At 48.7% G+C, this 121,896-nt stretch overlaps 4 protein-coding genes and 2 pseudogenes across 8 annotated transcripts; 3 read left to right on the top strand and 3 right to left on the bottom strand.

Moving 5' to 3' along the window:
- Window positions 1-4,566: 4,566 nt before the first annotated feature.
- On the top strand, window positions 4,567-25,606 carry LOC121475515 (zinc finger protein OZF-like). 3 transcript variants are annotated; one of them, XM_041728834.1, is made up of 5 exons: window positions 4,567-4,910; window positions 12,463-12,526; window positions 21,457-21,583; window positions 22,180-22,275; window positions 23,976-25,606. In XM_041728834.1, exons 2-5 carry the CDS (start codon window positions 12,500-12,502, stop codon window positions 25,529-25,531), a joined length of 1,806 nt encoding a protein of 601 aa, XP_041584768.1. In that variant the 5' UTR covers window positions 4,567-4,910; window positions 12,463-12,499; the 3' UTR covers window positions 25,532-25,606. The 3 variants fall into 3 exon arrangements, with proteins under 3 accessions (XP_041584768.1, XP_041584769.1, XP_041584770.1); XM_041728835.1 differs by lacking the exon at window positions 4,567-4,910 and adding an exon at window positions 19,678-19,808 and having other exon boundaries at window positions 12,464-12,526; XM_041728836.1 differs by lacking the exons at window positions 4,567-4,910; window positions 12,463-12,526 and adding an exon at window positions 19,594-19,808.
- A 3,039-nt stretch (window positions 25,607-28,645) lies between these two features.
- LOC121475517 lies at window positions 28,646-32,103 on the bottom strand (annotated as a pseudogene).
- A 2,458-nt stretch (window positions 32,104-34,561) lies between these two features.
- ZNF74 (zinc finger protein 74) lies at window positions 34,562-49,882 on the top strand. 3 transcript variants are annotated; one of them, XM_041728833.1, is made up of 6 exons: window positions 34,562-35,088; window positions 35,434-35,519; window positions 46,093-46,219; window positions 46,594-46,692; window positions 47,823-47,917; window positions 48,119-49,882. In XM_041728833.1, exons 1-6 carry the CDS (start codon window positions 35,055-35,057, stop codon window positions 49,481-49,483), a joined length of 1,806 nt encoding a protein of 601 aa, XP_041584767.1. In that variant the 5' UTR covers window positions 34,562-35,054; the 3' UTR covers window positions 49,484-49,882. The 3 variants fall into 3 exon arrangements, with proteins under 3 accessions (XP_041584767.1, XP_041584765.1, XP_041584766.1); XM_041728831.1 differs by having other exon boundaries at window positions 34,562-35,519; XM_041728832.1 differs by having other exon boundaries at window positions 34,562-35,519; window positions 46,597-46,692.
- An 18,135-nt stretch (window positions 49,883-68,017) lies between these two features.
- On the bottom strand, window positions 68,018-79,736 carry SCARF2 (scavenger receptor class F member 2). Its single transcript, XM_041729420.1, has 11 exons — window positions 79,573-79,736; window positions 74,623-74,681; window positions 74,418-74,519; window positions 73,687-74,206; window positions 73,360-73,578; window positions 73,079-73,207; window positions 72,425-72,528; window positions 72,227-72,344; window positions 71,951-72,066; window positions 70,639-70,791; window positions 68,018-69,679 (listed from the first exon to the last, which is right to left on the bottom strand). The coding sequence occupies exons 1-11, from the start codon at window positions 79,734-79,736 to the stop codon at window positions 68,784-68,786; spliced, it is 2,580 nt and encodes an 859-aa protein (XP_041585354.1). The 3' UTR covers window positions 68,018-68,783.
- Window positions 79,737-83,708: 3,972 nt separating this feature from the next.
- Window positions 83,709-121,609, bottom strand: KLHL22 (kelch like family member 22). The gene is made up of 7 exons (XM_041729217.1): window positions 121,538-121,609; window positions 114,798-115,063; window positions 106,413-106,578; window positions 102,458-103,176; window positions 95,896-96,088; window positions 86,962-87,195; window positions 83,709-84,654 (listed from the first exon to the last, which is right to left on the bottom strand). Exons 2-7 carry the CDS (start codon window positions 115,022-115,024, stop codon window positions 84,289-84,291), a joined length of 1,905 nt encoding a protein of 634 aa, XP_041585151.1. The 5' UTR covers window positions 115,025-115,063; window positions 121,538-121,609; the 3' UTR covers window positions 83,709-84,288.
- Window positions 106,718-110,476, top strand: LOC121475712 (annotated as a pseudogene).
- Window positions 121,610-121,896: the final 287 nt, after the last annotated feature.

The raw sequence follows: 121,896 nt of genomic DNA on the forward strand, positions 1-121,896 counted from the left end.
GAAGTCACAAGTAGAGGCACACAGAGTCACCATGGCCCAGACCTGCAGATACGATGTCACTTGTACACAGATGCATGCTTACACAGCCACCACCACCCCCTAGAAAGACCAGACTATGAGATAGCAGCCAGCACACTGGCCCGCATTCTGTCCTATAAATAGGGACATATGTACAGCATCACATGGAAGCACATGCCCCCAGAGAGAGCACGGACGAGAACTGTGAGGCCAGAGTGTGCATACAGTCATTCCTGTAGACTTATAAGCGCCTCAGTCATACGCAAACTCACACAGAGCACAAATATATGAAGATATACAGACTAGACCCACCAACCAGCATCCACTGACACACAGCCACACATGCGCACACACACACAGGGGCACAGAAGGCATTCACTGGCATTAACTGGTACTCTCACCAATATGGAACTATAGATCAACAATTACACCAAAGGCACATACATTCATAGGTGCACACATATTGTCACACACAGAGCCACACTTCCATACTCTCTCTCTCACACACACACACACACACACACACACACACACACACACACACACTTGCCATCCAGGCAGTTGCTTCTGATTAACATTGGTCCTGCACCTGGCAAGATTATTAATCATCTATGGCTGTGTAAGAAATAACCCCAAACGTAGTGACTTAAAATAATAACAGGTGTTATCTCACAGTTTCTGTGAATCAGAAATTTGAGAGTAACTTTGGTGGGTGGTTCTAGCCTGGGGTCTCAGTCAAGATTTCAGCCATGGCTGCCCTCACCTGAAAGCCTGACTGGGGCTGGAGGACTCACTTCCAAGATGGTTCACTAATGGTTGGCAAGTGCATGCTGGCTGTTGGCAGGGAGCCTCAGTTCTTCACTGTGTGGACTTCTCAGTAGGGCTTCTTGAGGGTTTTCATGACACTGGCTTTCCTAGAGTGGGTAATATAAGAGAGCAATGCTGAGCTGTAATGCCTTTTATGACCTAGCTTTAAAATTAACATGTCATCTCTACTACATCCTGTTGGTTACACAAGTCAGCTCTGATCAGTGTGGGAGGGGGCTGTACAAGGGCATGAGCACCTGGAGGTAAGCATCATAGGGGGCTACCTTATAAGCCACCTCTAGTCTCTACTGATTCACACCCCTCCCACGTGCAAAATATACTCATGCTTTCCTGAGTGTGCAGAAGTGTCATGCAATTACAGCATCTGCTAAAACTCTATGATCTTGTCATCTACATCAGGTCCACGTGTACTTTCTCATGTTCAGCTCCTTGAAGGCTATTGTTCTTACTCCAAAGAACTGGGAACCCATAGCTGCCCCCTCCACTACTCACCAATATACATGGTGAGACAAGCATAAGATAACTGGACGCTCTTGTTCAAAAGGGGAGCAGATATAGGAGGTACACAGAAATCACTGGTCCATAGTAATTATGAAATCCAGAAATGCATAGGTTAGAAATTCTTTGACTAGGCCTCAAGGTCTAGGAATAACTCCTCATGCCATTTTGCTCAGCTCTTTGAGTTACTGTTCCTTTTCCATGAAAGGTTCTCGTGTTTATAACAGACTCTGTTTTCAGTCTGATTTTCATCTTATAGAAAAGTTTGATCATCACAAGGCCTGTTTTCCTTTTGTACTGACTCTATCCCTGTTAGTCCAAGCTGGTAGTGTTTTTGGCAATTTAATTCTCTTAAAAATAGTGCAGGTCTCTTGTGAATCTTACTGGAGTTTACTGTATTAGACAAAATCCACACCCCCAAATCTCTTTAAAATAACTCCTTTTTCACTGTGGACTCACACCAAATTATCCAAAGGACAACACATTAAGCTTCTAAGAAGCTCTTTGGTTTGAACAGCTTTCTGAGGCACCACACTTAGATTTTTCCGAGTTCTTAACAAATAATTTTATAATTTCATTTTTAGTTTGAAAGCTTTATTAAGATTTAACTCACATTCCATATAACTCACCCACTTAAAATGGACAATTTGATAGGTGTTAGTATATTCACAGAGTTGTGTAACCATCACCATAGTCATTTCTAATACTTTCATCACCTCTCAAACACCACCCCAAAATCATTAGTGGTCATTGTCTATTTTCCCCCAACTCCTAGCCCTAGGTAACCACTAATCTATTTTCTGTCTCTATAGACTTGCCTACCATGTACATTTTATATAAATGAAGCCATACAATGTGTGGCCTTTTATGACTGGCTTCTTTCATTTACCGTAATATTTGCAAAACCCATGCATATGTCTATATTTTATTTCTTATTAACAATGACTAATATTCCATCATAGGGGTATTTCTCATTTTATTTACCCATTCATCATTTGGTAGACGTTTGGGTTGTCACTTTTTGGCTACTATGAGTAGTATAGCTATGAGCATTCATCTACAAGTTTTTGTGTGGACGTAAGTCTTCATTTATCTTAGGTATATGCCTAAGAGTAGAATTGCTGAGTGAAATGGTAACTCTATTTTTAGCCTTTTGAAGTACTGCCAGACTGTTCTCCAAAGCATTTGTATCATTTTTACATTCCCAACAGCAATGTATGAGGGTACCAATTTCTCCACATCCTTGCCACTACCTGATACTACCTCTTTTTGATTATAGACGTTCTGGGGGGTGTAAAGTAGTATCTCATGGTAGTTTTGTGCATTTCCCTGATGGCTAATGATATGAGCATCTTCTCATACAATTTCATCTTCATACTATTTTTCCTGGGTGTGGCATAGATTTAATCTTTGCTTATAAACTATTTCCTGATTTCAGCATCATTTGCCATCTGGAGAGGCTGGGTATTTCCAGACCCAGCAATACTTAACTCATTTTTGCTTAATAGTGGGTTTCTCTCCTCTCCTATGTTCCTATGAGCAGCAAGAAGCCAGGAAGCACCTTCTACGGGTTTCCAGACACCTTCCACTCTATCTGGAAATCTCCTTAGCTAGATTACCCAGTTTATTAGGTACATTTTCTACTTTCCATGTTACTATAGGTGACATGTTGCTAAACTTTCTGCCACTATCCAGCAAGGATTCCTATCTCTCCAATTTCCAAAAACATTTTCCTTCATGTCCTTTAAGGTCTCATCCAAAATATCCTTTTTTAAAAAAACTGATTTATTTAAGTAATCTCTACCCCCAACATGGGGCTTGAACTCATGACCCCAAGATCAAGAGTTGCATGGTCTTCTGGTGGAGCCAGCCAGGTGTCCCAGAAACCTGAAGTATCCTTCAAGGCTTCTAGATCCTTCAAAGGCAATTATACTTTCATTACCACTCATCTCAAAGTCCTTTTAGCTTTTTCTCATTGCTATTTCAAAACTTCTCCCACTTTCCAGTTTTTGTTTCCACAGCATCCTATTTCTAAATACTGGATTTAGCTATCTGCATTAATTATATATACTACTTTTATCTGTACTTGTTATCTATTGCTGTATAACAAATTATCCCTTAGTAACATAAAACAAACTTAAATCATTTTACCTCATGTTGGCTATTCTTCTGTTGCTCTGGCTTGAGATCTCACATACGTTTGCAGTTAAAATTTGTCACTGAGGGCTGGGGGTTCCACAATCAAGATCAATCCTTTCGTGGCTGGCAAGTTGGTGCTCACTGTAGGCAGGTGGCCAAAGTTTCTTGCCACGTGATACTGTCCACAGATTATTCAGGTATACTTAAGATGTGGTGTTGGCTTCCCCCAGAGTAAGTGATCCAAGACAGCAAGGCTGAAGCTTAAGTCACTGTGTTTCATGAGTTAGCTTCAGAATTCATACACCAGTATATCCACAATATTATTTTTGTTACACAAATCAGCCCTACTCAATTTGGGAGTACTACACAAAGATGTGACTACCAGGAGACAAGACTTATATGGGCGATTCTGGAGGCCAGCAACCACAGCAGGGGAGGCCTGGGCACAGCTGTGATGTGCTGATGCTGGCTGGGTAGAGCTTGTGGCCAAAGCTGAACCTAGGATTCAAGCCAAGGAGAGTGAAATTGTTTGAGCACAGGGTCAAGGCTGGACCACCACGGAGACCTCCTTCCCCTGCTCATGAGGAGGGACCAGCATCAGGATCACCGGACATGAGAGCAGGGCTGAGGATTTCCCTACCCTTTCCCCTGATCCTCCCTGGAACCTCAGGTTAAGGGCAGGGCAGCAGTAGCCTGTAAAACCTATCACCACTAGTATCCTTAGGGTGAGGTGCATGAGCCTTTCCTGCAAAGATGGATATGGACCCGGACCCACCCGAATCCACTTGGAGATGTGGACGAGCTGACAGGATAATTCCACGTTCCTGCGCACCATCCTCTGGATGCTCCAGCAAGTAGATATACAACCTGCGGTCCAGCGTGACACCGGAACTACACTTCCCAGAAGGCTGTGCTACAAGCTCGTCTGGGTCGGGAGGTCAGAGCATCTCCAGGACGCCGATGCCTTCTGGAAAATAGAGTCGGCCGTCTTCGCAGCGCAAGGGCTCCCGGGAGTTGTAGTTCTTGCCCGGTCTGCGCAGGCGCACTTTCACACAGCGGTCTTCGGGCTGCTGTTTTGTAGGGTGGTTGGGCTTTTATGGGAGGACAGTCAGCCCCAGGATCTGTCTCCGAGGCCGCGCTCCGCGCCCGCGGGTTCCAGGCCGCTGAGCCCGACGCCAGCCTGAGTGTGTGGGGCGCACGTGATGGGGCGTGAGCTCAGCCCCCGACCTTGGTGGGGGCGCAAGGGGCTCCGCAGGCGTGACCGTGGCCGCGCAGCGGGGAGTGCGAGCGCCTCCCCCCGGGGCCCCTCTACAGGCTGCCCCTGAGCCCCAGCAGCAGGACCGCGCCCCTGGGCCTGGCCTGAGGCCCGGGAGGCTGCAGAGCCGCGCACGGCCGGGGGAACGCTGCCCCGAAGCCCTGGGAGACAGGTACAGCGTCATCTCTGTCTGTGGATGGGTATTGGAAGAGACGAAGGTGAATTTTCCTGCTGTGACATTCCATACGGAAAACCCAGAGATGAGAGCCGTATGAATGCTGATGAATCTCCCCTGCCCGAAGTTAAGCAAAGGAGTAACACAAAATGCTTACGTTTATACCAAGGTCAAACACTGGCAAAATGTGAACTATGGTTTAAGGGAGCGGAGGTGTGATAAAACTGTAAAGTTAAGCAAGGACAATATTACTGTAAAAGCTAGAAGCGCGTTTAGCTGGGGGTGGTGGTGGTGGTGTAGGGAGATGGAGAGAGAGATAAAAGAAATAGATAAGGGCAGGGGCTATTTCCCGCGACACCGTTAGTATTCACGTTGTGACCTGTGTCCAGAATTCTGTGGATGGTCTCTTAATACTGTCCGTTCCGGGTGAGGTTCCTGCACGCCCTGGATTTGTGTTTCACCATCAAACAATTTTATTTATTTTTATTTTTTTTTATTTTTACTTATTTATGATAGTCACATAGAGAGGAAGAGGCAGAGACATAGGCAGAGCGCGACGTGGGATTCGATCCCGGGTCTCCAGGATCGCGCCCTGGGCCAAAGGCAGGCGCCAAACCGCTGTCCCACCCAGGGATCCCCCATCAAACAATTTTAAAGATAATCACACACGCATTAGGACCGCTATTACCAAACAAACAAAAACAAAAAAACAAAACAAAACAAAACATAACGCGTTAGTGTGGATGTGGAGAAGTTGGAACCTTTGCCCTTGGTGAGAATGTAAAATGGTGCAGCCACTGTGGAGAGCAGTATGGAAATTCTTTAACTTTTACTTAAGAAATGAAAACTAGAACCACCATGTAATCTCTGGGTATATCCAAAGAATTGAAAGCAGGATCTGAAAAGAGATTATTTGCAGACCACGTAAGAAATGAAAACTAGAACCACCATGTAATCTCTGGGTATATCCAAAGAATTGAAAGCAGGATCTGAAAAGAGATTATTTGCAGACCACGTTTATAGCAGGAGCAGTCCCAATAGCCAGGAGGTGGAAGCAACCCAAGTATCTAACCACAAACGGATGGATAAACAAACTGGTCTATCCGTACAATGCAATATGGCATTAAGCCTTAAAAAAGTAAGTTTGGACACATGGTACAACATGGATGAAGCTCGAAGACATTATGCTAACTGAAATAAGCCCTGCCTCAAAATAAGAGACACTGTATGATTCCACTTCTATTAGGTCCCTAAAGTAGTCAAATTCATAGACAGTGGAATGGTGGTTGTCGGGGGCTTGGAGGAGGGGGTGTGGGAAACTGTTGTTTAAGGGATGCAGAGTTTCAATTTTGCAAGATGAGAAAGTTCAGAAGATGGGTTGCACAACAATGTGAATATACTTAACAGTACTGAACTGTATACTTAGCAATGGTTAAAATGGTGAATTTTTTTGGTTATGTGTATCTTTACCACAATTCTAAAAAAATTTAAAGAATTTTTTAGGGTGATCAATAGTTGATCAATAGTGTGATCAAAAGTTGAAAATACTCGGGGAGTCCACAGAACACTGAGTCACCTGGCCCTTTACATGCCCTGATGGGCCTCCTTTCTTGAGTTGGGGTTCTGATGGGCTCCCCTGGTGCAGGAAGATCATCTCTGAAAAGCTTGTTCCTAAAACCCCTGCCTTGGGGTTTCTCTTCCTTCTGCCCGGAGGCTTGAGTTAGGAGCTCAGGGTCAGAGTTCTTCCAGGTATTTGGAGCAATGGTCCCAAGCCTGGATGATAACAGGACACCACATATCCATCCATCCATTCCCTGAGCACTTGTATGGGGCACTGTGCTGGGGACCTGCCCTCAGGACTGTGGTCCTGAATGACCAATGGGAGGAGTGGCTGGCTCTGGGCGTGGCCGTAGGGGACCCACAGCAGAGGGAATAGCATGTGCATATCCAAAGACAGTGACAAAGTCTGGGTAACTACATAGGTCATGGGGAGGTGGTCTCATGAGTCATGCTGAGACTATCTCTGCTTTTTTGTAAAGAATTATCCAATACAAGCAATGTACAGGTGCAGGGGAAGTGTTGGGAAATCCAAACAAGCACAATATGCAGTAACCCGCCAAGTCCTAGAGAGAGCTCCTCTTAACTTTTTAGCAAACATTCTTGTGGGCTCTCCCAGTCATAGTATGCTAATTATCTCAATGATTATGTAATATAATACTTTCAAATTGGTAAGTCCCCTGGAATATTCACATAGGAACAATACCAAGCAAAGATCTAAAATGATCTCAGACGTCAGATTGATAGCTAACAATTTGGAAGTATTATTTCTCCCTATTAAGACCTTTTTTTAAATTTTTTTTTAATTTTTTTTTGGGGATCCCTGGGTGGCGCAGCGGTTTGGCGCCTGCCTTTGGCCCGGGGCGCGATCCTGGAGGCCGGGGATCGAATCCCACGTCGGGCTCCCGGTGCATGGAGCCTGCTTCTCCCTCTGCCTGTGTCTCTGCTTCTCTCTCTCTCACTGTGTGCCTATCATAAATAGATAAAAATTAAAAAAAAAAAAAACAGATACATAATTTTTTTTTTTTTTAATAAGACCTTCTTGTCCCACTTTCCAGCAACCATCCTATTCCTCTTTTTTGCCTTTGAACTCCTCGGAAAGGTTGTTTATGTCTGCTGTGCCTAACTTCTCTCCTCCGGGTCTATCCTGAAGCTGCTCCAAGCAGGCTTCTACAAGAGTGCCACAACTCTCCTTGTCAAATGCACCAGAGAATTCTATGTTGCTTGATCCGTCCATCAGCACTGTCTTGCCTTGGCTGTGGGACAGCGCCCCTCCTGGTTTTCCTCCCGCCTCTCCAGGAATGCCTTGGTCTCCACTGCTGGACCCTCATCTCCCCCTGAGATGAGAGACCTCTCTCCCCAAGACTGGAGGGCCTCAGGGCTGGATCATGAGAAGCCTCCCATCTTTTCTAACTACACTCACTTTGAAGAAACCTTATCGAGCCTTGTGGTTTTCACTGGCACCCATGTGCTGCTGATGCTCAAATTTATGTCTTCTGCTTAGATTCCTGCTTGCAGCTTCAGGCTCACTACCTGACTGCCCACTTGGCTTGTCCATTTGGATGTCTAATACCCCCTGGAACTTATCATGTCTAAAAGGACTGATTCCTGCTCTCTGCACAGACCTCCTCTTCCCCCTGCACTCTTTCCCATCTTAACACATGATCGTTTCCTACTTCCAGCCTGTCAGTCCAAAAACTTTTACTTCTTGACTCTGCCTTTTGTTGTTGTTGTTACATCCCACATTCGATTCATTCACAAACACTATCACAAACTCTTTCTTCACAACGTGTCCAGACTCTGCCCCTTCTCAGCTTCTCCCCTGGACACCTTCTCTCCCTGAATTGTTGGCGTAACCCCTCCCTGGTCTCCTTGCTTCTACTGGTTCTGCCCTTAGCAACCAGATGATCCTGTTCCAGAATGAGCCTTACCATGGCCTGGGAGGTCCTGTGCCTTCTGGTCTCCAGTTCTGAGTTCCAAGCTCATCTGTCACTCCCTCCCTCATTCTTTTCTGGCCACAGTGGCCTCTTTTCTGTATCTGGAACTCACTAGGCATGCTTTCACTTGATAGTCCCTCTGCCAGGAATGCTTTTCCTCCAGATACCCATGTACCTATGTGGTTTGTCTTGTCGCTTAAAAAAAAAGAGATTTATTTATTTTAGAAAGAAAGAGAAAGCATGAATGGGGGTAGGGGCAGAGGCAGAGGTCTGGGCCTGACATACAGTAGGCCCACAGGCAGAGGCAACAGCAATCTCAAGCAGACTCCACACTGAGTGCAGAGCTTGCCTCGATGCTTGAGCCCACGATCCTGAGATCATGACCTGAGCCAAAACCAAGAGTCAGATGCTTAACCCACTGAGCCACCCAGGCTCCCCATGGAGCTAGTTTCTTTTTAATCAACTTTTTGTCATATAACTTAGATACAATAAAATGGGGTGGCATGGAATGTGGTATATAAATCTCTTCATCTACCACCCAATTTAAGACAGGGAATATTTTTAACCTCCCAGGAAGTTCCTTTATGCCTCTCTCTATTCAATTCCTAGTGTTCCTCACCTCAAGCAACTACCGGGCTGATTTCTGTTGTCATAGAACTTGCTTTAGAACTTCATGGATTGTGTGTCAACTATTCTTCAATTAAAAAGAGAGAGAGAAAGGGGATCCCTGTGTGGCTCAGCGGTTAAGCGTCTGCCTTTGGCTCAAGGTGTGATTCCTGAGTCCCAGAATCGAGTCCCGCATCAGGCTCCCTGCTTCTCCCTCTGCCCGTGTCTCTGCTTCTCTGTGTGTGTCTCTCACGAATAAATAAATAAAATCTTTTAAAAAGAGAGAGAGAGGAAAGAAAGAAAAAAGAAAGCAAAGTTCATGAAATTCAGGCATATTATATGTACCATTTTTCATCTGGCTTTTAAATTTTTTTCATTGAACTAAATGTCTCTCAGATTCTTCCATAGTACATGTGTATTAGCTCATTCATTTTTATTTCTCTGTGTTACTCCTTGTATGAACATACCACAATTTATATATTTGTTCACTTGTCAGTGGGCATTTGAGTAGCTTCTAGTTTTTAGCTTCTATGAGTAAAGCTGCTGAGGTTATTTGCATACAAGCCTTTCTGTGGACATATATTTTATTTCTCTTGGGCAAACACCTAGAAAACTGGAATAGCTACTGGCTCATAGGATAGGCATATGTTTAACTTTGTAAAAAAAAAAAAAAACTCTGAAACTTCTAAAGTGTCCGATTCACTTTACATTCCTGCTAACAGTGTGCAGGAGTTATGTTTGCTCCAGGTCTTTGCCAACACTTAGTATTGTCAGTCTTTTTAATCTTAGCCCTTCTAATGGTATGGTGCTGACTCACGATGTCTGTCATCTGGATTTTCCTGATAGCTAATGATGGTGAGCATATTTTCATATGCTTATTATCATTTTTATATCTCATTTTATGAAGGCCTAAGTCCTTTGCCCATTTTTGGTTAGATTGGTTGATCTCTTGTTTTTGATCTATAAGAACTCAGTCTATATTCTAGATATAAGACCTTTATCATATATGTGTATATATGTGTATATGTATGTGTCATCATGTATATGTTATGTATGTGTTATATTTGTATTTATATATGTGTTATGTCTGCATTACCATATGTATAGTGAATATTTTCTTACCATCTGTGGCTCGCTGTCTCAAGGAACCCCAGGGCCACTCTCAGGCTTGATGTTTCACTAGAAGGGCTTTCGTAGGACTCAAAAGTCTCATGGTTAGTGTCTATCACACCAAAAGAATGCACAGTAAAATCAGCACAAGGAAAATGTGCATGGGGCAAAGTCTAGAAGAAACCATGCACAACCTTCCACATGTCCTCTCCCAGTGGAGTGGCAAGGGATGTATCTAATTTCCCCAGGAGTGAAGTGTGACATGTGCGAAGTATCACCAACCATGGAAACTTACCCAAGTTTGGGTATCCAGTGTTTATATTGGAGGTCAGCCATGTAGGCATATGGCGCTGCATGGCTGACCTCAGTTACTAAAGATCCAGACCCTTAGATGGGAAGTAGGTGTTCACTATGAATCACAGTGTTAGTGTAAGCTATCTGGACAATCTGGCACACGATGGCTCAAGGCCTTAGGCTTGCAAAAACCTCTTCTTATCCAACAGAACATTCTAGGAGCTCAGTGCCCAGGAGCTATCCAGGGGCCAGTTCTGAAAACATGCCTTTCTGAGGAATGTATAGGGCATGAGCAGACACATAGAGTTAACCCTTCCCTACATGCTTGCCTTTTTATTATCTTAATGATATCTTTTTTTTTCTTAATGATATATTTTTAAAAAAGATTTTATCCATTTATTCATGAGAGACACAGAGAGAGAGAGAGAGGCAGAGACACAGGCAGAGGGAGAAGCAGGCTCCGTGCAGGGAGCCCGATGCAGGTCTCGATCCTGGGACTCCAGGATCACACCCTGGGCCAAAGACAGGCGCTAAACCGCTGAGCCACCCAGGGAGCCCCAATGATGTCTTTTATAGAGCAGACATTTTTTTAATTTTGGCGAAGTCCAATTTGTCAACTTTAATAGTTAGTAATTTTTTTGTTCTAGTTAAGAATTCTTTGCCTACCATTAGGTAACAATGATTTCCTCCTATATTTTCTTCTGGAGACAATATAGTTTTAGCTTTTCTACAATATAATTCAAATTAATTTTTTGTATGTAGTGAAGTAGAGGTTAAGAGTAGTCTTTTCCCCTGACAGTCATATCAGTAAGTATCCAACCAGGAGATAGAAACTGCATAGTAATATGAACAGGAAAAGTGTAGTATAAAAAATTTTTACAAAAAAAATTTTTTTTACTATGGTCTGGGATTGGAGTATTAAGGTTAGTAAGAAATAGGAAGACTCTCACATGCTATGACCTTGCTTATTTATTCATTTTTAAAGTTGTATTGTGGATTTCTTAGGTTTTTCTATGGAGAAAATCATGCTGACTGCAAATACAGTTTTTCTTCTCTCTTACTATCTGTGGTTTTATTTCTTTTTTCATGTTTTATTTCACTGACTAGGATTTCAAGTACAATGTAAAATAAAAATGATGAGAACAGACATCCTTGCCTAGTTCCCAATATCAGGGTAAAAACATTGAATGTGTCATTATTTATTATGATGTGAATTGTAGGTACTATTTGTAGATGCCATTTATCTTTTTTTTTTTTTTTTTTTTTTTTTTTTTAGATGCCATTTATCAATGGAGTAAGTTCATTACTGGTTTGCTGAACATTTTAATCATGAACTAGTGTAGAATTTTATCTAATGAATTTTTGCATCTATTAAGATATTTTTATTTTTCCCTTCATTCTCTTAATATGATCTTAATGTGATTAATTACATAAAATTCCTAATGTTAAACCAACTATTTTTTTCCTAGGATAAACTGCTGGAAAATATACACACACATACACCCACACATGCACACTCATACATGCATATACTTTAAATTTGCTGATCTGTGGTAAGGATTTTTGTATCTGTCTTCCTGATATTGGTCTTTAATTGTCTTATAATTATTTGTCAAGTTTGGATAGCAAGATTGTGTTGGCCTCTAAAAGGAGTTAGGAAGCATTCCCTTTTTCTTTTTAAATTTTCTGAGAGTTTGTGTATTTTGCCTTTAAATGTTTGATATCAGTCATTCATCATTGAAAACCACTTGGGCTTGGAATTTTCTTTATGAGAGGAGCCAGTCCTGAGAGAGAAGTGTTCCATACTGTCAATGCCTCATAGAGGTCAGAAAAGGCAAGAAACACAAGGGAAAAACCACATTCTTTCTTCACAGTATAGAGCTATACCTATATAGGGTATGTACGGGTCGTGTCCCTTGTGCCCCTGTTGGGGGTTGGGGGAGAGGTAAGCAGTCCTCTCTAGACAGCTCTGAGCCCTACAGGAGGAGGCACTCATGCGTGTTCTCTCTCTCTTCTCTTCTCTGTCTCTCTCTCTCTCTCTCCAGCTCTTCCTAGAGAAGAGGACATGCCAAGACACAAGTAATGCTGAGGACTTTGCTTTCTTTGCAGGTAGGAGTTGGGGAGGGTGTGTTTATTCTTTCATGAATTGACTGCTCTGACTTTTGCATGTTTATTCATTGGGGTTGTAATGTTTATTTAAAACCCAGTTCTGTGAATTTTTTGAGTAATTAAATTTTTGGATAAGTAATATGTATAAATAATTGAGAATTCAAACATACCAAAGGGTGAACAGAGAAATGCAAGTCTCCTACTTTTGCCCCCAGCCCTTCAGTTTTCCTCTCTAGACAACCTCATTTGTATCCTTTTAGAGATAATTTATTTATACATACGCAGTCATTTGAATTTGTATCCTTAATCTATTTCCTTTTTATCCAAGTGGTAGATGCTATACACACAGGTTATCACTTTGCTTTTTTCTAGTGTGGTAAGATATATATAACATAAAATTTGCCATTTTAACCATTTTTTAGCATGCACTCCAATGTGAATTAATTATATTCACAGTATTGTACACTCATTGCCAATTATCACCACCAACCAGTTATCATCAAGCCAAACAGAACCTATATGAACTAAGAAATAGACGTGCCTGGATGGCTCAGTCTATTGAGCATCTGACTCTTGGTTTTGGCTCAGGTCATGTTCTCAGGGTCATGGGATCAAGCCCTGCGTTGGGCTCTGTGCTTAGTATGGAGTCGGATTGAGATTCTCTCTCCCTTTCCCCCACCCCTCACTCACTCTAAACAAACAAATAAATAAAATATTTATAAAAATGAATACACTAAGAAATATTTCCTCACTATTAACATATATGTTGTAGTTTATATCAGAATTTAACTCCTTTTAATGGTGGAATAATATTTCATTGTATGCATATACTCCATCTGTTTATCCAGTCATCTGTTAATGGACACTTGAACCGTTTCTACTTGTTAGCTATTGTGAATTATGGTGTTGTGAACATTGGTGTACAGATATCTGTCTGAATCCTTGTTTCCCATTCTTTGAGGCATATACCTAAGAGTAGAATTGCTGGAGCATATGGTAATTCTATGTTTAACCTTTTTAGAAAGCACCAAACTTCCACAGCAACTGTACCATTATACATTCTTACCAACTGTGTATAAAAATTTCGGTTTCTCCATGTGTCACCAACACTTGGTATTTTTTGTTGCTTTTATTATAACCATCCTGGCAGATGTGAAGTAAAATTTCATTGTGGTTTTGTTTTGTTTTTGTTTTTGTTTTTCATTGTGTTTTGTTTTTTTTTTTTATGATAGTCACAGAGAGAGAGAGAGGCAGAGACACAGGCAGAGGGAGAAGCAGGCTCCATGCACCGGGAGCCCAACGTGGGATTCGATCCCGGGTCTCCAGGATCGCGCCCTGGGCCAAAGGCAGGCGCTAAACCGCTGTGCCACCCAGGGATCCCTTCATTGTGGTTTTGATATGCATTTCCCTAACAACAAATGATGTTGAACATCTTTTTGTGTATTATTGGCCATATACATACTATACATACTATATACACATATATATATTCTTTGGAGAAATGTCTATTTAAGTTTTTTGTCCATTTTTATTTTTAAAGATTTTATTATTTGTTTTAGAGAGAGAATGTGTATGAGTGGAGGAGTGGCATAGGGAGAAGGAGAGATAGACTCCCAAGCAGACTCCACACTGAGGACCCTGAGATCATGACCTGAGCTGAAATCAAGAGTCAGATGCTTAACTGACTGAGCCACTCAGGGGCCCCTGTTGATTTTTAACGTGGGATTTTTTTGGTGGTTGTTGATTTGTACATGTTCTTTACATATTGTAGATATTAAGTACTTACTACATATAGGATTTGCAAATATTTTCTCCCATTCTGTGGATTGCCTTTTTGCTCTCCTGATAGTATCCTTTGATACACAGAACTTTCAAATTTTGGTGAAGTCCAGTTTATTTATTTTTTAATCTTATTGCCTGTGCTTCCAATATAATACTTAAGAAACCATTGCCAAATCCATAGTCATGAAGATTCGCCTTTATGTTTTCTTCTGAACTTTATCATTTTAGCTCTTAAATTTATGTCTTTCGTTCACTTTATGTTAATATTTATATAGCGTAAGGTAAGGGTCTGTCTTCATTCTTTTGCACATGGATATCCAGTTTTTCCTGCACTACCTGTTGAAAAGATTGGTCTTTTCCCATTGAACAGTACTGACACCTTTGTGAAAAATCAGTTGGCCATAAAGGTGAGAGTTTATTTCTGGGCCATCAGTGCCATTCCATTAGTTTAAATGTCTGTCCTTATACTAGTACCACACTGTTTTGATCTCTCCCGTTGTGTAATACTTTTCAAAATCAGGAAATGTGAGTCCTCCAACTTTTTCTTTTTTAAGAGATTTTATTTATTTATTCATGAGAGACACAGAGTGAGGCAGAGACATAGGGAGAGGGAGAGGCAGGCTCCCTGTGGGGGGAGCTTGATGTGGGACTCAATCCCAGAACTCTGGGATTACGACCTGACCTAAAGGCAGGTGCTCAACCACTGAGCCACCTGGGTGCTCTTGTTCTTTCTCAAGGTTGTTTTAGTTATTCTGGTCTTCTTGCGATTCTGTATGCATTTTAGGAGAGGTTTTTCCATTTTTTTCAAAAACATCATTGGGATTTTGAGAGGGATTGCATTGAATCTTATATTACTTTCGGTGATATACACATCTTAGTGATATTAAATCTTCCAATCCATGAGAACAAGATGTCTTTCAGTTTCTTTTGGTCTTCTTTAATTTCTTTCAGCAGTATTTTGCAGTTTTCAGTGTACAAGTCCTATACCCCTTTGGTTAAATTTATTCCTAAGTGATTCTTTGATGTTATTGTAAATGGAATGACTTTTCTTTTTTTATTTTCTTTTTTTTAAAGATTTTATTTATTTATTCATGAGAGACACAGAGAGAAGGCAGAGACATAGGCAGATGGAGAAGCAGGCTCCATGCAGGAAGCCCAATTTGGGACTCCATCCCAGAACTCCAGGATCATGTCCTGAGCCAAAGGCAAATGCTCAACTGCTGAGCCACCCAGGCATCCCTGGAATCATTTTTCTTAATTTCTTTTGCATATTTTTCATGGTGGTATGTTAAGATACAACTATTTTTTCTTTTTTAGAAAGTTAACTTATTTAAAAAAAAGGAAAGAAAGTTAATTTAGTTAGGGGCACTTGGGTGGCTCAATTGGCTAAGCGGCCAACTCTTGATTTTGGCTCAGGTCATGATCTCAGGGTCCTGGGATTGACCCGGCTCCAGGCTCAGTGGCGAGACTGCTTGAGATTCTCTTCCTCTCCCTCTGCCCCTACCCCCACCCACACTCATATGCACACACACATGCTCTCTCTCTCTCTCTCTCAAATAAAAAAAAATTTTTTTAAAAGAAAGTTAAACTAAAACCTAAAATGAACAGTTCATCCATTTCTCCCACCCCTCCCCACCCACCTCTGGCAACTGCTGACTTGTTCTTTGTATCTATAAGCTTGGTTTTTTTAAAATTTGTTTTCCACATATAAGACAGATAATTTGGTATTTGTTTCTTCCTAACTTATCTCGCCTACCGTAATTCCCTCCAGATCCGTCCATGCTGTCATGAATGGCATTGTGTGGATTTTTTTATGGCTGAGGAATATTCTGTTGAATATATGCACTACATCTTTATCCATTCATCTATTGGTGGACACTTAGATTGCTTATGTATATTGGCTGTTGTAGATAATGGTGCAGTGGACACAGGGGTATAAATACCTTTTTGAGCTAATGCTTTCGTTTTATTTGGATAACTACCCAGAAGTGGAATCACTGTATCCTATGGTAGTTCTACTTTTAACTTTTTGAGAAACCTCCATACTGTTTTCCACAATGGCTGCACCTATTTACATTCCCATTAACAGTGCACAAGGGTTCCCTTTTCTCCACATCCTCCACCCAAACTTGTTATTTCTAGTTTTTTTTTACAATAGCCATTCTAACATTTGTGAGGTGATAGATCCTTGTGGTCTTGATTTGCATTTTCCTGATGATTAGTTATATAGAGCATCTTTTCATGTATCTGTTGGCCATCTATATGGTTTTGGAAAAATGTCTACTCAGATTTTCTACCCATATTTTAATCTGATTATTTGTTTTTGTTTTTTTTTTTACTATTGAATTGAATGAGTTCTTTTTTTTTTGAATGAGTTCTTTACATATTTTGGATATTAGTCCCTTATCAAATATATATTTGCAAATATTTTCTCCCATTCTGTAGGTTGCATTTTCATTTTATTGATGCTTTCCTTTGCTATACAGAATTTCTTTACTTTGATGTAGCCCCACCTGTTTATTTTTGCTTTTGCAATTTTTGCTTTTGGTGTCAGATTCAAATGTTTTCTTCTAGGAGTATTAGGGTTTCAGGTGTTAATTCAAGTCCTTAATACATTTTTAGTTAACTTTTGTGTTATGAAGTAAGATGGTGGTTCAATTTCATTCTTTTGTGTGTGGCTATCCAGTTTTCTCAGCACCATTTATTACAGACTGTCCTTTCTCCCATTGTATTTTCTTGGTCCCTTTGTCATAAATTTATTGACCATATATGCATAGGTTTATTTCTGCTTATATTCTGTTCCACTGATCTATTTGTCTGTTTTTATGCCAATACCATACTGTTTTAATTACTGTAGCTTTTTTGTTTGTTTGTTTTGTTTTTGTAATATAGTTTGAAATCAAGGAGCACAGTGCCTCTAACCTATTCTTTCTCAACATTGCTTTGGCTATTTGGGGTATTTTATGGTGTCATAGAAATTTTAGGATTGTTCTATTTCTGTGAAAATAGAATTTTCACGTTGAAATTTTGATAGGAATTGCATGGAATCTGTATATTGCTTTGGGTAGTATGGCCATTTTAGCAATATTAAATTAAATTATATTCATACAGTCTATGAGCACAAAATATCTTTCCATTTATTTGTGTCTTCTTTAATTTCTTAATGTCTTATAGTTTTCAATACACACATCTTTCACCTCCTTGGTTAAATTTATTACTAGCTATTTTATTCTTTTTGATGTAATTGTACATGGGATTGTTATCTTAATTTCTCTTACTGATAGTTCATTATTATTTTATAAAAACACAAGAGAATTTTTTGTGTGCTGATCATGCTTCTTAACTGAATTTATTATTTCTAACAGTTTTTTGATGGCATCCTTAGGGTTTTCTATATATAATATCATGCATTTGCAAATAGTAACAGTTTTATTCCTTCCTTTCCAATTTGGATATGTTTTATTTCTTTTTCTTGCCCAGTTGTTCTGGCTAGGACTTCCAGTACTGTGTTGAATAAAGTGATAAGAATGGGCATCCTGGTCTTGTTCCAGATCTTAGAGGAAAGGCTCTTAGCTTTTCGACATTAAATATGATGTTCCCTCTATACCCACTTTGTTGAGTTTTTATGATAAACAGATGTTGAATTTTATCACATGTTTTTTTCTGCATATGAAATAGAACAAATTTTTCTGTGTTAATTTTATATCCTAAAACTATGGTGACTTTTTAAATGAAATTATTAGAGGTTTCTACATATCAGATCTCTACAAAGCTTTTAGTTCTTCCTTTCCAATTTGGATACATTTCTTTTTCTTGCCTAATTGCTTCCTCTAGAATGTGTAGATCCCTATAAGAACTTTTTACATAGTAATATCAATCCTTTGAAAATAATAGATACTGCAAATTCCTTTTCCCAATTGGGAAAATTCAACTTTTTTTAGGTTATATAGTTTTGTTTTCAAGTATGCCTCTGGTTTTAGAATGGATCCTGACCTTGGTGTCAACCTTCTCCAAGGTTACTCTTTTCAAAAGGCTGTAACTATTGTGACTATTATAGCTTTAAAAACTAATATATTGGGGGATCCCTGGGTGGCGCAGTGGTTTGGCGCCTGCCTTTGGCCCAGGGCGCGATCCGGGAGACCTGGGATCGAATCCCACGTCGGGCTCCTGGTGCATGGAGCCTGCTTCTCCCTCTGCCTGTGTCTCTGCCTCTCTCTCCCTCTCTCTCTGTGTGACTATCATAAATAAATAAAAATTTAAAAAAAACTAATATATTGGGATCCCTGGGTGGCTCAGCAGTTTAGTGCCTGCCTTTGGCCCAGGGCATGATCCTGGAATTCCAGGATCGAATCCCATATCGGATTCCTTGCATGGAGCCTGCTTCTCCCTCTGCTGCCTGTGTCTCTGCTTCTCTCCCTCTCTCTTTGCCCCTCATTAATAAATAAATAAAAACATTTAAAAAAACTAATATATTTTGGCCTTAAGAATGGCTTGAAGGGGTGCCTGGGTAGCTCAGTTAGTTAGGTATCCAACTCTTGATTTTAGCTTAGATCATGAACTCAGGGTTGTGAGATCAAGCCCCACGTCAGGCTCCATGCTCAGCTTAAGATTCTCTCTTTCCTTCTCCATCTCCCCCTCCCCCACCCCGGCTTGCACTCTCTCTCTCTCTCTCTCAAAAAAAAAAAAAGGGTATACAGTGAGTATCTTCTTTTTATTTTTTCCAGATGATTAGCCAGTTGTCAAGTACCATTTTTGAATGATCTGTTTTCCCTTGTTGCCTAAAACGGCCATGTATGCATCTAAATCAGCATCTATTTCCAGGCCATCTAGGCTTCCTGGTTTCATGAATATAATGGATTTTTTAACTCTCAAAGTCTGCTGCCCACATGGGTAGGGATTTTGTTTGAAGAACAGGTGGTTTTTTAAAAACAGTTATTTTGCATATTCATCCTTTCGTGACTCATTAATGAAAATCATTTAAAACTATTAATAGGCACTTTTAGCTTTTTACTTTTACATAATCAGGTTGTGAAATTTTATTACAAATTAAAAATATCTTTAAAAAATTCTCAAGTTGATTAGCTGCAAAAATTCAAAGCCTTCAGTATTTAGTTGAGTTCATTTCTCATTACCGTGATAGCATTGCAGCTTGTAATTGTTGGACAAATTAAACCAGACAAAGGAGAATATGGTGTTTACTTAGGGATTCTCTGACTAGCTTGGGGGGACATGCTCTCAGCTTGTGAACAGGGTGCTTTTGTCCCTTTGCCCCCTTGTGTTCTGGGATTGCATGGGTGTCTGCTTCAGTGACTGGAACTCTGAGGTAGCTGCTACCTTGGTCGGATCTCTCAGGCTTTGTCCTCTCACAGCTTTGGTGAGGATGCCCTGCGATAATGTGACTCAGCCCTCAAACCTGGTCTGGCCCCCTGGCCTCTGCTGCCCTGGCCCATGGGCGACATCAGTGGATCTTCTTTGGTGAGGAGGCTCCATTCATGGCAAGGTGGGCACCACCACTTGTAGAATCTCTGTCTCATGGAGAAGAGTCCCCACTGCCCATGGGGTCTCCAGCTGTGGTGATGAACCTACTCCTACCGGAGGAGTTCTGTCTGTGGGGTCTCCAACTCTATGGGGCGAGGGCATGTCCTCCAGTGATGGCCCAGCTTTGCCCTTGACTTCCTCTTTCCCTCTCACTCTGTCATGACAACTTGGGTATTCAGACCTGAAAAATCAACATTGGAAGTTGGAGGCAAAGAGTGGTCCTGAGATCCCAGGAGTGGATAAGCCTAAGGGGACCCCAAAGAGGGGAGGAGAGGGATCTGACGGGGTGTAGGATGGAGGGCTGTCGACCCCAGTCATTTAAGGAGGAGAAAGATGGGGAGGACACTAAACAGGAAGGGCCAGGACAGTGTGCTGCATGTGGGTGGAAGAATAAGAGTGAAGGGCAGCCCTGGTGGTGCAGCAGTTTAGCGCCACCTGCAGCCCGGGGTCTGATCCTGGAGACCTGGAATCGAGACCCGCGTCAGGCTCCCTATATGGAGTCTGCTTCTCCCTCTGCCTGTGTCTCTGACTCTCTCTCTGTGTCTCTATGAATAAATAAATAAAATATTTTAAAAAAAAGAATAAGAGTGAAGACATACACAGTGGAGACAGTGCCACAAACAAGCTGTCCTTCAGCATCATTCTGCACATCCCAGCACCTAGTTCCCCCTTGTTTGCTCTGCCCCAGCCAGCCTTCCTTCCGGTTACTCTTTTGTCCTATTCCAAGTAATTTAAGAGACATACTTCCTCTTTATCTATCTCTTCATCTTAAAAACAACACCCCTCTCCCCCTCCTTCAAATATCATCTCTACCCTGGAATCTGTAGGAATCTTCTTCTTGCTCTTTATGGTCTTACCACATATGTCCCTAAACACTAGACCATTCAAATGCACAATGTTTGAACTCTGTTAATCTGCCAGGGTGGCTATAACAAAACACCACCAGCCACATGGCTTAAACAACAGAAATTCATTCTCTCACAGTTCTGGAGGCTGAAGGTCCAAGATCAAGGTGCCATTAGGGTTTATGGTGAAAGCTTTCCTCCTGGCTTGTAGAGGGACACTTCTCTCTGTGTCCTCACATGGCTTTTCCTCTGTGTGCATGCACTTGTGTCTCCTCTTCTTACAAGGACCCATCAGATTAAGGCCTCACCCTTATGACCTCATTTAACCTGAACTGTCTCTTTAAAGGCCCTATCTATAAATACAGTCACATTGCGGATTGGAGGTTCAACAGATGGCTTGAGGGGAAGAGTATAATTTCAATCTCTAACCCTGAATAAATACATATTCCGTGGATTCAACTATAGCTTGCTTCTTTGCTCTTGACTTCACATTCCAGAGATTCGCTCAACTGTCTATAGCTATCATTACTCATCTGGAATTTCTTACTGCACAAACTAGAACTTCCAGGAGAATATTAGAGTAGCAGACTCAGTGTTGCTGTCCTGTTCCTGTTTGAACCAGATGTACTAATGTCTTGTGTTCAGCATGCTATAAGCCAATGATTTCTTTGTATATACCTTCCCCTGCCTGCTGGGATGCTGCACCCTGTGATGCACTGTGCATGGTATATCCACTGCCCAACACTGCCTCTTGTAACGTCTCAGGACCCAGTGACATTCCAGGATGTGGCTGTAGAATTCACTCAGGAAGAGTGGGAGCACCTGGGCACCACTCAGAGGGCACTGTATCGAGAAGTCATGCTGGAGAACTACAGGAGCCTGGCCTCCCTGGGTAAGAGTGGCCCTGGGCCCATCCTGAGCACTGGCCTGGGGAGGAACACGAGGCAGCACCCTGGGAGGGTTGGGGGACACAAGTGCCTTCTGCTCAGGTTGTCTGCTTAACTGTTGGGAAGAGGGGAGATGGTAAGTAATTGAACTTGGTAAGTGATAATTTTTTAATTAAATAAACACAGATAAAATAGATTATAATGAAAATATGTGAGATTTTAAAAGATGCAATAGAGACTGGAAAGGGGTTTTAGACTCTGAGAGGCACAGTCCACTAACAATGCTTGAAGGCCTGTGCACACCTACCCTGCCAATATGGGTTGGTGAATGAGGATTCTGCTCTCTTTTCTCTGTCCAAACCATGAGTTCCAAGGCCCTGAGGCCTCTGAGCCACAGGACCATACTTTGATATTCAGAGGACATAGGCTTGGGGTATTTCCACTGCTTGTTCTCTGTGGGCAGGGAGCAGGAAGCTGAGGCTGCCCCTACCCCCACTCTGGGGTCATCCATCATTCCCTGAAGACAGGGAAATAGCAGCAGGGTCCTGGGCACATGCTTGTCACTGGCTCAACACTTGCACCTCTTGTCTTCCCTGAGCAGGGTGCCAGGATTTCAAGCCTGATGTGATCTCCCAGCTGGAGCAAGGCAGATCACCATGGATGGTGTGGAGAGACATCCCTAGAGACCCTTCTCCAGGTGAAGAGATGGGAAGGGGGCCCAGGAGCTCATGCAGAAGGCTGTTCAGGAAGCCAGTAGTTTCTAGAAGTGCAGGAGAAATCCCAAGATAAATCAGGGCTGCCTGGAGAATAATCCCTGCACGGAAGCCACATCCTGCCTCTCCCATTCCTCTCCTGCACAAGTCCGGGCCCTGCAGGGGGTGTACTGCCTGCCTGGGCCCCTTCCCAGTGGCACTGGCTTCCTTCTTCCCTCCTCTCAGGTGTACCTCCTGCCTCATCCTGCCAGGGGTTCTGTCCTCTCTAGAGAAGCCCCTCAGTGGCCAGTGATGCCACTTTCACCTCCCTCCTCTTTCTTTCCATCTGTTTGATCACCATTCCTTTCCTCTTAATCTACCTTGAATATTAGGTAAATCTACTAGGAATGGCCTGGTAAACACATCCACCACCTGCTGGAATCCACACCGTGGTTTTCTGCTTCCTGCTGCATTCAGCCTCAGCAGGACTTCCCATGATCACTCTCCATGTCAGTCAACTCCTCTGTTTCTTGTCTTCTCACACCCCCTCACTGTGTTGGATTCCACCTGAGTCCTTTATCCCACTTGCTAACTCTGACCCCAACTCAATTCAATAGTGACCGTGGGTTGCCTCTGATAGTAGGAGAATGGGACCATCCTTATAGACCTGGTGATTTGGCATTGCTGAGAAGTTAACTGTGGCAGCTTACAAAAATGGGCAAGAATTGCTGGGAATTTACCCCAAAAAGAGAGATGCAATGAAATGCTGGGATACCTGCACCCCGATGTTTATAGCAGCAATGTTCACAATAGCCAAACTGTGGAAGGAGCCTCGGTGTCCATCGAAAGATGAATGGATAAAGAAGATGTGGTTTATGTATACAATGGAATGTTACTCAGCCATTAGAAACGACAAATACCCACCATTTGCTTCGACGAGGATGGAACTGGAGGGTATTATGCTGAGTGAAATAAGTCAGTTGGAGAAGGACAAACATTATATGGTCTCATTCATTTGGGGAATATAAAAAATAGTGAAAGGGAATAAAGGGGAAAGGAGAAAAAATGAGTGGGAAATAGAAAGGGAGACAGAACATGAGAGACTCCTAACTCTGGGAAACGAACTAGGGGTGGTGGAAAGGGAGGTGGGTGGGGGTGACTGGGTGATGGGCACTGAGGGGGGCACTTGATGGGATGAGCACTGGGTATTATTCTATATATTGGCAAATTGAACACCAATAAAAAATACATTTATTTTTAAAATGGGCAAGAGAAGAGGTTGGAGGCTGAGATATTAGTGGTGACATTTCATAGTGACCCAGGCACATAGTGGGTTATATTCTGATCTGTTTCTCTTCTGCTATCCTTATTCTAGTGATTCCCCTCATTACTGCCCTCTTGTCCATTCTTAGGTCCCTGTTTTCACCCTCGGTGATTCTAGAAAGGCAGTCCTCACTTGTAACTTACCTCAGGTGTCACTTACCATCACCCCTGTAACCACTTGCATGTTCCTGTTCACATCTTCCTTGCTCCCATGCACAGTGGCTCTTGGCTTATGTGACATTTGAAATCAGTCAAAGCACCATACCTCTGTTTGGGGAATCAAAGAATAAAAACAATAGTAACATATTATATGTAGCTTTGACTAGCTCACACTTTGTATTTCTCTAAAAGGTCAAATATCTTCCACTTTTATTTCTTTCAGACCAAGAGACCAGATCTAGAGCTGCAAAGTCAAATCTGAAGCAACTAATTTCTGAAGAATTTTCCCAGGGCATGGTAATCAACAAAGGTAAAAGGAATGGAATCTGTTACTCCACCAGAGAAGTCCTAGACTCTCTTAGCTGTTTAGAGAGCCATCCAGGGCAGATGGCATTTACCCGTAAGAAAATCCTGACTCAGGAGAACATTCTTGAAGATACTGGATTTGAGTATGGACAGCAGTCAGACTTTGTTACTCAAAGCACAATTCCTTCAGGGAAAACAAAGTATGACAGTTATGGCAGCAGCTTTTCACATAACCTAAATCTAAGTAATCATCAGAGAATCTACACATGTGAAAAGCTATACAAATGTGATCAATGTGGGAAAGACTTTAGCTGTGGTCTGGATCTCACTCAACACCAGAGTACACATACTGGAGTTAACTCATACCTTATTAGATACCAGAAATTTGGTGCTAGAGAAAAGCCCTTCAAATGCAGAAATTGTGGCAAATCTTTTAGCAGGGGGACACACCTTATACAACATGAAAGATGTCACACAGGAGAGCGACCATTTGAGTGTAATGTATGTGGGAAGTCCTTCAGCTGGGACTCGTCCCTTATTCTACATCAGAGAACTCATACTGGAGAAAAACGCTATGAGTGTAGTGAATGTGGGAAGGCCTTCAGCCAAAGTACATGTCTCACACAGCATCAGAGGATTCATACAGGAGAGAAACCTTATGAATGTAATCAGTGTGGGAAGGCCTTTAGCCAAAGTTCACATCTAACTCTGCATCAGAAAACTCATACTGGGGAGAAACCCTATGAATGCAATCAGTGTGGCAAAGCCTTTATTCAGAGCATTCAACTTACTCTGCATCTAAGAACTCATTCTGGAGAGAAACCTTATGAATGTACTGAATGTGGTAAGACCTATAGTCATAGCTCATCCCTAATGCAGCACAAGAGGATTCATACTGGAGAAAAACCCTTTGAATGTAAAGAATGTGGGAAAGCCTTTACCCAGAGCATTCAGCTTACTTTACATCTGAGAACACATACTGGAGAGAAACCCTATGAATGTACTGAATGTGGCAAAGCCTATAGTCATAGGTCATCCCTTATTCAACATAAGAGGATCCATACTGGAGAAAAACCCTTTGAATGTAATGAATGTGGGAAAGCTTTCCGATGGAACACACACCTTACTCAACACCAGAGAATTCATACTGGAGAGAAACCTTACAAGTGCAAAAAATGTGACAAATCTTTCAGCAGAAGTACACACCTTAATCAACATCAGAGAATTCATACTGAAGGGAAACCCTACAAGTGTAACGAGTGTGGGAAGACTTTTGGTCAGAGTGTGTATCTGACTCAACATCAGAGGATGCATACTGGAGAAAAACCCTATCAATGTGAGGAATGTGGAAAGGCCTTCACTGTAAATGCATACCTTGCTCAACATCAAAGGATTCATAAGAGAAATAAACCTTTATTATGTGCCAGTCACAAAGAAATTCTGACTGGAGAGAAATTAAACAAATGTATTTAATGTGGGAAAAATTTCAGCATGAGCATAGGCATTCCTCAACATGAATAAATTAATAAAAGAGAGAACTCCTATAAATATAACTGTGGAAAATATTTCACTTCTACCATGCCACAAATGCTAGAATACTAATATGTTCATCATAAAGAAAACTAAAAAAGTGGAAAATGTGTGAAATGTTTTAATGTAATATGACCTCTTACTATAAGTTTAAAAAAAGATTTTATTTATTTATTCATGAGAGACACAGAGAGAGAAGCAGAGACACAGGCAGAGGGACAAGCGGGCTCCTTGCAGGGAGCCCAACTGATCCTTGACCCCCAGGCCCAGGATCAGTACCCAAGCCGAAGGCAGATGCTCAACCACTGAGCCACCCAGGCATCCCATCTCTTACTATAAGTTAAAGGAAAAATACTGAGGAGAACCTTATAAATAACATCTTTAAAACCACAAAGTTTCACATGAAAGTTAAATCTTCTTATATATCATGCTAAATTTCTAGAAAAGTTGTAGGAATAATGTCTGTTGAATCTATAAATTATATTATATATAAGGAGGCCTCACTCTACATATACAGAGCTTTAAATACTGTAGATTGTGGGCCAAATCCAACCTGCACCTTTGTTATAAATAAAATTTTATTGGCACAGTCACATCTATGTGTTTATGTAAACAATAGAAATGTATTATCTCACAGTTTGGGAGGCTTATGTCCAAGATCAGGTGTTGGCATGTTTGTTTTCTTCTGAGTCTCCTCTCCTTGGCTTGGAGATGGCTGTCTTCTTGCTGTGTCCTTACGTGCCCTTTCTTCTGTGCACTTATCCCAGTCTCTTCCTCTTCTTCTAAGGACACCAGTCCTTTGGGATTAGGACCCCATATTTATGACCTCATTTGACTATACTCACCTCTTTAAAGGCCCTGTCTTTAAATAGTCACATTGAGGTTAAGGGATTTGTTTTAAGTTTTTCAGATTGCTGTAACAGATACAATGTATACTGGGTGGCTTATAAACAACAGAAATTTATTTCTAACAGTTCTGGAGGCTGAAAAGTTTAAGGTCAAAGTGTTGGAAGATTCAGTGTTTGGTGAGAGCTCACTTCCACGTTCATAGATGGCCATCTTTTTGTTGTGCCCTCATATGTTGAGAAAGGTGAGGAATCTTTCTGGGCTCTCTTTTATAAGGGTACTAACCCTATTCATGAGGGCTTTACCTTCATGACCTAATCACCTCCTAAAGCCCCCCACTTCCTAGAACCATTACTTTTGAGGTCAGGATTTCAACATGAATTTTTGTAGACAGTAGCAGGCTTCAACATATGTATTTGGAGGGAACACAACTCAGTCCATAACAAGCCTGTGAAACCTAAAATATTCTCTAGCCCTTTACAGAATAAATGTCCTGAACTTGATGGTAGATAATCAACTATAATATGTCAACATTCTGCATTGTATACAAATTTCTTTTTTAAAAAAAGGTAAATTAGGGCAACATAATAGTCATAAAATGTACCATAGAGAGAACCTACCTATTTTGTAATTGTTGAATTATTTTTACAAAAATTACCAAAAGGATCTTTTTCCTTGAAAATATAAGACAAAAGTGTTTCTCTGAAGTAAATTCTATGACTTCTCTAATTAATAACTTTTGTAGCAAATACTGTTCAGATCACCTCCTATTTATCCCATTGGTGAGGGTGGGATCCTCCACACTACATATATAAGACAGCTAAACACATGGCACCCGACACTGGTCTTGATGACTGGCCAGAAGTTTATTAGTCACATATCCCAATTCAGGGAAGGACACCACACACCACAGCACACAAACACCACACACGGGTTGCACTCAGGAGCAGAGCAAACCAGTAGGAGCAATGGGAGGCAGGCTTTGTAGCAGCAAGAGAGTGAGATATTCCTTGTTTTCACTGGAGAATGTGATTGGCTTCTGTGAATAATTCATGGGCTGGTAGGGTGAGGATGGGACGCTGGCCCAAGTGAGAGGGAAACTACCTGGATTAGAGCATTTCCTGTTGGGCGGTGGGCATATTGGCAAGAACAAGGGAATCCAGTTAGGTGTCTGCGGCCCTGTGACGCTCCAAGATGTCCAGGCAATGGTGAAATTCTAATTCTTACACACAGCATTAGAAATCAGGTTTGTCAGGGGAAGTTTTCAGTCTCTTACCACCAATCTAAGTTGCCTTACTAGTAGAAAACCCTCCTTTTTTTTTTTTTTTTTTTGTAAACCCTCCTTACACCAACTTTTTCACATGAGTTTTTTCAACTTTATATTTCTCCCAAATGATCCCAACTTTCCTAGTCCTTTGCTTCCTGTTAAAATTTTAGAGTGAGCTTGTCCATTTCTATCTATAAAAAGTGTATTATTTTTATTTAAATGCATTTTCTGCATCAGGCTGTTTTTTCTCCTTTACTGTGTTAATTAGGCTAATTACATTAATTGATTTTGAAATATTAAACCAACTTTTCATTCCTTGAATAAGCTCCACTTGGTCATGATATATTATCCTTTCTAAAGTATTGCTGGATTGGATTTGCTATTTTAATACTTTCATTTCTATGTTCTTGCAGCATTGTTCTGTAATTTTCTTTCCTTGTAATGTCCTTGTCAGTTTTGGGATTAGGATTATTTAAGACTCTGAAAATGACCTAGGAATTATTCCCTCCCATCTTATTTTATGAAATATTTTCTGAAAAACTGGTATATTTTTTCCTTAAATGTTTCAGACTCATGGAATTCACCACTTGAGTCTGAAATTTTATTTCTAAGAACGTTTTAAATTACACTGAAGCAGGTAAGAAGATCCAGCTGCCTTGTATTACATTAAAGAGATTTGGGGGGGGAAAAAGAATGTCAAATAATGTTCCTCTCCTCACTATTGTTTTGGAAAATACAGAATTTTTTTTTTAAATTTTTTTTAATTTTTATTTATTTATGATAGTCACACACACAGAGAGAGAGAGAGAGAGAGGCAGAGACACAGGCAGAGGGAGAAGCAGGCTCCATGCACCGGGAGCCCGACGTGGGATTCGATCCCGGGTCTCCAGGATCGCGCCCTGGGCCAAAGGCAGGCGCTAAACCGCTGCGCCACCCAGGGATCCCAGAATTTTTTTTTTACTGTATTTTTCACAATACGGTACTTCAGGACTTTTTATTGTAAATATTCTTGATTAACTAGTTTTCAAAATAATGATACAAACTTAGCATTCTTCTTGGAATGGAAAACTTGCTTGGAGGTTACTTCATTCTTTTTCTCTTTTTCAAAAGTGCATCTTGTAGTGCCAGCTGCTTTTCACGGAAGGAACGCTTGTTTTTTGACCAGATGTTATGGTTATATTGCATCATCATAAAGTTCTTCTGTTTTTTCTTCTCTTTATTTGTGGAACTGGAAAATGGGTTCATTTTGGTTTTCTTCCTCATGAATTATTTTCAGTCTGTCTTTCCAGCCACTGCTGTGGCTAGTCTTGTCTCCTTGTCAGATTTTGGCTTTTTATGAATGCGTTCAAGGTCCTGACGAGAAAGTAACTCACCCCTGGGCTCCTCATCACTATCTATTTCAATATATTTCCTCTTTTGGGCTTTCCCTGGGTTAGTGTTGAGTTTTTTCCTCATTTGGGCTATGCAGACTTTCTGGAAGTCTTCCTGAGTTAGTACTCAGCTTGTGCTAATGGCTGCAGCTTTGGCTTTCCGCTCCCCCATGGGCATCCTGTTGAGCTTCTTAAATATTTCTTGCTGCTCTTCATCAGAAGAGTGATGCACATCAACCCACTCACCATCAGCATCTGCCTCCTCACTGAGACTGGTGCTTTCCCACCCATATTCAACATTTTCAGAATTCTCTTCTTTTCCAACTTCTAGAACTTCTGCTCCTGGAATGTAATCTTTAGCATCTAATTCTCCATATTCTTGCACTCTTGCTTCTATGGAGGCCTCTGTAGGCTTACCCCAGAATTTCTTCTGCAACATCTTAGGATTCACTGTTTGGAAGAGCTGAATCAAAGTTCTAGCAGACATCATCACATTCTTATCTCTGTGTGTTTTATACTAAGCCAGGTCTTGGAGAAGTTCTTCAGTCATGGCTAGAGGACATCAAGCTGTTATCTCTTTTATAGCATTGATTCCTACTGTCATGACCTCCCCAGAGTTCTTGCCAGTGACAAAATTGTTGGCAACAGTCATGAGCACTGACTGAATGATCTCTGGGAGTACTAAGTGATGAGATGCTTGGGCAGCAAACAGAAGGATCTTCGTTACTTCTCTTTGGTGGGGCTGCAGAAACCTTTGCACAAAGGGATAGAAGTTGAAGAGAAAAAGCTCCTGAATTCCCACCAATCTGGAGATGAGGCTCATGAGCATCATTTTCACCTCAAACTTCTCTGTACAGCTCTCTAAGCTGTTTTCGAATTTTTCTGCAAAATCTTGGGGATCATGAATCAAATGAATAGCTGAAAAGTTAAACACCTCTGGTTTCTTTTTCTTTTTTTCTTTTATTTTTCCTGAGCACTTTCATAGCCTTTTCTAACTTTTTCTTGTGTTTGGAGCTTTTCTTCCCTGTGGCATTTGCACTAGCAGGTCTCTTGCTGTTGGTCCTTCATCCTCGGATTCTGAGTCACTGTCCTGTTTCTCCTCTTCATCTTTCCCAAGGAAAAATGTCAAAGCAGCAACTAATATCTTGGTGACCTTAGGGAAACATGCAGTTGTGATCCCAATGACAGTTTTGGCATCATTCCAGATGTTTCTTCTGTAGAGTTCAGTCATCACATCCAAAGATATCTTGGCTGCAGTTGCATTGCTCTCTTAACATGGTATACATGAAATTCTGCAACAAACATTCACTTTATTCTTCTGTTTTGCATTTATATTATTGATATCAGTGACAATATGTGTGTATAAAGTCTTTCACAGGGATCCCTGGGTGGCTCAGCGGTTTAGCGCCTGCCTTTGGCCCAGGGTGCGGTCCTGGAGTCCTGGGATCGAGTCCGGCATCGGGTTCCTGGCATGGAGCCTGATTCTCCCTCCTCCTGTGTCTCTGCCTCTCTCTGTCTCTCTCTATGTCTATCATAAATAAATAAATCTTAAAAAAAAAATAAAAAATAAAGTCTTTCACAGGAGCAGCCCTGGTGGCCCAGCGGTTTAGCACCACAGCGGTTTAGCACCACCTTCGGCCCGGGGTGTGATCCTGGAGACCCGAGATCGAGTCCCACATCAGGCTGCCTGCATGGAGCCTGCTTCTCCCTCTGCCTGTGTCTCTGCCTCTCTCTTTCTCTCTGTGTCTGTCATGAATAAATAAATAAAATCTTTTTAAAAAATAAAGTATTTCACAGATTATCATGGCAATGCAGAAGTTCAAAGAAGAGTTCTAGCAAACCTGACGGACTGACGAGATTCTTATTTCTCAGCAAGATCAAAGCTTTGCAAAATGTCATTCAAAGATCTGGATCCAAGACTGTGATTGATTGTAGGAAAGATCTTACAGCTTTTGGGGAAAGTTACTTAAGTGTTCTGGATAGCAGTGACCAATCTATGCCATAAACTTCACTAGCTCTGCCAATTCTTTGTTAGGTTTATTTGGTTGTAATTTGAAAATCTCCACATTGGATTTGGAGTGATTATACTGCTGTAGAAACTCCTCGATGTAGGCTGGCGAATCCTGCTTTGATCAGATTCTGTAACTGTGGCAGGTTTCTGGGTAGTTTGTTATTGTTTCTGTTAGACATGTTGGCTGCTGAGTGGCTCCTCAGAAGGCAGTCTTAAGAAGCATCACACCAAAAAAAAAAAAAAAAAAAAAAAAAGAAGCATCACACCACCAGCAACCACCAACAGCCAAAATACAGGACTTTTATTCCATTTTACAAATGGAATATGTTAAAATGTGTTATAGATTGTGTACACGCCCAAAATTCATATGTTGAGGTCCTAATGCCTGGTATGTGAGAATGTGACCTTACTCAGAGATAAAGTCTTTGCAGAGGCATTCGAATTAAAATGAGGCCTTTAGGGGCTCCTGGGTGGCTCAGTTGGTTAAGCATCCAACTCTTGGTTTTAGTTCAGTCATGATCTTAGGATCATAGGCTCAAGCCCCATGTTGGGCTTCTTGTTCAATGGGGAGACGGTGTAGATTCTCTTTCTCTCCCTCTCCCTCTCTCAAATACATAAATAAAAATAAATAAACAAATTAAAATATAATGAGGTCTTTAGAGTGGGCTCTAATCCAATATTACTAGCGTTTTTATAGGAAGGGGAAATTTGGAGACAGACACACACACACACAGGAAGAATGCCATGTGAAGATGAAGGCAGGAATTGGAGTGATGCTTCTATAAGCCAAGAAATAAGAAAGATTGAAGCAAACCACCAGAAGCTCCCCTATGATGGGAGAATCATAGAACAGATTCTTCCTCATTATTCTCAGAAGGACCAGCGCTGCTGACACCTGGATCTCAGATTTCTAGTCTCCAGAACAACAAGGCAATACATTTCTGTTGTTTAAACCACTTAGTTTGGGCAGCCCTGGTGGCTCAGTGGTTTAGTGCCGCCTTCAGCCCAGGGCATGATCCTGAAGATCCAAGATTGAGTCCCATGTTGGGCTTCCTGCATGGAGCCTGCTTCTCCCTCTGCCTGTGTCCGTGCCTCTCTCTCTCTGTGTCTCTCATGAATAAATAAATAAAATCTTTAAAAAAATTTTTTGGTATTTTGCAGCTCTGGGAAACTAATACAACATTTATTTGGCTTATTTTGTTGAATTAATAAATGTTTCTAAAATTCCTCAACTTTATTTTCAAATGCAGTAGAGATAGATATAATTCACATAAGCAAAAACCCTTTGGATTCCCAGTAATTTTAAGAGTGTAAAGGGCTCCTAAGACCAAAAAGTTGAAGAGGTATTGTGTTGGACCATGATCACATTGTCCCACAAATCTCAAATGATTTGTTCTGTGTTTTTTTTTTTTTTAATCCCCACTTCATTTTCGTACTGTATTTCAGTTAGGATAATTTCTACTGGCCCATTTTCATCAATGCATTTTTCAATTTGTTCTTTTTAAAGATCCATTCCTTGGATGAGCTTCCTCATCCACTTACTTGTTTGACCTATCTTTTCTTGTAAATTCTTTCACATAATTTTGATAGTTTTGTCAAACTCTTAGCTAATGCCTTCATATGAGTCTTCTGTGGGTTTCTTCACATAGACTTTTTTTTCTCAACTATGGGTCATTCTCTTCTGTTTTTTTGCATGTCTAGTAATATTTTAATTTATAGTTGCCATTGTGGATGATCCTGTGAAAGGATTCTGGATTCTATTATCTTCCTTTAAAGAGTGTTGAGTTTCATTCAGGCAGGCAGTTAAATTGTTCACAATGATCCTGTGAGATCTTGGTTTTAGGCTTTTTTTTTTTTTAAGGAAGGTCTATTTTAGTTTTTCCCTTAGTCCTAGAACATAGCCCTTAACATGGGCTATATCTTTACCACTAAGACCTGCACCTTCTGGGATTCCAATGCAAAGCTCCAGGTATTTAATAAATCCATTGGTGAGAGTTAAATACCAAACTGTTGAGATCTCCACTCAGCTTTTTAGCCTTCCAAATGATGCTTAGAGGAAAACATCCTTGAAGTCATATGCAGTGTAGTAGTCACTCAAGAATTTAAGGGGAATTTTAAAAATATTTTATTTATTTATTTATTTATTTATTTATTTATTTATTTATTTGAGACACACAGAGAGAGAAAGAGGCAGAGACACAGGCAGAGGGAAAAGCAGGCTCCATGCAGGGAGCCCGATGTGGAATTCGATCCAGGACCAGGACCACGCCCTGGGCCGAAGGCAGGTGCCCAACCACTGAGCCACCCAGGGATCCCAGAATTCAAGGGGAATTTTTATTCAGATTTTTAGGCTTACCCTTATTTGACTATCTCCAAGTTCCTGGATTTTTGCTCTCAATTTAGAATCTTTCCAGAAGTCCTCAAATTCTGGCCTCTGTATCATCAGCCCATTATCTGCTTGAGATCCATTCCTCTATGCAAGTTTATAACTATTCTTGGCAAGAAGACTAGTGGGATACAAGCTACCTGTACAGGTACTTGGAAAAGGAATTTAGGTTATAACACCAAACATTAATGTAATAAGACATTATTAATGTTTAATGTGTTTTGGTCTTTAAAATCTTCCTATTATTTTAAGTGCTTTTAATTTTTTATTGAGGTATAATTGATGTACATTATATTAGTTTCAGGCATATAACATAGTAAGTTGACATTTGTACACACTGTGGGCTTTTTACTTTTAAAATGGTATATGTACCCATATTTTGCTGGAACTTCATATGGCCCTGCTAATCAGCCCTCAGGATTTTACATGCATGACCCTAAGAAGTCAGAAAGTAACTTAGGACATCTCCTTAAATACGTGAGAATCTTACACTACCTATTGTCAATTAAATGCTTTTCACAGCTCAAGAATTATAAAGCCGTAACTGTACCCTCCCATCCACATCCTTATTTTAGTCTGGACACATCATTGTAGCTACTGTCTTGTTACTTTTCAGGACTGGTAGGTAGAGATATGAGTGGACAGAGTACTCAATATAGAATCTCTGGAATTGCACTGATTTACATACAGTCACACAACTAGAACTATGAGACCCACAGTGACATAAATATGTACACTGGGGCATAGATTCACAAAAATGCACACACTGATGAGCACTGTGGGTACACACAGACACACTGAGTGACACACTGAGGAACATATACAGCAAACGCTGACCCACATAAACACACACTCACCGAAATACAAGCGCCTTCTGCAGCAATAGGGGCGAGTGAGATTGGGGCGGGGCCAGAGTGTTTGGCCGCTGTGCCGGGAACTACATTTCCCAGAAGGCTGTGCCATAAGCTCGTTTGCTTGGCGCAAGGGCAGCTCTGGGACGGGACCCCAACGCCCTCTGGGAAATGGAGTCCGCGCCAGCGAGACGCAAAGGCTACCGGAAGTTGTAGTTCGCGTCCAATGCGCGCAGGCGCACTTTCCGGCGGCGGTCGCCGGGTTGCTCCTTTGTGGCAGTCGGTCGGCTTTTGTGGGAGGCCGGTCCGCTTGGTCGCGCATCTGTGTCACCGTCGGCCGGTCTGTCCGTCCACCGCGGATCCTGTCTGCCGGCCGCGCTCTGCGCCAGCTGGCTCCGGACGGCTGAGCCTGAGCCCGGCGGTGGTCCCGGCCCGCAGTGTCCCGGGAGGAGTGTGCCGGGCTGCGCGGGGCGCGGGTGATGGGGCGTGAGCGCAGCCTGGGGTGTGGGGCGCTTGCGGAGCCTGCCTGACCCCGACCTTGGGGGTGGGGAGCGGCGCAGGGGGCTCCGCGGGCGTGACCGTGACCGTGCAGCCGGGAGTGCGGGGGCCTCCCCCCGGGGCCTCCCTGCAGGCTGCCCCTGAGCCCCGGGAGCAGGACCCGCGCCCCTGGGCCTGGCCTGGGGCCCGGGAGGCTGCAGAGCCGCGCACGGCCGGGGGAACGCTGCCGAGGGCGCCATGGAGACCCCTGCCCCGAAGCCCCGGGCGACAGGTACAGTTGGCTCGTCTAGTCACTGGGTCTGTGGACCTGGCTCGAGGAGGCTGACACTCAGGTCAGGCTAGTGTCCCAGAAGCACTTGGCAAAGTCGGGCCTCCTGCCTCTCACCGTGCACACCCGTTCGTTTCCAGTTCTCAAGCACGCTGAAGAGGAAGACAAGGGCAGTGTTTTTCTTCCAGATTGTGCCGATATTGGGGCTCGCTCCCCACCCCACCCGCGGGGGCGGTTCCTGAGTCCTCTCTGAGCCTGCCCGGTGCTAGGGGTGGAGTGGGCTTCTGCTCACCCCTGCACCGGGGGCTATGGGCAGAGCAGCACCTTTGACTCATTTCTCCTCCCCAGCTCGGTCCTCTCAGGAGCCTGCTCTTACCCTCAAAAAGAATCCAGAGGATAAATTGGATCAGGGTCTCCTGGAAGCCAGGTCCGCGGTGAGTGGTTGTCTTTTCTTCCTTCTGAACATCTCGTTCTTAATGAAGAGGGTTCGCACTTTTCCCCTGCCCGGAATCTTCACCCAAGGGGTCCCCCCTCCCCCACTCCCAGTCTGGGGGGCCGTTCTCCCTTCCTGGGGATGCTCTGGGCAGGGGAACAGCTCCGGTTGGAGAGAATCCAGGCGTGTCCTTGAAGTGTCTCTTCTCCCCTGATTCAGCTCATTTGGTGAGTCATTTGCCCAGGACCTGTTTGCCCAGCACCATACCAGGAGCTCTGAGGACTGATTTTAGTGGATCCTGAGCAAGTAGATGACAGCTCATAAGAGATCACTTAAGTCACCTCCACATGCAGACTTGGTCCTCACCTGGGGGAGTTTACTGGGATGGAATCAGGCAGGGGAGTGCGAAACAGCTGAAAGAAGGCTGCATGGTAGCTCCAGGGTAAGAGTGTTGGGAGGGGGTTGCATCCCTGTGTGCCTTTTCCTCTGGGAGGGGCCCCTGGAATGAGGCCGTCAAGGAAAAACCTGGAGTTTTAGAGGATCTGGGAGCTCAGCAAGGAATTGGCATGGGGCCACTTGTGCAGCTAAAGTGGGCCCCAAATCCCCCCTTTCACAAACTTATTTCTTATCTTACTCAACCACCTAAACCACCCTCATCCCTCACAGTATTTGAAAGAGAGTACAGTAGTGAAAAAGTCTGGAGCGTTGAGAGTCCTTTGATTCTTTCAGGATTTTGTGATTGTGTTAGCCTCCCACTTGAAAGGAGTCTGATTACAGAAAAATAGAAATAACTCTAAAACACATCCTGAGATGTGGTGCCTAGCTAGCATTCTATGTGTTAGAATGCTCTGTCATTCTAGAACACGCTCAAGAAACTATTGATAATCAAATGTAGTACGTGATCTTTGACAGGTCATAGATCCAAAAAAATTGAAAAAACCCTCAATCAAAGGCAGTTTGGGCAATTGAGGAAATTTGAAAATGGATTTATCTTAGATCATATAGCATCAACATTACATTTCTTGGGTGTGATGATACCACTGTGATTGGGTAGGAGAATATACTTAGAACGTACAAGGTGAAGCCCATAGGGTGAGATGTCGTGATGTCTGCAACTTACCCACAGATGGTTCAGCAAGAAGTGCATGTGTGCGCTTGTGAGTGATTACCTCAGGGTAGTACCCTTCTTGTGCATAGGTGTTATTCCTAAAATATCAACTTCTTAGAGCCTTGAGTAACTGGTCCTGCTCTTCTCAGTACTCTTCTTGCCTGGCAGCCCCACTCAGACTCACAGTCAAGTGTTTTGCTCTCCTGAGACATCCTGCACGATCTCTTCTGACTTCCCCACTAGTTTCATTACCACACTTCGGCATTTGATTCCCTGGGGTTTGTTTCCTATCTTACAGAATGAAGATGCATGGGACATGGACTTCTCTCAGTGTAAATAGCCACCAGACAGCCTGTGCAAGGCTCAGGTCCTACCCTGCCCTTACCTGTTGACACCCCCACACAGAAGACATGTGGCCTCTGACAGCCCCCTTTCTCCAGCACCACATTCTGATGTCTCTGGAGCTTTGTTTCTGTCCATGTTTTTCATTTCCCCTGCTAATGCCATGACCATTATGTGTTATTCCTGCATACCTCAGCTATGGGCATGTTCTCAGCATGTGTCATCACCCCCACCTTCTTGTCTTCCTGAAATCCAGTGGCTTTTTTGGATCACATTTACTGAGGTATAATTTATATACAGTAAAGTTCTCCAATTTTAAATAGAGGATTTGATGAGTTTGTGTAACCAGTTGTGTAACCAGCACCACAATCATAACCTAAAATGTTTCCATCACCCAAAAAGTTCCCTTCATGCCCCTTTGCAGTCAGTCCTCTCCCCGCTCCCACCCCTTGGCAACCACAATTTTGCCTTCTTAAGAATTTCATATGGAAATATATAGTATATAGTCTTTAGTTTCTTTTTTTTTAAGATTTTATTTTTAAGTAATCTACACTTAATGCAGGGCTTAAACCTCACCTTGATTAAGAGTCGCTTGCTCTACTAACTGAACCAGCCATAGTCTTTGGTTTCTAATTTCAGTTAGCATAATGCTGAATCAGTAGTTTGTTCTTTTTTGTTGCTGAGTAATATACCATTTGTATTAGTTTACAAGGGCTGCCATAACAGTGCTATAGATGGCTTAAACAGCAAAAGTTTATTGTCTCAATTCAGGAAGTTCAAGATCAAGATGTCAGCAGAATTGGTTTCTTCTGAGGCCTCTCTTCTTGGGTTGTGAAGATACCTTTTCTGAGTGTCTTCACATGGTCTTTCTCTGTACGTATCTGATTCAAAGTTTTCTTTTTTTATAAGGACACCACTCCTGTTGGATGATGGCTCATCAAAATGATCTAATTTTTCCTTCATTATCTCTTTAAGGATCCTATCTCCAAGCATACTTTTCTGAGGTACTGGAGCAAAGGCTTCAACCTATGAATTTGGAGGGGTCACAACTCAGCCCCAAACACCATTATATGGGCATTTATAATTTGTTCATCCATCCATCAACTGAGAGATATTAGGTTGTTTCCAGGTTTGGGCTATTACAAGTAAACTTGCTCTAAATGTTTGAATACAAGTATAGACGTGTTTTATTTTATTTTTTATTTTTTATTTTTAAAGATTATTTATTTATGAGAGACACAGAGAGAGAGAGAGAGGGGCAGAGACACAGGCAGAGGAAGAAGCAGGCTCCATACAGGGAGCCCAATGTGGGATTTGATCCGGGACTCCAGGATCACGCCCTCAGCCGAAGGCAGGTGCTAAACTGCTGAGCCACTCAGGGATCCCCTAGACTTGTGTTTTAATTTCTCTTGAATATATATCTAAGTGGAATTGTTGAGTCAGATAGTAAATGTTTATTTATCGATCTTATTGATCATTTCTAAGAGCCATCTTTGGTATCATTGATTTTTCTCTATTGCTTTTCTGTCCTGTTCCATTTATTTAAGGTTCTTATTATTTCCTTCCTTTACTTATTTTGATTTCTTAAAGTTGAAACAGATATTGATTTGGCACCTTTCTTCTTTTCTCATATAGCATCCAATGCTATACATTTCCCTCTAAACACTGCCTTAGCTACATCCCCCAGATTTTATGTTGTATTTTCATTTTTTCAGTTCAAAATAGATCCAGTTTCTGTTGTGATTTCTTCTTCAACCATGTGTTATTTAGGAATGTTTTTAATTTCCAGATTTTTGGAGGATTTTTTTCAGATACCTTTCTACCTTTTTTCTTTTTTTAAAGATTTCTTTATTTATTCATGAGACTCAGAGAGACAGAGGCAGAGACATAAGCAGAGGGAGAAGCAGGCTCCTTACAGGGAGCCTAATACGAGACCAGATCCCAGATCCTGGGATCATGCTCTGAGCGAAGGCAGACGCTCAACCGCTGAGCCACCAACCCAGGTGTCCCTCCAGATATCTATTAGAGATTTCTAATTTAATTCTGTTGTAGTTGAAGAAGGAACTTTATATAATTTGAATTTTTTCAGATTTACTAAGATTTATTTTATTGCCCAGAATGTGCTTTATCTTGGTAAATGTTCTGTATGCACTTGAAAAGAATATGTCTTATGCTTTTGTCAACTAGAGTATTCTGTGAATGTCAATTAAGTCCAGTAAAATGATGTGTTAATCAATTGTTCTGTATCCTTACATATTTTCTGTTTTTGAGTTCTAGCAATTATTGAGAGAGATTACTGTTAAAATTACCAAGTATAATCGTGGATTTGTCTGTTTTTCTTTTCAGTCCTATCAAGTTTTTGCCTTATGTGTTTTGAAGCTCTATTAGTAGATACATTTATAGTTAAGATTGTTGTGAGTTCTTAATGAATTGCTGTTGTGATAATGACTGTTATGTAATCATGTAATGATGATTATATAATATCTCTCTTTGTCTCTGATGATCTCCTTTGCTCCAAAATCTTCTTTGTCTAATATTAATATAGCCACTGCAGCTTTCTTTTGATTAGTATTTGCAGAGTATATCTTTTCCCATCCTTCCACTTTTAGTTTACCTTTGTGTTTGTTTCTAAAATGGGTTTCTATAGCTAACATATGGTTGGGTCTTAATTTTTAAATTCAACTTGACAATCTCTTATTTTCAGTCGGAGTGTAAAGACCATTCACATTTGGGCAGCCCCAGTGGCACAGCGGTTTGGCGCCGCCTGCAGCCGGGGGTGTGATCCTGGAGACCTGGGATCGAGTCCCACGTTGGGTTCCCTGCATGGAGCCTGCTTCTCCCTCTGCCTGTGTCTCTGCCTTTCTCTTTCTGTGTCTATGAATAAATAAATAAAATCTTTAAAAAAAAAAAAATTCACATTTGAGATGCCTGGGTGGTTCAGCAGTTGAGCATCTGCCTTTGGCTCAGGGCATGATCCTGGTTTCCCGGGATGGAGTCCCACCTCGGGCTCCTTACATGGAGCCTGCTTCTCCTCCCTCTGCCTGTGTTTCTGCCTCTCTTTCTGTGTCTCTCATGAATAAATAAATAAAATATTTAAAGAAAAAAAGACCATTCACTTTTACTATAATTATTGATATGGCTGGGTTTACATCTGCCATTTTGCTATTTGTTTTCTATATGTCTTGTGTCTTTTTTGTTTCACCCTTAATGCATTCTTTTGAGGTAAACAAATACTGTTTTAGTATACTCTTAATTTCTCTGATTTTATTAACTTGATTTTTCTTTTAAGTACTTTATTAGATGCTGGAGTGAGTTTTAGTTTGAGTATTGATTTTTTTTTTTAATTCCTTAAATATTTCTTTTTTTTTTTAAGATTTTATTTATTTATTCATGAGAGACACACAGAGAACGGCAGAGACATAGAGAGAGAAGCAGGCTCCATGCAGGGAGCTCGCTGTGGGACTTGATCCCTAGACTCCTGGATCATGCCCTGAGCCTAAGGCAGATGCTCAGCCACTGTGCCACCCAGGCATCCCATCCTTAAATATTTCTAGAATTTGTTCTGGGATGCAGTGAAATTACTTAGTGTCAGTTGGATCCTTTCAAGGATTGTTCTTTAGGTTTTGTTCAGGTGAAGCCAGAGAAGCTTTAGTCTTGGGTTAATTTTGTCAGACCACTGAGGCTATCTCCTCCTGGGGACTTTATGTGGTGCCCATACAGCAAAAGGATGTTCCACTCTGGCTGGTCAGAACATAAACTACTCCCAGCCTCCTGTGAGTTTTAATGATTGTTCTTTCTACTTCTTCCTGGTGTTACTTTTCCTGGTTTGGGGTTGTTTCTTCCCAGGCACATGCCTGTTGGTCCTCAGTCAGTCTCAAGTGGATCCAGAGTTCTGGGTCTGTGAAACTCCTTCTGCTCTGGCATGTTGCCCCAGAAATTCTAATCTGAACTTGCTAAACTCTCAGTTTGGTGAGACCACAGGCTCTGTCTGGTTCCAGTTAGGAAACTGCATTGCAGTCTGGAAACTGTTTCCAGTAGGAAGATGGGGTGCTTGTAGGGATTATTTTGTTTCCTTTCTCTCAGTGGTCTGTGTTCTGAGCTGCAGCTTGTGGGTGTCTTGAAATCAATCATTGTTTCATACGTTTTGCCCAGTTTACTAGTTGTTTGAGGTAAGAGGGCAAATCTGGTCCTTTTTACTGTTTTGTGTCTGGAAGCAGAAGAGGAAACCCAGTTTTTACCAGGGTGCTTCTTCACTCCTCCAGCCCACACCCAGAACCTGTTGTCCCTCTCTCCTGCCTTCCCTCTGTCCATCCTGCTACAGAATACAAGCATCCTCACCTTGGAGTAAATGTCTTATTACTGTGTCCACAGCGGCACCTCCCACTGCTCCTCATCTGTTGCCAGAGCTCTGAGAGCATGAAGTCCCAGGACATGGCCCTGTGCCACCTCAGTTCACTGTACTGCCAAAGCCCAACTCACCCCATTTCTGTGCCCTCCCTGCTGTGGTCTGCCCCTCCTTGAATGCCTGAGAGAGTAGACACCCCTGTCACGGTTCTGGACACACACTGCTATTTGCTGTCTTCTCACAGGGCCTGGGGCAGGGTCTCCAGCCTCTTGGTGTGCTCAGCCAGTGGGGTAGGAGATGGCCAAGCGGGAACTGAGTACGCTGGGTCTTTTCCTTGATACCCACGACTGGCATACTTTTACTCCACTTCATTTTCTCCCGACCACAGGAGGCCCCACTGCTCCCAGTCCTTTCCCTAGCTGGAGAAAGTAAGGGTCAAAGAGACTGGATGGCTGACAAAATGGTACTCTGCTTTGATTTTCCTTATTCTTGTCTATGGCCATACCACCCTGAATGCGCCCGATCTCGTCTGATTTTCCTTCTTCTTTGAAAAGTTTTTTTTTTTTAACTTACAAAACCAGTATTTGCTGTGTAACAGTTCCACAGCACAGTCTGTTAATAATCTCCTCCTTTCCCTGCATCTACAGTCACATTTCCCTGAGGCAACCAGTCCTCTTGTTCACATACACAGACTCCAGCATACACAGACATGGCTTAAGCATGTTGTTTGATAAATGGGATCATACTGTACACATTCCAGTGCTTTCCTTTGTTTGAATTGACATATAATTCACATACTGTAAAATCCACCCTCTGCAAGTGCACAATTTGGTGGTTTTGAGGGCATTCACAAGGCAGTGCAACTATCCCCACAGTCAATTTTGGAACATTTCCTTAACCCCAAAAAGAAACTCTCTGCTCATCAGCAGTCATTCTAGCTCACAGCGACCACTAATTTGCTTTTTTGTCTCTCTGTTGTTTGCTTATTCTGGGTATTTCACATAAATGGGATCATACATTCTGTAGCCTCCTTCTGGCTTCCTTCACTTAGCATAATGTACAACGCATATCTTCGGCTGGCTGCATTATTTTCCATGGTCTGCCTGTATGCGTGTACTCTAATTTAGCCAGCCGTCCTAAGGCCTTGGTTGGGCGCTGCAATACCCACCTTTGCATTTGCTTCCTTCTGTGCAGGAACTTTTGTTTCTGCGGTATGAGTATACAGAAGGGTATAACAATTCCCACTTCTACCAAAAATGCTTCCTCATGGCCGGGATACCAGGTTTTAATTAATGCTACTCTGATCGGGAAAACATGTGACCTTATTTTTGTTTTGATTTACATTTTCCTGACAAATCATTCATCCTTTTATTGTCCACTGGAAATTTGCATTTTCTTCCTCCTTGAATGGCTTTTTCTTACTTTCAAATTTTAAAGCATTTAAACAGAATAATAAGAGCCTTCCATGTACCTACTTTGCAAGATTAATATCTAAATCTTGTCATATTTGTTACAAATTGTTTTTAAAAACAAACCGTGGGGCACCTGGGTAGCTTAGTGGGTTAAGCATCTGCCTTTGGTTCGGGTCCTTGAGATCAGGGTCTTGGGATCAAGCCCTGCATTGGGCTCCCTGCTCAGTGGGGAGCCTGCTTCTCCCTCTTCCTCTGCCCCTCCCCACCACTCACTCATGCTCTCTCACTTTCTCTCTCTCTCTCAGTAAATAAAATCTTAAAAAAATAAACAACCCAAAACCTTACAGGTAAATGCAAGATGTTTTTTGCATCCTCCCCCCTGCTCCCTCCCCATCCCCGTCTCCCTCCTCTCCTGCCCTCCTCAGTGTGTGACAATTTCAGAGGACGGTGACTAACAGCAAACACCATTGGACACCTGCCATCTGCCAGGCCCTTGGATGAGGGCTTCCTACATACTAACTCATTAATCCTCACTGTGATGCAATGATACCAGTGCTATTGGCAACAAGAGAACAGAGCCCCCCCCCCCCCCCTGCCGCTGCACAACTCACATAGCTAGTAAGGGTGGGAGTAGGGGACCCACCCAGGCTACTGAGCTTGGAGCCTATGCCCTTACGCACCAGAGAATGGAGCTAGATGTACATATGAGTATTTGTAAACTGCACACGGGACTGTGTCACATCACACCAGGCCTGGTTGCCCTCCGCCTGCTCTTGTACTCACTGCCGTGCTCTTAAAAGCTCCCCACGTTACTCCACCATGTTCTTTTTCAATGCTGCACGGTTTCCTGGTGTATGTCATCCCTACTGATGGGCATTCAGGACGTTTCTGGTGTTTACTCAGCCTCTCTAGACTGGATAGGAATCTCATAGTGGACTTTTGAGGCACAGGGAACACACACTCTCAGCTTTACTAGAGATAGTAGAATAGGTTTTGCTTTCCAGAATGGATGTCCCCCTTACACCTGTCCAGCGATGTAAGACCATCTCATTTCCTCATAGACCAGCCCACACTTGGTATTTCCAGGCTTTACATATTTTGCCTCTCTGCTGCATGTGAAATGGTATCTTTCTGCTTTATTTCTCATTTCTGGATGTCTAGTGTGACTGTCTCCTCTTGTGCTGCTGCTTTTTTTTTTTTTTTAAAGATTTCATCCATTCATTCATGAGAGACACAGAGAGAGAGAGGGGGGCAGGGACACAGGCAGAGGGAGAAGCAGGCTCCATGCAGGGAGTCCCAATGTGGAATTTGATCCCAGGAATCTAGGACCACGCCCTGGGCCTAAGGCAGGCACCAAACCGCTGAGCCATCCAGGGATCCCTCCTGTGCTTCTTAATCATTTGCCAGTCTTCTGTGAATTGTCTGCTTCTACCCTATGCCCATTTTTTTTTCTTTCTTCTTAGCAATTTATCAGTGCTGCGTGTAGAAAATTCATGGAGTAAATGTGTAATTCTGCGTGTAAACGTTCATGGAGTAAATGTAAATCTTCTCCTCCTGGCTTCTGAGTTTGCTGTCATGCCGCCCAGGAACTTACAGAGTTGTCTCCCAGAAGCCTCCACATGTAGACCCTTGCTGCACCTGGAGTTGCGTTTTGTGTATGGTATAAAGATGGGCTTTATCTTTCCTACTGTTTTATGTTGGCTGAACTCCGACTGCCATAACAGAATACCACTGACTTGGCAGCTTGAACAACAGAAATTGATTTTCTAACAGTTCCAGAGGGGAGAAGTCTGAGATCAGGGTGTCAGCAGGGTCCAGTTTCTGCGTCTTTCTGTCTGGCTCTCACAGTGCCCTCAGGCCTCCTTTCCTCAGAACGCATGATGGAAAGAGAGAGCTCTTCTGTCCCCTTCTTGGGAGGCTTGTCAGATCTGGGCCCACTTTTATGACCCAACATAACCTCAGTTACCTCCTATAGACCTGTCTCCAAATACAATCATGTTGGAAAGGAGGGCTTCCACATAGGAATTTCCGGGGGACAGAGTTCACTCTGCAGCAGCTTTGAGAACAATCTAAAAGTATAAGCTGGGACCCCTGGGTGGCTCAGTTATTAAGCATCTGCCTTTGGCTCAGGTCATGATCCCAGGGTCCTGGGATCGAGCCCCACATCCAGCTCCCTGCTCAGCGGGTATCCTGCTTCTCCCTCTGCCTCTGCCATTTCTGTCACTTGTACTCTCTGGTTCTCTGTCAAATAAATAAATAAAATCTTAGAAAAAAAGAAAGAAAAGAAAGGTATAAGCCACTTTTAGAGCTGAAGGTCAAAGCTCTTGTGACCCCAAAGGATGTCCCCACTCTTCCCAACCTCCTGGTAGGCACAAGGCCTCTCAGGGTTTGAAATTCCACACCCCCGTGCCTGCCCATGGTTGCTGATGCAAATCCAAGGCTTCCAGAGAAGTCCGGTGACCTCTGGAAGCTTGGCCACATGCCAGTCACTCCCAGCAAACACAAGGTGGGAGCCAGGCCTCCTGCACTTGACTTTTTCTTTGTTCTTATATCTAATGTAATGCCCTGTCTACCATTTACACCAGGGTTCCATGGCACCCACATCTTTGAAGAGACAACCACCCTTGCCACCTTAGGTCAGCACTCAGATGGGCTTTGAGAGGTTATTTGCTGGCAAGGGGGATCCACAGTGGGATTGGAGGGTAAAGAGCAAAGGGAACATTGGGGGTGGCAGCCTGGAGGCTCCAGAGTGGATGAGCAGCCCAGATCAGCAGAAGAGCCTAGAGGGGTTCTAGAGGAGGAGTGTGTGCAAGTGTCAGTGACCAGCATTGGGGAGGGTGGGAGCAGGGGTCCTGTGGGAAGGGATGGTGTGGGAAGCAAGCAGAAAGAACACAGAGTGGCTCCCTTGGTCGACTGCTGACAGAACTTGCTGATAAGTACAGAGCTTCCTTCCTTAGGGTGTGATAATGGCTTCCTGTCCAGAGTAGGATCCTTTCACGATGGTGTTTCTGGGTTCTTTGTATTATTCTTTCAAGTTCTTAAATGTGACCTTCTTAATGCTGGAAGCATAGCATCTTACCCAAAACTCAAGGAGACTCCAGCCCATGGAGGCACCTGGATCCAGGCTGGCCAGTTAGCTTGGCCATCCCAGTCCAGAAGGCCAGGGTCTGCATGGTGATGCCCAGCCCAGGCGTGGTGTGTATGACAGATGGCACCCATAGCACAACCTTCCATACATGGGAGAAGGTCACCTGAGGCTAACCCTTCATTCCTGAGGTCCTCAGTCAACATGTGGCTCCCTTGGAACCATGAACACAGTCTGAATCACTCCCATCCTGGGCGAATGAGAATGTGCATGTCATTCCAGGAATCGGTGACTTTCAAGGATGTGGCTGTGGACTTCACCCAGGAGGAGTGGGGCCAGCTAGACTCCCCTCAGAGGGCCTTGTACCGTGACGTGATGCTGGAGAACTACCAGAACCTTCTTGCCCTGGGTAAGACAGCTCCCGGAAGCTTTGTGTGTAGTCTGGGCATTCTGACGTAGTGTAGCTATTACCAAGCCTCCCTTCGGTGCCAGCCCTGGTGCAGGCCCTGCAGGACGTGGGAGATGTGGCCGCTGTGCTCCGGTTGGGGCTGGGCAGTGCATGGTAACTACTACCAGCATCCTTGCCTGGAGGTGGGGCTGGTCCTGAGGTGGGACCGGAAGAAAGAGAGGGGGTGGACAGGGGCCTGGGAGCCCAGCCTGCCCTGGAGCTTTCCAAGGGAGAAAGACAGACCCCATGGGGTCCTCCACGTGCACACTTTAGTTTGGGTTCTACATGTAAGACCCGCATCCCCGTGTATGGCACACACCACTTCCCCCTGCAAGCAGGGCCCCCTGTCTGCAAGCCGGATGTGATCTCCCACTTGGAACGAGGCGAGGAGCCGTGGTGGATGCCCGGAGAAGTCCCTGGAGGGGCTTGTTCAGGTGAGTGGGGCACACGGTGGAAGGATATGCAGGCTCCTGCCTCCCAGGACCACTCCCCTACCCCCACCCCCACGTGGTCCCACTTCCCTTCCTTCCTTCAATGCCCACATTGAGCAGCGACTATGCATGGGGACCTGTGCTGGGAATATAGCGGTGAGCAAATCAGGCAAAGACATCTGCCTTCGACTGCCGGGAGACAGCAGTCATGTCCGCACCTCTGGGAACATGTCATTAGTGGCACCTGTTGGATGCAAGGGGGTGTGGAGTATGTGTGGAACTAGGGTCCAGGGCCTCCCTCACCGAAAAGAGAGCAGCGTCAGCCTGGGGATGCAGAGAGATGGGGATCATAGTTTGCAGAGGTGGCTCCCAGGCAGATGGTCCTCCTGAGATGCAAAGCTAACAAGAGATGGATTTAGCTTTTAAAGAGATGTACAGGGGCCTGGGTGGCTAAGTCGGTTAAGCCTCTGCCTTTGGCTCAGGTCATGATCCCAGGGTCCTAAGATCCAGCCCCGTGTCAGGCTCTCTGCTCCTTGAGGAGTCTGCTTCTCCCACTCCTTCTGCTTGTGCTTTCTCTCTCTCTCTCTCTCTCTTTCTGTCAAATAAATAAATCTTTAAAAAATGAAAAGATGTGTATATGTCTCAGGGCCAGAGCATACATTTACAGTTATAAGTTGTAAGCCTTCTAAAGCAAAAACCAGAGAGGCGGTAAGGGGGCACTCTTCCCTTCTAGCACCACGGAGAATTTGCATGTAATTCTCATTTCGGCTTGTGCTTACCCTGTGTTCACACCTGGCCCCAACCCGGTTCCCACACAGTGGTCTTTCAGTCGATGTTTCAATAAGTGAATCATGTCCAACTGGCAGACCCCATGACCCTGCTCCGGCCCTCACCCCCTGGCTCTGTCTGGAGTTCCTTCTCCCCCACCTCCGCCTGGTGGGCTCATAGCCCGTCTCACCAGGGATGCCTGCCCCTGGGCTCCGCCCCTCAGGCCTTCTAGTGCTCTGGCTGTTGGCCTGCCCTCTCCTTTCTGTGCTTGTCCGAACCCCCCCCCCCCCCCCCGTCAGACCTCAGTTTGGGTTCTGCCACACCTCCACCTGCTTATGGAAGATTGCATTTCCTCTTCCTTATAGGAGGGGAGCCCGGGCCTGGGGTGGAGGACAAGTGGTGTCAACAGCAGGGCATTTACAAGGAAGAGCCATGCCAGGAGCCGATCACCAAGCCACTGGTGAGGTCCAGCATCCACAGCCCCCCTCTGGGTGATGGGAGGGCCCGTGAGGGCCCATGGGCTGCTGTGCCCAGGGATGAAGCTGTGCTCCAGAGGCCAGCACCGGGCAGCTGTGGGGATGTTTGCCCAGAGGGGCACTGGCAGGGCCACAAGGCATCTGAGAAGGATTTACCCCCTGGGTGCACCCTCTTCACCCCCCAGAACATTCCTGCAGAAGGAGACCCTCCTGACGGGCCTACGGAGAGTTTCCAGCCTGGTGAGGTGGCCCTTAAGCCACGGAGAGGCCAGGGGAGAGGCCTGGCCAGGGCCGGCGACCGCAGCGAACACCCTCCAACAAGCGGGCGGCGGTGCGTGGCCGCCGGGGAAGGCCTCTTCGTGTGTGCCGAGTGTGGGAAAGCCTTCGGGCAGAGCTCAGCCCTGACCCTGCACCGGCGGTGGCACGCCCGGGAGAAGGCCTACAAGTGCCACGAGTGCGGCAAGGCCTTCACCTGGAGCACCAACCTCCTGGAGCACCAGCGCATCCACACCGGGGAGAAGCCCTTCTTCTGCGGCGAATGCGGGAAGGCCTTCAGCTGCCACTCGTCCCTAAACGTGCACCACCGCATCCACACAGGCGAGCGGCCCTATAAGTGCAGCGCCTGCGAGAAGGCCTTCAGCTGCAGCTCGCTGCTCAACATGCACCTGCGCGTGCACACAGGCGAGAAGCCCTACCAGTGCGGCGCGTGCGGCAAGGCCTTCAACCAGAGGACGCACCTGACGCGCCACCAGCGCATCCACACTGGCGAGAAGCCCTACCAATGCGGCGCGTGCGGCAAGGCCTTCACCTGCCACTCGTCCCTGACCGTGCACGAGAAGATCCACAATGGGGACAAGCCGTTCAAGTGCGGTGAGTGCGGGAAGGCCTTCAGCAGCCGCTCACGCCTCACCCTGCACCAGCGCATCCACACAGGCGAGAAGCCCTTCAAGTGCTCTGAGTGTGGCAAGGCCTTCAGCTGCCACTCCTACCTTGTCGTGCACCAGCGCATCCACAGCGGCGAGAAGCCCTTCAAGTGCAATGAGTGTGGGAAAGCCTTCAGCTCCCACTCCTACCTCATCGTGCACCAACGCATCCACACGGGCGAGAAGCCCTTTGATTGCAGCCGCTGCTGGAAGGCCTTCAGCTGCCACTCATCCCTCATCGTGCACCAGCGCATCCACACCGGGGAGAAGCCCTACAAATGTGGTGAATGCGGCAAAGCCTTTAGCCAGAATCACTGTCTCATCAAACATCAGAAGATCCACTCTGGGGAGAAGTCATTCAGATGTAACGAGTGTGGGGAAATGTTTGGCTGGAGCACTCACCTCGCTGAACACCAGAGAAGACACAGCGAGGAGAAGCCCTTTGCCATCCAGTTCAATAAGCACTTACTGAGCACCTACTACATGCCTGGCGGCCTGCTGGGTGCAGGGGGCACGGGCGTGAGTGGCGTGGACCCCATCGATCCCCTGGACGTGGCAAAGCTCCTGTGTGTGGTGCAGCCCTCCTCCGGCAGGACTTCCCCCATGGGCAGCAAGCCTGGAAATTAGTGCTGCGTGCTCACCATCAGCCTTGTTCCTTCCATAGAAAGCCTGGCAGCTCGGATACACACAGCCTGCCCATGCCTCCAGATTAGAGACCGGCCCTGTGCCCACACCCCATGCGCAGGGACAGCTCTCTCAGAGGTCATCACTGTCCCGGGAAGCACTATGTGTTAGGCGAGAAGAGTCAAGGGCCTTTTGAGGTTGTCCTGTCATCCTGTTTTCTTTAACGGGTTTGCAGGTCACTAACATGGGGAATAGATCTTTCCTACAGACAGAAAGAAGGTATGTCAATCGTTGTGTCTTTGGACGGCGGGCTCCTGGCATGGTTTCGATCAGGAATTTCCTTTCTATGCTGTTATGTTTAGAATGGTAATAATGATAATAAAAACTAACAAGAATCATGAACAGTTTACTTCTAAGTGAACACTAGTATATTCCAGGAGGGGAGAAGGATCTTGAATGGTGGGGGTTTAGGGAAAGGCAGATTTCCTGGACTCACCCCACTGAAGCAGCACTACCGCAAAGTCATCCAGTAGTGACAGCACCTCCGTCTCAGAAGCATGTCCTGGCATCGGTGTAGCCGGGTCCTGACATGCCAGCATCGAGCCTGGCCACCTGTTCGGCGTCCGTCCAGGTGTGGTGTTGGGATAGACGTGTCTAGGAAGCGCGCCTTCATCCTGCAGGGCCTCCCTCTGCTCCAGTGAGCTCAGCACACTGGCTCAGCCCTGCGGGAGGAGCTCGTCCATGGGACCTGCCCCTGTGCTCCCTGCAGAGGTGGGTAATGTTCACCTGGAATTAATGTTCCTTCTGCTTGGTCCTAAGCAAGTCTAAGCTGCTTTCTCAGTGACGATACTTTACATTTATACAGAGAGCTATAGTTTATGAAATGATTTTTAGTATACTTTTTAAATTATGGCAGCAAAATCACCACATTTCAGGAAATGTGGAATTAAGGAAAGGGGCCCCCATAATTCCTAGTAAACTGCATTTCGCACTTTGATACATTACCTTCTGCTGGTTTCAAAGTGGATTTTTACATTACCGCAAACATAGTGTATATATCTTTTTAACCTTCCCCCCACCCCCCCACCTAGCTGCATAGCAGAATTTTTTTCCCAAGTAACTGAACTGTCTGGAGTTATACTTCCCAATGGAAGCAGAGTATTCTATTGGATGTTCTTTTGTTGGATATTGAAGTTATTTCCATGTTTTTATTATAGATCACTCCACCATTATAAACCATTCTTCATAGAGCATATTTTGGCATTATACTTCTTAAGCATTTTCTTAGATTCCGAAAAGTGAAAATTTTGAAATAAAGGAAATGAACAGCTTCAGGAATCATTTTCGTATGATTTTGGTGGCGTGCAAAAGTAATACCATTTCGTGTGAAGCAATCAGTCAGCAATAGTGGTCAGCTGGGAACGTCCCCTGCACGGCACCTCCCCAAGATGGAGGACTCCCTGCTCGAAGCTGGCTGTCCAGACAGCCTTCGTTCAGGGCACAGTAACAACACAGCGATGCTCCTGGGCATCTGCAACTCCACTGCATTCCTCCAGAGTGTGTGCAAACCAGCCTCCCATTACACGGTCCCCAGGGCCACATCATGGCAGTCGTGGGGCCTTCTGTGCCAAATAGGAAAAGTCCTGTTTTACAGCTGCTTTTGTAAAAGGACAAATACAATCTGGGCTTAGGTCATTGTTTTCATACTCAATTTTCTTATTTCAAAAGAACTTAAAACATCTCTGTGGAGTTCTGGACACCGTGCCTGCTGTCAACCTTGTGGTGCTTCTATGTACTCAGCTGCGTGGCACCTTATTATCACTTTACTTTGCACCTTCAATAACTAATGAGGATGAATATTGAACAAGTTTTATTCTTGGTCTTTTGTCCTGAAAATGATTTGAATATATCCTCTTCCCTCTTATCATTGGAGATTTGATATTTTTCTTTCATTTACATACAAACTTTTTTCATGATTATACAAACAATATGTATATACTGAAGGAATCTGGAAAAAATTTAAAAAATCCTAAGAATGCAAGGACCCTTCAGTATCAGTTCATAGGCCACTGCCAGAGGTGCACTTATGTCGACGTCTTTTTTCTGTGCACATATTATGCCTTTGCTTTTAAGCAAAACTAGATTCATACTTTGCACATTAATTCTGTCTTTTCCCATAAATGGAAATGTTTTATGATGAGCATTTTCCACATTACAAAATATTTTTCAGAAACATTATTGATGGCTGTGTTTTACCAGTGTAATGATTGATCTGTTCCTTTATTGTAATTCTTGAACAGAAACCCATTCTGCCCTTCGATCATTTCCTCAGAATAAATTCTGAGAAGTAGAATTCACAGGCAGAGTTCACAGACACCACAAAGCTGTTTCTAGGTCAAACCCAGCACGACATTCTTCATTCTCCCACATGGGCTCCAAGAGCACCCCTTTCCCTGCACACTTGCACACACTTGGCATCATCTCCACTTTTTATATTTACCATTTTCATACATCAAGAGTATTATTGGTTTGTGTTTTTTGACCTTTTTCTTCTCTTCATATGAATTGTCTATTCCATTCTTTGTTCTTTATACACACAGTGCCTTGGCACATACATTTTTACCTTTGTTAACCACATTTTTAATGAACAGAGATGTTCAAATTCTGTGTAACTTGGTCTTTTTGGTTTGTTTCTTTATATTTTTTCTTGGCCCTTAGCCCCTTCTTTAAATCCTTTTTTGGGGGATCCCTGGGTGGCTCAGCGGTTTGGCGCCTGCCTTTGGCCCAGGGCGTGATCCTGGAGTCCCGGGATCGCGTCCCACGTCGGGCTCCTGGCATGGAACCTGCTTCTCCCTCTGCCTGCGTCTCTGCCTCTCTATGTCTATCATGAATAAATAAATAAATCTTTAAAAAAATAAAAATAAATAAATCCTTTTTTGGTTCCATATTTTGCATTGAATTCTTATATCCATCTGTTTGGGATGTAACTTCCAAGGTCCCTGCATCATTCTAGAATGGCATTCCTCACTGTTCTTAGACCTCTTTTCTGTTTGTAGCTTCATAATTCACTTTATATGTAGTAGGACCAGGACAGTACTTTCTGTGGGTTTTGTTTTTTTTTTTTTTTTTTAAGATTTTGTTTATTTATTCCTAGAGACACAGAGAGAGAGAGAGAGAGACAGAGACACAGGCAGAGGGAGAAGCAGGCTCCATACAGGAAGCCCGACGCGGGACTCAATCCGGGTCTCCAGGATCACACCCCAGGCTGCAGGCGGCGCTAAACCACTGCGCCACCGGGGCTGCCCTCTGTGGGTTTTTAAAAAGGTTTTTAAAAATCTAATTCTTCCAGATAACCCAAGATATTATTCTTCTGAGTTCAACCTCTTTTTGCACCTGCATATCTCATTGGGGTTTGACTAGAACTGACTAGTGTGTGAAGAATTCCTATAGTTCTATACAATATTCAATCTTCTCATCAAAGTACCAGTCATTCGAATCTGTCTCTAACCATCAGAAAAGCTGTTTAGTTTTCTTCATAGATGTTCTTACACATAAGTTCAGTACGTATGTTTATTAACTTCATTCTAATTTTGTGGGGTTTCTAAGTCAAGTCTTTCTGTTTTATATAGGACAACTGTTGATTGTATATATCTTTTTGTATATTTATTTTATATCTAGTAACTTCATTGAATTATTCTAGGTCTCTAACATTTTATTGGGCTTTCTAGGTAAACTCATATAACTTGGAAATAAAAAGCTTGCCACTCCTTTTTCATACAGAGAGCCTTTTATTTTGTTTCTTTTAAAAACCTACATTGGCTAGCACTTCTAAAGCAGCACTCAGTGTTGGTGGCAGTGGTCATCAGTGGCAGACTCTATTTGAGGTGGGGGGCAATTATGTCACCCCAAAACACTTTGGCCTCTAAAGACTCTGTTACAGCTGGGGTGACCACATGGCCCAATTCTGAACAATAAGGCTCAAGTGGAAATCTGCCAGAGTTTTGGGGAAGTCTTTGTTTTGTAATCCTTCCCTGTCCCCTTCTTCCTACTTGGAACTTGGATGCAATGCCTAGAGGTATAGTAGCCATCTTGCACCATGAGACAATTGAGGACAAAAGTCACATGTGGAGTGGAAAAATAGAAGGATCCTAGGCCTTAGATGAAATTCTTGAGCAACTGTTTCAGCCACCAATATTCAACTTTCTGAGTTCTTGTTGTGTAAGAAAATAAACAGTTTAAGTCCATTTGTCATTCCTCACAGTTGTTTCATTCCTCACTGGCACAGCATGTGGGTCTTTCTCTGGACTTGAAGGGAGACAGATCTGCTATTTCACTCTTAGGTGAGATGCCACTGTTGGCCATGACTGCTTGTTTACCAGGTTAATGAACTGTCTTTATAGACCTAGTTTGCTAAGACTTCAAAAAATCAGGGCTGGATGCTGATTTTTACCTTCTTGGCACACCTCAGAATGATCATATATCATAATATACATTGTTATGGAGATAAAATTGGATTTATTAAAATATTTTTTAACATATCTTCTCTGCTAAAATAAACTCTTACTAAAATAAGCTTTATTCACCAAGAGTGTATTAACATTTACTACACGTGAATTGACTTCTCTAGGGCTTGAGGTGCAACAAGCAGAATTGTTCAACAGTGAGCCCAGGATTTCATTCAGGTTTTGCCTGACAGTGAACAACCTCTGATCGGAATTCTGCCCTCAGCAGGGAGAGTTGCCCCAAATTCAGCTCCTCTCTCAGCTGCTAGGCACTGCTGCTGGGATCGTTCTCCTGCTTGCTAAAAAAAAAAAAAAAAAAAAAAGGATGAAGGATGAAGTGGAGGTGGGGGCCTCCCGAGATCATGGCATGGTGCCTGGGATGGAACCCATGGAGGAACCCTGATTTACACGGTGTCTGCAAGGAGATGCACCACATGCTACCAATTTTTAGATGATGAGTTAGGACTGACTTTTAATCTAATGAATTGTTAAAACAACAGATGCAGGGATCCCTGGGTGGTGCAGCGGTTTGGCGCCTGCCTTTGGCCCAGGGCGCGATCCTGGAGACCCGGGATCGAGTCCCACGTCGGGCTCCCGGTGCATGGAGCCTGCTTCTCCCTCTGCCTGTGTCTCTGCCTCTCTTTCTCTTTCACTGTGTGCCTATCATAAATAAATAAAATTTAAAAACAAACAAACAAACAAGCAAAAACAACAGATGCAATTAGTACAATGAGCAATTTCCGCTTTGAATAATAAAATACAACACCCATACCCTTCCCATAGCACTTCTCCTGAATGACACTGTTCCCCCTGACCCAAGTTGTGATGCTATCAACACACATGGGAGGGAGAGCCCAGGAGCACACACCTCGTTCTGGCTGAGACCACCCCTTCCAACCTGGGGCAGCCAGCAAGCCTGGCTCCTTGCCAGTTTGCCTCCAGCTTGTGGTGCCAGCCTGTGGGACTACTAGCTAAGAATGAGGGCAGCGGGACAAAGGACAGAGTTGGCCTTTGTGGCAACAGGGCGCACCAGAGGTCAAAGCGGCTGTGTTAGGGTGGGGCCAGTGTAAGGTTACGCAACACCCCAGGTTCCCAGGTTCCTGTGGTTCAGGTTGCATTTTGAGAGTTGGGAAAAGGGTGGGGGTTAGGGCTGGGGTAGGAGTTGAGGTTAGAACTAGGGTGGGCTCTTTTTCATGCCATGAATACACTTTTTTTTTTAATTTCTTTTTTTATTTATTTATGATAGTCACAGAGAGAGAGAGAGAGAGGCAGAGACACAGGCAGAGGGAGAAGCAGGCTCCATGCACCGGGAGCCCGACGTGGGATTCGATCCCGGATCTCCAGGATCGCGCCCTGGGCCAAAGGCAGGCGCCAAAACGCTGCGCCACCCAGGGATCCCATGAATACCCTTTAGAGCAAGGAAAAGGACCTTGCTCATGGCCGTGAGTGCTGGAGCAGACTGAAATTGCACATCCATGTCCATAAGTCCAACGGGCCTATAATTATTCATTTGAGGACCACAGATTTGCAGGCCAATCTGCACATCTCCGCAGAAGTTGAAGTTAATTCCAAGGCAGTATCATTTAGACACAAGAGCCAACTGGTGCCCTTTTCATATTCTAATTGTGTAAATGATTTCAGTAAAATTTTGAATTTCTAGGGATCCCCGGGTGGCGCAGTGGTTTGGCGCCTGCCTTTGGCCCAGGGTGCGATCCTGGAGACCCGGGATCGAATCCCACGTCGGGCTCCCGGTGTATGGAGCCTGCTTCTCCCTCTGCCTGTGTCTCTGCCTCTCTCTCTCTCTCTCTCTGTGTGTGACTATAATAAATAAATAAAAATTTAAAAAAATTTTTGAATTTCCAATTAAATCAAGTTGGGGATGTCCATTTCCATTTCATTTTCCTCTTCCTTCTAGAATCATTTTGGGAGTGGTTATGGAGAATAGTCTAAGGGCTCAGAGGCGATCTGAAGAAAGACCTTTCTTGGGGGATCCCTGGGTGGCTCAGTGGTTTGGCGTCTGCCTTCGGCCCAGGGCGTGATCCTGGAGTCGCAGGTTCAAGTCCCAGATTCGAGTCCCGGGATCGAGTCCCACATCGGGCTCCCTGCATGGAGCCTGCTTCTCCCTCTGCCTGTGTCTCTGCCTCTCTCCCTGTGTCTCTCGTGAATGAATAAATAAAATTAAAAAAATAAAAAAATTTTATCTGAATGTTTTACCCCGGAGCCTTTGTAAAGGGCCTAATGTCACCATAACCCAATGGAGATAATTGTAAAATGGACCCACATTTAGTAATTGTGCTAAAGGGCATCTCCACTCTCAGGTTAGGCCTGGCCCCCTAAGGTCAATAAGATAGTACTCAGTTGGTGGAGGATGTGCCCTAATACCTAGGATATTGACTGGAAGAGGCTGCCCCCAACCATGAGCACATCGTACGGGAACTATAGAAGCTACAGGATATCTCTGAGGTATGTCCTAAGACCACACTCACTCTCTACAAGAGGAGAAGTGATGCCAGCAGACTGGGTCCAAGGACCCAGAGGGGGACCCTCAGCCTGGAAGGTCCTTGGCTTCAAACACAAGCCAGCAGGAGGTGAGAGCAGAATTTATTGAAGATAAAGACAGAGCAGATACAGACAGAGCATCTGGGGCGACTAGGGAAGGAAAGGAGCAGGAGCATGAACTTTTTCTTTATTTAGGGTCTGGGGTCTTTGTATTGCGGATCATGGTCTGATGCCATGAGTCTCCTCAGGCATCCAGGAACTGGTTAGAACAAAGACAAGGGCCCACATGTTATCCCTTGGATCTAAGGGGTCTTGGCGACGAGATGTCTAGTACCCATGGTCTGGAATGCACATGGGATGGCTTTGTCCAGTCATTCTCACCTGGTCCTACTGATTTGTTCTAGAGAAATCATTAACTCCTTGTTCCTCACAGGGACATACACTGTTATACTATTTGCGTTCTGAGGCATGTGTAAAGTGGGGTTGCAGGTCCTAACAAGAATAGAAGCGGGAATATGGAGCAAAACGCAAGTTTTGTGGAGTCCTTCAGTTCCCCTGTCATAGAAGGAGAGGTCCGATTTGATTCCATCCAATTTTCAACATTTAATAAACAATTTTGGATTTAGACCAGGAAAAAGGCACTGACTGGGTTTTGCACCTGCATTACACTGGCTCCGACTTAACTTTAAACAATGCTGACATGCCCTGATTGGCCAACAAATCTAGTGACCCCCCCCAAAAAAAACTAGTGATTTATTACACGGGATCCACTAGACTCACAGAAATGGACGTGCCCTGCCCACCCTTTCCAGCACTGGTGGCCATGACCTCAGCTCTTCCCTTGCTTCATCACTCAGTTGTGGCCTGGAACCTGACCTGCCCTATTATCGCAGAGGTTGATGTGTGTGTCCCCACCCAGTGGGTACTTTAGGGGAGGGATTATTGAAGCGACCTGGCATAGTTCAAAGGGTACATGACTTTGCTGATGACTCCAAGGATTAGAAGCCCAAGCATGGCCTGAACAAGCACTGTGTGTATGTGTGTGTGCGCACGCACACACACACACGTGAGCTTGCTTCAGTCAACCTCTATTTATGAAAATGCACAACCAGCCAGATTTGGCACCTGGGCCACAGCCTGCCAACTCCTCCTCTCACATGGCTTACAGTTGGAGTTAGAGATGGAAAAGTATGGCAGATAAAATGGAATGGGGACCCACAGATGCTGAAGAAGGAAGGTTCTTGACACAGATGCCTAGCATTATTTCTCAGAGGAAAGCTTATAGTCTCTAAGGCCTCAGAGCTCCCATTGCTGAGTCAGTGACCACTCTTAATGAGGCCCCAAGCAGCCTGAGCCATTGAAGAATGCCCCAAGTCTGGGTCTTCTCGTCCCATGGCACCAAACCCTCCAACCAAGGAAAGGCCCCAATAAAAATCTTTTTTGGGGGGAATCCCTGGGTGGCTCAGCACTTTGGCGCCTGCCTTTGGCCCAGAGTGTGATCCTGGAGACTTGGGATCAGGTCCCACATCGGGCTCCCAGCGTGGAGCCTGCTTCTCCCTCTGCCTGTGTCTCTGCCTCTCTCTGTGTGTCTATCATAAATAAATAAATCTTAAAAAAAGAAAAGTTTAGGGTTGGGGGCAGAGTTGTTTAAAAAAATCTTTTTTTTTTTTAATTTTTATTTATTTATGATAGTCACAGAGAGAGAGAGAGAGAGGCAGAGACACAGGCAGAGGGAGAAGCAGGCTCCATGCACTGGGAGCCTGATGTGGGATTCGATCCCGGGTCTCCAGGATCGCGCCCTGGGCCAAAGGCAGGCGCCAAACCGCTGCGCCACCCAGGGATCCCCCAAAAAATCTTTTTTTAAGGGAACCCTGGGTGGCGCAGCGGTTTAGCGCCTGCCTTTGGCCCAGGGCATGATCCTGGAGACCCGGGATCAAGTCCCACGTCGGGCTCCCGGTGCATGGAGCCTGATTCTCCCTCTGCCTGTATCTCTGCCTCTCTCTCTCTCTCTCTATCATAAATAAAAAAAAAATTTTAAAGAGATTTTTTTTAAAAAAAAAGTGCATTCACGTTGTTATAAAAACCATCACCACAGGGGATCCCTGGGTAGCTCAGCAGTTTAGCACCTGCTTTTGGCCCAGGGCATGATTCTGGGGTCCCTGGATCGAGTCCCGAGTCGGGGTCCCTGCATGGGGCCTGCTTCTCCCTCTCCCTCTGCCCGTGTCTTTGTCTCTGTGTGTGTGTGCCTCTCACGAATAAATAAATGAAATCTTAAAAAAAAAACCATCACCACAATGGCTCCAGAACATTTTCATGTTGTAAAATTAAACCTCTGCGCCCATTAAACACTAACTCCTCATTCCCTGCTGCCCCCAGCCTCTGGCAACCTCTATTCTTTCTAGCTCTATGAATTTGCCCCGTTTGTGCCTGGCTTCTCTCATTTTGCATGATGTCTTCGAGGTTCATCAACATTGTAGCCTGAGTCAGAGTTTCCTTCCTTTTTATGATTGAGCACATCCACTTTTGAAGGGACGCAGCAGCGCTCCATTACCTGCTTGTCTCTGGGGTAACCACTCCTGGGCCCGCAGAACCTCGAGGGGAGACTCAGTTGACACTTCTACATAGAACAGGGAGGGGGCGGGATCCCTGGGTGGCGCAGCGGTTTAGCGCCTGCCTTTGGCCCAGGGCGCGATCCTGGAGACCCGGGATCGAATCCCACGTCGGGCTCCCGGTGCATGGAGCCTGCTTCTCCCTCTGCCTGTGTCTCTGCCTCTCTCTCTGTGTGTGACTATCATTAATAAATTTAAAAAAAATTAAAAAAGAACAGGGAGGGGGCTATGGGATATCATCCTACATAAGGGTCAGGGCCCTGTGTCTCAGTGAAATACACATCAACTGGTCCCCACTACACCCATGTAGATCGGGGTCTGGCCAATGTCTCAAGCTATCCAGCACCCACATGATGCAAATGCTACCACTCAGCCTCCTGGTTTTTCTCACCTAGCTATGTCTACTCTGGGGAATAATCTGGGCTTGGGACACTGCATGCCATTGGGAGCACCCCATCTGGCAACACCAAAGCTTGCTGGACTCTACCTGGCTTATTTGGGCTCTTCACGCTATTGCCAAAATCAACCACTAGATGGCACCATCGTTCCATTTCCACCTCCTTTTCAGCCCTTTTCAGGGTTGAAACTGGTCCCAGTGGCTGTTCTAAATTCACTAGGGAGTCCACTTGACAGAAGGCAGCATGTGTACTAGGAATGCCTATTTTTTTAAAAGATTTTATTTATTTATTCATGAGAGAAGGAGAGGCAGAGACAGGCAGAGGGAGAAGCAGGCTCCATGCAGGGAGCCTGACGTGGGACTCGATCCACGGACTCCAAGATCACACCCTGGGCTGCAGGCGACGCTAAACCGCTGAGCCGCCAGGGCTACCCAGGAATGCCCATTGTTAGGCCTCTTGAATGAATACCCCATGCTCAAACCTCGCCTCTCTGAAGCATCTCAGACCATTAAAAAAAAAGCCATGAGAAGCGACCAAGGTGTCCTTCACTGGGTGAATAGATTAAGCAAACTGTGGTACTTCCAGACAACGGAATATGATTACTCAATTTTTTAAAAGATTTTTAAAGATTTATTAATGAGAGACAGAGGGGGTGGAGGGTAGAGAGAGAGAGACAGAGACACAGGCAGAGGGAGAAGCAGGCTCCATGCAGGATCAGGCCCTGGGCTGAAAGCGGCGCTAAACCGTTGAGACCCCCAAGCTGCCCGATTCAGAACTAAATTTTTCTAAAAAGCTATCGAGCAACAAGGAAACTTAAATGCATATTACTAAGTGAAATAAGCCAACGTGAAAAGGCTACATACTATATAACTACAGGACATTCTGGAAAAGGCAAAACTATGGAGACAGTCAAAAGACCTCAGCGTTGCCAGGGGTGCGGAGGAGGGAGAATGAAAAGCTGGAGCAGAAGGGTTTTTAGGGCGGTGGAAAATACTCTGTATGATACTGTCATGGCAAATACGTGTCATTATACATTTGTCCACACCCGTAGAATGTGCAACATCAAGAGTGAGCCTTGGGGGCGCCAGAGTGGCACAATCGGTTAAACGTCCAGCTCAGCGTCTGACTCCCGGTTTCAGCTCAGGTGATCTCAGGGCTCGGCGGAGTCGGCTGATTCTCCCTCCCCCTACCCTCCCCTCCTCTCGCGCTCCCTCTCTCTCTAAAATAAGTAAACAAATCTTAAAAAAAAAAAAAAAGGAGAGTGAGCTCTAATGTAGACTGTGGTCTCTGGGTGATAAGACTTGTCAGCGTAGGTCTATCATTGCGACAGATGCCCCGCTCAGTGGGGGATGGCGACAGGGGGGAAGGCCAGGGGGCGGGGCCGGGGACCTATGGGAACTCTCTGTACCTTCTGCGCATTTCGCTGTGAACCTAAAACTGCTCTAAAAACTAAAGTCTGGGGATCCCTGGGTGGCTCAGCGGTTTAGTGCCTGCCTTCGGCCCAAGGCGTGATCCTGGGATCCCGGGATGGAGTCCCACATTAGGCTCCCTGCATGGAGCCTGCCTCTCCTTCTGCCTGTGTCTCTGCCTCTGTCTCTCTCTGTGTGTCTCTCATGAATAAATAAATAAAATCTTTTTAAAAAATATAAATACATAAAAAATAAAGTCTATTTTTAAAAGAAAGCAAATCAAGATGGAAAGGAAAAACCTCTGAAAAAATTGACCAAGAAAACATGAGCTTTAATCTATGATGGCATAAAGAAAACTGAACGACTAAGTTTGTGCTTTGTCCTTCGGTGGTTTTTTTTTTTTTTTAAAGACTTTATTTATTTATTCATGAGAGAAAGAGAGAGAGGGAGAGAGGCAGAGACACAGGCAGAGGGAGAAGCAGGCTCCATGAGGGGAGCCCGACGTGGGACTCCATCCCAGGTCCCTAGGATCACTCCCTGGGCGGAAGGCAGGCGCCAAACCACTGAGCCACCCCAGCTGCCCAGTGGGTTTTTTTTTTTTTTAAGATTTATTTATTTATTTATTTATTCATGAGAGACACAGGGGGAGGGCAGAGACATGGGACTCGATCCAGGGTCTTCAGGATCCCGCCCTGGGCTGAAGGCTGCCCTAAACCACTGGGCCATTGGGGCTGCCCTGTGCTTCAGTTAAACCACGTTCTACCACTTAGCCCTGACCTTGGTCTTGGAAGGCCAAAATGCTGAACATCTGATTTGACATAATTTCTTTTTTTTTTTATTTCTTTTTTTTTTAAAGATTTATTTATTTATGATTGACATATAGAGAGAGAGGCAGAGACACAGGCAGAGGGAGAAGCAGGCTCCATGCTGGGAGCCCGACGTGGGACTCGATCCCGGGTCTCCAGGATCGCGCCCTGGGCCAAAGGCAGGCGCTCAACCGCTGAGCCACCCAGGGATCCCCTGATTTGACATAATATCTGACGTCCTGGAATTCCTGACTGAATGAAGTTTCCGTGACTGTAAAAAAAAATTCTCATTAAATCTAATCAGCTGGCTTCTGTCAATAATACTCTGAGGCAAATGAATTGGCTTTTTTTTTTCTTTTTTGGCTAATACCTCCGTGTTCACAAATAGATGAACATTAGAGTTTTAATTTGAAGTGGAATAGGGGCGCCGGCCTGGCTCAGTCGGTGGGGGGTGTGACTCTTGATCTCAGGGTTGTGGGTTCGACCCTCACGTTGGCTGTGGAGATTACCTTTAAAAAATTTTAAATCTCTGGGATGCCTGGGTGGCTCATCGGTTGAGTGTCTGCCTCCGGCTCAGGGCGTGATCCCAGGGTCCCAAGATCGAGTCCCACATCAGACTCCCTGCATGGCACCTGCTTCTCCCTCTATGTCTCTGCTGCCCCGCCCCTCTCTCTCTGTGTCTCTCATGAATAAATAAATAAAATCTTTTTTTTAATTGTTTAATCTTTTAAAAAATGGAGATATCTGGGTGGTTCAGTGGTTCAGCATCTGCCTTTGGCTCAGGGTGTGATCCTGGGGTCCTGGGATCAAGTCCCACATTGGGCTCCCTGCAGGGAGCCTGCTTCTCCTTTTGCCTGTGTCTCTGCCTCTCTGCGTGTGTCTCTCATGAATAAAAAAAGATAATAAAATCTTTAAAAATAAGTAAGTAAATCTTGTAAAAAATGAAATGGAATGTCTCACATAGGGAGGGCGTGTATGCAATGGGCACTTTGGGGATGATCATATCTCCACCAGTGGCCTCCTCTGTTTCCCATTGTGACCACCACCCAACTATAGACACAGATCCATGGTCCAGACCATCAGCAGCTTCTGAGTCCCAGTGTTTAACTCAAAGCCATTACCAATCCAGTGAGGCCCTTGACCTGGAGGCCTTGACCCCCCCCCCTTTTTTTGTTGTTGTTGTTGGGTTGAAATATAATAACATAAAACTTACTATTGTAACCATTTTTAAAGGTACAGATCAGTGTGTGTGTGTGTGTGTGTGTGTGTGTGTGTGTATTCACATTGTGGTGCAGGCATCAGCACTGTCCATCACCAGAACTGTCTGCATCTTATAAGGCTGAAACTCTGGGGGTCCTGGGTGGCTCAGTCGGTTGAGCATCCAACCCTTGGTTTGGGCTCTTGTCATGATCTCAGGGTCCTGAGATCGAGCACCCATCTGGCTCTGTGCTCAGTGTAGAGTCTGCTTGAGATTCTCTCTCTCTGTCCCCCTTCTCTCACTCTCTCTCTCCCTCTCCTCTTTCACCCCCCTCAAAAAAATACATAAATACCAAAAAAAAAAACCACCCTGAAACTCTGTCCCCATGAAACCACTCTCTCTATGCTCCCCTCCTCAGCACCTGGCACCACCATATTCTTTCTCTCTCTATGAATTTGACTACGATTGGTGCCTCATATAAATGGAACCATACAGTAAGTGTCTTTTTGTGATTGGTTTACTTCATTTCTTATAACATCCTCAAGGCTCATCCATCTTGTAACAGGTGTCAGAACTTCCATTTTTTAAAAAATTGATTGATTCATGAGAGACACACACAGAAAGAGGCAAAGACACAGGCAGAGGGAGGAGAAACAGGCTCCCTGTAGGGATCCCTATTCGGGACTCGATCCCAGGCCCCCAGGATCACGCCCTGAGCTGAAGGCAGATGCTCAAGCACTGAACCACCCAGGCATCCCCAGAATTTCCATTTGTAAAGCTGAATAGTATTTTGTTGTGTGGATGGAACGCATCTTGTTTATCCATTTATCCCATCGATGGATAGTCAGGTTGTTTCCGCACATTAGCTATAGTGAAACTAACTTTATTTATTTAAGATTTTATTTATTTACTTGACGAGAGAGAGAAAGCAAGCAAGCTGGGGGAGGAGAGGCAGGAAAAGCAGGCTCCCCTCTCAGCAGGGAGTCAGATGTAGGGCTGGATCCCAGGGCTCTGGGATCATGACCTGAGCCAAAGACAGACATTTAACCAACCAAGCCATCCAGGTGCCCCTGAAACTAATCAACTTCTTGTCTGAATCAGGAGGCCTCTGCCCTGCAGCTGGACTCAATCCTACATTGATGTCACCTGAAGATGGACTGTCCCCGATGACCCCAGGTGCCCCATCCAGGCCCCACTGGGCCTCATCGGATGTCTCCTCCACCTGGATGCTCTTCCTCCCCCTCTTGCCCTCCTCCTCCTCTGTGTGGGCCCTGACCTTCGAGGATACCTGAACCTGCTTTTCAACTTCTCCTCTGCCCCCAGGCTTCGGCTGTCCTCATCCCACCGTGTACACCACTGCCCTCTTGGGAGGCGTTGCCAAGCATGTGGGCCAGCCTCAGTGTGCTAGCCGCTGGGTGTGTCACAAGCACCTGCTTGCTTCCCTGTTCCTATTGTAGCCTCTCTGACCAATCCTAAGAAAACCTTCAAGACAACTCCTTCCATCTATTATTGGCCACATCTCTAAACCATCTTCCCAGAAAGGTTCAAACTCTTCATTCGTTTCAGCTCAAAACAAATAGACAAACGGGAAAGAGTAACAGAAACAAAACCAACCGGTCAGACCACTGAACCAAAAGAATCTGGCACCAAAAATCCATGAAGTCCTCAAAAAGAATCAAAATCAAATCCTTAGCATGCTTCCAACGGACGAGAGCCAGAGAGCACAGGACCAGAGCGGGAATCCCCGTGAAGCCCAGGCTGCTAGGCAGGGGTGGTACCCGAGGGCTCCAGGAAGCGTCGTCACCTGGAACAGAGGGAACAGGGACCCTGAGATCGGGTCTGATCCGCACCCAGTCAGGGCTCCAGAACCGTGGGGGGAAATGTCTCAGACAGTGAGGGAGATGATTCCGTTCAGGCTACAGCAACAAGAAGAAAGTTTGCTGATGAGGAATGTCCACACGGAAAGGATGGGGCTTGGGTTTTTCTAGAGGCAGGTAGACAAGGGAGTCATGAGGCCAAGTGGAGGGGGTTTTGCAGGGATGAGGGCAAAGTGGTCTTTTAGCCACTTCCTGGAGTGGGATTTCTCAACCATCGATGGTTTTCTGGAGCACAGGCTCAGATAAATGTTGTCAGCCTGTCTTCATGCTCTGTGTGTCTGGTTGTGTGCTTGTGTGTTCTCAGGGTGCGAGCAAGACTTGTATCTGGGTTTCTAGCAGAGTGTGTGTGCGTTGTGGGGGGGACTGCCTCAGCATTTAGTTGTCTTAGGGGCTCTCTGTCCCTGTGTTTCCATTTGCTGTAGGGCATGTGTGTTTCTTGGTGTGTCTGTCTCTATGTTTCCCTGTGTCAAGTGACGTGTGTGTTTTTAAGGTGTATGTCTCGTTGGCTCTATGACCCTGGTGGAATGTGTGTGTGTTGAGATTTGTGTGTGTTACCGTGTTTCTGTTTGCCTGGTGGCATGTGTGTTCATGTCTTAGCGTGTGTCCCTCTGGCCATCTCTGGTACAGCAGTTCTTATGGGATCGCACAGCGAGTGTCTCTTGGTGCGTCTGTGGGTCCAGTGTTGTGTGCGTTGTAAGGTATGTCTCGCTCTCAGTGCCCTTGTAAGCCGGTGGTGTGTGTTCTTGCGTCACAGGGTTGTGTGTCTTGTGGTCTCTTTTGTGGCCCAAGATGGGTGTGTGAGTGGCAGTGAGTGTCTGTCTCGGCTCTCCTGTGCATATCACGGAATGACTTTCTGCTTCTGTGCATCAGCTGGATTTGTGTGTGTGTGTGACTTCCAGGGTGAGTGTGCTCCTTGTCTTCCTGTGGGCGAGCTGTGTGCGTACGTTTGTTGCAGTGTGGGTGCTTCTCCTGGTGTTTCTGGGGCTGGTTGCGGGGTTGCTGGGTGTGATTCTGTCTCGGCATTTCCATGTGTGTTGAGTTGTGTGTTTGTGTTGGAGAGAGTGTCTCTTTCTGTCAGGTAGAGTGTGTGTGTGCATGTGTGCACACGTGTGCGTGTGTGCATGCGTGTGTGTGGGTGTGTACGTGTGTGCGTGCATGCATGTGCTGGCAGATGAAGGTCTCTGTGTGGCCTTGGGTCTTGTCGCATGTGCACGTCCACGTTACAGTGTGTGCCTCAGTGCGCGTGTGTGCCCGACGGGGCGTGTGTCGCTCCAGGCGCTTGTGTTGTGCGTGGCAGGCAGCCGGCTGCCTGCTGGGGGTCGCCTGTCCGTGGACTCCCGCGGGCTGTGGCGGGTGTCGAGCCGCGGGCCCCTGAAGCCCTGAAGCCCGGGCTGCCTCCGGCCTCCTCCAGGCCCACATTCCTCCCGCTCCTTTGTGCTCTGTGCTACAAAAAATATTTGCGTTTTCCACGACTCATAATTTTTCCTCCTCAATCGCTACCAGATGTGGGTCCTGTGGTCCCCATCGCCATGGCAACGGAGGTTCCAGCAGCCGCGGTTCCTTCTGTGGCGCCTTCCCTGGAAGCTGGCACTGCAGCGCCCGAGGAGGGGGAGGAAGCGGGTGTCAGGCAGGGGCTGCTGGGGGTCCTGGTGGCTCCCCGGATCCTGGGGGGTGCAGGGGCCTTGGCTCTGTTCCTAACCCGGCCTCCAGGTCACAGCATCATGCCCTCTGTGGAGGCGGGCGACAAGGGCTGCTGGAAGCACGGCGGTGCCCCCGTGAGGCACCCACTCGAGGGGGTCCTGAGGGTCAAGGTCTTGGCACCTGGAGGGTTCCCAGGGCCGGGAGAGCTGGGGCGGTGGGGGGGGGGCAGGACAGGCCGGGTCTACGCTGACTCCAGACCGTGAAGAGAGGGGGAGCTGGAGCTAACGTTTGGGGGTCGGGGAGCGATGATGTGGGCCTCGCTGGGGGCGGGGGAGGGGGTGCAGGGCAAACCCGTCCCCGTGCCTGGACCACTGCACTGCCCTCCCTGCCACCCTCAGTCGCTGCCCTGGCCTCGCCGGGCCGCGCTGGGCATCCGGCCCTCCTGGCCGCCGCTCAGCCTGTGTTCTCAGCCCCAGCAGCCGGCGTGGCCCGGTGCCCGGGAGCCTCGGAGGTGGCCGGCCGCAGGGCCAGGACCGGGAGGGAGCCCGGCTGGCCAGAGGAAAGCCTGCATTCCGCGCGCCGCCGACCAGGCCAAACGCCAGGACTATGTCCATGTAAAGCCACATCAGATGTCCCGCTGCGGCAGGAGGCCGTCTCCATTCAGGTGGCTGAGCCCCCGTATGGGTCACTGAAGTGGACGGTGACGTGATGTGCGGCCAGCGGGCGAGACTCGCGGGGTGAGACCCCTGGGCTGCCAGCGTCTGTGCTGCGCCATGGGGCTGGGGAGGTGACTGGACGGCGCTGGCCTAATCTCCTGATCCAACCTGCTGGGTCTCAAGATGGAAAGAGACCTGCTGGCCAGAGGCGGGGGGATGGGAGGAGCCTGGGTGGACAGAGGCCAGGGGGTGCCCGAGAAAGCTGGCTTCCTAGGCCAGGGAGGTCACCGGGAGGCCTGCCGAGGGCCAGAGGCAGTGACAATGCAGGGGCTGGGGGCGAACGGGCACAGATAGAAGCCTGGCGGGCTGGGCCTGCCTGTGAGGCCCGCCAGGGCTCTGGGCCAGGCACGCTCCAGTCCCTCTCCCCCGCCTGCCGCGGCCTGGCAGGGAGGGAGGCTGGGGGAGAGTTTCCGGCGGAGGACAAGGAGCCCATTGAGGCAGACAGCGGGGCTCTGTGCAGGGCCAGACCATCTTGTTTGTGCCTGAGGAGGCCCGGCTGGAGCGGTGCCCGTGGCCCACTGGCCCCTGGCCTCAGCCTCTGACCCGCCGCCGCCACACCAAAGAGTGGGGAGCCCCCGAGTGGAACAGCAGGCCCCGGGGAGCAGCACAGGTCAGAGGCAGCACCCGCACAAGCTCCCCGCGCTGGCCTGTCCTGGGCCAGCCTTCATCCTGGGCTGCCGGGAGATCGGGGTGGGCCAAGGCGGCCTGTGGACCCGATACCTAAGCGATGGGCTGAGGGTCGCGGGGGACCCACACCTGGGCTTCCAGCCGCCGCCGCAGCCTGGTGCGTGAGCACAGGCCGCAGAGGGATGAGGTCTCCCGGATTCTTTGAGGGAAGATCCTTGAGCGAGGACGGGCGTAGAGGAAGCAAGCAAAGCACAGGAGAAAAAAAAGGCACTTTATTCAGAAAGCTTTGGCCAAGCCCCTGCCGGGAGGAGCCCATCCTGGGGCACCCGGATGGGGGGGCAGCCCTGCTGGGGGCCTATAAATACGTGTCCTCAGGCCACTGGAGTCGCCCCTCGGCTTCCCGCGGCACGTGGGGTGGTGGGGGGCCATCAAAACCAGCTCGACAGCTGAGGGGCCGGGGCTGGGGGCGCAGAGGGGGGACGTGGGGGCACAGGCCGGGCCGGGGGACGCCGAGGCCCCTGAGGAGCAGAGACCAGCCCTCCTCCCCAGGCTCCAATCCACCAGACGCCCGGGCCGGGCCAGCGGAAGCAGCCCGGCTACCGGAAGTAGCCCTGGGCTACCGTCTAGGAGAGAGCGCCCCCCCGCCAGGGGCGCCAGGCCCCGACCAATGAGAGGCAGCCGAGGCGGAAGTGCGTCTGGCCTCAACCAATGAGAAGGCGCCCGCCGAGCGCGCTCCGGGTCCGTGAGACGCGGTCTCCAGGCGGAACCCTCGGGTCTTTGGCCCTCGGGACCCCCACCCGGCGGAGCCGGCGGAGCCCTCGGAGCCCTCGGCCAAGGGGCGGGGAGAGGCCTGCTGAGCGCCCGCGGGAGCCGGAGCCAACGACACGCGGCCTCCCGCCCCGCGGCTCCAGGCCGAGGCCCCGGGAGGCCGCCGCGGGCACGTCGGGCGGGCGCGGGACGCGGGGTGGCAAGCAGCGCTGCTAAGCCTGGGGAATCTGCGGGCGCGCCGGGCCGCCGCCCGCTACAGGGTGGGGGCGCCGGCCCTGCCCGGCTCGCCCGCCGCCTCCCGGCTCTTCTTGCGCGGCGGCTTCTGTATGGGGGTCTTCTTCCGGGGGGTGTCGGGCGCGGGCGCGGGCGCGCCGGCCGCCGCCTTCTCGGGCCCCGGGGCCTCGGGCGCAGGGCCCGCGCGCGCCGGCGAGGCGGGCAGCACCGAGCGCTTGGCCTTCTGCGGCGGCGCCGGCTTCTCCCGCGGGCCCTGCGCGCCCGGAGCCCCCTCGGCGCGGCCCAGGCTGCGAGTCTTGTCGCGCAGCTCCGCCGCCAGCATGGAGGCGGCCTCGGGCGCGCTGCGCGGGGGGCCGCCCGCGTCCGTGGGCTCCGAGAGGCCAGGGCCGCGGCCCCGCGCCCGAGCCCGGGGCGGCGAGGGGGAGGCCAGGGCTGGCGCCTCCTCCGCCAGCCCCGGAGGCCGGGGCGTCGGGTCGCGGGCCCGGGGGCTGCCGGGCTCCTCCGGCCGCGCCGACGCGTCGCTGGGCGTCCGTTTCCTCTTGCTGGGGCTGGGCGCGGCCTCGGGTCCCGGGAGCGGCGGGGATGGCGCGCGGGCAGCGGCAGCGGCGCCGTGCTTGCCGTGGATCCAGGACACCTTGGGCTTGGTGGCAGGGTCGGGTGGAGGTGGCTTCCTGCGCTCGGGGGATGGCGAGAGAGACAGGCCCCCCGCCTCGCCCCGGGCCCGGGCCGGCCGGGCCTCGCGCCGGGCCACGCGCGCGTACAGCGCCCCCCCGGGCCCGTCCACGCTCGACGCCGACCGCTCGCTGTCCGAGGACGCGGGGAGGGGCGTCGCCTCCTCTGCGGACGCGGGCAGGGTCGCCGGCGCCTCGGCAGGGGCCGTGGGAGGCTCCGCGTCCCGGCTCTCGGCTGCGGTCTCTGCCCAGGGAAGAAGCGCCGGCGCTCAAGGCCTCCGCAGGGCGCTGGCATCTGCCTGCAGGCAAAACCCTCGCCCTTCCCCCTCGGCCTCCCCGCCCCAGCTGATGCTCAGTCTCCTGGCATCTAGACGCGCCTGGGGAAGTCACAGCACCGGCTACAAGCCCTCGGGTGTGCTGATCTCCTGGGGCTGAAGCCCCAACCTCGGCCTGGCCTGGCACCCCTCTGCCACCACATCCCCAACCTGGGGGGGCACATCATCAACTATGACTCTGGAACACCTCCAAGGAGTATTATTCCTCATTAAGAGATAAGGCTTCTGGGGAGCCCGCATGGCTCAGCGGTTTAGCGCCGCCTTTGGTTGGCCCAGGGCGTGATCCTGGAGTCCCAGGATCCAGTCCCACCTCAGGCTCCCTGCAGGGAGCCTGCTTCTCCCTCTGCCTGTGTCTCTGCCTCTCTCTCTCTATGTGTCTCTCATGAATAAATAAATAAAATCTTTTAAAAAGAGAGAGAAGGCTTCTAAGGCTCAGGTTAGTCACCTGCCCAAGGTCACCCAGAGGGATAGTCAAGGGAAGAGAGGCCAAGTCCAGAAAACCAGCTCCTTCCAGGTGTCTGTGACCAAAACTCCAGGGGAAAGTGCCCCACACCCTGTAGACCATCCGCTCCTGTCTCCTCTGCCATCTACCCAAGCCCACAACCTTCTTTATGAATGGTCTCCCTCAAGAAGTGAATCTGAGCTGGGCTAAAGACAGGAGAGCCCATCCGCCTCCCCAGACCCTACCCTAGTCCAGCACTGAGCAGCACAGAACCCCACTCCACAGCCTTGGCTCTGTGTCCAGCCTCCAGTTAAGAGCATCACCACACCCTTCATCCCCACGATCCCTGTCCCTCGGAGCACAGAGATCTTTCCAGCTGGAACATTTCCCCTAACTGCACAGAGGCCCAAGCAGAGCAGTACTCACCCTCGTGCGGTACGCAGTACACGGGCCCTTCATCAGTGGTGTCAAAGGAAGAAAAGGAGGCCCGGGAGGACCATGATGGTGAGGGCTGCTCCAACCCCGACGGTGGCTCCAGGAAGCTACAGTTGAGTGTGTTATCCAGGTCGTGATGGGCCACTGGGGAAGGAGGGAGGCACAGCTGCCAGGGGCCCCACCCTACCCTGGCCTGTGCCCTCACTAGCCCTTCTGCAACAAATGATGGCATAACTAAGACCAGCCCTACCCTAAGACGGTGGGTGGAACAGGCAATTCAACAGGCAGAAGATGGGAGAATGGGTGGAGGTCGACTGGTAAAAAGAGAGAAGGGGGAACAACGCAGTTAAAGGTGCAAGGTTAGTGTGTGCAGCCAGGAAGCAGAACAAGGATGGGCTGAAGTGTTGGAAAAAGAAGGCCAGAGAGAACACCCGGCTGGGACAGGCCATCAGGGCCTCCAAGCCACATTCAGCCCCTGCCTTGTGGGACCCAGGGAGCCTTGAAGCATTTGTATCAGCCCAAGCGTGCAGTGGCAAGGGCACCCTTTGGCTCAGCCCATCTCATCAGTCTGAACTCCCAGGCCTAGCCTCCATGAATGCAGAACCCACATTGGGGGGGGGGGTGTGTGTCTCAGAGGCTGGCTGGCCTGTCCTCCTTTTGTAGCTAGGATGTGGGGTCCAGCCCCCACACTTGTGTCCATAAATCCCACCCCGCTGAGTGGGCCAAGGGGTTTTCTCAGCTGTCACCACCTTTACCTCCCAGGAAATGAGTCTCCCCTCCCCTTCATCTTCAGAAACAGGTGGCAAAGAGGGAGTCTGCTCCTGGTTTGTATCAGTGCAAACAGACCGGAGAGAAGCACCTCCCTCCAATCTGGAGTCCTGACATGGAGTGGGGGAACTGTGGGACGAGCCTGCCCGCCTTCCAGAAGGACCCAGAGCACTGCAGGGAGTCCAGGCGGGTGCCGGGCGGCCTCTACACGTAGCAGAGTTTCCCTGCATAGGTCCCACCTACCACCACACCTCCCCACTCTTGCCCGCTGTTCACCTGCAGCTAGCGCAGTCCTACCAGGATGTCCACACACTCGGGGTGCAATCACTCCCACTCACCGAAACAGGGCCCAAACTTCCCCGACACGCCCCCACACCTGCCTGCACACCGAAGCCTGCTGCCTTCCTCCCCGGGCTCACCGGCATCAGGAGCCCCTCTTTCCGTCCCTCCCCAGCCCACCCACATCAACACCCAAGGCCCGGTATGTCCTGCATCGGGGGGCGTGCCCCCAGAGACCCCGTGCCTGTATCCTTACCTACGACCTTGGGCAGCTTCTGCCTGCGGAGCGGGATCCGGGGCAGCTTCATGCTGATGCGGCTGAAGCGACCGCACAGTCGCTGCGGCGCCTTCTTCCTCCCGAGGGTGAGCTCCCTGCGGGGGCGGGGCCTGAGTGAGGGGGCGGGGCCTGCAGGGGTCCGATCCCCGCCGGAGCCCGAGCTCAGGCGCGCAGGGCCGCACCCCCGGGCGGGGCCCCAGGCCCGGGAGGGGCGCGCGGCCGGAACCCGGGAGAGCGGGCGGCGTCGGGCCTCACCGGCGCGCGGGGTCCTTGCCGCGGCAGGCGCAGCAGCAGCCGAGCAGCGAGAGCAGCAGGCCGAGGAGCAGGGCCAGCAACGCCCCCGCGCCCATCACGCCCTTGCGCTGGTTGGTCTCTGCGGGAAAGCGTCGGGGTCAGGGCGGGCGCCGGCACCCCCGGCGCCTTCTTCAACACGATGCCCCCTCGACCACTCACCCAGGCGGCAGGCACCAGTGATCGGGTCGCACGAGTCCTCGTGGCAGCTGCAGGCCTGGGCGCAGTCGACGCCGTGGAGCCCCGGCGGGCACGTCAGGTTACAGCTGCGGGGGCACCGGGTCAGGAAGGGCCACAGCGGTCCTCCGTGACGCCTCTCGCCCTCGCCCCTGCCCCCAGACAGTCCTGGTTTCCTGTCCCCATTCTCTAGGGTTTGATGCCCACCACCGCCGCCAGGATGATCAACGTTTTGGAAATGTGTCGCAAACTAGCGGGATGGGACCTGGGGGATGCAGTGTCCACTTCTGGGCTGACTGTGGGTGAGAAGAGGGGCTGCCAGCCGGGGCTCATGGCTGTTCAGCGGAGGCCTCTGCTCTCTCGGCACCAGCTCGGGGCCACCTCAACCCTGCGGTCCTCAGGAGCCCACTGGCCACAGGCTGAGCTGGTTGCCAGATCCTGCCCGGAGCGCCGGCTCCACACCAGGGCAGGAAACTGCCCCCGAAGAGCCTGAGCATTCCCTAGCTGCTGTTCTGGAAGACGCAGTTTGAAGGGCCAAGCCTGGGTCTGGTCTAGTGGGCCACCAACCGCACCTGGGGTCTGGCTGGACCCCTGTGCCCAGTGCTACCCCCTGACCCCCTTTGGGTCCCTGGGACTCACTGGGGCCCGTGGACTCCGGGGCTGCACAGGCAACGCCCCGACTGGAAGTCGCAGTGGCCGCTGCCGCAGTCGTTGCACACAAATGCACAGTCCTCGCCGTAAGTGCCATTGCTGCACTTGGTCTCGCACCTCGGAACGCGGGGGGCGGGGCGGGGCGGAGTTAGAGGAAACGGGAGCAAAAGAACCCAACCCCCATCGTGCCCTCCGCGGAGAGCACTCGGGGATTGGCGGGGACGGGGGGCTGCCGCGTGGGACGCATTCGGGCACGGGCTGCTGCTCACCGGTCGCCGATCCAGCCCGCGTTGCAGCGCGTGCACTTGCCAGTGACGTGGTTGCAGGCGTGCCCGTCGCGGCAGGGCGGGCAGCGGTGGCCGCACCCCTCGCCATAGAAGCCGGTGGCGCACGGCTGGTCGCACTTGGTGCCGTTCCAGCCGGGCTCGCATGTCAGGCAGCGGCCCTCGGCCACGGTGCAAGGCTGCTGGCCTTTGCACTGGCCGCATCTGAGGACGGGGCGGGAGGCTAGGCGGGGCCCAGAGCCGCCTCACCCCCCCGCCCCCTTCGGCGCCCCGCCCCCCGCCCCCCTCCCCCGGGTCAGGGGCCGCGCTTACCGGCGGCGGCAGCCCAGGCCGTAGAAGCCGGCGGGGCACGGCTCCCGGCAGTACTTGCCGCGGTAGCCCGGCTCGCAGGCGCACGTGCCGTCCACAGGGTGGCAGCGGCCGCGAAAGCACTGGCAGTAGCGCTCGCAGCGCGCGCCGAAAGTGCGCTCGCGGCACTGGCAGCGGCCGCTCTGCTGCTCGCACGGCGACGTGTTGCAGGCGCACTGATTGTTGCAGCTGCGGCCCCACCAGCCTGCGTGGCACAGGCACGCGCCTGTCTGTGGGTCGCAGCGCGACGTGGCGCTGCAGTAGCACGCGCTGGCGCACTGCGCGCCCCACCAGCCGGGCTCGCAGCGACACGCGCCGCTCCGCGGGTGGCACACGCCATGCTGGCACTGGCACGCATGCTCGCAGCGCGCGCCCCAGCGCCGCGCGTGACACGTACACTGGCCTGTCACGTCCTCGCACTGCCCGTGCGGGTGGCACATACACAGCTCCTTGCAGTCGGGGCCCCAGAACTGGCGCGGGCACTCTGCAGGGGCGGGCGAGGAGGGTGTCGGGCCGGGGTGCCCGCGACGGAGCCCGGGATCCGGACAGGACGCCCCCCACCCCCACCCGCCCCGCGCGGACCCGCCCCCCACCTTTGGGGACCCTCCCTCCCGCTGGATCCCGTTCCCGAGTCAGACCCCGCCCCCCTCCCGGGCCCTGCCCCCTGCCCGGCGCCCTCCCGGATCCCTGCTCACTGGTGTCGCAGTTGGCACCGAAGTAGCCATGGCGGCAGCGGCACTCGCCCGGCCGCACGCACACTTCATTCTCCGAACACGTGGAGTTGCCGTCGCACACCGCTGCGGGCGAGACGGGCCTGAGCCGCCGCGTGTCCTACCCCCGCGCGAGCCGCCCTCTCCGTGTCCCTGCCCACTGCCCAGGTCCCCAGGGTGCCCCACTCACCGACCCCGCACTCGTCCCCTTGCTGCCTCCAGCCGGCGCAGCACGTGGGCTCCTGGGAGCTGCAGGCAGAGAAAGGGCGCCTGAGCCGCGCCGCCTGTCCCTGCTAGGGCTGGCAGCCATGCCCTCGCTGCCCACAGGTGGCTATGGAGGCCCTGCCCTGTGCCCGGTACTGCTGTCATGTGGGGGGATTCCCACAAGGAAGACCCATACTCCAGCCCCGCAGCGCAGACACTGGGAGGCAGCAGAGGGCGACGCCAAGAGAGCTAGCCTCCAAGAACTCCTCAGTCTCCTCCATCAGGGGTCTTCCCACCCCTCCCCATTCCACTTAACTCCTCTGTGACCCCCTGCCCTGGCCAAGGAGGCCTGAGGAAAGAACCCCAGGTGTCCCAGAGGGGCTGGTGAGAGGTCCTCCAGTCTCTGTACCTGCTTAAAGGGGCATTGCTGGCAGTGGGGGCCCGGCCAGATGGGTGCCGGCATCTAGATGTGACATGACCCAGACAGCAGGGACTAGTGGGGCCAGCTGGGCACACCTGGATACCCAGTTGGCAGAGGTGCAGCCTCTGATAGAGGTGTCCACTCGGTGGAGGGGGAGGGCATACCCTGGGAGTCCTCCATGAAGGCAAGGAGAGCAAAGAGAGCAAAACGTGTGGGGCCCAGAGCACCAGGGCAAGGCGTGGAATGGAGGGAGGAGATATTAGAGCATCTACTTACATGTTTTTAAAATCTTGTTTTAATTTTATTTGGTTTTACAAGTTACAAAGTGTTACCTCGTAGGAGGTAAGTAACTAATAACTGTTGCTTTTCAGGGTAGTACAGCCTCCCAAATCCTGGGCACAGAGGTCTGGAGGCCCTGCCAGAGTGATGCATACCCCTGGAGAGGGCATGTGGGGGTTGAGATGGGGTGTGCCCACATTTGGGGAGCGGAGGAGCCGGAGAAGGAACTCAGGCTGCAGGTTCCTGGGTCCCATTAGACCTAGAACTTTGCCCAGATCCTAAAGGCACATAGCAGCTATTCATACTTCAGAGAAAAAGAAGTGTGCTCCTTCAGAAGGGTCCGATCCAGAACCAGGAAGTGGTGTTGGAAGGACGTTGGAAGAAGGCCTGAAACCCTGGTGAGTAGAACCGGCTGGGAAGGGAAAGACCGCAGGTGCCCATATCATCCCCCTCAAAATGCCACCCACCGCCCCCCGCCATTCCCCAGCAGAGAACATCGTCACACCCTGGATGGGCCCCCACCCCACCTAAGGGGTTTGATTCTCTTTCAGGCCAAAGATAAGGAACCTTGGGAACAGGAACCATAAAATCCCAAACTGCAACGGATGGACCCCAGCATCTTTTCTACAAATGATACAGGAAACCAGACCCAAGAACACAAGCAGGCTTGGCCCAGTCATTGTTTCCAGCGACCCAGCCCAGCCACAGGACTCAGGTGCCCATCTGCAGGTGGAGCCAGATCCACCAGCTATTACCCTCCTGCCTTTCCTGCCCATTCTGAACCCAGGTCTCTGGGTAGAGAGCCTCTGCAGGTGTCCCTGTCCCTCCCGTAGGGGCCCTGCCAGATGGCCAGCTGGGATGGCCCTGGAAGCGCTGACCACTTTCTGCCCCGGGGCCACACAACTTTGTGGTTAGGAGTCTGGCTTTTGGGCCACACTAAGCTATGACTTTGGGCCCAGAACTTAACCTCTCTGACTTTCAGTAGAACGGGGCCCATGGGTCTGGCGGGAGTATTAAGAAAACCGAGATATCTAGCGTTTGGCAGGAACTAAGAGCTCAGCCAAAGCTGCAGACTGTTCTCCAGCCCATGCTGTGCAGGTTCCAGGAAGCTCCTGAGTTCCCCTGGTCCCACCCCCCACCCCCAGCATGGCTGGCACCTAGGCCCCACCCAGCAGAGCTAACACCTTCTACCCCCTGGCAGGATGGAGCCCATGTGGGTTCAGCAAGAACATGAGGATGAGCCTGTGGGACAGCTGCCACAGCCTTTCCTTCCGGGTGGGCTGGCAGAGGAGGCCAGGCTGGGGTGGCAAGCCCACCCTCTCAAGAGCTTACAAAAGTGAGATGAGGAGAAAAATGGCCTGGCGCAGGGGTCAGTTCCCACTCTTGAGCTAGAAGTTAGCCAGACCCTGGGGAGCCGGGCCACAGGCTGGTCCAGGTCCCTTAGCAAGCAGGCCTTGCTTCGGCCTGCCCCCTCCAGATCACTGTCATTGCAAACAAAACTGCCGCGATTCCAACCCTGTGATCCTGAACCTGGCCAGGCCAATGCAGCAAAGCACCCTGGGAGAACTGCTTGCCCCACTGTGCCCATGTCTGTCCCCGTTCTCTCCAATCCAGCCTGGAGGCTCCTCTGCCTACCATGCCACTTGGGATCCCATACATCCCTGCTCTCCTCCTACCCCCCTGGACACCCTTCCTCTGGTTTCTGCCCCCCTCCTTGGCTCTGTCCTCTCCTCTCCTCTGCCCAGTCCCTCAGGAAACTCCCCGGGGCCCATCTAGGTAAGGTGCTCAGAATGCTCAGAGCCCTCCAGGGGGGCCCACCTCCCCACACCCAACTCCTAGCCTCCCCCAGCTGGAGCCTTCCCCATCTGAGGTGGTGCCATCCTTCCAGGCTGGGAGCCTGAAACCCCAGAGGCATCCCCTCCACAGTGACTGGGACAGCACACACCTGATTCATGGAGAAACACGCCACTCTCCCTTCCAAACTGGATCGATGAGGATCGATGATGGGATAAACCACTTCCTCCTCTGCCCCAGCCTTGTGAGAGCCACCCTCACTCTCCCTGGTTTCTCCTGACTGACTTCCTAGCTGGTTCCCCCTTTTGCCCTCCTGAGCCAAGTTCATCTGCCAGCTGGTAGCCAAACCGGGTCAGATCCCACCTCTCCTTTGTGTAACACCCCTGGGGGGTCCCATGACCTTCAAAGAAGAAGCCCAGGTCCTCAGAGCAGTGGGCAACCTGCTGTGGCCTGCCCACCCTCATTCTTTGGCTTCTCCACCATCCCCCTCCCAGGCGCTGCCCAGCCCGCATGGCTCTTTTCTGTGCTTCCAGAAGCCTTCCTTTGCACTGAGAGCCTTGCCCCCAGACACCTTCTCTCCTGTGGCTCTCTGCCCACACATTACCCCTCAGTGGGTCTCCCCAGAAGACCCTAAAGGATACAGCACTCCCCAACTGAACACTTCCTCCCCAGCACTCGCTAGATGTCAGATGACTTGCTGGAAGGCTCCTCCACTGGGGGGACGGGGTGGTATTTGTCTCTGCCGCTGTGTATGGCTACACCAACCAGAGGCCTGGCACACACAGTAGGTGCATGGGGTTTTACTGGTTGAGTGTATGTCCCCCTCTTCCGGTCCTCCTGACTCTGAGCCCCTGGTGGGAGCCTTGGACGGGTAATGGAAGAAATGGCCCAGTCCCTGGGTGGGGAGTGCCCAGAAAAGCTGTCCTTCCCAGAAACCGGGGGCTCACATAATCACAATCACCCCGTCTCCACTCCACGAGGGGGGTACCACCCCCAACCGCATTTGACAGAGGCCGAGACAGGCCCAGGGAGGCTGAGCGGTTTGTCCCGGTCCACCCAGGTGGGAAGGGTGGCACGAGGATGGGGCTCTGGGCTACCGGACAAGCCACCCCACGGGCGGGGCGGGGCGGGGGCAACGAGCGCAGGCCGAGGCTGCCGACGGCTCGCGCCGCCCCCGGATCCCGGCGCGGAGCCCCACCGGGGAAGGAGCGCCGAGGCGGAGACAGGCGGCCGCGATCGCGCCCTCCCCCTCTCAGGCGCGGCCCCGCCCGCCGCTGCCACTGCATTCCTGGGGCCGGGGAGGCCCGGGAGGCGGCGGCGGCGTCGATGTGAAGCAGATGGCGGGCCAGGCCGGCCCCCGCCCCGGAGGCGGGGCTCGCGGTGGGGAGGGGTCTGCGCGCCTCGGGATCCCAGCTCGGAAACCCCGCGCGGCCCCCTCGCAGCCCCTTGTCTGCGGCGGCCGCCGAGCCCCCGGACGCGGCCTCCCAAAGCCCTGCGGCTCGGGGCGCCTCGACGGGACCCGGCCCGCGGCCCCGGGGCCTCCTCTCCAGCTGCCCGAGCTTCCCGCCCGCCCGGCGCCACCCCCCACCCGCCCCGGCTCGCGCCAAGGCACCCCCAAATGCCGGCTCCGGGGCCCGGGCGGAGATGCCCTTGACCTCGCCGTGGCCTCTGACCGGCCGACCAGGTCCCCCGAGCCCGGCGCCCACGCCTGGGGGCCTGTCGTCCGCTCTTCCCCCGCTCAGGGTCTCGGGCCCGCGGCTCTCCGGCGCGGCCTGCCCGCTGCCCGTCCCACGGCCGCTTCCGCAGCCCGCACCTCGCGGAGCCCCACGTCTGCGCGCCCCGCCGCGCACCCAGCCTCCCCCCGGGAGTCCCACCTCCGTGGGACCCCGCGCACGTCGTTGTCCCCCCGGATCCCGCTTCTGGTCCACTGTGAGCGCGGCGGCTCCGCGGCGCCCAGCTCCATCACCACCCTCCTCCCACCCGCGCCCACGGCTAAGGCACAAACCCGAGCTTCCGAGCCGCGCCGGCCTGAGATTCGCCGGCTCCCTGCTCGCAGCAGCGCTGCTCCGCCTCCCCTCGACCCTCGCGCCCCTCCGGGCTCGAGCCGCACTCGCGCCGGGGCCTTTGCACATGCCCTTCCCGGACTTCTCCCTGCGGCCTCCGCAGCCCGCGGGGGGCTCCGCTCCCTTAGGTCTGGAATCCCAGACTCCGCGCGTCACCCCTCGGGGCGCCCACTGCGCCCGGTTCTCCCCTCCGCTGACTCCGCGTGCGGGGTATCCTCGGATGCACCGTCGTGGCCCGGCGCCCAGGCTCGGCCTGGAGAGGAGTCGGCGAGGGCGGCGGGAAGGACCGAGCGCTTAGCCTGGGGAGGTCCCGGGAGCCCCCCGCCCCGCGGCCCTGGCGCCCCCGCGGCCCCCTCCCCCAGCCCGGCCGGGCTCCTACCCGGGCGCGCGACACACGTTGCGGCCGCGCGGGTTCAGCTCCTGGGGCGCCGCGGGGCCGGGCAGCAGCCAGAGCAGGAGCAGCAGCGGCGGCAGCGGCGACGGCGGCCCCCCGGCTCCCCGGCGCCGCGCCGGCCCGGCCCCCCGGGGCCCTGCGCCCTCCATGCGGCGGGGCAGGCGCGGGGCAGGCGCGGGGCGGGCGCGGGCGCGGGTGCGGCCGCAGCGAGAGCGGCCGGAAGCGGAGTGCGCGGCCGGGCGGGGGGCGGCAGGAGGGGCGCCGGGCCGGGCAGGAAATTCCACATCGGCTCCCTGATCCCGGGCCAGCCGCGGCCGGCCAGGCGGCAGCGCCCGCCCCGCGCGCCAGACCCCACCCTCCGGCCGCGCCGCCGCCCCTCCGCGCGCCCCCGCCCCCACGCGGCCGCTCGCAAACTTGGGGGCGAACTTGGAGGCGGCCCGCGGAGCGCTGGGAGAGGGAGGGGCGCGGGGGGCCGCGCGAGGAACCCCCAGCCCGGAGCCTTTCCCCTCGCTCTCCAGACAGCCGCCGGGGAAGCCGCCCCTGCGCGCCCAACGCACGGCCAGGCCCGGGGCGGGAAGGGCGGTGGGGGGCGAGAACGCGACGCCCCGAAGCTCTCGGGTCCCCAGCGCCTCGGAACCGGCCGCGGGAGGGCGGCCGCAGACGGCCCAGGTCCCGGCCGAAAGTAGGCCCGGGTTCCCCCGCGCGAAGCCCTGTGGGAGCTGGGCCGGGAGGGTGGCTCCTCAGGCTCCCCTCTGTGCAGCGGGGCTTGCAGAGGACGCGCAGCAGGATGCTCGAGGCCTCTGGGCACCTGAGCCCTGGGCGTCTCCACGGAAGGAGAATGGCCCAGCTGTGGGCTCCGATAGAAGGCGGCGGGCAATGCAGGTGGGGGCCGAGGCCGAGGGAGGAGGCCGGAGAACCCCAGCGGCAGACTCTGCAAACCTCCTCCAGGGGAGGAAGAGGAGCCTGGGAGAGAGGTTGTACTCAGAAGGCTGTTGGGTCACCAGAAGTCAAGGTCCAGAGGGTGGAGGTTGGGGGGGGCTCCTGCAACAGGAAGAGTGGGGTGACAGCAGAGAGCAGAGCAGGGGCGGTGGGGGAGGGGAGCAAAGTTGAGAGGAACAGGGTTTGGGGGGGGCAGGGAGGAAGAGGAACCCAGCCTGGGAACAGAGGAGGTGCCAGTGCTCTGGGACACACACCCAATCCTAGGGGCCATGGAGCGGGAAAGGCGGGCAGGCCGGGGTAGGGAACATGAAGCCGGCATCCAGGTCCCAGCAAAGATGAACTCGTCTTTTGTTAGAGTTGGGAGCTGGCGGGAAGACCGGTGCAGGGAGAGGGCACCTGCCATCTCTGGGAGGGGTACATACGGGCTCCCCGAGGAGGAGGGAGAGGTGATGTCCTTCCTCAGTGGCCCTGGAGGTGGTCAGAGTGGAAGATGGCCTGAAGGAGGGGCTTGGAATAACTGCTTGAAAGGCCAAGCTGTGGACATCACCGGGCTGGCTGGGCCAGAGGCCTGTCCGGGGCAGGTGGGTGGAGGGAGGAGCCAAATGGGGAACTTTGAAGGTTTGGGGCCTCCCTCAGTCATGCGGGTTCAGGAGGGAGGCCTCAAGGCAGGCAGCAGCTGGGCAGGTGGAAAGGGAAGTCGTAGCCCGAGATCACAAATGCAAATACCTCTTGGGGACAAGTAAACAGGCCAGCCACTTGTGGGCAGCTCCGCCTGGGCACGGCCCTGACCTCACAGTGCCCTCCCAGTGCCCGGGCCCTTCCCAGGAGGGGGCATAGACAGACTGTCAGCAACAGAGGCCCAGCAGAGGGCCCTGGCGCTGCAGGGCCTGCCCAGCAGCCTGTGGCAGCCCAGCTCCGGGCTTTAGGGGCACAGGCCCCAGGGCTTCGGACACTCACCGCCAGCTGGACGGAGTTCATGGACAGGTGTCTCAAATTCCATCACCTTCTTTCCCTTTCCTCAGAACTGCTTGCCACCCCCAAATTTCCTCCTCTGTGAAGGCAGCTGGATGATGCCCCCACCCCATGCCAACACCAGGACCTCATCAATGTCTCAAATATGTATCTACCGCATCCGTACCGCATCCGTGTATCACCCAGAGGCGTCTTTCTAATCACATCCGGCTGCCTCCCACTGCTCGCAGGACTGTCCCCAGCCTCATCTCACTCAAGACTCACAGTCCTCAGGGCCCCTGGGTGGCTCAGTCAGTTAAACGTCTGCCTTCAGCTTGGGTCATGATCCCAGGCTCCTGAGATTGGGCTCTGTGTTGGGCTCCCTCCTCTGCGGGGAGCCTGCTTCTCCCTCTGCCACTCCTCCTGCTTGTGTTCTCTCTCAAATAAATACATAAATAAAGTATTAAAAAGGAAAGAAGTCTATCTTAAAAAAAAAAAAAAACCCACAGTCCTCCACATATGTACCATCATGGCCACCTCCCCATTGATGGCAAGTTCAGGTCGAATTCAGGGCCCATGTCTGTCCCCCGATCAGGAGACTGAGAAGTGTGGGTGAGTGACGGTCCACATGGCTGGCCTGGTGCCAGGTGAATATCATGATGAGGAAGCTGTGAGTTCACAGGCACCCACAGACAACCACACAGACACACCACAGGGGTCTGCAGCCTGGGCCACCTAGCTGGTTCCGGCCAGGATGGCTTCCAGGGGGACCTGAGAGGGTGAGGGTTTTGCAGGCAGAAAGGGCTGAGCCCCAAGCTGAGTGAGGGCATGCGGGCAGGGCCTGAGAGCCTGCCAGGCTGGAGAGCCCAGGCTGCCTAGGTCCTGAGACAAGTGCTGGGAGGAGGTAGCCTGAATGCCTCCAGGCTGGAGGGTGGCAGGACTCCTCTCAGGTCTCAAGCCTACCCCACCCCATGCCCATGGGGCCTCACAGGCCCTCCTTCCCCATCCTGTAGAGCACAGATCTCTTACAAAGCGGTGGCTGCACCTTGATGGCTCTGGGTGGGGCATTACACCAGCAAGCCTGGGACACACCGCTGAAGGGGGGTGGGCATTTCTGGTGCTTCTCCTTCCCAGAAATCCTGGGGTCTGCAGGAACTGCTGCCTTGGCCTGCTGGGTATTAGTAAAGACCAGAAATGCTGGGTCCTTATTGTGAGACCCTTAGCAAGGGAGATGATGCTAAAGAACGTGGTCATTCTGTCCCCTTGGAAGTGACCCACTAGGGTCAACAGTGGGATTGCCACCTGAGGTATAAGTGCATGATGTCTCTTTGAGGTTGCAGAGTGGGGCCATATTTTTGCAGGGAACTCAAGCCCCAAGTGACAGATAGGAAGATCATACATATGGTCCTGAGGGGCAGACAGCAACTTCCACTAGCCTCACACCACACCCCAAAGTCCTTAGGGTATCTGGACCCTACCCCCTTTCTCCTCCCACAAGCAGCTTACACTGACCCCTCTGTTCTCCTCCATCCATGACAGAGTGCCAGCTGCCACAGGCTCTGGGCAAGACACTGGGGTACAGAAAGAAGACCAGTTGTCCTCATGTTCTCTGCCCAGGAGACTTGGGAAGTCACAGATCATCCGCAGATTGCTCTCTGCTGTTGGGAGTTTGCAAGAGCAGAAGCTGTGGCAGATGGGAGAGTGTTCAGGTGGAAGCTCTACTGTGCAGAAGCAAAGTAGGTGCTAGAAGCCCAGCCCATTCACTGGTGGCCCCAAGGTTGCCATCCACTGAACCAGCTTGCCCCTTGAGATGATGTGCTAAGAACTGAGCTAGTGAACCTAGAGGAAATGCAGTTCCCCTTCCCACCTCTGTGCACACTCAGATCCAGCAAACCGGGAGGAGCCTATGGCGACTAGACCTCCCTCCCCAGACATGGGGCTGGGCTTTACTTGGGGCCACGAGATGGAGCTAGACTGAGGTTCAGAGAAGAGCACCCCACCAGGGAAGGCCGGGTGACCACCTGTCAACAGACCAAGGTGGGTTTTCAGGTTTCCCAGTAACAGCCCTGCTAGCTGGGGGTGTACCGTGCTTTTCCCTCCTCCGATGGGGGCTCCTGGCCTGCCACTGACTCTCAGCAGTTGATCCCAGAAGCCAGTGCTTCTCATGGGGCAGCCCTGCACAGGCTGTGAACGGATGGTGAGGCCGCGGCCACAGGAAAACAATTCACACCTTTTGTAAGATGATTTATTTCATTTATCAACAACATGGAGTCAGAAAAGCCCAGCTGCAAGGGACCTTTTTACTACTAGAGCCAGTCTTGGGCAACTCTGTCTCTCTGTTCCCTCTCCAGGCCTCGGGAGCTCAGCAGCCCCTGGATGCCAGGCAGGCGACGGGCTCACTCCACTCCCTCCCTGCCCATGGAAAGGGGCGCAGTGTGCCTCGGCCCCCTCACCCACAGGGCCAGTCCCCAGGTCCCTTTGGAGAAGGTGCCTTCTCAGCCCAGCAGGGACTAGAACCAGGGATTGGGGAGCCAAGACAGCTGGTGACGCCATGCCCCATCCAAGCTGAGGTGGAGCGGGCCCGGTAAACTCCTCCAGAGAACCAGGGCCCTTCGCAAGCATTCCCCATTGTAGGGTGATCACAGCCACAGATCTGCAGAGCCCCCCAAATACAACTGTAGATTGGTGTGAAGGATGGGTAGCAGGAGCTGGCAAGCAGGCACTGCCAACAGGTGGCAGGTGGAACCGCCTGGGGGCCCGCTGCCCTCAGAGCTCCCGCCACCTTCCCTTCTGACACCAGGTGCTGGAGCCCTAGTCCTCGCTCGAGTTGTCAAACTCCTCCCAGTCAGACACGCTCATCACCTCGGAGGCAAAGTCCGGGTCAGCCTGGCTGCGGTCCGGAGTCCCACGAGGCGGCTCGAGGAGCAGGGAGCGGGGCAGGGTGAGTACGCAGGCTGCCAGGCCTGAGATGGAGTTGTCCAGCTGCGGGCCCTCCTCCCAGCAGTCCTTCTCCACGTCATAGATGTGCACGTAGCCCGTGCGGCTGCCACGGTTGTGTGAGCGGCCACCCAGCACATAGATCCTGGTGTCCAGCACAGCAATGCCAGGCTCGCCATGGCCGGCTGGGAGTGGGCAGACAGATGACCACTGCCCGGATGTGCAGCTGTAGCAGGCCACCTGCAAAGCCAAGGTCAGAGTAAAGCTGGGCACCTGCTGGGATGGAGACTGCCAGGCCGCCGGGGCCAGATGGGCAGGGCAGCACTCTTGGCCAGGCCCTGGGTTCAGACCAAGACTGAGGGGCACGGCCAGGCTGTGTGTAAACCCGGCTCCCCTGGAGGAAGAGTTTGGGGCCTGCATCAAAATATCCTGTCCACGGACCAGGCTGATCCTCTGTCCTGCCTTCAGGAGCCTCAGCCAGCCTGTGGCCCCAGGTGTGTGGCAACACAGTGGGCACACCGGCATGCTCTTCTCTAAGGCCTGAGATTCTCTCCTCTCCACAAGACTGACTGACCAAAGACACGGACCCCCAACTAACTCCCTCAGAGCACCCAACACCAGGGAGAAGTGCTGATAAAATGTGTAAATAGTTAATTTGCTGACTAGGGATGACCATCAACATTCTCACATCTCAAAATTACCCCAAACAGTAAACAAACATATGGGGAAATGTCTGACCTTTTTTTAATCCAAAAAATGTAAAATCGGAGTTAAATTTGTCCCTGACAACTACCAGCCACCGGGGGGAAAAAATCACAAGACCCAATGCTGATGAATGTGTAATGAAGCCATTTCATGGGTGTCTGTTTGTCTGCCATTCCAGGAAGGCTATTTGACAGTATGTATTAAGAGCCCCCCAAATCTTATTTTTTTGATTTAATAGTACATTTGTTTTTCTAGCTGTGGTAGGCAGAAAAATGACCCTCCTAAGAAGTCCATGTCCTAAAATCTCTAAAGTTGTGTTACTTTATATGGCAAAAGGGACTCTGCAGACAAACGTAAGGGTATGGACCTCGAGGTGGGGAGGGTATCCCGGACTTTCCGGGTGGACCCATCTAATGGCACAAGTCTTTGAAGGCAGAAAGGGAAAGTCTAACAGGAGAGAAGAGAAGTTAGAAGGACAACCTGCTGTAGCTGGCTAAGGACGAAGCGGCCTCATACCAGGGAATGCAGAGGCCTCTAGAAGCCAAGGAGGGCCTTTAGCTGACAGCCAGCAAAGAAACAGGGACCTCAGTTCTGATAACCCGAGTGAGCAACGAGTCAGATTCTCCCCTAAAGCCTCTAAAAAGGACAGATTCCCTGATGTCACCCAGATTTTATCGCAGTGAGACCACACTGGACTTAGGACCTACAAAAATTAAGAATACACTTATGCGGCGCCTGGGTGGCTCAGTTGGTTAAGTCTGCCTTTGGCTTGGGTCATGATCCCGGGGTCTCTGCTCACGCCTGCTTCTCCCTCTCCCTCTCCTTGTGCTGTCAAATAAACAAATAAAATATTTTTAAAAATAATAAAAAGAATGTACTTATATTGTTTCAAGTTATTAAGTTGGTGGTGATTTGTCATGGCCACAATAGGAAACTGATCCACGAGAGCCGACGGGTTCTCACCACTCAGAGCCTGTTAAAACAGACTGCTGAGCTCCACCCCTGGAGCTTCCAATTCAGTGGGTCTGGGGTAGGACCTGAGAACCTGCATTCTAACAAGTTCCCAGTGATGCGGATGCTGCTGTTCTGGGACCGCACTTTAAGAAGCAGAGCTCTCACCTAAGAAAACAATCCAAAATACCTGAAACACACTACAAAGTAAATATTATTTATGTTACTTGGAATAGCTAAACTTTGGACCAATCCAAATGATGCACCAACATGACAGGATTCTGCATGGCCACTAAGATGGGGCAGTGGCTACGGAAATTGTGTATTAAACTGGAAAACAGCCACCACAAACTTTAGCCAGAAGCAGGAAAGCTCTTTACCTACAATGAGGGGGAAACCACGCACAGAGAGGACTAAAGAACAGTGGCACCAAGTAGGATTATGGGTACTTTTCTTCAGCCTTATCCATTATTCAAAGGTTCTGCAATTCGGTTATACTAACTTTATAATTGATGTTTTCAATAATAAAAACAAATGAAAGTGCCCTGCCTCATACTATAAAGGTGGATACATGTCATCTGTCCAAACCCAGAGAATGTACACCACCAAGAGCAAACCCTGGTGTAAACTGTGGTGTTGGGGTAAGAACATGTCACCGTGGGTTCATCGATTGCAACAAATGTCCCACTCTGGTGGGGAAGACCATGTGTGCAGGGATGAGGGTATACGGGAAATCTCTGCACTTTCTGTTCAATTTTGCGGAGAATCTAAAACCACTATAAAAAATAAAGGCTACTTAATAAAAAGGCAGACATGTGGCACATAAATTTTCATCCAAAACAACTGGAAGAGATGGGAAGAACATATGTGGGGTGGCCCAGCTCTGCTCACCTGGTGCACATCCCTCCTGTAGCCAGCGTCATTGTTGCTACCCCCGATCACGTACAGCTTGTCCAGGAGGGTAGCCATGCCATGCCAGGCTCGCCGCACGGGCCCATCAGCCAGACTGTGCCAGGTGTTGCTGTCTGGGTCATAGCAGTGCGTCTCCTTTAGGTAGTCTTCCCCTCTGCGGCCACAAGTAACGTACATCTTCCCCTCCAGTGTGGCGCCCGCATGGGCATATACCTGCATGGGGCCACCAAGAGAACCAGGGATGGCTAGGAAGGAGGCAAGAGGGCCACAAGGGAAGACAACTAGGAGCCTCATGGAAGCCACTCATACCCCTCAGTTGCTCTGTGCCTCCTGGTATCCCCAACTTCTACCTCACATCCTGCTGAGAACACTCCCTGATTCGGTCCCAGTCATCCACCCTGACCTTACCCTAAAAGGGGATGGGTCTACGGACCCAGAGATAACTCTGAGCTTTTATGAAGGGGAAAACGGAATCTCTGTCTCTCCCTTCCCCCTAAGGGAGACATCGGCATGGGGGGCTCAAAACAATCAAAGCACAGCCTTGAGAGCCAGTCACAGGAGGAGACAGCACTTCTGGGAATATCTGACCCACCCTCAGTGATCTGCACCTTTCCCCAACTCCCAGTACAAGCCAATCCTCCAGGCCCGCTGACCCCACTTTCAAAATCTGTTCACAAATATCCAGCAGTATGGTGAGAAGAGTAAGATGCAAATTCAAACACAAAGATCAATGCCATTTTAGTGATGGTTATTTGTGGAGGAAGAAAATATACCACCCTGCTATCGACTTTGGTCCTCAGACTTTCAAGCGCACCCTAGCAGGGGGTCTCCTCCTTGCTCAGGCAGCTAGACCCCTCACACTGGTCCCTACTGCATCCAGGACCTCCTCTCTCATATCCACTTGCTCAACCCACCCCAAGCAAGGCTTCCGCGCATGGGCCCCAAGGCAGAGTACTGTTTTTTGGGGGTAGAAGAGGTATGGAAGCTCTGGGGCTTGGGTTACAGAGCCAGCCACCAACACTCGGGCTATGTGGTGACACAGCAAAGGGCTGGAGAGGTAGACAGGGTGGAGAACAGGGGACAGAGCAGTTCACAGGACATAAACCAAGGGCTTGAGTTTTTTCTCATCAGTGTGGGGGTCTGGGGAGGTCTTGGTGTTTAGGTTTTTTTTTTTTTAATTAAACTTTTCATTTTGAAGTATAGACTCACATGTAGTTTTAAGAAAATAATACAAATGCCATGTACCCTTTACCCAGGCCCCCAGTGATATGAGCTGGTACAACTCTAGCACAACGCGACTCTAGTACAACCAGGATGCTGACACTGACACAGTCAAGACACAGGACACTTCCATCTTCACTAGGATGCCTCCTGTTGCCTTTTTTTTTTATTTATTTAAGATTTTATTTATTTATTCATGAGAGAGAGAGAGAGAGAGAGAGAGAAAGAGAGAGAGAAAGGCAGGCAGAGACACAGGCAGAGGGAGATGCAGGCTCCATGCAGGGAGCCTGACATGGGTCTCAATCCCGGGTCTCCAGGATCACGCCTCGGCGCTAAATCGCTGAGCCATCCGGGCTGCCCCATGTTGCCTGTTTGTAATCACACCCACATCCCCCCGCCCCAAACCCCTTCTTTAATCCCTGTCAACCACCAATCTGTTTCTCCATTCCTATAATTCTGTCATTTCAAGACTGTTACATGAATGGAATCATGTAACCTTTTGAGACAGGCTTTCTATGGTACCTCTATGTTACCTAGACTGTTGCTCATGTGTGTCCATAGTTCACTTTTATTGCTGAATAGAATTCCATGCTACAGTTTGCTTAGCCATTCACCTGTTAAAGGACATCTGATTTGTTTCCAGTTTCTGGCTGTTACCAATAAACCACTATGTTTGTGGTACAGAGTTTTCATTTTTCTGGGATAAATGCCCAGGATGGCAACTGCTGGGTTACATGGTAGTTGGAAGTTAACTTTTTTTTTTTTTTAATTTTTATTTATTTATGATAGTCACATAGAGAGAGAGAGAGAGGCAGAGACATAGGCAGAGGGAGAAGCAGGCTCCATGCACCGGGAGCCCGACGTGGGATTCGATCCCGGGTCTCCAGGATCGCGCCCTGGGCCAAAGGCAGGCGCCAAACCGCTGCACCACCCAGGGATCCCGGAAGTTAACTATTTAAAGACATTGTGAAATTCTTTCCCAGTGTCTCTGTGCCAATTTACATTCCCATTAGCCATGTATGAGCAACCAACCTACCTCCTCTGCAGCCTTGCCAGCACTGAGTGTTGCCATTAGTTTTTTGTTTTTTTTTTTTTTTAAGCTACTCTAACAGGTAGTTTTCTCACTCTGGGTCTAAGTTGCGCTTCCCTAATGGCTAATTATGTTGAACATCTTCTCATGTGCTTGTTTGCCATCTGACAACCCTTCTTTGTTTTGATGAAGTCCCATTTATTGATTTTTCTTTTTACGGCTCATGCTTTGGGGGTCAAGTCTAAGTACCTGTTGCCCAGTCCTACATCCCAAAGATTTTCCTCTACTATTTTCCTCTAAACACTATTTAGTTTTATATTTTAGAGCTAAGCCCGTAAACCACTTTGAGTTAATTTTTGTATAAGGTATGAGGCTTGGGTCGATGTTTCTTTCTTACAGATTCCAAGACTCTTATATAATTTGTTGAAAAATTATCTTTTCTCAGTTCAATTGTTTCTGCACCTTTGTAAAAAAATCAGATGGACTGGGATGCCTGGGTGGCTCAGCATTTGAGTGCCTCCCTTTGGCCCAGGGCGTGATCCTAGAGTCCCGGGATTGAGTCCCACATCAGGCTTCCTGCTTATCTCTCTGCCTATGTCTCTACCTCTCTCTGTGTCTCTCATGAATAAATAAAATCTTTAAAAAAAAAAAATCAGATGGTCTTATTTGTGTGGGCCTATTGTGGATTCCCCATTCTGTTGCACTGATCTTTGTGTCTATCCCTCTGCCAATAACACAGTGGTAAATCCTGCAGCTAGGTAGTAAGTCTTGAAATCGTGTAGACTTATTCTTCCCACTTTATTTACAAAATTGAGGTATTCTAGATCCTCTGCACCTTTCCATGTAAATTTCAGAACAGTCTCATGTATATTTACAAAAACTGTTGCTGAAATTTTGATATGAATTGAGTTAAACACCATGTATCAATCTGGGAAGAACTGACATCTTTTTTGAGTTTTCCAATCCATGTACATAGTATGTCTCCCCACTTATTTACATTTTATTTCCTTCATCAGCATTTTATTATTTTTAGCATATACATTCTTTTAAGTGTTACTAAATTTATACCTAAGCATTTCATTTTTAGGAGTTATTATAAATAGCATTCTTTTTCATTTCAGTGTCCACATGTTCATTGCTAATATACAAAAATGCAATTAATTTTTGCAGGTTTGGGATCCCTGGGTGGTGCAGCGGTTTGGCGCCTGCCTTTGGCCCAGGGCGTGATCCTGGAGACCCAGGATCGAATCCCATGTCGGGCTCCTGGTGCATGGAGCCTGCTTCTCTCTCTGCCTATGTCTCTGCCTCTCTCTCTCTCTCTCTGTGACTATCATAAATAAATTAAAAAAAGAAAAAAATTTTTTTGCAGGTTTGTCTTTTTTTTTTAAAAAAAAGATTTTATTTGTTTATTCATGAGAGACACAGAGAAAGAGAGGCAGAGACACAGGCAGAGGGAGAAGCAGGCCCCGCACAGAAAGCCCGACGTGGGACTCCATCCTGGGTCTCCAGGATCACACCCTGGGCTGAAGGTGGCGCTAAACCGCTGAGCCACCTGGGCTGCCCCAGGTTTGTCTTATATCCTACAATCTCACTGAACTCACTTATTAGTAGATGTGCCACCAAGTGAGTACTGAACTCACTTATTAGTCCTAGGATTTTTTTTTTTTTGGTAGATCCCTTTAAGACTGTATGTATGTACGTATTTATTTATTTGAAAGAGAGAATGTGTACACAGGGGGTGGGGCAGAAGAAGGAGAGAGAGAGAACCTCAAGCAGAATCTGTGCTGAGCATGGAGCCAGACATGGAATTCAATCTCATGACCCTGAGATCACGACCTGAACTGAAATCAAGAGATGGACACTTAACCACCTTAGCCACCCAGGCATCCAGGTAGATTCTTTTAGATTTTAGACAACTGTTTCATCTTTAGGATTAGTTTTATTTCTTCCCTTTCAATATGCATGCTTTATTTTCTTTTCTTGCCATACTTCACTAGCTAGACCTTCCAGGACTATAATGAATAAGAGTGGTGAGAGCAGACATCCTTGCCCTGCTCCCTACCTCAGTAAAAACATTCAACTCAGTCTTTAACTATTATTATTATTTTTTAAACATACTTTTCTTTTTTTTTTTTTAAGACTTCTATTTATGCATGAGAGACATAGAGAGAGAGAGAGGCAGAGACACAGGCAGAGGGAGAAGCAGGCTCCATGCAGGGAGCCTGACGTGGGACTCGATCCCGGGTATCCAGGATCAGGCCCTGGGCTGAAGGCAGCGCTAAACTGCTAAGCCACGGGGGCTGCCCTCTTTAACTATTAAACACAACATCAGCATTAGGATTTTTATATATGGTCTTCATCAGGTTGAGGAAACTCATTTCTATTCTCATTTTTTGAGTTTGATCATGAATAGATGCAAAATATTGTCAAATCCTTTTTCTGCCTTGATATGATTATACAATTTTTAACATAGTGGATTATACAGATTAAATTTCAAATATGGAACTAGCCTATCTACTATCTCTGTAACCAACTCCATTTGTTCATTCATTTCTTTTATCAAGGGGGGATAATTCTATTTGCTAATATTTAGTGAAGGATATTCATATGTATATTTATGGGAGACTTATCTTTTTTTGGTACTGTCTTTGTCTGGTTTTGCTATCAAGTTAATATTAACCTCATAAGATGAACTGGGAAATATTCTTTCCCCTTCTATTTTCCAAAAGAAAAAAAAACAAAAACCCCCACAGAACTGAAGTTAACTTTTCTTTAAATGTTTAGTAGAGGGCAGCCTGCGTGGCTCAGTGGTTTGGTGCTGCCTTCGGCCCAGGGCCTGATCCTGGGGCCCCAAGATCGAGTTCCACATTGGGCTCCCTGCATGAAGCCTGCTTCTCCCTCTGCCTGTGTCTCTGCCTCTCTATGTCTCTAATTAATTAATAAATAAAATCTTTAAAAATATTTTTAAAAAATGTTTAGAATTCTTATTAAAACAATCTAGATCTGGACATTTCTTTTTGGGAAGTTTGATTTCCTTTTTTTCTTCTTTTTTAAAAATATTTTATTTATTTATTTATGAGAGGCACAGAGAGAGGCAGAGACATTGGCAGAGGGAGAAGCAGGCTCCTCACAGGGAGCCCAGTGTGGAACTTGATCTCAGGTCCCCTGAGCCAAAGACAGACGCTCTACCACCAAGCTACCCAGGCATCCTGGGAAGTTAGATTTCCTGAAAGGTAGAAGGCTATTCAAATTATCTATTTAGTCTCAAGTCAGTTGTGTTAGATTGCATTTTTTGAGGAATTCATCTATAATCAAGTTTACACGATTAAGGTTGTTCATAGTATCCTCTTCTCATCCTTTCTATGTCTAAAGGCTTCGTAGTAATGTCCTATTTTATTCTTGATATTTTTAATTGTGACTTCTCCTTCTAGAAATTTGTCAATTTTATTTACCTAGTTAAAGAACCAGTTCTTTGTTTTGTTGATTTTCTCTACTATTTTTCTGCTTTTAACTTCACTGATTTCTGTTCTTTAATATTTCTTCTGCTTGATTTGGCTTTACTTCACTTTTTTTTTCAAGTTCTTAAGCTAGGAGCTTATACTATTGATTTGAGGTTTTTTTTCTTCTTTAATGTATGCTTTTAGTGTCACAAATTTCTCTCTCAGCACAGCTCTAGTTGGACACCACCAATTCTGACATGCTGCCTTTCCATTTTCATTCACTTCAAGGTATTTTATTATTCCCTTTTGACTCGTGGATTATTTACACGTGTTGTTTAGTTTCCAATTGTCTGGAGATTTTCCTGTTAACTTTCTGTTGGTGACTCCTAGTTTGAATCCATCTGAGACAGAGAGAATATGCTGAGGATTTAAATTTTTATACAATGATTGAAATTTGCTTCCCATTGGTGTTACCGGCTATCAGCCTCTACTTACAAGTCTGAGACATACCAGGCAAAAGGAAAACCCAGGGAATACATTACTGCATGGTATTCCCCACTTCCTCAGATCCCTAGCAGGACTGCCTTCTCTCAACCGTTCTATATCTTAAGGGTTGTTTTGTTTTATGTTGAGTTCTGAGTTGCATTTAGCAGGAGGAGCTGGGAAGAATACATCTACTCTATCTTCCCAAGTGTGAGCTCTCTGGGGAGGTCTTTAAGTGACAGTTCCCGGCAGAGATCCCCTTTTTCTCCTCTGGAACACAAGAAGGCAGCACTCTGCCTACTGCTAGGACAGGGAGTTCATGGTTTATTGGGGGCATGTCAGCAACCAATTAATGATACCACACTGATGGGACTCGGCATTACGGGGTCCCTAAGAAACAGGTGAGCGAATGTGACAAACATGAGGTTGTGTGACAGCCTTTCCCTCAGTCATTCGCTATGGCTGACTGTGGGTTCTAAGTTAGCAATGAGGGCTGCATACCTGCCTTCTCCAGGACCTGTGGGCCCCCTCTGCTCACAGGAGAAAACCCCCTGCTCTCTGGCAGGTTTCCCATCTACTTCCCTGACTGCCCCTCCATAATCTTATCATCATCCCTGCTCTTCTGAGCTGACCACATTTGTTCCCATGTCAGGCACACCATTAAGTCCTGACAAATCCTCCACATTTCTATCTCCAGGTTGACCACTCCCGAGTCTGACTTTTAATGTCGAACTGACATTTCCCATTGGAATATTTATCATGTTCTACATGGAACCTTTCCTTTTCTTTTTCATTCCCAAACTCATTTGTCCTCTTGGTTAGTGGCCTAGCCATCCACCCAGGTGTTCAAACTCGAGCCTGAGCGTCTCCCACAATCTATCCCTTTTCATTCTCTAACATCTGATCCATCAGCAAGTCTGGTCAGTTTATCTCCAAACTACACCAGAATCTGCCCATCATTCTCCTTCCCCACAGCCTCTACCCTAGGATAAGCCACCTTCACCCCCACCCCCTGGACCGCCCAATGGCCCTCTCCACCCTTGTCTCTTCACAATCCCTCCTCATGCCATCCCCCTTTCTCAGAATTGGGAAGGCCCCTCCTGGCCTAAGAGCTCCATCTTTCCTCACCCAGCAGCTGCTTCCTTTAGACTTTGGTCTAACCAACATCTCAGATGGGCCTTCTCCAGTCTTTTCAGATTAGTCCTGCCAGAGCCTTCTCCTTGAGCAATGCTGAGCTCAACCTTCTCGATTTCATAATCACACCTGGCACAATAGGCAATTACTTTATTGATTTGTTTAGTGGTTAAGAGTGGTCTCTCCTGTTAGGCTGTGAACATCACCGTCCAGAGGGGGACTTCTCTCATCTTTTATCACCACTGGATCCCCAGGGTTTGGTATATGGTAGATGCTTAATAAATAGCAGCTGAATAAATGAATGGTGTGAGGGAAGGAACATTGACCTGCAGGGAGAAGTTAGTTGAAAGGCGAGGCTGCCCCTCTGTGGCCACATCAGAGAACTGCAGCTTCACCAGGAAGCCCGAGACAAAGAACCCCTGGAGTCCCCCAACTCGCCCCACCCCCACCCCCATCCCACCCCCGGCCCCAGCCCGGATCCCCCATTCCTACTCAGTCCTTTCCAGAACAGAATTCAGAGGTCCATCAGGTCTCAAGGACCCCCTTGACCTCTCCCATGCAAAATATGTTCCTTTCTCCAGAAGGAAGGTAGGGAGTACCCCACCAGAGTGGCTTCCTTCCCCAGAGAAGCTGAGCAAAGAGCAGGCCAGCTTTCCCTGCCTGGGAGGAACTACAATTGGGAACCCCTAGCCTTGGAGGCCTTGTGGGCCATGGAGAAGGGCTGGACCCATCAGGGAGAGCCTCAGCCCCTTGAGGTTAAAGACTACAGCCTTGGGGGAATTGGAGAGGGGTGAGAGATAAAGAGAGAAGGTATGGGAAGAGGTCAGAAGGGCAGGAGCTCCTGTGGCTGGGCCTGGACAACAGCCCTCCCACCACCCCTCACCATGCATCCCCGTGCAGTTCTCTGCCTCTAACAGTGCCCAGAGATGCCCGTGGATGCACATGAGTTTTAAAAACTGGCAAACAAAAAGGAAATACACCTTCTAAAGTGTTTTTTGTCTTTTCAAAGTCCCTGCCCTCCAGGAGGCCTGTGGAGAAGTCTGAGGTTCCTGCACCCTCCTCTATGTGTCGTTCCTGTTTAACAACATCCTTGGACACATTTTCAGCTCAGCTCAACTGAGCCAACAGACAAAGGGAAGGCTTCTGTCTACACTTGAAATGCAGTGTTAGAGCAGGTTCCTGGGGGGCACAGTCAGTTGAGCATTGACTCTTGGTTTCGACTCAGGTCATGATCCTGAGGTAGTACTGGGATGGAGCCCTGAGTCAGGCTCTGTGCTCAGTGGGCAATCTGCTTCAGATTCTCTCTCCCTCTCCCTCCCACTCACTCTCTCTCTCAAATAAATAAATAACATCTTCTAAAAAATAAAAGTAAAGCAGCTTCCTGGTACCACGGTGGTAAGACCAAGATGGAAGTGAAATTCTAGGCAATGGGATCTGGTGCAGCCCAGGGGGCTGGCCGAGACTCAGTGGTCCTCTGCCCTAATCACAGTGCAGAGTCTTTGCAGGTACCCACTAGGCCTGATTTCCTGGTTTGGCCACCCACTCTCTGCACACCCTAGAAGGAAAGCAGGCAGGAAAAGGCCCCTCTTGGAGGGTTTTCCTTACCTCCCTCTTGAGCGGAGCCACGTAAGCCCAGGAGTTGGTGGCGGGATCGTAACGCTCCACAGCATTCAGATCATTATGGTAGTCGCGGCCCGCCACCGCATAGATGTACCTGCCCACAACACACACACACAGGTCGGCGTGCTCCTGCTGCAGGGACTGGATCTGGAACCAGCGGTTGTGCCTTGGGTCATACCTTTTGAGGGAACATGAGGGCAGTGCATCACTGACAGGCCAGAAAGTCTGCCCAGCAGGCCCACACCTCCTGTTCCACCACTGTACCCTGAACCATACCCCCCCCCCAGCTGCCCTGACACACCAGCACATGCCCACCCACAGCCATAGCAGCAGGCTGCTACATGCCTGAACATGGGTGTGTCCCCAGCACAGAGCCTGGAAGGCATGGCCAAGATCCCTTTGCGTTTCTGCCTACAATGCCAGGACCTTCTAGGGATAATCCCATGGGCGAGTTTCTAGCTCACCCATCTGTTCACCCCAGGCTGGGCCATGGCTGTTCCTACAGCCACCTCCATCTCACCTATCCAGATCCATATTCCCCATGGCCCTGTCCCCATTCAGGAATGCCCAGTTACGGCCTTCCCCTGGACAGACACAACAGCCTCTCAGCCTCCAGTCACAACCCACTCCTCTCTCACTTCCTGTGCCTCTCCTAAGCTGTCCTGTTGCCAGCTGGAGGAGTGACAGCCATCTCCCACATGAACCGTGGGGGCCGGGAGGGAGGGATCCTGCATGATGCCAGGCACTCCCACGGGAGGGAGACACTGGGCTGTCTAGAGCAGGCCCATAAGGCTGGAGGAGCACTGATGGACTGAGGGGCTTCCCAGGGGAGCAGCTAGAGACGGCCAGGGAAGCTGACCACCGCTGAGGTTCTACTGAGCTCCTACTGAGCCTGGGCACTGCAAAGCTTGTTCTCCTGACATCATTCCCATTCATGTCCCTTTCCTCGGAGACACAGCTGTCCCTAAGCCCTGCCTTCTTTCTCCATCAGTCTTTTAAAAAAGTCCTATCATTGGAGCTTCATTCTGAGCTCCTTTGTGTAACCACCCCTCCCACAGCCCCTCTGAAGGGTGTCACATGCTCAACCCCTATGAGCTCAACCATCCCAGGAAACCAACTATCAGCCCTTACTTCCTCCTCTTGCATGTCAGACCCACGCTGCAAAGGCCTCCCAGCCATTTCCAGCTGGCTGCTCACCAGCCCTGACCAGAACCCCCAGCTCCCTCTGCTCACTCAATCCCACACTCATCAGCAAGCCTCCAGTCATACCAAAGTCTCCACTTAGCCTAGCAGCTGAGGTCCTTCACAGGCCAGTCCATGCCTACCTTACCAGCACTCAGCCCTGCCCCACTCCATGCCCCAGGCCTGGCACTCTGTGGGACAGCAGGCAGGTATGTTATTTGGGTGAAGAGAGGATTACAGAGCCTTGAGGAACCAGGACCCTATGAGCCTGAGCCCCAAAGTCCATTTTTTCCTGGATATGCATCCGGCCTTTCCCTCTGGACATCCACTCAGGTACCAGCATCTGAGTGCCTGCTTCTGAAGCCGCCTGGCTCAATAGCTCATGCATAATTACAGCTGCTTTCAGGTAAGTGGTTCTTATTTCTCCATAGAAAGACCAACTCCAAGGGGATAAGCTGAACTTCAACTGGCTAATTAGAGAATGAACAGAGTTTTCTTTGGTCAGTGCCATATACAAGTTGGTGAAGAGATGGGTTTCATCCTTTGTCTGCCTTTGCACAAGTTAGGTGTGCTCTGCAGCTGCTCTTTCCTGCCTGGACCTTTGGGCCAGCTCTTCGCTGCCAGCCAGGAATGACAGGAAACAGGATGCCTCAGGGGTTGAGGCTAACAGGAGAGAAAGAACATGCAAGCAGGGTCACAAAGACCTAGCTCTGAGAGTTGGTCTGCCCCTGTCCAGGTGGGTGCATGCAGGCGTTGGCTTTCCTCTCTCTGGCATTCATTTAATTTCCACACCTGGCCAATGGGGGGATGCCACCTGCCTATGAAAGTTATCATGAGGCCTCAGAAAGGACAACACACATGGAAAGGGTCCTTGTTAAACCAGAAGGGAGTTTGTAAAGGACTGGTTCTGGTCTATATTCCTAGACCTCACTGTAGCTCAGGGCAGATCACGCACTGTCTGCTCAATTAATTAAACAAAGATTAACAACAGTGAATCATTCAGTTACTCTGCAAATATTCACTGGCCACCCAGTGTGCATCAGGCACGGTGCTCAGTGCTGGGAATCCCAAGGGAAACTCCAGACAAGAACTCTTCTTTCTACTGTAGAGGTATAGACAGAGTGCTACCCAGAAGTCGTGCTCTACTGGATAGCAGGGGCTGGGAGGGCACAGGTCTCTTACGAAGACCAGGAAGGGCCTCCTGAGAAGGTGGCACTTAAAAACTCAATGTCCAGGGGTGCAGCCAGTTGACAGTCTAGCTAGAGGTAGGCAGCCCAGGCCAATCCAGGGGCTCAGCATTCACGGAGGTCCTGCCAACTGATGGGGCTGGCTGGCCGTTTCCCATTGCCTTTCCTGTACATGACACTCATGCATGTACATGTGTCCGCCCTCCCTTCTCCACCTCGTTTCTGATCTAGTGCTAGTCAGCGTCATCCTCTAGAGTGAGACAAGCCCCACCAGATGCTTCTGCTTGCTTCCTTCTGGTCTTCTGCCCTGACAGCTTCCTCAGATGTGTTCATTTGAATTTGTGGTTTCAGATTTAACACACTCCTGTGCACGCATGTGCATGCGCGCGCACACACTACACATTCACCATACATCAATAATTTAGACACAACAGTTGTGCTCACTTCCTATCTCCCCACTGTGTCCTGTATTCCACATTTCTTTCCTTATTGAATTGATTTTCTGCTTTATTAGAATAAATCCTCAAGTAATGTTTTGTCTAATAAAAACTAGCTATATAAGGATATAAACAATTTCAGTCCCTTTAAGGTAGATTTTGAATAGCCCTACTGCAAACTCAGATGGGCCAGCTAGAGTTGATACAAAATGCTCTGGGGTCTTTGTAAAATTGGACAGACCACCTTTTGTCTGTTTCCACAACTTAAGCATTCCCATGACTCTTGGTGAGGTCCATTACAATCAAAGGAATTTTTAAAATGTATTTTAAAATACAAACAGCCATGGAAATGCTTAACAGAGAAAGCAAGTTGCTATCCTAAGTAGAGTCCAACAGGCCACGGGTGAAGCGGACAGTCGGTACAGGTCCCCCCTATCTGAACATAGGGTGTTCCCTGGAAACCATTCACAAGCTGAAACGGCACGAAACAAAGCAAATACAATTCACATGGGAAAAAATGTGAGATTCCTAGACCCCAAAAATAACCACTGTCAGGGCTTTTCTGATACCTTAGGTCACACCTTGCTAATGGATGCATGAAATACATGGAGATAAAGCACAGACGCTCATAGAGTTCAGAGCTCTGGCGGCTTGATGCTGAGATGAGTGTAGTTCCGGGGAAGGTGCTGGGCAGCGCCACCACACTCAGTCAGGGGGCATGCTGCCTCTGTAAAGGCTCACTGCAAAACCAATGCTGAACACTACCTTCACTTTCAATCTTTTTGTAAAAGTAAAAACAGGCACTAATGTAGGTCTTCCACGAAAGTGGAATAACATGGACTTTGAAGAACGAGGGGTGGGAAGGGGGGAGTACAAATACAATTTGCTCCAAGACAGCTAACTTCCATGCACTTCCTGCTGTACCAATGCTCTGATATAACTTGAGAAGTCTCCAACACCTCAACATGCAAACCTTAACTGCAACTTTTATCTTCTGGTATTCTGAGGGTCTGAAGATCCTAAAGCTCATAAACTAAGAAAGGGAAGAAGGGAGAGAACCAAACTCAGACCATTCAAATTAAGATCCATCTGGCAGTTTTTAAAGTCTATGAAGAGATTAATGGAACTCTCACCCTGGAGAAATGACAGACCCCAGGGTCCTCCCCACCATGCAGGCAGATACTGCCCCCCAACCCCTCCACAGTACCTCCCCCTGCCAGGCAGGTCTCACCAACCCCACCTGCCACAATGACCCAACCTTGTCACTGGAGTCTGCTGTTGGTTATCAAATATTGGTGCTGATACTAGAATTTTTCAGAGTCTGGCTTGGGATTTACAGCACATGTTCACCAATGGGAAATTCAGACCAGTCTTGAAGCAAAACTGACGTCAAGGAAGTAGAAGGGCAGACTCCGGGCAGGGAGCAGCCCTCGCGGTCGCCCTTGGGGAAGGCCCTGTGGGAAAGCCTCACAGCCTCCCTGTGCGTGCACGCCACCCCACTATATGCCAAGGGCTGGTCAACACACCACCTGGAGGTCTATTTTGCAGGTCTGTGGGTTGCTCTCAGCAGGGAGCTCGGGCCTTGGGCCTCCAACAGGGATATAGGCCCCTACAAAAGAAGCTTTGAGGCTTTTTAAGGGAAGGCTGAAGCTAGTGCTGCCACACCTACTGTGGAGGGTATTTGGTTAGGGAGAAAATGAAGATACTGTTTCCTCCTTTCTGAACTCAGCCTGTCTTGTGTTTAACTGCAAAGGAGCTGCCAAGCTTTGGGTCTCTTCAGTTTAACAGAGGTGACCACCTCCTGGGGCCCAGAGGGCAGAAGTGGCTGCAGTCCTCTCCTCATGGTCACTGGTCACTAGGTCACTATGCTCACTTCTGAGAGGCAGAGGCAGAGGCAGGCCAGACCCCACCCCCACCCCCAAAGACAGAAACGTGAACGTGGGTCAGTACCTAACTCACAGCCATGGAAGCAGCTGGCAAGATCTCTCTTTGCAGTGCCAGCTTTCTTTCAACTTGCAGAAGATTTGCCACATGAGCCAAATCCCACGAAATCAAACCAAATACAGTAGCAGGGCCCCGGACACCTAATGGTAGTGGAGGCTGTGGGGACCTGCCCTGATTACTTTGTTCTGCTCCCCAAAATGGATTTCTGGGATCACAGCTCCATAGACTGACAGAGCTAGAAGCAGCCTGCAGACCAGGACAGTCCACAAAATCCCCTCTCTTGGGTTCCTGGACTCAATTCTGATGTATGTGTTGGGGCAGGGGGCATGACATTTTCTCCACACTGATAAGCAATTCTCGGGACACCGACTAAGTGTCCTACAAGTCAACTCAATTCCAACACTACCTGGAGGTAGCATCAGACCCCACAGGTTGAGGGCTCAGTCCACAAGATGGTACCGCCCCATCCTGCCAGTCGCCGCTTCAGACGCTAGTAATAAGCCCAGGCTATCATCTATGCTTCTGACCTACCAGTTAATAACATGAGGTTCCAATGACCCCCTCCAGCTCAAAATGCCAATTACAAGCACCAAGCTGTGCCTTTGACTGACTTGCTATAAATCAGAGGTTTCTAAGATCCCCCTTTCTTTGGGTTTCATTAATCTGCTAGAGTAGCTCACAGAACTCAGAGAAACATTACACTTACTAGATTACCTGTTTATTGTAAAAAGATATAAATCAGGAATAGTCAGGAAAAGATGCACAGAGCAAGGTCTGGGGAAAGGGCAGGGAGATTCCAAGCTCTCTCCAGGCAGGTGCGTCACTCTCCCAGCACCTCTAACTAGGTGGTCACCAACCCTGAAGCTCTCCCAACCCTCTCCTTTTGGGTTTTGATGAAAACTTCACTACATAGGCACTGATTGATTAAATCACCGGCCCTTCTCTGAATGGCAGGGTTGGTTCTCCCGGTGGCCATCCCCCACTCACACTCAGGGGCTTCCAAAGCCACCTCATTAACATAACAAAAGACAAAATTAGTGCTCTCCTTTTATGAAATTCCAAGGGGGGTTTTGGAAGCTATGAACCAGGACCTATAAAGACCTAACATATAGAAAAGCACATAGAGTACATCACAGTAAGCACCCCCCTTCTTAGAAAACTGCTCAGAGGACCTTGGGGGACCCCATGCCTGGCAACACCCCTGGCACCAGGGCAGGCAGGGGTAGTGAAATCTGGTTCAGTGATGCCTGTTGGCTTTTTGGGCCCCCTGGACAGAGGACTGTATACTACAAAATAGGGAGGGAGGACAGGAAGCCATCCTCACCAGGGGCTTGTGGTTAAGAGAGCTGATGGGCAAATGGAGCCTGGGATGAGACATATCAAAGCTGGAGAGGGCAAGATGGAAGGAGCAGCTGCCTGCCCAGTGCTCCTGGCAACTAGGTCCCCACCTTCTGAGGCAGAGTCCTGTGCCCAGCCACTCCAAGGCATAGTCACTCGCAACCTATCTCCTCACCCAATCTCCTCACCCACGGGACAGCAGGGGTGACCTATAGTAAGTGGGTTTGAGAAGAGGAAAAGAGTGAAAGCAAGCATGCACGGTCCCCTCTTCCTTGCCTCATCACAGCCTGCACTCTCCAAATTAACCTCGACTTTAACCCCAACAAGCCACAAGATTAATTTAAATGGCTAGTGCCTCAGCCCTTGCAGAGCCCACTCCACAAGCAGCCTCCTGAGCCCATGGCTCCCGCACCACAGGGTCACCCACAGCCCAAGTCTCAGCCAAGCACTCCCGCCTACCTCCAGCACCGGGACTCAGCACGGAAGCCCTGCACATTGTTGTCCCCTCCGATCAGGTACACAAAGTTGTTGAGCACCGCGATGCCCTGGTTGGACATGCGGGGGGCCAGGGAGGCGGTGAAGTGCTTCCACTCTCCTAGCAGGGGGTTCAGGTACTTGGCCTGGTCACTGAGGACAGTGGATGGCGTGGAGTGAATACCCCCAAAGCCCACGACACACTGGAAGTCCGACCGCAGCTCTGTCTGAGGGCCCTGCAGGCTGGGCTGCAGGCTCTCGTTGCGGTGGTACATGAGGGCATTGGCCACCGTGTCCCTCAGTGGGCTGGGGTCCAGCTTATCGTGCAGCCGCTGGAGGACCTCAGCTTCCATCAGGGGAAAACGTACTGTCTCAAGGAGCTTGGGGGGCTCGTGCAGTGAGATCTGGTCGGCCTGCACCTGCTCCAGGGTGTAATGGTAGAGCAGGGCACCCTCATATACCTCGGTCTCACAGGAGACCTCCAGGCGGTTGCTGCTGAGGAGGGAGTAGACCTTCTCCAGGGGAAGCTGGCGGTACTTGTCAGTCCGTGAGAAGGCCACAAAGTTTTTGAGGATGTAGGTGTCCAGCTGCTCAGTCAGACGGCTCAAGTCAAATAGCTCCGCCAGCCGGTAAACATCAAGGATGTTCTCTTCATCCACCCAGGACATGAGGAAATCACAGCAGAAATGAATGATTTCTGGGATCTGTGAAGAGAACAAGCCCCACTCAAGCCCAGGCTGGGATGAATGTGTCTGGGTGAGGGAGCCTAAGGCTAACAGCAGACACACAGCTGTTGGCTACAGCAGGCCCCCCTCCAGCACCCCTGTCCTTCCCTGGCACGGCTGCTTTCTCCCAACTGAAGAGGTGACTGGGGCTCACTGCAGACTGACTGGGTTTAAAACCAGGCTTCGAAGTGACCTGTGACAAGTTTTTAACTGCTCTGAGCCTCAGTTTTCTCCTCTGTAAGTGGAGAGGAATAAATTCGAAGATGAGACTGCACCCCGAAGTATCTGGAACGGAGTGGACCCTTTCAGATCAAAAGTAGTGAATCTCCAGAGAATCAGGAAGCAGCACAGTGGCCACATCAGCCACCCCTGGTTTGGATGGCACCTGGGACCTGTGCCTGCCCCTCTGCAGGCTCTCTACAAGATATCCAGCTCTCTTCTCCTACCACAACCCCCACAACTGCAGATTGAGCCAAAGCTGCAGGCCCAGGGATCCCACCCCAGGAGAAGGATCCTGAACCACCCACGAGCTAAGAACTGCCAGCAGGGTGTTTCAGATGCTCGCCCAGCACTCTTCCTGGCAACACCACACAGTTCTTGAAAGGCTAGAAGCCACCCTGCCTGGGGAAAGGTCTGCATGACTCTGGCTAGCACAGGGGTTCCAAGTGACATCTGCCTTCTTCCAATTGGGCAGAAAAACCAGTGAGTTGGAAGAAAGGGAAGACAGAAGGGTGCCGAGGCGGGAGATGAGAAGTGAGCCCCGGGCTTAGAGGTTACCCCATGATTAGACAATCAGAGCATGGCAGGGTGAAGGAGGCAGAGAGGAGGGCTCTAGGGAAAGCTGCCCAGGCATTGCTAAGTTCTTTAGGAAAACAGGATTTTGAAAATGCACTAAAAATGAGAATGCCTCACTCGTCACCAACAAATTAATCAGAACACACAGAGTAATTCTGCTGGTGTGAGGCTTGTTAATAAACATTTAAAATCTCTTTATCTTTATTTTTTTCTCATTCCAAAGATACTCTATGCTTGCCAGGTCATAAGCTAAGAAGGACTGAATGGAAACCTGTAAAGTGCCAGGCATCTGTCTGTCCTGCCCCACACGGAACGTCCCCATAGTGCTGTTAGGTCCTGAAAGTCTCGACCACCCATTTCTTCCTCGATGGCACTTCTGCTTTGCCTCTTCTTCCTAAAATACTTCTGATCTGTCACAGGCCAGGACACTGAGGGCCAGGTTCTGGGTAGAAAGTGACAGCAAACAGTCTTCAGTGGGCATGACAAGCAGCTCCTGAAGAACTGCTTCATGTCACTCTCTTCTTCCCATCCTCATTGTCACAGCAGTGGGCCCTCTGCTGGGGAAGCTCACAAGGAATCACCTGCCTGCCCAGTGCAGGAACCCCATTAAAGGCTCAGAGAAATGAACACTTGCTGGGGGTTACCCAGTGGTGAGAGTCTTGCTGGGATTCAGATCCAGGTCCTGGGGACACCACAAACAGTCTACTGATCCTGAGCTAGTTCAAAGCACAGCACGTGGGGAGCATGTAATCAATGGCTACACAAACGTGACCCTGACAGGGCCTATGGACTTGCAGCTGTTATACCAAGTAAAACTTGCTTTAAAAAAAACACTGTGGGGGGATCCCTGGGTGGCGCAGTGGTTTAGCACCTGCCTTTGGCCCAGGGCACGATCCTGGAGACCCGGGATCGAATTCCACATCGGGCTCCTGGTGCGTGGAGCCTGCTTCTCCCACTGCCTGTGTCTCTGCTCTCTCTCTGTGTGTGACTATCATAAATAAATTAAAAAAAAAAAAAAAAAAAAAAAAAAAACCACTGCGGGACGGGACGCCTGGGTGGCTCAGCAGTTGAGCACTTGCCTTTGGCTCAGGGAGTGATCCTGGTCCTGGGATCTCTGCATGGAGCCTGCTTCTCCTCCCTCTTCCTATGTCTCTGCCTCTGTCTGTGTGTCTCTCATTAATAAATAAATAAAATCTTTAAAGAAAATTAAGACAACACTGCACAGAAGCCCACTATTTTAAAAATAAAACCCCAAAAAGCTGGGCTGTCGAGGTAAGGAGGGGCTCCCTCATCCCATGCTATCCACACAATAGCCTCAGAAGTGCTAAAGTGCTCAGAAGCACTGTCTCAACTCCATCTACTCACTGCATATGGTGAGCCAACCCAACAAGCACAGGCTAAGGGCCTCCCACCTGCCCATTTGAGAGCAACAGCTCAGGGAACTGCTGGGGCTCTCCCATATAGTGTGGGGCCTCCAGACACCCTTGAACAGGTTGGTTTTCCTGACATGTTTTTTCTGATGGCCCCAAATGTGTTCTGACCTGAAAAAAGGTCAGGATAATGAATTCGGAATAGCATTTCATTTCCACTTTCAACAAATGTAAAATAAAATGAGAAGTCTCTCTAGTCAGGTGAGGCTATCTGACAACAGCTACTGAAAGCAAAAGGCAGGTGCAGGCCCAGCCCTCATGTGGCTTCACCAGCACCACTGAGGTAATATAGCCTTCTAAAACGTAGGTCACACTGCCAAAGCCTCAGAAGACTTCCTGAGTTCTGTAGAAAAACAAGCATCCAAAATTCAATGACAAAAAAGAAAGTAGTTTCAAAGAGATGGATGTGGGGATCCCTGGGTGGCTCAGTGGTTTGGCGCCTGCCTTTGGCCCAGGGCGCGATCCTGGAATCCCGGGATCGAGTCCTGCGTCGCGCTCCCAGCATGGAGCCTGCTTCTCCCTCTGCCTGTGTCTCTGCCTCTCTCTCTCTCCCATGAATAAATAAAAAAAAAAAAAAAAGAGAGATGAAGTCCAGTTGGGTGGATGAGCAGAAAGGACTTGGGAACTGTGGGAGTTCAGCTTCATCAGACACTGGGGCATGCAGGACATCACACACCTGCTTCGGGGTCAGCCCACATGTTTATGTGCAGGATCCTCTCAGGGGCGGGGAGACCCAGGCAGAAGGAAAGGAACAGCAAAAGAGCAGAAAGCAAAAGCAGAGGAGCCTGCCTGGAGGCATTTGGAGCAGCTATGCTTCAATGCCCAGGGTTGGCTTAGCCATGCACCACCCAAGAGCCTCTGCCCCACCTGCAATCTCCTTTGCCACCTGGTATCCTTGCCTGCTGATCCCCCTCATGCCACTACCTGGCAGACACCTGGGGATCACCTCCTGGGTTTGGGTTTGCCTTGCTCGAGCGAGGGCAGCCTCACCTGAAGCTGGCAGGCGGCGACCAGCGTCTCCTGGACATTGCTCAGGCTGAGCTCCAACTCGGAGGTATAAATGAAATGCAGGATTTGGCACATGGCATTATAGGACACACCGTGGATCAGGACCTCTTCCTGCTCCATCTCCTTCAATCCCCCAGCAAACATTCCTCTGCAAAGTGAAAACACAAAACAGCATTGTTCTATCAATCTAAATCAATCATAAGGGCACCTGGATGTCTCAGTCTGTTAAACATCCAACTCTTGATCTCAGCTCAGGTCTTGATCTCAGGGCCATGGGTTTAAGCCCCATGTCGGGCAAATCTGTATCAATTAGGAAACCAAAGTGAGAGGGAGCTGGGGGCAGGCTGACCCAGCAGTGATGTGCAACAGAACACTGGTGTGTGTTCTGAGAACCAAGTCTTGCCATGGAAGGTGCCCACAAGCTCCTGACCAAGTTTGGACAGCTATCCTAGAAATCACCATCTGTGTTTCATGTGCTGCAGGGTGTTGCACGTGAGCCTCTTGGAGTCAAGGACATCCTGCTTGCTCTCTGGTACATCCATCTATATGCTTCCTGGATCACAGCAGCAGCCCAGAGCATGTCAGGAATGAATAAATGGATGAATGAATAAATGAATGAATGGAAAACATGAATACAAGTCACTCCACTCCAAATATATTAACTGAGCTCCTAACTAAACGCCAAGTACCATTTAGAGTCAGAGGAATAACAGTCAAGGGACGCCTGGGTGGCTCAGTGGTTGAGCATCTGCCTTCGGCTCAGGGCCTGATCTCAGTGTCTCAGGATCGTGTCCCGCATCGGGCTCCCTGCATGGAGCCTGCTTCTCCCTCTGCCTGTGTCTCTGCCTTTGTCACTCTCATGAATAAATAAATAAAATATTAAAAAAAAAAAGAGGAGTAACAGTCAAGTAAAGTGGTAAGATTCCTATTTATGTAGAGTGTGATGCTAGGAAGGAGGACAAGAACAAGGTACTTCTGAGTGAGGAAATGCTAGGAAAAAGCACAACAGGGCATCTAACCTAGGAGCACCTGGCTGGGAGAGGGGAGCAGCTGGAGAATGATGAGGAGCAGGGATAGGCCGAGACGGAGGTGGGTGGCACCTCACCAGCCAGAGGAAGGCATTCCAGGCGGAGGAGACAGGAGCCCAAGTTCTGGGGCAGGGATGAGTTCAGTACCCAAGGCAGCCAGGCCAGTGCAAAGAGGAAGTGAGCAGGAGAGACAGGGCCACATCTCTGCTCTCCCCAGGTCAAGACTGAGTCAGGATTGAAATCCAAGCATATTATAAAGCGCTGTTGGGGAATTTTACACAGGAGGCTGGTGTGAGCAGACTTTTCAGGCAATAGGGTTCTTGCAGACCTGGGGAGGGCCTGGTGGCAGAAAGAACATGCTGAAGGACTGAATCTGGGAGAACACTGGAGGAACCAGGGCCCTTGGCTGCGTTAGCTGGGCTGAAAGGGACTCGGGAGGAACAGGGTCAGAGAGTGAGGTCGGAGTCACCATCAGTGAGATGCCTTGAGGCATCCCAGGGGAGCCAGTTAATAAGTTGTTCAGAGGGAAGAGGCTGGTTGTCAGGGGGAGGCAGCAGGGCTGAAATATGACAGCCATGCATAGAGAACAGCGTAGCTGTTTTTACATTTTATTTTTCCCCTCCTCTGCTCTGTTCCAGGCCATCGGTTCAGTCCATGTACCTTATATTCTACATCACATCTTAACAATGCATCTTGGAAATGGCTCCTTACCGGTACATGTAGGGCTGCCCCTCTTCTTGCAAAAACTATCATGGTTGATATAACCTGCTGCTACAATACACCTGGGTTTTGTTTTGTTTTGTTTTGTTTTCCTTAGAGATGGAGAGAGAGACTCCTAAGCAGGCTCCCTGCTCAGCACAAAGCTTGACGTGGGGCTTGATCTCACAACCGAGATCATGACCTGAGCCAAAATCAAGAGTCAGACACTCAACTGACCAAGCCACTCAGGCACCCCCACCTGGATTACTTCTAATCTCCCATTATTGCACCTGACAGAGGGCCTTACCACCATGACATTTTGCTTACATGCCTGTCAGGATCATTCCTATGAAAACAACCGCTAGGACACAGGGTTTATATACATCTATACTTTGATAGTACTGCCTACATACTATCAATCTAAGGAGGAACCTTATAATGAATGAGAAGGTAATCTTATCAAATGTTTAAGTGTCATTTCTTCTTTTTTAGTAAGCTCTACACCCAATGTGGTCATGAATTCAATAACCCCAAGATCAAGAGTCCCATGCTCTTCCAACTGAGCCAACCAGGTGCCCTTTAAAGTGCCATTTCTATATTCTTTTTCGAACAGTCCAGATTCTTGGTCCATTTTCTCTTAGACTCTCTCTTGTCACTTTGAAGAAATCTGCCCTTTTGTGGATGAGCTGAAATTTTCTTCCTACCTCAGATCTTTTGATTTTACAATGCTTTCTGCCATGTACAATTTTGTGTTTTGAATGCAAATTTCTCATTTTCATGCCTGCGAGTTTTATGCCAAACTTAGACATTTCCCCCCCTCTGAGGTAACATTAAAAAACATTTCCGGGGATCCCTGGGTGGCGCCGCGGTTTGGCGCCTGCCTTTGGCCCAGGGCGCGATCCTGGAGACCCGGGATTGAATCCCACGTCAGGCTCCCGGTGCGTGGAGCCTGCTTCTCCCTCTGCCTGTGTCTCTGCCTCTCTCTCTCTGTGTGACTATCATAAATAAATAAAAATTAAAAAAAAAACAAAACATTTCCCTCAGTGGCTCAGTCAGTTGAGCACTGGACTCTTGGTTTTGGCTCAGGTCATGATCTTGGGGTTTGATATGGAGCTCCAGGTCAGAGTCTAGTATGAAGCGTGCTTAGGATTCTCCCTCCCCTTTTCCCTCTCTATTCCCTTCCCCCCAGCCTGCTCACATGCGTGTGTGCATGCTCTCTCAAATAAATACATAAATCTTTTTTTTAAGATTTATTTACTTATTTATTTATGATAGACATAGAGAGAGAGAGAGAGAGAGAGAGAGAGAGAGGCAGAGACACAAGAGGAGGGAGAAGCAGGCTCCATGCAGGGAGCCGACATGGGACTCAATCCCGGGACTCCAGGATCATGCCCTGGGCCAAAGGCAGGCGCTAAACCGCTGAGCCACCCAGGGATCCCCAATAAATACATAAATCTTTAAAAAAAATTTCCCCATGCTTTCCTCTATATATTTTTGGTTTACTTTTCACAATTAAAATTGTTAATGCAGGGTGCCTGGCTGGTTCAGTTGGTAGAGCACAGGACTCAATCTCAGAGCCCTGAGTTCAAGCTCCACATTGGGCGTGGAGCCTACTTAAAAAAAAAAAGTTAATCCACTTGAGGTGTAACTCTCTTCAGTCATCCTGAATCCAGGTTCATACGACACCAGCTGCCTCCATCATGCTGCTTAATTAAGTTTGACCCCCACAAGATCAAAGTCTTACATGTGAGGTGCACTGGTGGGGAACTCAGTGCCCTGGCCCCCAAGACTGGCTCTCTGGGTCTGTCTCCAAAAAAGGTTAGTGATGACACTACCAAGGCAACCAGTGATTGGAAGGGTCTTAGGATTATAGTGAAACTGACCATTCAGAACAGAAAGGCCCTGGGGTGCTTGAGTGGCTCAGTTGGTTAAGCATCCAGGTCTTGACCTCAGGGTTGTGAGTTTGAGCTCCACGCTGAGCATGGAGCCTACTCAAAATTTAAAACAAGTAAACATAGAACAGACAGGCCCAGACTGAAGTGGTACCTTTTGCCTCTGTCTTGATTACCAAACCCCTGGAGGAACCGCCCAGAGACAGAAAGGAGAAAAACATTAAGCACAGTGGAACTATCACTTTTGATGAGAGTATCAACATTGCCTGGCAGATTAGATAGGGTTCTTTAGCCAGAGAACTCACTCTCTGGAACCATTAAAAAGATCCTGGGAATTGTCCAGTCTGTGGCTTCCAATGCTGATGGCTACCACCCTCATGACATCATGGATGTCAACAGCGGTATAGTGTAATGTCCAGCTAGTTAAGAATTACAAAGGAAAACGCTTCAATAAAGGATCATTTGACAAAAAACAAACGAACAAACAAACAAAACCCAAAAAATTTGTTCCACCTGAAATTTGTTTTGGACAACATGTGAGGCAAGGAGAAATTTTGTGTTTTTCAAGAGAGCCACCAATCATCACCTTCCCCTATTTGGAATGTCATCTTTATCCCAAAGTTCCTTGCAGGCTAGTGTCTATGTTTAAAACCACTACCTTCCCAATAATCTTCCCACATCTCAGGCACCAGGAGCAATTTGGATTACTATAGCTCCATAACACACATTACCATAGGATAGGGCCAGTCTCCCAACACTACCTTCTCAGCAATTTCCTGGCCTTTGCTTGCTTTGGAAAATTTGGACTTTAGAATCAGTTTGTGAAATCCCTCCACCCCCCCATAAAGTCTCTTGGTATTTTTATTGGGAATGTATCACACATATAGACTGATGTAGAGAGAACCAGCATCTCTGTGATGGACACAATGGGCTCTTCTACCTCACAAGCCAGTGTCTGGGTCTCTTTAGAGGTCTATTTTAGTCCACACACACCCTCTCAGGGCTTTCCTGTGCTCTGTGGTACTTTGACTCATTCTTTGGGTGTCCATGTAACATGTGCCTTGACTGGATCCTGAATGGAGAGGGGAGGAAGAAGATAGAAGATATTTTTGGGGACAATTAGGAAAATCTGAATATGAACTCAATATCAGATAGAACTGTGGAATGACTATAAATGTTCTTAGGTATATTAGAAAAAGTTTTATTCTTGGAAGTGCAATGAACTATTTCCAGAAAAACTGTTATATCCACAAGTTACTCCTAAGCGAATATACAAAATGCTAACCGATGAATCTTAAAAAAAAAAAAAAAAAAAAAAAGGCTGATCTTTCAGCTTTTCTACAGGATTGACATCTTTCAAAATAAGAGCTAGGGAGAGAAAAAAAGATCGAAAGAAAAATAAAATATATATCTACTCCTTTTGTTTTTGTTGTTTTCAACCAAAAATTGATGCTTAATTCTTTATCATAGTCTTAACTACTTTTCTGTAACACTGGAATTATGAGGAAATAAAAACTTCAAGGGGAAGAAACTTTTAAAATGATGTCCAGGGAGTCTGGTGTAGCCAGTTAAGCATCCAACTCTTGGTTTCAGCTCAGGTAATGATCTCAGGGTCATGAGATCAACCCCCACATTAGGGTCTCTGCTCAGCATGGAGTCAGCTTGAGATTCTCTCTCTCTCTCCCCCTCCTGCTCCTGCACGTGCATGCAATCTCCCTCTAAAATAAATAAGTAAATCTTAAAAAATAAATAAAATAAAATTATGTCCATACCTCATACCTATTAGGATGGCCACTACCAAAAAAACTAGAAAGTAACACGTGTTGGTGAGAATACAAAGATAATGGAACCCTTGTGCATTGCTGGTGGGAATGTAAAATGGTGGCAGCTACTGTGGAAATCAGTATGGACATTCCTCGATTTTTTTTTTAAGATTTTATTTATTTATTCATGAGAGACACACACAGAGAGAGAGGCAAAGAGACATAGGCAGAGGGAGAAACAGGCTCCATGCAGGAAACCTGATGTGGAACTCAATCCTGGGATTCCAGGATCATGCCCTGGGCTGAAGACAGGCACTAAATGGCTGAGCCACCCAGGGATCTCCTCCTCAATTCAACACAGAATTAACATATGACATAGCAATTCCACTTCTGGGTACATAGCCAAAATAACTCAAAGCAGGGTCTCAAGAAAATACTTGTACATCCATGTTCACAGCATTATTCACAATAGTCAAGAAGCAGAAATAACCCAAGTCTCCATCTGTAAATATATGGATTAACAAAATGTGGTCTATTCACACAATGGTTCAACCCTAAAGAGGAAAGAAACTCTAACACATGCTACAACATGGATGAACCTTGAGGACATTATGCTAAGTGAAATAAACCAGTCACAAAAGGACAAACATATATGATTTCACTTATAAAAGTGTAGTCAGCTTGTGTAGTCAAATTCTAGAAACAGAAAGTGAAATGGTGGTTACCGGGGCCGGAAGTAGGGGTGTAGGGAGCTGTTTACTGGGTGCAGTTTCAGTTTTGCAAGATGAGAAAGTTCTGGAGCTCTCTTCCACAACAGTATGAATACACTTAACACTACTCAGCTGTACACTTAAAAACAGTTAAGTTGGTAAATCTTTTTTTTTTTTTTAAGATTGTGTTTATTTATTTATGAGAGACACACAGACAGAGAGAGGCAGAGACAGAGGGAGAAGCAGGCTCCATGCAGGGAGCCCGATGTGGGACTTGATCCCAAAACCACAGGATCACACCCTGAGTTGAAGGCAGATGCTCAACTGCTGAGCCACCCAGGCGTCCCAAGTTGGTAAATCTTATCATATGTTTAAAATCACAGCAGGCCACCAACAAAGTGGAGGGCATGAACAGCACAGAACATTGCAGAATGAGGGTCATCTCTACTGCTAGGATACCATAACCAGATGTCCAGTAGCACCCTCTGATGTACAGTGGGGAATGTCAGCTTGTTCAGGCCCCCAGTCCCCAATCCAAATCCTGGAGGCCAAGTATGTTTCAAAATTCAAATGGTTTTCACTGGAAAAACACAGCACAGCACCCATGCCATGTACGATATCACACCCCTGCAAGGTCTGGGTCAATACCTCACAACCAAACTCCTTAGTATTTTCAAAGCAAAATATAAAAGACATATACTAAGGAGGATAAAAATAGGGGTACTTGAATGGCTCAGTCGGTTAAGCATCTGCCTTCAGCTCAGGTCATGGCCCTGGAGTCCCAAGATCGAACCCCACGTTGAGCTCCCTGCTCAGCAAGGAGTCTGCTTCTCCCTCTGCCCTCACCCTACTCATGCTCTCTCTCTTAAATAAAATATTTTAAAAAGTAAAGGAAAATAAAATAAGCCTCACATCATCTTAGGGCAGGTTTTATAATTTAATAGATTTGTACCAAAATTTAAAAAACAAAAACAAAAACTCATGGAAAAAATGGCAATGTGGGAGAATCCAGCTTTCCCGATCCCCCAACAAAATTAATGACTAGAAGCTACTAACTAACAAAAACAGCTCTAGGAGACCCCCTGAATACACTCATGAAGTTTTAGCAACACAGTAAACAACAACAACAACAACAAAAAAAACAACTTTCAAATTTCAGAGCTTAAGGGTTTCAGAATTATGGACCAGTATTTGCAAAAAAAAAAAAAAAAAAAAAAACAGTGTATGTATGAATGAAGAGGAACTTAGGAAACCAGTTACTGGGATCCCTGGGTGGCGCAGCGGTTTAGTGCCTGCCTTTGGCCCAGGGCGCGATCCTGGAGACCCGGGATCGAATCCCACATCAGGCTCCCGTTGCGTAGAGCCTGCTTCTCCCTCTGCCTGTGTCTCTGCCTCTCTCTCTCTCTCTCTTTCTCTCTGTCTCTGTCTCTCATGAATAAATAATAAAATAAAATCTTAAAAAAAAAAAAAAAGGCACAACTTCACATATCACACAGCTGTGTGGACAATGTGTGTATGGGACTGACCACTTGGCCTTGACCTCAGCACCAAGGGCGAGAAGCCTGTTGACCAGGGCTCATGTGGGCTTCTAGCCAGCATTATGAGAACACCACTGGAGGCAAGGGGCACTGAAAGACAAAGGCATAAATTGCCAATATCTTAAAAAGGGCACTGTATGTGTCTGTGTGTGTGAAGAGAAACCAAATATGGCAAAATACTAACAACTGGTATTCAGGTGTTTGTAATATTATTCTTTCAACTCTTCCACAGATTAGAAAATTTTCAAAATGAAATGCTGGGGAAACCAGAGTATATAGAAAATCTGTTTTATATCAAGATATAGAAAATTTATTTCATAAAATGCAATAGGACAAAAAGAGTCAAACATGCTGTCTTTTAAAACACAGGAAAAGGCGGGGGGTGGGGGGTGGGGAGCCTGGCTGGCTCAGTCGGAAGAGCATGCCACTCTTGATCACAAGGTTGTGAATTCTAGTCCCATGCTGGCTAGAGATTACTTAAAAATAAATAATTAAACTTAAAAAAAAAAAAAAGAAAAGAAAAAAGAGAACATGCCCCAGAGACAGAACTGAAAGAAAAAGAAGACCCCTCTGTCCCACTCACTGTAACAAGCAGTCCGAGAAGCTTGGGGTGAGAGGGGACTTGGCAGCTTGACTGGTCCCTCCCACCTGGTCACTGTGGGTACCAACACAAATACCTAGCGGAGCCAGGATTACCTGTGTTACTTTACTTGTGAGAACATATGGAGATAACTCACCTGAAATAATCGCAGGATGCAGCCAATAGGATTCGATGGGCCTCAATGTGTCTCCCCTCCACCACCAGAACAACATCAAAGAGGATGCCACTGTCCCGGAGAGCCAGCAGCCCTCGGAGCAAGGCCTGGGAGTGCTGTGCACTCCGGTAGGTGTTGTTGACACAATGCGGGTGTGAGGGCTGCACAGGCAACTTGCACAGCTGGGTGAACTCCTGCTCCTCTGCCATCCTGACCACCACACCAGATCTCACAACCGCGGCTGTCAGCTGGCAAGACAGAGGGGACAGGGAATAAGCCGGGGTGGCAATACCAAATAGTGCACAGATTGGTCCATGGCACTTTTGTTCCTCCCACCAGTTTGCCTGTGCTTCCCCTGAGGCCTTAAACCCTCGAATTTCCTTTCCCCTCCCACTGCTTCTCCAAACTTGGGGGCTCCTTTCCTGATGACCTGTGTACCTTCATCTCTAAGATTCTTCATTAAATGTTATCTCCTTCAGCATCTCTGGGAAACAGAAGGATTCTGGAGACTGATCTCGGTTGCGGCCCTGGCCCTACCATAGACTCACTACATGACCAACATGACTCTCATGACTCTCAACCTCAGAGTCGCTCAACTGCTGACCCATCCCCGTAGTCCCGCATCCTTTTTCATTTCCTCAAATGAAAAAGGGGAAATAAATCACCCTGCTGCTGGGGAAATCTAAAATTGGTAAATGATGAATATAAAGCACCAGCACAGAACCGGTTCTGAAGAACTCTTCCTCTCTCCCATTGAGAAAGAACAAAACTGGAGTGCCTGGCTGGCTCAGACAGGAGAGCATGTGACTCCTTATGTCTGGGTTGTGAGTTTGAGCCCCACGTTGGAAGTAGAGTTTACTTTAAAAAGAGAGAGAGAAAATAAATAAATAAATAAGTAAGTAAATAAATAAATAAATAAAAATAAAAAGAGAGAGAGACAGAAAGAATAAAATTGGGTTCCCTCACGTAGGAATGGATGCATAAAAATGACAACAGATCTGAATGGTGGCCAGGAGACCCAGGAGAGGGTCCAGGACCTGTCTTCTTTTACCAAGATTCAAACACAGTAACTTTAACTAGAGCTGCTGCATACAAGACCACCTGCAGCAGGTTTTTATTTCAAGGTTACTTTGTAATAATTGAATATGTTCAAAACATGCACAATGATTTGAGTTGAAGCCTCAGAAACCCAATCAATAAAACAAACCTTTGGCTGTACATTCTGAGTCAGGGGGCAACCAGTCCTGCACTGTGCTCTGGGGCTAAGCTAAGCACTCTCTAGCCACAGCACTGCCATCCAGCCAGCAGGTGGGAACCCAGGTGAACATCTACCTTCCCCACCTAGGGCCATTCCACTATACCCTCCCTTAAATTAGTTTTTTCTCTAATTCCTTATACTGTATCTTTAAGAGAAAAAAAATGAAAGGAGCACTTAGCTGACTCACTTGGTAGAGCACAGGACTCAATCTCAGGCTTGTGAGTTCAAGCCCCATGTTGAGAGTGGAGTCTACTTAAGATTTAAAGAGAGAGAGAGAGACAGACAGATATTCTACTATAAAACTTGCCAGGTGAGCACCTGGGTGGCTCACAGAGTTAAGCATCGGCCTTTGGCTCAGGTCATGATCTCAGGTCCTGGGATGGAGCCCCTGCTTAGTAGGGAGTCTGATTCTCCTTCTCCCTCTGCTTCTACCCTCTGCTCATTCTCTCTCTCATGCTTCTCTTGTCTCTCTCTGTTTCAAATGAATAAATAAAATATTTAATATAAATATATAAATATATAAATAAAATATTTAATTTATTTATTCATGAGAAACATAGAGGCAGAGACATAGGCAGAGGGAGAAGCAGGCTCCCTGAGTGGGGCCTGATGCAGGACTCGATCTCAGGACCCTGGGATCACAACCTGAGCCAAAGGCAGACACTCAACCACTGAGCCACCCAGGTGTCCCTAAAATCTTTAAATAAAGTTGGTTAAGCATCCAACTTTTTTTTTTTTTAAGATTTTTTTTTAAGATTTTATTTCTCCGTGAGAGATACAGATAGAAGAGAGGAGGCAGAAACATCATTCAGGGAGAAAGTAGGCTCTTCACAAGGAGCCCGTTGTGGGACTCGATCCTCAGACCCCAGGATCATGGCCTGAGAAGCTAGAGGCAGACGCTCAACTGCTGACCCATCCCGTAGTCCCGCATCCAACTCTTTTTTTTTTTTTTTTTAAGATTTTATTTATTCATGAGAGACAGAGAGAGAGGCAGAGACACAGGCAGAGGCAGAAGCAGGCTCCATGAAGGGAGCCTGATGTGGGACTCGATCCCAGGACTCCAGGATCACGCTGCGGGCCGAAGACAGGCACCAAACCGCTGAGCCACCCAGGGATTCCCCCACATCCAACTCTTGATCTTAGGGACGAGAGTTCAAGGCCCGAACTGGGCTCCACACTGGGCATGGAGTATACTTAGACAAAAAGAGAAAAAAACCTTTGCAAAAAGAGACCTCTGTCCTCACTACTAGACTCAGGAGCACTAGCACCATCCAACATATTCTACATCCCTCTGTGGCCCCTCAGGGTGCCTCCTAGATTTGGGACCTTCACCATCTACCCACTGCTTCCTCTATACCCTGGACTGGCTCACACACAGACATCCAGGGCCAAAGGATATCCCCCACTAACCACCTCTCTTGACTTGAAACTCTGCCCCATGGCAATATGCCATCTTTTCTGATCCCTTCCCATCAGCCAACACACTCTGCCCCAGCTCACCGCTCTTCCCCAGGAATCTACCCTATATTCCCAGATGCACCTCTAGCTCGATGCCTAATCCAGCTAGCAGCCCTCCCTACTGGTCTAGTTTACTTACTAGTTTTCATACAGCCACAATTTCCATGTCAGAAACCTCATGGTTTCAATGATCTCTTTTCCTTTTTATATCTGTGTCCTACCAGACCTTCCAGCTTTGTTCTGTTTTTTTTTTTTTAATTTTACTTATTTATTCATGAGAGACAGAGAGAAGCAGAGACATAGGCAGAGGGAGAAGCAGGCTCCCTGCAAGGAGCCTGATGCGGAACTCGATCCCAGAATCCTGGGATCACAACCTGAGTCAAAGGCACTCAACCACTGAGCCACCCAGGTGTCACTCAGGTCCTCCAGTTCTGATTCCTTCTCTCCCATCTCAGATGTCCATCCAGTTATTCCTCCATGGCCACCACCCTGGGTCAGACCACAGCACTGGCTACCAACTGGTTTCCTTCCTTGTGTCCCATCCTCCCCAGCTCCCCTGTTTAGGCTGCAGGAGGTCCCCAAATGCCCAGTGAGTATCCCACCTGGCTTCTCAAGCACTGGCTCTCTACTGCCTTCTACATAGGTCTCTCTGTGATCTGGCCCTTAGACCAAAGGGACACCTGTCATCCTCTAAACCATCAGACTCCTACCTAGACCTGTCTTTAAAACCTCATATTGGTCAAGGTCCAGCTTGATGACTTCTCCCTCTGTCATTGTATCAAGAACATGACAGGCATGCTCCATCATTGAAGCTTTTCTATCTACCCACCAGCTACGGCTTTATCTCCTCCACATTGCAAAACTCCATGGCTGTTTGTAGACTTGTAACCAAATGACTCTGAGCATTTAGCTCATTATCTCCAAGTCTCAGCTTCCTCCTCACTACTGTGACCACTAGGGAGTTAAGAAGACCTCTTTCTCTAAGGCTGGCAGCAGGGACTGACTGCTCCAACAGACATCCATCCTCAGTGGGTCCCCACTGCACATTAGCATTTCTGTCCCTTTGGGAAGGGATCCATGGCAGCTACATTTATTACAAATACAGAATACAGTAGGAGAAGACTGCCTCCTTGGGCAAGCAAAGCATATTTACCAAGCACAATTTAAGGAACTAAGGTAGGTCTCGAGGGCCACGTGAAGAAAATGAACCAATTCCCTGCTCTGAAAGAGCATAGCTTGGAGTGCAACACATTCAAGACCATGCATCACAGCCTTATTCATAAAGCAAGCATTGGCCACGACCAAAAATGTCCATCCTCAGAGGACTGGACTCTGCAGCAAAGTAAGCCAACAAGAGTACTAGACAACAGTTAAAATGGGGAAACTAGAACTCAAGCTATAGTCATCAACATGGAGAAATCTCAAAGCCATGGGGGGGGGGAGCACACTAAAGAATATATGTGGTACACAAAGTTTGAAATCATGCCATCCACTTTTGTTTTTAGACAGGTGTTACAATATAACAGAGTATAGACACATTAAAGGAATTCAGGATCATGATTTTTCTCCAGGAAGGAAAAAGAGAATGTTTTATTCCTTTAAAACAAGCAAACAGGGATCCCTGGGTGGCGCAGCGGTTTGGCGCTTGTCTTTGGCCCAGGGCGCGATCCTGGAGACCCGGGATCGAATCCCACATCAGGCTCCCGGTGCATGGAGCCTGCTTCTCCCTCTGCCTATGTCTCTGCCTCTCTCTCTCTCTCTGTGACTATCATAAATAAATAAAAATTTAAAAAAAAAAATAAATAAAAAAAATAAAACAAGCAAACAAACAAAAACCAAGACAAAACATTAGGATCCAATAAGACTAACTTTCCTGTTTGTATGAAATATTTAAAAAATAAACCCTCAAACTTATCTTTTAATATGGTCACATTCAAATTCAAAAGGTGCAGAAAGGCATTGAGACTTAAATTTTCCTCCCACTTAGACCCCAATCAAATCCTCTCCGAGAAGAAAACTACTATTCGATCTTCCTTGTCAGGGGGCATCTATAGATTCGAAGGTAAATCTGTAAATCTACACCAGTTCCCCCCTTCCTTAACTTTTGCATATGAAATCCCTCCCAGTCCATTGTATCCATAACCACATGTTATTTAACCAGTCCTTTCAGACAGACATCAGGGTTTCCTCCAATTGTTTGCCTTAGCAGTTACAGACTGAAAGTCATTTAGCTATGCTACATATACAGCAGTTATCTGAGGAAAATTTTCTAGATACAGAACTGCTGGCCCGTGTTAATTTTAATGTGTATTTGTCATTTGAATGCATATTGCCAAATTGCCCTCCATAGAGGTTGTACTAATTTATTCTTCCACCAGCAAAGTATGAGAACCTGGTTCCAACCACTATTTAGCTGACCAATACCATTTCTTTTTCTTTCTTTTTTTTTTTTTTTAAGATTTTATTTATTTATTCATGAGAGACACAGAGAGAGGCACAGACACAGGCACTGGGAGAACCAGGCTCTATGCAGGAAGCCTGAGGCGGGACTCGATGCCCGGTCTCCAGGATCAGGCCCTGGATTGCAGGCGGCGCTAAACCGCTGCGCCACCGGAGCTGCCCATGACATTTCTTTTTCACTCTTTGTTGACTTAGATGAAAAACAGCATTTCATAGTGCAATTATGTTTCAGTAATTGACAAAAATTTAAAAAATAAAAAATTAAGTCAAATGCAACACTTCTTTTAAATACCTTTCCCTGCCTATTTTGCTGAAATAAAGGACGTTCTTGGGAGCTCACTCGGTGACACCTTCGTCTCTTATTCATTTTACAGGGATTACTCCATTACGAAGTCCTTCCCTAGCCTAAGTTCCCTCCCGCTCCGTACATTTCTGATTCTACTCATCACAAGGAAGGCCCCTCTGTTCCATGTTGTTCAAAGCTTTTGAAGGCAGCAGCAAGGAACCTTTATGTCCCAAGCAGGTACAAACTGAAGGACGTAAAATGATTTTTTATGAACTCATGGATGACAGAGTCAAAAGTATTTTTGAATTTTCAACTCAATACCATTTACTGGGCAGGCACCCCTCAGTCCTCTGAAGTGCCCCAAAAGTGTCCGCCCTCAACGAACCCCAATCCTTGGCAGCATGAAGCAAGGTACTACAACAAAAGGAAGAGAGACTGTTGGGAAGAGGAGAGGACGAAGTAGGTACTGATTTCCAGAATGGGGAGCCATCATTGGGGTGCCAACTCGGATGCGCTCTGGAATGAGTCTTCCAGAAAGCTGAGTTGGGGCATCGGGCGCGCCAAACCTGCCGCCCAGGCCCGGCCCCACAGAGGCCCGACGCGAAAAGGACTCCAAGGCATAAGGTGATGGCGACCAGGCGAACGACCGGCGGCGACTCCGCGACTCCGGCCCGCCCAGGACTGCAAGGAGAACCCGCGCCCGACGCCCAGGGACGCGGAAATTCTGCAATGACAGCGCGATCTCCGGCTTCTCTCTGGAAACCGCGCAGGTGGCGAGGTTGGACCCTCTCGGCTGCAGCCTGCGGGCTGCTGAGGAAACTGAGGCTGGCAGGCGAGGTCCAAGGTCACGCCAGGTGGTGGCAGCCAGGCCCCGCCCCACTCGCCTGTTGCAGGACCCGCCCGCGCACCCGCGCACAGCACCGAGGGTCGCGGCTGGGAAGGCCGCGCTGAGACAGACCCGCCGCGGGCGACAGGCCGGCCCACGGCCTCGAGGCCCGCAGGCCCCGCAGCCGCGGGGAGGCCCAGCATCTCCGCGAGCGCCAGCTCCCCGCCCCGCTGCACCCGGGGGTCCCGCCCGCCGCGCCCCCGCCACGTCAGGCCGCGGGCTCGCCTCAGGCCGCCACTCCCGCGCCCGCGGCCCGCGCCCGCCCCTGCGTCCTCGCGCCCCTCGAGCTGCTCGCCCGGGCTCGGCTGCCGCCCGCCGCCCGCCCCCCGTGCTCCCCGCCGCCCGACCCGTTCGGCCCGCGCCTCGCAGCTCACCTGGTGCCGCCGCAAGCTGAGGCCGCACTCGCCGGAGGCGGGAGCGGGGCGGGCGGGCGGCCGCGGGGCGGGGCCTTGGCGAGTCACGTGGTCGCGCCGCGCAGGCGCCGGGCGGGGGCGGAAGGAGGAGGGGGGCGGGGGCGCCTCGCTGGGGGGCTGGAGCGGGGTGCGCCGCCCGGGGCGACTCTTCCGCGGATGCGGCTCTGGCCTTGGCCCAGCCCAGGAGAGCTCCGGCCGCCGGGGTGACCGTGCGCCTCTGCACCGGGCATAGTTCCTGGCACCTGGCGGGGCTAAACGAATGAATGAGTGAATAAATGAAGCGATGCCTTTTGGGAAGGGTCGCGCCCTGTAAACCTGTT

Source organism: Vulpes lagopus, chromosome 14 (genome assembly GCF_018345385.1).
Source record: "Vulpes lagopus strain Blue_001 chromosome 14, ASM1834538v1, whole genome shotgun sequence".
Lineage (NCBI taxonomy): Eukaryota > Metazoa > Chordata > Mammalia > Carnivora > Canidae > Vulpes > Vulpes lagopus.

What these genes read in the sequence shown, in the direction of transcription:
- LOC121475515 (XM_041728834.1), top strand. Translation starts at nt 12,500, where the DNA reads ATGCTGAGGACTTTGCTTTCTTTGCAG. An exon ending in GGACTTTGCTTTCTTTGCAG is followed by an intron (nt 12,527 to 21,456) that starts GTAGGAGTTGGG and finishes GTAACGTCTCAG; the next exon opens with GACCCAGTGACATTCCAGGA. An exon ending in CCCTAGAGACCCTTCTCCAG is followed by an intron (nt 22,276 to 23,975) that starts GTGAAGAGATGG and finishes TATTTCTTTCAG; the next exon opens with ACCAAGAGACCAGATCTAGA.
- ZNF74 (XM_041728831.1), top strand. Translation starts at nt 35,394, where the DNA reads ATGGGCAGAGCAGCACCTTTGACTCATTTCTCCTCCCCAGCTCGGTCC. An exon ending in TCCTGGAAGCCAGGTCCGCG is followed by an intron (nt 35,520 to 46,092) that starts GTGAGTGGTTGT and finishes ATGTCATTCCAG; the next exon opens with GAATCGGTGACTTTCAAGGA. An exon ending in AGCCGATCACCAAGCCACTG is followed by an intron (nt 47,918 to 48,118) that starts GTGAGGTCCAGC and finishes TTCACCCCCCAG; the next exon opens with AACATTCCTGCAGAAGGAGA.
- SCARF2 (XM_041729420.1), bottom strand. Translation starts at nt 79,736, where the DNA reads ATGGAGGGCGCAGGGCCCCGGGGGGCCGGGCCGGCGCGGCGCCGGGGA. An exon ending in GGCAAGGACCCCGCGCGCCG is followed by an intron (nt 72,067 to 72,226) that starts GTGAGGCCCGAC and finishes CCGCCCCCGCAG; the next exon opens with GGAGCTCACCCTCGGGAGGA. An exon ending in GAAGCTGCCCAAGGTCGTAG is followed by an intron (nt 70,792 to 71,950) that starts GTAAGGATACAG and finishes CTCCTTCCCCAG; the next exon opens with TGGCCCATCACGACCTGGAT.
- KLHL22 (XM_041729217.1), bottom strand. Translation starts at nt 115,024, where the DNA reads ATGGCAGAGGAGCAGGAGTTCACCCAGCTGTGCAAGTTGCCTGTGCAG. An exon ending in TCGCCGCCTGCCAGCTTCAG is followed by an intron (nt 103,177 to 106,412) that starts GTGAGGCTGCCC and finishes TTCTCTTCACAG; the next exon opens with ATCCCAGAAATCATTCATTT. An exon ending in TGGCTCCGCTCAAGAGGGAG is followed by an intron (nt 87,196 to 95,895) that starts GTAAGGAAAACC and finishes GGCCCCATGCAG; the next exon opens with GTATATGCCCATGCGGGCGC.